Source organism: Miniopterus schreibersii, assembly GCF_964146895.1.
Source record: "Miniopterus schreibersii genome assembly, chromosome: 1".
NCBI classification, from domain to species: Eukaryota; Metazoa; Chordata; class Mammalia; order Chiroptera; family Miniopteridae; genus Miniopterus; species Miniopterus schreibersii.
Window position 1 is genome coordinate 60,288,734 of NC_138101.1, and position 144,179 is coordinate 60,432,912.

Consider the following 144,179-nt stretch of genomic DNA (forward strand, 5'->3'; position numbering starts at 1 on the left):
ACATTCTTTCCTTGGGGAATGGTATTTGGAAATCAAGATCTGGGTGCTAATGGAATGTCATTGTTTCTAGGCCCTTTCAGGGAACAGAGCCAGAAAATGCATTGTTTATGCACTATGAGTTCCTTCAGATTCTTTCGTTTCAGGTCTCACATTCACCTGTCTTCCTCACCCTTCCCTGTTCCCTATCTGTATCTTATTTCTCTGATGGTGAGAACTTTAGTTTTAAATAACATCAGTATTTACTACTTGGTTGATCCCATAAGATGTAAAATTATTTCAGAATTACTACATGAAAATCACCAACAATAATGTTATTAAGTGCAAACTTTGTGATCCTTTTCATTCTCGGAACATGTCACTAAGGTGTGCAGAGTATTGGTTTAGAATTATTTGAAGTAGTTAATTTTGATCCTACTGTGTGCTAAATTTCATAAACTGTGAGCTACTTTTTAACAATGAATGCAGTGAACCTTGGGGCAGAACGTCCAGTAGGAGTGGGGAGGATATTTTAGTGGTCTGGGAGTTCGAAAGATTGGAACCATTTGAGGTAGTGTGATAAGATTCTGTCTGCATTTGGTGGTGTTTGACTTCTACCAGGGTCTCTAGCTACAAGAGGAGCAAATTATGCCACTTGTGGATGTGTGTGGCTGATTTTCCAATAGAGGAGGGGAAAAAATCATCTGGGCATTAATATTTTAGGAACAAATTGTTTCACAATGTAGGCTGCATTATGCTAATATTCTGAAAGTGAACGTGTTTAACTTCATTTTAAAAATGAACATCTAAGGAAAGGTCAGCTTAGCAGCACATGCTCCATGCATGGAAATTCTCTGGCCTCAGTGTTTGAACTCTGAGGGGCAGGCAGTCTTTGGTGGCAGCCTCATTTTGGTGCAAAGGATGCCAATGAAAAATAGTAGTTTGCATTTGGTATTTTGCAAAAGAGCAGTAATAAGATGGCATTTGCTACCTGCCTTTCATTTTGGAGACTGTGTGAGCGACAACTATCTATATGGCAATTCTTTGGTTACATTAAATGTGTCAACCCTGGTATATTTTAATAAAATGTGCCAAAAAGTCAATATGTGGAGCACTCAAGAAGGGCTTCCTGGAAAGATTTTCACTTGTCAGTAATATGTGTTACAGTTCAAAATATTTGTTATTTTCCTATGGACGCCTGTGCTTTTTACTCTTGTAAACTTTTAGTAGAGTAATTGCTCCTATCTCCTGTGTTATTAGCCCTTTTACTCTCATTACTGCAGCCTTCCCATCCCATCCCCAGCAACAAATGCATGCCCACACTTTCCAAAGCGTGTAGGCACATTTGCCCTCTGGTGTCATGAGAAGAGCAAAGACCAGCAGTCAGGACACCAGGTCTCTGATTTTTCTGATTCTTTCACTGGTGGTTTGTCTAGGAGGACAAGTCATACTTGATCTCCTTTTTGTGGGATGATACTGCAACTTAGCAACTGTTTTATGCTAGATACAGTGTGACCGTAAAGCAAATTTGCTTTATTTTTGTAGTTGTATCGGAGGTCAACAGATATTCTTAATCCACATTTTCACTGTTTTGCCTTAACATAGCTTGATTTTTTAAAATTCTTTTATTCTTTTTATTGTTGAGAGTATTACAGACGTTGCCCATTTTCCCCTCTTTGCTTCCCTCCATCAGGCTTCCCCCACCCCCCAGCCCCCCCCCACTCCCACCACGCCTCCTGCACTATTGTCTGTGTCCATGGGCTGTGCATATATGCATGTAAATTCTTTGGTTAATCTCTTCCTGCCCCCGCCCCCCTATTTTTGGTATTTCAGTCCATGTCTACACTGGAGGTAGTTCTATTGTGGATTAGCACTCCTTTCTTGGAAGCAGCATGTGCATATTTACCTCATCTCAAGGAATTCCATTGCGGTGTCTCATTCAGTAACAATCAATCTGCTTAAAAGCTCCCCTCCCCATCTGCTTTGTTCCCATAAAGAAAAGTTCCACCGAAAGAAATCGGTAGAGTGGAGGACTTTGTATATCCTGTTCACTTTGTAGTTGTTTCTCTAAAGACATGATTTCCTTGGTATAGTTCTATGCATTTGTTACCTAAATAACTTGAAATATACTTAATAAAATGTTTTCCAAATGTGTTCACAGTGTACTTTTTTCTAAAAGTCTTTGCTGACAGAGAACCTGATCTTGCATGTTAATTGAAACAAAATTGCCTGAGTCCAAAGTTGGTCTTCCCTGGGTCAGCAAAATGTCTTTAGGCCCAGAGTTACTTTTAGACTGTTCATGAGCCTACTTGCAGATTGGTAGCCAAGCAGAAAATGTTCTGAAGCATTCTGTGCATGTAAAATATGCCCCCCTCCCCCAAGTCAACAAAACATTTTGAGAATTACGTATAATTTGCATCCAAAATGGACAAATGGAATTGGCATTATGTGTACGTTTTGGAGCCGTTTTCGTTTGGTATTTTACACACATTACCCCGCCCCACATGACAGAATTTTTGGACATAATGCAGTTTTTCCCTCACCTCCAAAAATCACCCATCATTCTACACGTTCTATTTTATATGTTGTTAGTTCCCTGTGCTTGTAATAAAGAACTTGTTCCAAGTCGGACATGCCTGTAAATGGACAGACTGTCCAGTGAACATCATGGAGTGGGTTAAATAGAAAGCAGACTGGCCCAATGTGCTGAAAATGGAAATGCAGAGATTTGAAAAATGTTAGGTATGTGAAAAATTTTCAGTAAAAAATAAAAATGAAACTGCTTAAGGTTCTTAATATTGTAAAATTTTAGATTCTTAAATATATTTTACTAGTTTTCATGAAATATACAGTGGAAGTTACAGCCATATGTGTTAAAATTTTATACCTTTGGTCCAAGATGTTTTCAAAAAATTTCCAACATTTCTAAGGTGGTAGAATCCTAATTTTGTACAATCAGGATAGATTTGCTGACATGCATATCGTGAATGGTTTTTAGTCCTGTGCTGTATCTATACTTTCCTCCATAAATTGGTGCAACAATATACATGACATTTCTAGATGCCACGCAAGAGGGTGTATTAAAAGAATCTTAACAAATACTTAAAATTTTTTTAAATATGTTTTTATTGATTTCAGAGAGGGAGAGAGAGAAAAACATCAATGAGAGAGAAACATTGATTGGCTGCTTCCTGCACACCCCCCACTCGGGATTGAGCCAGCAACCCAGGCATTTTCCCTGAATGGGAATCGAACTGTGACCTCCTGGTTCATGGGATGACGCTCAACCAACTGAGCCACACTGGCTGGGAAACAAGGAATCTTTTTACCTATAGTCCCATAATCCAAGAATCCTTATAGTAGGAAAAAAAAAACATGGAAAAAATAAAGAATTATTAGCTCTCCATTATTACCCTACATGCGCATTTTGTTAGCGCAATTGCCCAAGGCAGTGACATACTTTGTTCCTAGAAGGCTGGGCTAAAACCAAACCAGATTAAACACACTTCCTACTGCTGGGGTAGAAGCTAGTTTTAACTTCCCCTTTTTTTCCAGTTCACCCAGGATAATAGTTCAGGGTCACTTGGGCCCCTACTGTGTCTCCTGCTCTCTAGGTAAAGGTTACACTGCCTAGCCCTTCAAATGCACCAAAGAGTTAAGTGGAACACTGACCATACTTCCACTTTCAACCAACTAAATTTGCTCTCAGAAACATAACTTTTTTTTTTTTTTAATATATCTTTATTGATTTCAGAGAGAGGAAAGGAGAGGGAGAGAGAGAGAGAAACATAAATGATGAGAGAGTCATTGATCGGCTGCAGCCTGCAACCCGGGCATGTGCCCTGACTGGGAATCGAACCCTGATCGCCTGGATCCTAGGTCGATGCTTAACCGCTGAGCCACGCCCGGCCAGGCAGAAACATAACTTTTTAAGAGCAATTAAGCCACATCAATCAAAAGTATTAAAACAAAAAAGCTCATGGGTGCAGTCTAACCAAAGGTTATCTGTGCATGGCATATCTGATATGCTAATACAAAGAACAGTCTAAAATACTCTAGCATGTAAAACAAAAGGGCACAGAATAGCACTAATAGTATTCCTTTGTGTAATTTTAAAGGACTTGTATAAATGCTGTTATATGCATAGAAACTTCTGGGAATATACATAGTTAACAATGGTTGTAAGGACAGGAAAAAGGCCTCTTTTATTTGCTATGACCTTTCACAATTTATGAAAAGCACCTGGTAATCAAACCCTAAGATTGTTGGCTTCTCAGTTCGAACTGTGGGACAAGATCAGCTACTCTCAAGGATACATTCTTGCATGCCCCTCCTCCCTGCTGTTTTCACAACTCAGGCATAACTTTAATCAAGGAGACTCTAGAAAGTACCCCCCCCCCCCCAAACAAGCCCCCTTGGAACTCTTCATAACTTTTGCTCTAAGCATGTTTTACAGGCTTGGGAAAAATACTAAGACACCTCCCTAGGACATCTGCCGGACTGTCTCCTGGAAAACAAACAAACTGTAACTTTTCAAGATAACCTCCCTTGTATCTGCTCAATTTCAAGACAACCCAAACCCCTCGCTTCCTTGTCGCCTAGCAACAGCCCCTGCTTAAAAGAGCAGCCTGCCTTTTGTTCTCTGCCTTATATTGATACATTAGCAGTACACTGGCCCTTTTCCTTTGGAGAAAGTATAATAAACTCCCTCTCTGCATCTATCTCTTCTCTCAGTTTTGAATTCTTTCATAGTCTTGGTGGAGGGATGTGTAGCTTTTCTTTCTCATATGATTTTCTCTACTATATGAGTTTTCTAACTCATAGGTATATTGCTTTCATATGTTTATTTTTATGACATTGGATTACCTGGATGGTAAGACTCAATCGTTTTTGTTTTCTTCTTTATACTGCTCAGGATTTAAAAAACCACAAAACCCTAAGTGTTACTTAACAGCACCAGAAAAAGACTGATAATTTGGCTATATTAAAATAATAATATAAAATACATTAAAATCTAAAACTGACAAAAGATTGGAATCTAAAATAAAGACCTAAAAATTAGTCAGAAAAAGATAATCCAATAAAAAAATTGGCAAAGGACGTGAACAGCTACTTCACAGAAAAGGTTATACAAATGGGCAGTACAATGAAGGAATTTAGTAATTCAGAGAAATGAAAACTAAAGTTACGAAGAAATACTGATGTGGGGAAGGGCACATAATAAAAGAGCCATAGTTGTTCAATAAGTATTCACCTTACTAACTATACAGAGGTTTTCTTACAGACCTTGGGAAACTGGGGGATGAAACAAGGCAGTAAAAAAAAGACACGATGCTTCAATGGGTCCATTACTCAGAAAAGAAACACATTTTGAGAACAGACCAAGGACAGGACATGCTTTGATTTGGTTGCTGTGCCTGGACCCTGACCCCCTCTGGGAGTTTGCCTCAGGAATGCTGACCATTCTCCGGTCCCAGGAATGGGCTGAGCTGTTTGTAACATCATAGATTAGCCACCTTGGTATCGGATTTTGAGCTTCTGAAGGTCAACTGCAGACCCTCCCCTCCGCTTTCCCTGTTACACATGTAGCTCACAGCTGCATGTAGTTATCTTCACCCTCACTGGTATATGATTAGCCAGCTAGCGAGGGGGGTCAGAGCAGAATTTCCAGGGCGACTGACTGCTCTCCCTATTGTGCCAGCATTATTGGAATAAAAGCTCATATATGATTCAACCCTGTCTCTGCTTAATCTGGCTCAAGTAGTGACAGGCAGCCTCGGACCCATTGTGTCTGGTTTCAATACCATTTCACACCCATGTGATTTGCAAAGAATGCCAACAACTTTTAAAAGCAATTTGGCAATTTCTAGTAAATTTTAAATGTGCTTATCCTAAGTAACTGACACATTGAGCATAACGTACAAGAATGTTCCACCAGTGTTGTTAGCAATACAGAAACAGCTTTGGAAAGAACTTTAAGCCATTAGCTGGAGAACAGATAAATTATGGTAGCTCATATAATTGAATATTCCTGCACAGTATTAAAATTAGTGAATGAGAGGTTCACATACAACACAGATTAAGTATAAAATAACAGATTAAGCATACAATGAATGAAAAGTGAAAGCTGCAGAATGAGACAGTATCAGGTTTAAAACATGTACAACAATATTGAAGACTAGAGGGTTTATGGATATGTCCAGGTATACCTCTGAGGTATTGTAGGTTCAGTTCTAGACCAAGGCAGTAAAGTTAGTTACACAAAGCTTTTGGTTTCCAAGTGCAAATAAGAGTTATGTTTACATTATACTATGATCTACTAAGTGCAATAGTATTATGTTGGAAAAAACAATGTACATATTTTAATTAAAAATATTGCTTAAAAATGCTAACCATCATCTGAGCTTTCAATGAATTGTAATCATTTTGCTGGTGGAGGGTCTTGCCTCATTGATGACCACTGACTGATCAGGTTGATGGTTGCTGAAGGTTGGGGTGGCGGTGGCAATTCCTTAAAATAAGATGACTATGAAGTTTGCCACATCAATGGACTCTTTCTTTCATGAACAGTTTCTGTTTAACTTGATGATGTTTGATAGCATTTTACCCACAGAACTTCAAAATTGGAGCCAATCTTCTCAAACCCTGCTGCTGCTTTATCAGCTAGGTTTGGGTAATGTTCTAAATCCTTTGTGGACATTTCAACAATCTTCATAGCATCTTCCCCAGTAGATTCTACCTCAAGACCACTTTCTTTGCTCATCCCTAAGAAGTAACTCGTCTGTTAGTTTTATCATGAGACGGCAAAAATTGTCACATCTTCAGGCTCTCCTAATTCTAGTTCTCATGCTATTTCCACACCTGCAGTTACTTCCTCCCCTGATGCCTTGAACCCCTCAAAGTCATGCATGAGGTTTGGAACCAACTTCTTCCAAACTCCTGTTTATGTTGATATGTTAACCTCTTCACATGAGTCATGAATGTTCTTAATGGCACCTAGAATGGTGAATACTTTCTAGGTTTTCAACTTTCAACTTACTTTGCCCAGATCCATTAGAGGAATCACTATCTGAAATATTGGGAGAATTTCCAAAATGTGATAGGATGTAAGAAAATGCTGTTGGAAAACGGAACTGGTAAGACTTGCTAGACACAGGGTTGCCATAAGCTTTCAATTTACTAAAAAACAAAAACAAAAACAAAAACTCGCCTGGCTGGCATGGCTCAGCAGTTGAGCATCAACATATGGTCCAAGAGGTTGAGGTTCAATCCCTGTTCAGGGCACATGCCCAGGTTTTGGGCTTGATCCCCAGTGGGGGGCATGCAGAAGGCAGCCAATCGATTCTCATCACTGATGTTTCTTTCTCTCTCTCCCCCTTCCTCTCCCTGAAATCAATAAAAACTTAAATCCGACTCAACCCAATTATCTGAGCACAATAAAATGAAGTATAGCTGGTCCATGAATAACTTTGTTTTCTTCATTTCGTTGTAATGATGAGAAAATAAATTTTATTCCCAGCTGGGGCCACTGTGTGTGTGGAGTTGGCACATTCTCCCCATGTACGTGTGGGTTTTCTCTGGGGACTGTTTTCCTTCCACATTCCAAAGATGTGGTGAGGTGAATAGTGTCTACATTGTCTCAGTCTGAATGCATGTGTGTGTGAGTGCTCCCTGCAATGGGAGGGCTTCCTGTCCAGGGTGCGGGTCCCTCCTTGTGCCGAGCTGCAGAGATGCTCCAGCTACCCATGACCCTGAACTGGAATAAGTGGGTTAGAAAATCATTATCTGATTTGTTTTTATGAATCTTTCTTAAATGTATGTAAAGCTCACATTTATTTCAATATTTAATCATAAAAGTGTTTTGAGTCTTAGAATTTTGGTGATGCTTTTGTGACCAGAAATATGCCGTAGGAACTTAACTGTTGTTTATATCAGTTAGCCTATGGGAAAATTGGTTTCGTGATGTGTCCTTTCTCTTAAAGTTGCAGTTTCCAAGAGCCTACAGACATTAAGCAAGTACTTACTGTATGCCTGTGTAGTAAAAGCGTAACAGGCATGAGAGTGAGAAACACTGAATTCTGGATGACCGCCTCTGGAAAGGCAATGTGGTCTGTAAGTGGTAAAATGTTAAGATCTGATAAAAGTAAATGCTGGGAACTTGGATATTCAGTACATAACTAACTATATAATTTTTATAATCTTGAAATAGATCATAGAGCTAACAACACACTTACACCTACTTAAGTACAGAAGGTAGTTTCAACGGTGGATTGTAGTGCACTGTGGGCTACATACCATACTAGGAACTGGGGGATGCAAGTGTGAACGAGGCACAGCAACTGCCCACAAGAAGATAATCTCACAGGAGCCGACTTGGGTTCTGATGAACTTTGCCACTGATGGCTAAGGAAATCTGTTCTTTAGTAAATGGTCCTGAGATTCTTAAACCAAAGTTACTGAGAGAGCAGCAGACAAGGTTCAAAACCCACTATTGCCCTGCTTCCTTCGTCTTTCCTTTAAAGAATGAAGATAATGGGGAAAGAACTGTGAGAATAAATTCAGCATAAAACAGAGATAAACACTTATGCAGAAATTACTTTTATTATGTTAAAAAATTCCTTAATAAGCCAGCAATTATTCATGTAAAGGAGTCCAGAGAAGAGATTAATGACTGTATTAGCCTTAACCCTGATTGGAGATACAGAAAACATTATTCCCTAGAGTAGGTTACTGAACAGACGTCTAAGAGGCTGTGAACTTGGAAGAGCTTCTCCTTGCCTGTCTGGCTGCTCCAATCAGATCACATGACTCAGTTATAAGGATGGACATATTTTCTTCTTTTGAATTTAAAACTTTACAACAGTTCGGATGCTGCAAGAGAAAGAAACAATAAGTGTAGGTTTTGAATGGTATCTTTTCTTTTAAGAACATTAAAATTGTATTTTTTTAAGCCTTCTTCCTCTATAAACCACACATCACTCCTCCATCCCATAATACATAACCAAAGAGACAGCTTACCTCTTCCCTGCATGCAGCAGTTCAAAGGCTTTGTTAATTTCCTCGAAAGACAGATTGTGAGTCACAAATTCATCAACTTTTATCTTTTTGGACATATATTCAGACACCAACTTTGGGACGCTTTCTACACTCTTCCATCCTAAAAGAAATCATACATCTCTTCATTAATTTTTTTCCACAAATCCCTACAGTATGCTAATTACCTTGTGGGTTAAACAAAGGTGTTTAAGAAAATAAATGTTTTCATTACAGAGGAATAAAAAACGTTGAAAATCAGAATAAGAGAGAATTCAGTGCACATCATTAGTTAAGAAAAAAGTAATTGACTTTTTAGTATTTTCCTTTTTCTGTATTGATTAACTAAAATCTCATTAAGTCTCAATTGAGACTTAGACTACCCAGGACAGAACTCTTAAGTCTTAGAACAAGCTTATTTATTAGGTCCACAACAGCAGAGATTCCTATAGTAATGAAATTCAAGGAAGAAAAACATTGACGTGATACGTGGCTAATTTCTTTGGTTTTTAAATCAATAACGTGATACGTGGCTAATTTCTTTGGTTTTTAAATCAATAACGAGTAGGGATAGCACCTCTGAATACAAAACTGAAATTGAAAACAAAGTAGGAAATCAGACGCTTCAATTTTTCACTTGTTATTGAAAGAAGCAGTAAGTCAACAAAACACCCCTCGTACTTGTGAAAGCTGAGATGCTTTGGACCATATTTCAAACCTCTTTTGAGCTTTTTCCAAATCTCCCTCATTAAATCCTCTATCAATTATTTTTCCCTCTACAAATGGAGGGCTTTTTCTTTCTCCTTTAAAACTCCTGTTAACTGAGACTTCAATTCTAGACAACTTCTATTTACACATTTTAGCAATACCCATGGGAATCCAATGCTCAAGCTAATTTCCCAAACGGCACTGTGCTAGAATGCGGCTTCAGTCAGAGGTTCCTACCAGCCACCCTGGCTCAGTCACGTGGGCTTAGAAGCCCTTTCAAATCCAACTGTGGGTCCTGAGATGATGCCTCTGCATTGCACGCGTGGCTTTAAAAGTCTGTTCTAAGATACTGAGGTTTGGCATATATCCAGGGCTTTGGAAAGGAGGGTTCAGTCAGCTTGACATTTCTCTAAGCAGTATCGGTAGCATAAAGAAGGAAAACTGGCCAAACTCCTCGTTTAGCATACTTTTGTAATTTCTTTTTCTGACTTTCAAAAAAGCTGGCATAATTATCAGGTAGGGGATGTTAACAGATACTTGTTAAACACAAGTCATTCAAAACTCATGCTATGTGATCTTTTTCGTAAGAGGATAGTGAGAATATATTTTTTAAAAAACCTATCAAAACGTAGGCAACCCCTAACAACCATGTACTTTTTAGGATCATATTAAGGGAAAAATAATCAGGCTGGCAGCTTTTCAGTTTTGTTATAAGATTCTAATTTAACATTTTCAAATTGAGATTCAGTATTGGTTACTGCTGAAATCAGCCCTCTTCAGACAGAGGTTTGACTGCACCCAGTGATCACTACACTCTCTGGAAAAATGAGTAAAAAATGCACATAACCCTTTTAACTCCACAAGTGACACTATGGATGGCAATGTTGTTTGCTTACCTTACAACCAATTTCTCATGCCTGCCCTACCCCTAACTATGGCCTCATTAATGGAATATTTTCTTTTTTTAGTGTGTAAAAATGTGGCCTTGAGCTTCAGGAGGAAATACTGATTGAGTGAGAAACCCTTCTATTAAAATAACTTTGTATGCAACAATTCAAGATGAGAAGGCAGCCCATGAACATTATTGTTAAAACAAGAAAACTGGACTGGAATTAAAAGTCTGCCAATGGAAATGAGAGGGAAAATGTACCCAACAATTACCTCCGAAGGCGGTACCTTTCCACGTGCGGCCTGTTACCAGCTGGAAGGGCCTAGTGGCGATTTCTTCACCTGCAGCAGCTACTCCAACCACCACGCTGACGCCCCAGCCTTTGTGGCAGGCCTCCAGCGCAGCTCTCTGTGGGCAGAAATATGACCAAATCATAGCAGTCAGTGCATTTTGCTGAGAATATCTGCTTCCCCAGAAACTCGGGGAGGGAGAAGGTGGTTTCAGAAAGCTTTCTAAAAATATGGCAGCAAAATGATAAAATGGAATGCTTAGTAAATTTAATTTTATTGAACAATTTTATTTTAACAGGTCTTTAAACAAATTTACTAACTTGGCTAAATAGTAACACAAACGGCAAGAATTTAGAGCTTTTACTTGCTGTCCATTTTTAAAAGTAAATACTAGCTCAAAATTCTAAAGACTTTTATAATAAAAGAAGCAGGCAGAGAAGTAATACTAACACTTTTGCTGAATGCCTACTTTGTGTCAAGTAGGTGCTGCTACTGTCTGTCTGTATTTTACACATGAGGAAACTGAGGTTTAGAGAAATTACATCCTTGCTCACGGTCACTGATTTAGTACGTGGATGTTTATCTAATTTCAAAGCTCATGCTCTCTACAACTGTGCCATTCTGCCTTTTTATTTAAACAAACATACTCTAAGATTCAGCATACAATGAAATCAGGCAAAGAAACATTTTTCTTCATCCTTCCCCGAGTCACTCGTGTCATTTCCCATTTGTAGTTCAAATCATTATTTTTCCTTCCTTCTATCAGAATAATTCTTATCAAGAGAATTTCCCTTTCCAAAAACAAAACAATTTTAAATCCTAATTAAGAAAAATGCATTAAAAAAGCAGTTACACACACAGCAAGGACTGAAGTCAAGCATACTTACCATGACCTTCACGTTACCAATACACTCAAAGGAATAGTCCACTCCTCCATCAGTCACCTCAATAAGCACTTCCTGGATGGGTTTACTGAAGTCCTGGGGGTTGATACACTCAGAGGCTCCAAACTCCTTGGCCCTTGGGAATTTATCTTTATTGATATCCACACCAATGATCCGGGATGCACCAGACACCTTACAGCCCATGATAACCGCCAATCCAACTCCTCCTAAGCCAAAGACGGCACAAGTAGAGCCAGGCTCCACCTAATAGTAAGACAGTCTATGAGGTACTGCTTCCACAAGAGTCAAGAAAATCACTAGGTTTCTTATAGATGGGGCCATTTTCATTATTCCAGCAATGCTTTGTCGTATCAAATTAGAAGGTGGAAGCTAAAAGCCATACCAACACTTACCTTGGCAGTGTTCACAACGGCACCATAACCAGTTGAAATGCCACAACCCAGGAGGCAGACTTTATCCAAAGGTGCTAAAGGATCAATTTTAGCAACAGAAATGTCAGCCACAACTGTGTATTCAGAGAACGTGCTGGTTCCCATGTAATGTAAAATTGTCTTTCCTTTGCAAGTAAATCTGCTGGTACCATCTGGCATTAATCCTTTCCCTTGAGTGACTCTAAAGAAAACAAAAAGGGGAAAAGGAAGGGTAGAATTAGGTTTCCTAAAACCCATAAGAAAAAGAATTTAGTTTAAAAAATTATGACTAATAGTTATAAAAGTGTGCTAAGACTATAAGTCCAATTCCTAATGTATGTATAATAATTTAGCATCTTTCAGCAATGTCTTATTAGGGAAACTTATAAGAGATTTATGACCTCAAATATTTTTTCCAAGGTTCCATATCCTTCTGGATCTTACTGCCAGAGTATTGAAATAATTTTTAACAGGTACAACTTATGGATCAAATGAAATTATTTTAAAATTCCATCATAAAACTCTGTGAGCAAATGTAACTTCATAAAGCATAGAGCCAAGTCCAGCATCTACACAAGCAGAGACCACATGCAATGATCCATTCAGCTGAGGAAAACAGATGGCCAAACTGGCTAATTTAGATATTTCAGAAATCTTCAAGGATTCAAGTTACTTTCTCTCTTCCCTTACTTTTTGCCTATGTAGCTGGTTACAGCAAAGGGGATGGGGGCGGGAGAACAAACTCACAAAGGCAACCAATATGATATATGGTAACAAAAATTATTTTATATTCTAAATACATATAGGTGATATAATGTCTTATTTAGGAGGATGAGCCCTAAAGTCAGAAACACTTGGGTTCAAATCCTGTGTGATGTTGGGGAAGTTAATTAACCTTTGTGCCTTAGTTTCCTCACTAGAAAATACAGAACAATTGTATCTTTCTCAAAGATTGCTAAAAAAAAATGAAATGTTATGTAAAGCATTAGTACTGTGCCTGGCACAGAGTGCTTAATAAATATTTGTTATTTTCAATAAAAAATAAACACAATAATTTTGAGGCAGGATAGTAAGAAGTACGGAAATTCCTTGACAAGTGGAATAAGGGAAACTGAGACAAAATAATTAAACAAGGTCAAACAATTTGAGCAATTTACAGCCAGCAAATGAATCACAAGGTTTTATCTTCCCTAACCAAGGGCACTTAGGAACAAATGGTTTACACATTCCAGACCATCCTCTGGCAGACTGGCCTCGATCCCAGTCCCTGTTCGATGACGTTCTTTGAAAATGAAACCGGAAGATAACCCTGACCCCTCTACAGGTACATTTTGATGAATCAACATATCTAAGGACACACCTGGAAAGCCTATGAATGTTCTGTTAAGAACATCCCCTAAGACCTCCCCTAGGATTCCCACTGGCCAAAGGAGATAAAAAGTCTCAAGTTAAAGGGCCCACTGCATGCTCTCGCTAGAGCACACCCACGCCTTGTATCTCTGCTCTCTTTCTCGTAAACTTTAAGGGCTCCACTAGACTTACAACCAAGGGAGCAGCAGGCAGTGGCAGCTTGTCCTGGGCTTACCTCCTGAACCTGTCTCCAAAGCCTCCTTTGTCTCTGACTTTTCAGTGAGCTAACAGCAGCCCTACCTTGGCTCTCCTTTCACTGTGACTTCTATTTCTCAGCGAGTCAAAGCAGCTCCGAGTAGGCTGTCTCCTGTTACTTCTTCTACTCTAAGCCCTGCTTTCCTTTCACTGTCCCCAGCTTTAATAAACATTCTCTCAAAGTCACCTGTATTTGTGTTGTGAAATCTTTCCTGCACGAAGTAAAAAACCCACACACTACTGGGCCAGCCAGAGGCAGACCTGCTCTGGGCCCAGACCTCATCCAGTAACAATATGATGTATACTTTTAGATAAATTCTTTGGAATACATATGAATAAACAAATATATGAAGAGAATGGATTGCCTCTGGATTGAAGAGAAAAACAAAAATATGATGAGAAGCAAAGAGCAAACAGGTGACAAAGCTCCACCATAAACGACTGTTCTATCTTTATGAGAACAACTTGCTTATTTAGCCCTCCTTAATGAGTAACCACGTCTTCCCAGAGGAGTCAGACAAAGGTGATATAGGATACATTTTAAGCTCTGAAAGGACTTGTCCCTCGAAAAGGTATCAGATAGCCACAGAAAGCCCACTACTATCTATACTTGACGCGTTACAAAAATTTGCAGGCTGTTTGAAATTCCCTTTGAAAAACAATTTTTTGTTTTGTTTTGTTTTAGCTTTGTCAAAAGTAATTGAATTTATGTTATAAAACAAATGGAGTCTTGTTTTCCAAAAATATAAACCAATTTTGTCAGTGGCATTAGAAAACAAATGCAAGAACAAACGGATCTCCAATGTACTGCTGCTGGTGGGAGTGTATCCTATGACTCAGCATTCCAATCCTAGGAAAATACCAAAGAGACAGTACAGTAGTGGTACTTGGAATGACAGAGCAACTTGGATATGTCTCCCAGACATTGTGAATGAAAGAAACCAGACAAAAGACACATAATATGTAACTCTATTTATATGAAGTTCTACAGTGAAAGAAATAAGAATAGTGGTTACCTTTGAGGGAGGCAGGTGTTGACTTGGAAGGGACATGAAGGACTTTGCAGGGTGTTGGAAGGGTTCTCTAACCTTGAACTGGGTTATGGTTATAACCATTGGGTATGTATATACATAAAAATTCATTGAGCTATACACATAAGATTTGTATGCTTTAAGTACTTTATGTCTTTTCTACCTCAATAAAAAAGAAATCAAACAAATATAAGAGGACCGTAAACTGCCTCAAAGAAGTAGCTCTTTAAGAGCTGTTACCTTAGGATAAAGTAACTACCTTTTCTGTGTTAAGGAGTTATGTTCTCTCTTACTTTGATTTCATGGACAATGAAATGGACATAAAAATGATTTCATTGAATTTCATAAACATCTCCCTCCTTGTTACACATGTTGGCAAATTTAGCCTAGTGCTACGGAAAGAGAATGAGTTCAGGAAATTTCCTTTTTGCCCTTAATAGCTGATGATACTGGGCAAACCACTTAATTTCTGGGTCTTAACTTTCTCGTGTATGAAAATTGGGATATTAATGATGATGGTAAGCTTGCTATAAAGGTGGAATGGAGTAATTAATGTAGCTCTGTATAAATTGCCGCATACTTATTATTGTAATTATTAAGATGACCTCCTGTTTTAAGAATAAAATGATACTAACCTTATCTTCTGGCAAAGGTTTGTTTTAGGATTTAGACAAAATTTGCATTCTCCACACTGGGGGATGTAAAGTGGGATGACAGTGTCACCTGGAAAACAAGCGCAGTCATTATCTTGGATAGGTAGCATCTGTTTCTAATGAACGATACGTATCAGCCCCTGCAAATTCCCATTCCTGTCAGCGCATTTGACTTTGGAAAGTTAACAACTTCAAGGCTTAGAACTTTACCTACATAACGTTCAGACACTGCCTCAACTCTGCAAAAAGTACAAGTTTTCAGAGTTTTTATTAAAGGAAACTTTTAAAAACAGTAACTGGTGAAAAAGGAGTCATGCGCCTCAAAATACTGACTCACTGATGCATCTTTAAAACTTCTTGCTTAATTGGGCAAAATTGGCTTTGGGCAATGTTTTGAACAGTTTCAGATGAACAGCAGTCTGCAAAATCAGAGGAAAAAACCATCAAACATGGGGTGGGCAAAGGTAGGTTTACAGTTGTGAGTATGAGAAACATAAAGTTTATTCTTGTCTTGTCATTTATAAATTTTTGTTTTATTTTCCATATGAACAACTGTAAAACCTACTTTTGCCCACCCTGTATCTGCTTCCTGGGTGAAGAATAAAATCAATCTTCACAGCTTTCTTGGGTTCATAAATAAACAATGTGTAGTTTATCAGAAATGTTATTTCCGTATAGAAATAAGGCAAAATTATAAAATAAGTGGTTCAAATACCCTCTTACCTGCTTTTAGCCTAGTAACTCCTTCACCAACACTTTCCACAATTCCGGCACCTTCGTGTCCCAAGATCACTGGAAAACTTCCTTCAGGATCAGCCCCACTCAGGGTATAGGCGTCAGTGTGGCACACGGCAGTAGCAATAATCTATCAGGATATTAAGGTGAAGAGCTTTTCATTGTGTGCGCATGTAATTCAGAGTGAGGCACTGGTCAAAGGAAAGGTCCTTTTACTTTAATACCATATTTCACTGATTCTAAGATACATTTCTTTCAAACTTTAACCTCTCTAAAATCAGTATGTGCTTATAAATAGATGACATTTTAAGAATCAGAATTGGCAGCCCATTTTTTTTATTAGTACATAACAAAAGAACTAGTGTATTTATATGCAATGAAAGACGGTACATCTATTCTCCTTTTCAGTGCATATTAGCAAGACAAAGTGTGAATAAGGTGACTGTATGAGCACCTGTGTCTTCAGGTGTGAAAAGGAACAGCACCTGGGTGCTAAGCCATCTCACTGCTGGCCTCCGCATGACTGTTGGGAAATGTGATTTCTAAAAAGGTCTGGACTATTTCTGAAATATGCCAGCCTGGTTGGTCTGCGACAAAACTCAGAGCTTTTAGCAGCACACAGAAATTTAAATAAGCCCTTTATCCCTCTCTCTCTCTCACTTTCAAGTATCTGTTATCTTTCCAAACCACCAAAAAAGCACAGAAAGAAAAAATCTTGGAGTGGATTTATGCATCTCTGCTTCTCACCTACATACTCACTTACAATATAACATTCTTTGCTATTTGTTAGCAGTTTGCCAGGGAAGACAGCTGAACTCAGTGTGCCCCAAACAGTACATTCATGACAAACATTTTCTTTTTCAGTGGCAAAATCACAATTAGGTTAATTTCTGAACTTAACTATTAAAATATTTCAGATTCCTGGGTCTGGGTTGAAAAGGACCTTGAAAAGTTACTTGGCCCTGCGCTTCTTGACCTGATACGTGTAATCCCTGGGAGCACGAGCCAGTACGTATTTATGTGCTGTTTGGAGGTGGGACTGGGGATGGTTACTCCCATTAACAGCAAAATGAACTGATTTTTCTAGAATGTTAGTTTTATTTAAAGGTCACTACTTTATTTTTAAAAATATTTTTATTGATTTTTAGAGAGAGAGGAAGGGAGGGGCGCGAGAGAGAAATATTGATACGAGAGTAACATTGATCAGCTGCTTTCTGCATACCCATTACCTGGGATTGAGCCTGAAACCTGGGCATGTGCCCTGACTGGGAATTGAACCAGTGACCTCCTGGTACTTGGGATGATGCCCAATCAACTAGGCCACACTGGCCAGGGCAAAGGTCACTACTTTAAATGATTAATTTTACATCAAAACAAATACAGAGAATGCTAAAAACATCCAGCTGGTTGCCTTGTGCAATCTGCCTCTCTCCTGGGAAAACTGTGTTTCTCTGCCATAGCAGAGGTTAAAAAACAGTGAAATAATGAATGCATCCCCTGAACTCGGGCCCTGTCTGCAAGGGTCAGTATTTAAAGCTCTCTATTCAAGCTGACTTCACTTGGTTGTTACTCCAGTTGATCAGGAGCCTCTTCCTAAACTTTACTGGTAGTCTCATCTAACAAAACTGAAGTACCATTTCATTTTCTTTTTTCTAATGTGTCACCATACATTTTAAGTTATGGGGTCAGCAGAAAGGGGAACATCCTTAAACCTAGGCTACACAAATAAACTACAGCAATCCAGTGATCCCTGGGAAGGCTGCTCAGCCCAACATCAAAGCTAAAAGATGGAGAGGAGTGCTGCAAAGGTGAGAGAGATGAAATAAGAGGAGGTTGTGATTCTATGGTTGGATGACTTCCAATACCTTGCTCTTGACACTCTCTTTTGGGATTTATCCTCTGCAGAACTCAGAATAGTAATCTATCCAGAGACCTAATTGTAAATCTTTTTCCATTGCCTTGGATGTAACATTACCTTAATTCGAACTTCATGAGCCTTTGGGGGTGCCACCTCTACCTCTTCTATGGAAAGAGGCTTTCCAGCCTCCCAGGCAACCGCAGCCTTACACTTGATCACCTGAAATGGGGGGAAAAAAGTTGTTTATTCACCTGAACAAATAATAAACTGCTTATCAGTTAATTTAAATACTGATGAATACTAACCTTAGAAAGTATATCATAGATTCACAAAGAAACATGTACCTCTAAGTGATATGGAGAATTGTTTTGCCTGTTTTTAGATTTCATACAAATAATATTCATAAAAATATTTAATTTAGATGACCACATGGTCAGATATAAAAGCCTCTTCTGGTTGGGAAGTTTTATCCATCGAATATTTAATGACCCTCTACAGGAGCAGGTTAAGAATACAGGTCTAGGACCAGCTGGTGTGGCTCAGTGGTTGAACATCAACCTATGATCCAAGAGACCGAGGTTCAATTCCTGGTCAGGGCACATGCTCAGGTTGCAGTATCGATCCCCCGTAGGGGGCATGCAGGAGGCAGCCGATCAATGACTCTCTTATCATTGATGTTTCTCTCTCTGTTCCTCTCCCTTCCTCTCTCTGCAATCAATAAAAGACATAGCTAAAAAAAAAAAAAAAGAATACAGGTCTAAGAGAATCTGACTCAGTAGGTCTGACATAGGGCCCAAGGAATCTGAATGCTTAATACGTACCCTAGGAAATTCTTTTGCTCAGGTTGGTACTAGTAACATTGGTGTAAAACTGTAGGATGGGAAGGAGTGTAAGGAGCATCAGAATGAGGGAACTTTAAAAAACTATATCTATAGCCCTGGCTGGTGTGGCTCAGGTGGTTGGAGCATCGTCCTGTATACCAAAAGGGCACATACCTAGGTTGCAGAGCACATCTCCATCAGGGCACATACCTAGGTTGCAGGTTTGATCCTGGTTTGGACACCTAGGGAGGCAACCAATCGATGTTTCTCTCTCTCCCTTCCCCTCCCTCTAAAATAAATGAAAAACATATCCTCGGGTGAGGATTAAAAAAAAACAAAAACACAAAAAACTATACCTATCCTTTTTAACTGTGCCATCCAATACAGTATCCATTTGCCACCTGTGGCTAGTCTGAACTGAGTTAAGCTATAAGATTTTGAAGACTAGTACAAAAAAAGGTAAGAATATTTCAATACTATTTTAAAAATATTGATTACAGCCTTGGCTGGTTTGGCTCAGTGGTTAGAGCGTTGGCCCGAGGACTGAAGAGCCCCAGGTTTGATTCCAGCCAAGGGCACATACCTTGGTTGCAGGCTCCATCCCCAGCCCTGGTAAGGGCGTGTGGGGGAGGCAACCAACAGATGTGCTTCTCTCTCACATCAGTGTTTCTTTCTCTCTTGCTCCCTTCCACTCTCTCTGAAAAGCAATGGAAAAATATCCTCGGGTGAGGATTAATAAAATAAAATAAATAAAATAATAAAATAAAAATAATAATAAAATATTGATTACACGTTGAGATAATATAGTGGTACCTGGGTTTTCTAATGTAATCCATTCCGGAAGACCACTTGAGTTCTGAAATGTTCAAAAACCGAGGGATCCACAGCCGACAGCTGGGTCTCAGGACCTTGCCCTCAGTGGGAGCCGTGGGGCATGTTCAACTTCCCAGGCATGTTCGAAAACCAAAGCATTTCCTTCCGGGTTTATGGCGTTTGTAAACCGAAATGTTCGTCAACAGAGACATTAGAAAATTGAGGTACCACTGTATTTTGAATATACTGGATTAAATTTTAACCCAATTTTAATGCCATTTTTAATATGGCTAATAGAAAAGTTAAAATTACATATGTGAATTGTATTATATTTCTATAGTATAATGTTGCCTTAGAGATTCTAGTCAGTACACTCCTCCATTATCAGAGAATCAAGTGTAATGAGGAAGATTTTGGTCAGTTTACATAATGGTTACGAAACAAATTGACAGAATAAAGGTTGAAAACCACTGGGTTTATAAGAGACAGACTGGAAAGTCAATAATTACAAAAAGTGTGATTTAAAGGGAGAGGCAAAAAGTGGAGAGAGTATAACTTTGGTGGTGAGTTTGAGAAAGCACCACTTTTACCTAGGATACTGAAGGAGGAAGAGTTACAAATGGGGATAAAACACCCACACAGAGGGTGATTGTGACAAGTGAATGAGAATGAATATGAAGCCCCTAATACAGTCTTTGGCACAGGGTAGCTTTGCAAAAATAAGTTAGCAGCTATTAGCAGCAGTAAACTAAAGAGTGGAGGGAAAGGAGAGTTTAACTATATAGAGAGATGAGCAGCTTGTGTAAATTGGTGAGGCCAGAAATTTTGCTTTTAAAATTAAAATGTAGATATTAAATCTGATGGTACAAAAAATTCAGACACTGCACTGGAATCCTTTCTCACCTCAATGTACCGTAAACCTCAAAGGTCAAATTCAGAATATTAACAAGGAAGTCATGTTGTACACTACAGATCTGAAGCAACAAGAATAAATAATTAATCCATAATATGTTGTCTCCCCCTCCACTTTTAAAGAATGTCTGAAAGGAGTTTAAACTCCTACTTCCAATGACAATTCTAAGCAAAACAAAGCCCCACTCTAAATCACAAGCAATTTCCCTACTTGAACATTTGAACTATAACAGGAATTATAATTTTCCACCTGCAAGTATGACCCTGGGCAAGTCACAGTAAGCCCTGGATAGGTTCTGTGACTTTACGCAAAATGAGGTATAAGGAAACCAATTTTACCATATGCTAATTAACATAAACAACAGCTAAGTTCCTACCGCATCTCATCAACTTTATTAGTGAAATAACCTTGAACAAAAGAACCTGTTGTGCTTATTTTTGAGTAGGCAAAGCCTGACTCTCCCTGAGCCATTCCCACCGGATTACGCACCGGCCCCCTGGCCCCCCTCCCGTCCACTTCTCCCCACCGCGCTCCAGCGGCCCAGAAGCAGCAAAACCCTTCCGAGGAGCCCAGACAAAGCTTTCTTCCCGCTGGACCGCTGCCCCGAGGCCCGGGTCCAGCTCGGGCACCCAGCGGCCAGTTTCCACCCTACGCTTGCCCTTCCTCGCATCCTCGGACCCGGGCCCGCCACAGGGCCCCGCGATACCTGGCTCGCCATGCCCTCCGGTTCGGGTCAGCGTGGGGCGGGCGCGCGGGGCGTGCGGCACCCTCGGGGACGTGGGCGGGGCGTGAGTCCTACGCAGGGGGCGTGGCGCGGTGCGGCGTGGGTGGAGCTTGCGCTCGGCGCGGTCCCGCCTCCTCGGGCGCCGCGCGCAGGGCGTGGAGGCGGGGTTTGCGAAGGCTTGGAGCGGTGGGCGGGGCCTGAGGCGAGGCGCGCGGCGCACTCCAGCGGTAACCGGTGGTTTCGTGCCGAGGCTGGAGGGGGCGTGGACGAGGCTGGATGGCGCGGCTCCGTGGGCATCCTGACGCCGGGCTGCAAACCGTGTGTGTCAGGAGAGATGGGGAAGGTGAGGGACCAGGAATTTCTTCGGAAGCACGTGAGAAACTGGGCGGACTGCGTAGTCTTCGTGCTCTTTCCTGTGAGGATGCAGGGTGAGGAAGATACAGACAGCCCCTCAGGATATTCCGTGGAGGGGGAAACAGCGTGAGAATGAGGAAAGGGGACGCAAAGGGGGACCGTTGGGGAAACTTCCCAGGCTCCTATTCCAGCTGCTCCTGGAAGGTGAGGGGTTTGGTGGCCAGTAGAAGGGGGGAGAGGCGTTGGCCTGGGGGAGACGTGGGGAGTGAAAAGTCTCAGGCGTGAGGCTGCGTTGGATGCGTTTGAAGAGTGGGGCGCAGAGTTGAGAGAGAGGGAGAGTGGAGTGTTTGTCAGTCGACTGTTGAACTTTGGTGGTTGTGGGTGCTGAATTTTATTAAAGTAGCTCTGTTATACCCAGGTTACTCGAGACTAATTCACACAGAGACCAAATTGAGCGCTTGGAGATTTATTTAGCCGGCGGCTGCGAATGGGCTCATGCCCTAAACAAACTCGCAGCCCCCAACAGTTTTTGTAGGGAGAATATAAAGGCAGGAAAAACATACAAACTACATTCTGTTTGGCGAAGGGGGAGCGGTTCGGTCAGGGGGACACAGGTGGTGGACCGAGCGAAGCGGGAGACAGAAGCTAAGATAAGCGTCCATTCACTTTCTACAGTCAGCTGTCCTGTGGAATTTTGTGGGCTGCAGTCCTTTACACAGCGCGGGGAAAGGAGAGGAGCTCATTGCTTCTACTTAATAAATTTTGTTGCTCTTGTTTATCTTAAAGTAGCGGTTGTAAGGGTTGAAGATGGGGTGCTGTACTTCAGCTCTAGCAGAGAAACCACCCTTTTCTCTGCTTCTCAGTCTTTTTCGTGGCTCCGTGTCCTCAGTACATACCTTAAGTGTTGGCCATTTTCTTCGGTTCTGTTTGTTCTTTGTTAAGGACCTGAGGATATTCTTTTCCCATTGATTTTTTTTTTTTTTGGTGGTGGTTGTTAATCCTCACCTGAGGACATTTTTCCCGTTGACTTCTAGGGAGAGCCGAAAGAAGGGAAGGAGGGGAAGAGAGAGAGTTGGAGAACCTCAATGCTCTGGTATCATTTGGAAGCAGAATCTGTAAATTTCTTGACCAACCTTGTGCTCCATTTCTGCCCGCAGAAGAGAGGAAACGAGTGACAGTGCTAACTTTTACTTAATTCTGACTCTTAAGAAAAGAGTTCAGCCTGGCAGGGCGTGGCTCAGTGTCGACCTAGGGTCCAGGCGATAGGGGTTTGATTCCCGGTCAGGGCACATGCCCGGGTTGCGGGCTCGATCCCCAGTCGGGGGCGTGCAGGAGGCAGCTGATCAATGACTCTCTCATCGTTGATGTTTCTATCTCTCTCTCCCTCTCCCTTCCTCTCTCTGAAATCAATAAAGATATATTAAAACAAAAAGATATTGTCAATTATAAGATGTACCATTTTTTTAAAAAAGAAAAGAGTTCAGTTTATTTTGAACTGAAGGACTTAATAGGTGAAAAGGACCGTCGTTTTAGACTTTGTAACAGGCAAGTAAGAGTACAGTTGTCATAGTCAAGCAGATTTCAAAAAAGTTGAAGCATATTTTTTAGAGCTCACAAGAAAGGAAAATAAGTACTGAACATGTAAGTGAAATGAGTGACAGCAGTGCTACAAAGGATGGGAAGGAGGAATTAGGAATATGTTATTATTGTAAGGTAATACAATAATAGCACTATACTGCTTCCTACCGGTGAAGCAGTATAAGGCTATTTGAAGTGAACTTGGATCAGTCCCTGAAGCCATAAATGTCTGCTACATTTTGAGGGAAACTGCGCCCCTCCCCCAGTTCTAGTAGGCATTGCTTGGGTACATACTTCATTAGACAGGTTAAGACAGACCTTGCTATAGCCCCCATGAATTGTAACAGAAAACTGTCTGAACTGAAGAAAGCCCCGAATGGGTCGAATAGGATGGAGACAGAAGTGGTTGGTACCAATTCTGTTCAATACTGAGGTTCCAAAGCTACCTGTCAAATCCTTTCTCTTTCATACACATGGCATACACATGGCATACTAGATGGTGGCCATCTAGTTTGCAGCTGCAGATCTCAATTGTGTTGTGCAGTTTTTCCTGCTACTTTTCAAGGTAAACACAGATCACGGAATTGGGAGTCAGAGACTCCCTCAGGGTGGTTCTGTGATCCTGAAGAAGTAAATTTTCCTTGTATTTTTTGTAGGCAATAATATATTCTGAGTTATTCATTATTGTAAGTAACCTGAGCATATCTTTTCCTTACAGGGACTCCAAAGCCTCTGGAGAACCTGACAGGCTGGAGGAGTACAAGGTATAATTCCATGATTAAATGTAACAGGAAATTCAAAGGGGACTTTTCACATTGTCTCAATTTTGGCTAAGAATTCCAGGGCCAAGCAATATGGGTGCCAAAATTAGCCCCACGTTCTAAGGCTGAGTACTAGACTACCCTATATGTAGGACATGGTAATACACACAAAATTTCATCTGCCCTCATTAGCTCATCTATTTGTAAGGAAGGGCAAAGAACTCTTGGGGAAAGGTGTAAATGGTTGGGAGGGAAGGTCTCCCAACCTATCTCCTGGTGAGGATGATGGAAGTACTCCTTCTCATATGAAGCCAAAAAAGAAAACCACTCAGAAAGCTTCAGATGTTTTGTCTGGAACCTGGAGGACTCAAGGTCTGGTATCTGAAATAAGGAAAAGAAATTTATGGCCAGAGGCATGTAGAACAGCCTGTGTGGTAACAGAATGAAGTAGAGCAGGGTTTAGTGGACACAAGGGCACAAATGTGTTTTCCATGGACCAAATGTGGACCTTGCAAAGGGAAGCAGTTTTAGGCTGTCTTAAAAGGAACTTTACCAAAGGGACCCACCTGGAGAGGTAAGGTAACTGGTGGAGGCCAAGGGCTGAAGGCAGAGGCTTAGCTGGCCTGTTGTGGATAGAATCGTCCCTATAAACAAATTGGAGGTAGGAGATTCCTAATGAGGCAGAGGGTTCTTTGTGAAACCCGCAGAAATTCCCCAATCAGGAAGGAATCCAGTATTTCAAAGATGCTGTACCCAAAGAGCATTATCTGATTGCAATAATACTGGTCATGTAGTGTGTAGTCTTTTCCTCTAAATATCCCTTCCCTTCTAGGCTGGACAATGGAGGGGGGCATGAAGCAGTAGCTTGCAAATGGTGGGAGAAACGGAACATGGGAGGGAGAATAAGCAAAGCTCTCCTTCCTTCCTTACTGTGGATTTAATTTCCTGGGGCACCACTGGCAGCCAAGCCAGTGGTGGTGTCCTGTGTCCAGGGGTAGTATTGGTGGTTCAGTTTGCAGCGTCTGTGGCCTGAGGGCAAGGAAAATGGTGACCAGATCAGTTCTGCTGCAAGGTTTGGACATAATATCAAGCTGTTTATTTCTGAAAGTATTTTCTAGTCCTCTTGATAATTCTAAGACCTACCCAATATCCTTTTAATTCATTCTTTATTATTTTAAGTGAGTAAGAATTGATATCTATGACTTGCAATGAAATCTATCAAAAACAGTAGTAGGAATTTTGAAAGAAAATAGACCACCAGGGAAATGGGTCAATCTGGAATTAACTATCTGACCTGGTTGAGGCTGAAAGCAGTGAAAATTCAGTTGACTCTAAGTAGAGTATCTCTAGGTATGCAGGGGTGGAACAGTTAATAAAAAGTCAACTCTTATTTCCTGGAGTGAAAAGTACTGAAGGCAGAGCCTTGGGAACCACAAGATTTTGCCATAGAAAAGTATTAAAGTGCATTTCATTCAAATCCTGTGAGGGTAGATGTTTGCTTCTAAAAGTTCCGGACTGCTTAATGAAAGAGAAGGGTGAATTCTGCTGCTCATTGATGTCAGAGCTCTAGTTCAGCTGCTCCGCCACTCTCTTGTCTTTCTCATCATGGTTGCAAGATGGCAGCTGTAGCTCCAGTCTGCCATGTCCTCACATGACATCCAGAAGCAGGAAGGAAAGGGTGTTCTTTTTACCCTCCCCCACTGTTTTTTGTTTTTTTTTTAATCAAGAGGGGAATCACTCTCACCCGCTCTTCCTCCAGCAGATGTCCCTTAATGTCTCACTCACCAGCATTGAGTCATGTGTCAACCCCAAATGGGAATGGGATTAGACAAATCATGGTTTAACTTCTGGAGCTAAGGCAGAGTACCTAGAGCAAGAGAAGTCCAGCTGGTCTAGATTGCTATGAGAACAACTCTGATGCTTTCCTTTTATGGACTGAATGGTTTTTAAGGGTCTTTGGCAGAATGTTGTATGGAGTCTATTGCAAGCTCCAATACAAGAATCATGGAAAACCTAAAGTTTTAGAGCAAGTCATGCTTGCTTCATTCTTGGTTTTGATTAAAATTACAATCAGGTATTGATGCTCTTTGGGTATAGTTGTAGTGTGCTCAGTTGGTTGAGTATCATCCCGTGCACCAAAGGGTTGCTGGTTCGATTCCCAGTCATGGCACATGCCCAGGTTGCGGGTTTGATCCCATGCTTATGGGAGGGAGGCAACAGATCAGTTTCTCTCTCTCTCTCTCCCTCTCCCTTCCTCCCTCTCTAAAATCAATAAAAACATATTTTTAAAAAATGCCTGGGCATGAGACACTAGGTGATCATGCTACCTGAATTTCTCACCATGAACCGAGTGTTATTGGATCCCCAGAATTATAAGACTGGACATGCTCAGGAGGATAGCATTATCAAGTGGAGGTAATCGATGTAGGACTGGACCAAAGATTCTGAGGGCAGAGTAAATTGCTTCAGCAATTGACTCACACTCCTATTGCACTTCCACCCCTCAGAGAGATTTCCTATGATAAGTTTGGAGAGGAGGAAGAGAATTTCAGCTTGATTTACAGCGCTCTACATAATATTTTGGCAGCTGGTAGGGGTAGACTTGGGAAATCTTTCCAGGGTACAGAACCTTTAAGTATTAAATCTCTTTGAGTCCTCTTTGACAAGAATGACATGGTCTGAAGTATGGATCTACATAGATTAAGAGGCAGTAATTAACGATTTGGCCAGATGATGAGGGTCTTTGAAGGAATGAGGTTGTAAGATTGGTAATAAGGAAGACTAGAAAAGATATGGGGATGGAACTTTCATAACAGGCACTGTGTGAGGAAATTTATGTTCCGTGTGAATTTCACCAAAAGGTCTGATTTTGGAGGAGATTGTCAGTAATCAGGTGAACAAGGTGATCTATCCTAGGGATGTTGTTCAGCAGCCCTCTGTGTGCTTGCTCGGTGTTTTTATAAATGTAGTGGCCATAGAGGTGAGCGTGGGCCCAAGAGCACAGATGTTCCCTACCAAGGCTTTCCTGGCTGTGCCATTGCTGAACACCCAGACTGATAGCAGCACCCGCCCCTAGGTCCCCAGTATGGTACAATACCTAAGGGGGACCAGACAGCCCCTCTATGACTGATTATATGGGTCCCCCTCATTATTCTCACTGGGATGAATTCTTATCCTGGGTCTAGAATTGTTTTCCCTATCTGTCATGCTTCCACTTGTGTCATCATCCATGGGTTTATTAATATAAATGAAACATAGATTCAGATTCTCAGATTTTAAAAAAGTAATTACAACAAAGGCATAGGCTTTTAATTATTCCACTATTATGGAACAGTTAATCCCACATTGTGCACGTTGGAGAAAAGGAAAGTGCTAATGATTCTCTTTTAATTTGTCAGAATAATTAAAAGACTACTTAGGAATACAGAGAGGTCATTTACAATATTCTTATCAGGTCAAAACCTTATCAATAAGGCAGCCAGAATTGCAGATTCCTCTTGGAGGTTATTTTCACGGGACAAGGCAACACTTCGTAAAGCCTTTGGAGCCATAAAAAACCTTTTGAATTAAAAAACATATTAACAGAGAATGGATTTCTTTTGAACAATAAACAAAAGACATTCTAGTAACAGTTATGACTATTCACACATGTCTCCATTGTGCTAAGGAGAACAAATGATATTCTTGGGAGCATTCTTAATTTAAAACCTTATCAATCAGGATTTTAAAAGTAGCTTATGATGTAGATTTTTATTTCTCTTTATAGCTGCAAGAAGGGACATGTCTTTCATCTCTGTCTCAGACTCTTTCATTTAATTATTAAGATTTTCATTTTTAAGGTCAGGTTCTGCAGTTTCATTAGCTATATTATAAGCAAGCCTATAGAACAAAATTTTATTGGCAGAAATGGAGAAAGGGATAAAAATAGCAATAAAATAAGAAGGCTGTAGTTTTTCTTTTATATTATTAAATGCCTTACTTTCTTATAATTTCCATCTCAAAATACCTTGAGACTTAAGAAAAGACTGATGGTCTATCTTTGGGTTAAAGTGATAGAATAGGAGCATTCTGGATTAGCATTCCAGAGAGGAAATATTTAGGCATTTTATACAACTCAATATGTTTCGACAATGAAGATGACTGACTAAAGAATGGGTAGGTGGAGGGGGAGAGATTAACCCAAGAATTTATATGCATATGCATAACCCAAGGACACAGACAATGGTGAGGTTAGAAACTGGGGAGGGGTGTGTGGCAGGGTGGAATGGGTCAATGGGGAGAAAAAGGGACATCTGTAATATTTTGAACAATTAAAAAAAATATATAAATATAGCCTACATTTACTGGCATATTATTCTGAATAGGTACATTACTCAGACTACATGTGGAATATTGAGTTTAAGTATACTTAGAAATATTTAATTAGGAATAAAGAAGATATGGTGGTAGGGAGAAAGAGATATGCTAGTTGTCCTCAACTATCAGAGGGACTGAACTTACTCTGTGATGCTTCAGAGAGTAGACGGTGGGGGGGGGGGAGGGCACCCTTTAACCTTAACCATAAGGAAAAAGGTGACCTGTGAAGGTGTTTAACCCATGGTTGACCGATTATCTGTCATATTTCAAAAAAGAATTTATTTATTGAATTTGGGATTGAAAACAATTCATCTTTTATTAACCCAACATTTTATTTTAAAATTTGAAAAGTCAGGACAATAAATACTTCTATGTCCATCACCAAATGAACCAATTAATATTTTTTGTCATCTTTACTCTCTCTCTCTCTCTCACACACACACAGACACACTTTGGATGAGCTATATGAAAGGAAGTTTCAAATTTCATAAAATTCATCCTTAACTTCTTCAGCAAGTATCTCCTAAGAACAAGGACATTTCCTAACTGTTACAATCCATCATTAAGGTAATAATGTTCAGCTTGAAGATTTTTCTGACTTGCTTATGAAAAATATCATAAATAGTGTCTTTCTGCCCTGTAACATAGGATTCATTCATTGAGGTTAATAAATTCGGCCCTGCCTACCTCACTGGCTGCATTGTTGGAAGGCCTGCTATCTGTAAGGCACTCAAAGAATATAAAAAATGGCCTTTCCCACAAGGAGCAGAGGTCAAGTGAAAAATCTAGAGAATCATACAAAATAATGCACATGAAAGTACTTTTAAAACTTTATGGTGTAAATGAAAGTTGTTACTCTCTTCCTGAATTCTTATTCTCAAGTAGGATCTAGGAGATGGAAAATGTTAAATAAAAAACCACCAGAGGGCGCTGCAGTAGCATTTAAAAAACTGAGTCTAAGATGTTTGAAAGGACAGTTAATATATCTTACAACTGCATATTTTTTCTTCTTAGAAGAATTTATTGTGATTGTATTGCCATTTAAAGTCAAGTATTGTTCACCCTATTAACTGGCATTCTTAAAGATGTGTAATGATTTCAGACCAAAGAAATCATTAAAAAAAAACAAACAACACACAGAACACCCCCCCCCCCAAACTCTGTATATCTTATGTTAGAGAAACCAACCCTTTAAAATAACTATTTTCTCCCATTTGGAGGGGTCAAGTCTTATTCCAGTTTTGTGGACACAGCATGTGTGAAAAGTTCGATAAAGATACTCAGAGCCAAAGGAGATCAGAGAAGGAAAACAGCCTTGTAGCTGCCAAGATCTGAAAAGGATGTGGGTCTTAAGGTGGACCTGGGGAAGACTGAGGAAGGCCAACCATCTTCGGGATGGGTTCCGTTCACCACAATGTTAACAAAGGAAGCATTTACAAATGGATTAGGTGCTTCCAATCCTAATGAAAGAGGATCTTAAATGAGCAGGAATATAAATTTCTACTTTGAGATATTACTACCTGTTAACGGCGAATGGCACCAGATGTTAGACCTCAGTCATTGACTTTTGGCTAAGAAAAAATTCAGAGGCAAGACTCAAATACAAGCAAAAGTTTATTTAGAATATCACAGTGGTAGAAGAAGTGAGCTGTGAAGAAGTGAACCAGGAGAGCTGCATGGACTCATGAAACAAGTGACAGCAGCAAAAGAAGGGCACTTAGAACTCAGAGGAAAGAAAGCAAAGATACATGCCTTGAAGGAAGAGAGAGGGAAGAAAGGCATGGGCATGCTTGGAGGGAGGGAGAGAGAGCAAGAGCCAGGCTGGGTCCTTCCTCTGAAGAGCTTTTTTTCTGGAGAGTTTGGGGGGGGATCTCAAGAGAATATTGAGCTTTCGAGGTGTGTCCTCTCAGGGTCATGTTCTCCACTGATTGGTCAGAGTCAGGGCAGGGGGGTCATTAGTCAATGCAGCTGGTCCTGATTTCAGCCCTGGCCTTGCTGCTCTTCTGGGCCTGGAGCTGAAACACAGCTGAGGCCTAGATGTTATCTCTAGTTGGACCAACTCCTGGTCTCTGTGGTCAACAGACCTGAGGCTTTGTTCCTAAGTATTTGATGTGGGCCAGAACCTCATTGTCCTTAGGGCTTAATGCTTAAGGCAGTGGTTGTGCAAGGGCTAGTACCAGAGTCAAATGAGGCTATTATCCTGCCCCTCCCCACCGGTTTCTCCTTTAAGAGGTACACCACATGACTAGTGACATGGCAGGGGAGGAAAGGTGGGGGAGGAAAGGTCGGGGGAGGGTATGACCAGTGATATGAAAGGTCAGGATGTCTAAACCACATGATCGCTATTGGAGGAAAGGTCACCCTGAAGGTGAGGTCCCTGCTCAGTTTTGCCTGTTGCTAGGCACCTGGGGCTATCTGCCCTGGGGACCTTCTCAACCTGGCCCATTTTTCCTACTCTGCTTATGTTTATCTAACTGCCTGCTATATCACCCTCCTCCCCCAAAGCTTTGGGGGAAGTTTATCTTCTCTCAGAAGTCAATATGTGGTAAACATTTTTTTAAAAACTGGTGGGTTTCAGAGATTATGCTAAGCTGAGGACTAGTCTTTGTTTCTTGGCCCAAATTATCATTTGTCTTATCCTTAAACTGGTCATGTGCAATCTATGAGTGTAATCATTTGAAAACTCTCATTTTGTTTTTCATATAAATCTTATTATCTGTTAAATCTTGTAGCTATAAATATCCTGTTTACATTACTTTAAGTACATTGCTTTTTTTCACTTTTAGTTGGCCATAGAAAATAGATTACTTAGTGGCAATTACAGATCATTAAACTCTCTAAACCTCTAAACATATGCTATAAAAATGATCACAGATGAAAAGGGCAATTATCTAATGAAGATGGAAATTTGAGAGTATAGAGGTGTATTTTCTTTTTAAAAGTCTTCAGTTTCATATTACTTACTTGTATAACTTCTGATATCCTAGTACTTGTGATTATAGTTCACGGAGGTAAAATGGGGCTAAGTGAAAAGAAATGAACAGATGTTAGAAAGGAAAGTACTTAGCAGCTCATTAACAAAGAGTAGCTTGTAGTTTATTGGAACTCAGAAATTACATAACAGCATTATATATATGTGATACATATTTTAAAGATATATGTATGTTTTGCACTATATGTGATGTTTTCTAGTAAAATTTTTTGTTATGGGAAATTTTATTTTATTTTATTTTTAAAATATATATTTTTATTGATTTCAGAGAGAGGAAGGGAGAGGGAGAGAGAGATAGAAACATCAATGATGAGAGAACCATTGATCGGCTGCAGCCCGCAACCCAGGCATGTGCCCTGACTGGGAATCGAACCCTGATCGCCTGGATCCTAGGTCGATGCTCAACCGCTGAGCCATGCCCGGCCGGGCATGTTATGGGAAATTTTAAACATATACAAAAGTAGACAGTATACTGAAGCCCCATATATGTATCACCCACCCTAAAAAATTGTGACTATGTAGGCAATGTAGTTTTTTTATTACCCCTTTATTCTTTACTCCCTCTTCTCCAGAACTAATTTTTAACAATTCCCAAACATCATATGATTCTATTCATAAACACACCAGTTCTCATAGTTATTTAACACAGGAAATATGAATGTGTTTTATTAAAATCCTGTAATCTTTATAGCTATTTGATATTGAGATGTTAACTGTAAATATTTGTTTAAATTCATGGTGATCCTTGGTTCATCATATCAGATGATAAATTAAGAAGACAGGTTCAGATTCAGTCAGATAGTCTTCCAAATTGTTCCTGGGTTCTTCAGAAGATCAGGACTGTCCGAATGCTGTCAACAATTATATTGAAAATTATGTATAATTTTCATCATAAATTTAACCAAAACTCACAAATAATTTTAGTGTTTTCATTTCAGGAGTTGATTTAATCTTTCTTTATAGACACACAATTTGGTAAGCCTAATTTCTTTTCTCTTATTATACTCTTTTATTTCTGGCATTGATAATACTTTATATATAGTACCCATAAGCTGGGTGAGAATTGGGGACCCTCACTTGGCCCCAGTGGAGGACTTTGTGGTGTTGTTGCCTAGTGGTGCTGTGGAGAAGTAGAGCATAGCCATGTGGTAGTGACTATTTTGTCTTGGAATAGTCCCTGTTCTTGGCTCTTCTGTAGCCCAAGGCACATTGGGCATAAAAGAGGAGGTGGTTGGTATGTTGGGAAGCTACTTTCTGAGAAACCAAATTCCTCCCCCTGATTAAGTCCTTCTACATGTAGTAGCAAAATGGGGAATAACCTGAAGGAGAAGGAATTCCTTCCTTTGGACCTTACTGCTGGAGCTGTGGGTTGCCATGCATAAGTGTTTTCTTCACTCAGGGACTGGAAGCTCCACCTCCCTGTGGAGGGAGAACCTCTGTGTCCTTTCCTCACCATGAGTCAGCGTCACTGCACCTTAACAGACCAGTCCATTGTTGTATCCCATCTCCTCTCCTCCACTTCCTTGCTACTGTGCAGTTTGTATGACACGAGAGCCTGTCCTCAATTGTGTTACCTGTACCCATCTGGTAAGCACACGTGGGAAGGCCCACCCTCTGCCTTGCCTGTTGCCACCTTTCCATCTGTGTGGGCAGTCAGGTGGTCTTCTCAGTGGGCCAGAGGGAGAGCAGGAGGCCTCATTCAGGTGTTTCCCCTAGGTCTCCATTCTACCAGTGATTACCACACCTATTTTCAGAGTATGGGAGACTTGACCAGTTATTACTAAAGCAATGCAACATTTTCCCTTTGGCTGCCACTTAGCATTCCTTCTTGGGTATATCCATGACTGAGAACTCTAGATGCAAATGGGTTTTGGTGGAAGAACTATGAGTGCCAAGGTCCAAGGCCCCAAACCCAACCCAACTCCTAATTTGAGGAATACAGGGATTTTGAGATTGTGCAAGATATTTCTGAGCTTTTACACTAAGTCACTTAGTGTAGCTTAAAAAATAATGTTGATTTTTCTTTTTATTGAAATTTTTTGAGATGTTGTAGTTAACATGTTTCAAATCAGGGAGTTCATGTCAGTCAGTAGGGACATTTTCTCAGGTTTCTACTCCATGAAGTAGCCTAGATCCTTACACCATGGGCCTATTTTCTTCTTTTGTCACATTGCTTCTCTGCTTCAAACTCCTGTCATTTCACTTTAGGATTCCCCTCTCCCCCCGTCTTTTGTAATGTCTTCTCTTTTCTTTGCTTTTTTGTCCTGCATCTCCTCTGTGCCACACTGTTTCTGGTGTCTTGCCCAAATTTATTTCTATTGATCAAGGCTCTGCTCCATCATTTTAACCAAAATTATTGATCCTAGTCTTACTCCCCAATTGCTAGGGATCCCCCACTTGGGACATTTTGATAAATTAGTTCTCAGGGTCCATGCCAAGGGAGCACAACAGAGCTAAACTTGTGGATGAGATGTATGTTATAGGAGACCTATGACAAAGCAAGGTAATGAGAGAGTTGGGACATCCTTTAAGCATCTGATACCTGCCACTCACACCTCACATCTCTATGGTTTTCACTTGATTCTAGTAAAGATGGGCCTACAGTGTGCACTCTTTGTCAAATTGTAGAATGTAATGATTCAAGTCATGACTATGTTGCACTGAGGGTCCTCATGGTATAATATAGAAACCTCTCTAAGGAGCAGCCTCAACTAAGTGATTGTTTGTGAAAGAAAAATATGTGTCAGTTTACACCACCCCTCGATGTTGGAACAGTGTATGGCAGTGTTCATTATGGAAACAGAGTAGGAACCTAGGAAGTGGTCCCCCACCCCAAATGGCCACTGTTTCATCTTTTAAAAACCTCTGGTTTGTCTGATGATGTGGAAAATGTCAGAAAAGAAACTGATTAGTTTTTAAAATCAGATAAAAATAGAATCATTATAAAAGCTTTTGAAACCACTTACCCTTCTGTTTGGTAATTTACCTTTTTCCTTGGTGCATTAGATCAAATGCCTCATTGATTTTTTCAAAAGGCAAGGTATGGGTCACCAATGCATCCAGGTTGAACTTCTTATTCTTGTAATCAGTAACCAGCTTTGGGATAGAATCTCTGCCTTTCCAACCTATAATTTGGCCAAAAGTCCAAATAAACACATGGTGCTGGACATGAACAGGTAGTTTATCAGTGTTTGTTGAATGAATGAAATTACTTGGTCAGATTTAGCTTGCTCCAAAGAGATGAAAACCCCTATCATTTTTAATTTTCTATAATTTTACCTACTTTAAAATTTTCTTCATAGGAAAAAGTTAAGATTATTTTTTATTTCTAGATAAGAATTTATCTCTGTTCCAAGTTTGCCTTTTGTTCCTCTATGTTTGTTCATTTTCATGCAAATAGAATTTCAGTTTGAAAATTATAGTTATCCTTCTGGTCAAACTGTTTACTCTCAAGTAATTAATAGAATAGATTTTGTGTAGTCTTTAGATATATTCTTTAGATTCAATATTTAAGCAAGTTATTTTACTTTTTATTCGATAACCTTTGCTGTAACAATTTGAGTACTAGTATGGAGAAAATTAAAAGAAAAAAAAACTGACCACCAAATATTGATCCATTGATAGTACGGCCCATTAGTATGTCCATTGGAGAAACAGTCAATCCTTTGTCACCAATGGCTACTCCAATGAGAGTACAGGATCCCCAACCTACTGTTGTGCAATCCAGGGCTGCTTTCTGAAAGGTCAAACAGAAAAGACTAGCCGAGTAAATAGAAAAGTAGAACATGTCTTTAGTGTGCCTATGTACTATGTTTCAGGGAAAATTGAAACAACTCTGCTTATGAGATCATGGGAGTCAGTCTCATGAGGTCATAGTGTTGTAGATTGAGGCTTGAGGCTTGGTTTCACATAGAGCATTCAATAAACTTTAGAGCTTCATCAAAGACGATGTTAGAAAGAAACAGAACATATGATTTCAGCCTGTGTAATACCATAGTTACGCTGAATTCATATCATTGTATATCAAGAAATATACACATATATGAAATTAAGAAAGATCAATAGACGATATTGCAAAATCAAGTCGACAAGGTTTTGACCTGGTATTTGACAAGGTATTGTAAAATTTTGCAATTTCCGGGGACATAGAATCAAAATCTTTAAAGTCATGGAGAGATGGTGATTATTCAAAAGAATCTAAGATGAGGCATATTCTGTAAATTTAGTGGATCTCAATGTAGGATAAATGAAAATAAATGCCATTTAAAATAGAGGGCAAAACAGTTAAAATGACACTGGCTTCTCATGAAACATTTCATCTGCTTCCCTCCATTTTTTTAATGCTTTCTTGCAGTTAGGTGGAGTTGTATGACCTGTTCTGGCCAATGTGCTTTGGCAGAAGTGATGTGTCATTTCATAGCCAAAACAGAACAGCCAGTGTACATCCTGCCACCTGTCCCTTCTCCTGTGTAACAACCAGGAGGACCTCATGTTGAGATGGTGAAGCCACAAATTTGAACTTCCTTGATTGGTGGCTCACCACATAGAACACAGTGGCCTGGGGGAGTTGCATTGAGCTTTGCATGAGAGAAAGAGAAAACATTGTTATCTTAGCCTGCTGCCTGTTTGGGATGAAGATAAAACTCTGAAGACTGGAAGTGTAAATAAGTTTAAGAAGACAACCTGTGGAGGGCCATTCCACTTAAGAGTCCTATGGTAAATAAACAGAATGTGTTTGAGACTAGTGTTGTAGAAGAGGAATGTAGACTTTGTCCCCCATCCGTTGCCGTAGTCAGCAGGCAGCTAGACTCTGACCTGTGGGGGCAGTTTTACTTTTATAGAAGTTCCAATAGGAAGTAGAGTTCTTTTTCATCACTGATCATTATGTGCAACAAGGAATTTGAAGTATAGTAAATTGTCTCCATCTTCTCTCTCCCTGTCATACTAATGACAGAAGATAGTGCCCTAGAAGTTTTAGAATCTATTCTGAAATTTTTACTTGATTATGTGTTTATTTATTGTTTTGAGAATTTGTAACATTTCTAAATAGAAACTCTTCTGTTTTTTGTAGTTTTTATGGCAGAAACTTTATATATATATATATAGAACATCGATTCATGTTGAGGGGAAAAGACCACAGGTAATACTGGTCACCTTACGGTAGGTGCTTACATTGATTTCTATTTTCAAAAAAAATATATTTTCCTGTTGCTTTTTCTATATTTTTGAGCTTTTCTTCAAGCAAGGAATTAATGTTTATGATGATGACTTAGTTAAATGGGTATTATATGCAAATTCAGGTTTTTATTTAGTAGCCTCTGATCATTTTTACTGAGTATTATTTTGAATCTCAAAATCTTATAAAATTTTCAATTATTATAACTTTCTGATTGTTCTGTTGTGTTTTTTAGGCTGCTTAAGAACATGAGAGTTCATAGAAATCAAGTTCATAGAGATTGGTGGAATCTCCTCTACAATCCACAAATTTAACTTTCCCTGGTTATGGAAACTTTTGGTGAAAGGATAGGTAGCTAGCTCATCTTTTTATGATTGAATTACATCCTTTAAAATTTGGGTTCCAGTGTAATCCTATTCCATAATTCTGATGCATTTTTTGGTATAATAAGTTAATAATAGGATCTGTCAAGTTTCAGGTCAATGGTTCTCACCTTGAGAAACTTGTAAAAAATACTGGCACCTGGGCCCCCAACTCTTGAGAATATCTAAGGTGTACCCATTCACCGATTCTAAAAAACAACTCCCCAGGCACTTAAAAAGTATAGCCAGTGTTGAGAATATCTGTACTAGGGAAATAAGGTAAATAGGCTGAATTTCAATGTTTGTAAGAAATTTGAGCTGTGAAAAGTGGAGGAATGGATGTGGCACATTGTAAGCTGCTCGTGCCAAGGACAATTAAAAGGCAGGCCCTGAAGCTCTGAACCCAGGGAGCAGTGCAGGACAGGAGCTCTTAATGCATGAATTGTCAGTAAGAGCTAACATTTACTGAGTGCTTATTACCTTCCACATCCTCCTTCAAACAGTTATATTATTACAATGAAACCATTCTGGGAGGAAAGATCCAGGAATGGCAGCCTGCTGCTCTCAGCAGCTCTTCCTGGCCTCCGCTCTGTTCTGGGGACCTCACCAGCTCCTGATTGAAGTATAGAATTTTATTTTTATAACACCCTCCTAGAGGAGGGTGTTAGGAGCCATGCTGAACGAAAGTGTAAATAAAAGCCTAGACACTCTGGCAAGTTAACTTTTCCATCTGCTGCCCCTGAGGTTGGCTCTTTCCGCTTTCCAGGTTAGAATAGAATAGACAGGGGTAGCTTCACGGGCCCTGCAAGTCAGGGAGCCTGTCCTAAGAGAAGAAATCTGAGTGATACAAAATTGTAGTGTTTAGGAAGAAAAGACTGAGTTTTTAGTTTTGCAGTGTATGTGTATTTAGTATGTTGAAAATTAGAATAAGTAATTTGGACCTAATTTTGCACCCCATTTATTGAGTCCAATGGACAGAACTGGATTGTGTGTAGGTTGCTGGCCTCTCCCTGCTCTGCTTTTGATGGGAGGGGGTACCTTCTGCTGTTAGGGCGACAGAGGTCCTTTCTCTTACTCCTCCTTAAAATCTGCCTATCCTTTTATCATTTTTTTGCTCACTTCTTCCAGGCACAATTCTTTAACAAATTTCATTTCTAAATTTTCTCTGAATTTCATGTGGAAAAATAAACAAATATTAATAACAAATTAATATTGAGTAGTAATCAGTAATAATTATTAATAGATAAATACCAATTATAATACACTACACAATAGCTAATATATTATTAATAAACATTGTTTAATATATAAACATAATTTATAGACCTATAAATATATTAATATTAAATATGAAATGAATAAATACATTAATACATACATACTATCAATGTTGATTAATGTTAATAAATATTATTTCTTATGTAGTATTATACAAATATACATACCATGACTTCAGATCCACCTGCACAGTCAAGTGCAAAATCCACACCCCCATTGGTCATTTCAATGATGACCTCCTGGATGGGTTTCTGTAGGTCTTTAGGATTGAGGCAGTCAGTGGCTCCCAGGGCTTTGGCCTTTGCAAACTTCTCACTGTTGATATCAACAGCTATGATTCTGGAAGCTCCTGCTGCTTTACAACCAATTAAAGCAGAAAGGCCGACGCCTCCCAGGCCAAAGACGGCACAAGTAGAACCTGGGGTAACCTGCATACAGGAAAATCATGTTAACTTAAAGCAGCTGGTCCCACATTTTTTTAAAGGTGCAGGGTGAGGTGGGCACAGGAATATTCTAAGACTAAGACTAAGACTAAGTGATGTAGCCACACTTGGGAAATGTATCATGGGAAAATGAATGAGTCACTGACTAAATTTGGAGAATCGTTTGAGGGCCATTAGGATCATCAATTTATAAGGAACAAGCCCAAGTGGAAATCATTTCCTTGTTTTCTTTTTTAGTGTTATCACAACAAAATTAGAAAGTTCACAGATTACAAAGGCTTCATTGTTTGTCCTTTTAAATAGATGAGAAGTAATTTGATTTCTGTATTTCTAATGGGCCTTATTTGGTTGTGTTAATGTCACAGTTTTGAATGAGCACTAATGTTTCTCTAAGTGCGAATTAACTCAGTCATCCCAATGATCAGTTTATTTAAATGTAATGAGATCCACATTTCCTTGCATGGCTGCATGGCATTGGAGGCTTTTTACTATCTGACCCCTATCACCTTCCGATTTTATCTCTGTGATATTCTCAGTACACAGCCAAAACAAACTGTCACACTTTCTTTTCCTCATGTCTTAGTTCATGCTGTTCCTTCAGCCTGCTGTACTTTTCACCTTAATTCCTTTAATAAGAGTATAATCTATATTTTTGGCTTGACGTAAATAACACTCTCCCCACAAACTTTCCTTGGTTCTTCAATCAAAAAGTAGTGCCAACTTGAATATGTTACTCTGTAGAGTGAGGTAGTGGGAAAAAAAAAAATGCTGCATAGAGAGATGCTTAATTAATATTTTCTAATGATGAAGAGAAACTGTTTAAATTAAAGCATAAACAAAAGGGAAAGAAAAATATGTGCCCTCCAGAAGTATCGGAAACAAAATTGCTAAGAAATAGAGAGAATGCGCTTTTACTTTATGCATGATATTGGGTATGCTATTCAGGGGGAATAAAAATACATGTGTAAATATTCAGAATAATGTTTTATATACACTGTACTATTTACTGTATTATTGTGGCATGTGTTTAGTTTATTTCCAAATATAGGGTATCTCCACAAAATGTATGCACACACTTTGAGTAATTATAAAGGCAATGTTTATTAAAATGCATTTTATTTTCAAAATTGAGCTATGAGCTGTTAAAGTGTTTATACATTTTTTTGGGACACTGTGTATATTTCTGCAGAGAGTGTGCTAAGAAGCTTGCCCGTCTCATCGAGAGTGGAAATGCGTTTTTCCCACTGCAGCAATGTTGTGTGCAGTAGTTGGATTCTCTGGCCAGCTCACAACAGTGTACAAATTGAATACACTGCACTAGTTGTATCATATAGCCAGACCCCAATGTGTAAAAGCACTTTAGATTGCAGTACTGGGGTGGTCACTGTAAAATACGCCCTCCCCATTTGATTTTCTATCTGCACACAACACTGTTTCAGGACATTTGCATACTTCCAAAGATCTCTGTGAAATGTGATTAATTTGGCCATCAAGGATATGAGCAAATTAAAATGAACCCGGGTTCTGGTGCTGCTGTGGGAGGTCCCCAATAATTATACAGAGTTGTTGCATCACTTTTCTTCCGAGAAGTAAATTAAACTTTATTAAGGGTCTTGCCTTTTGTCTAGAATTATTGCTACTTCACTTCCGTTTACTTGGTTCTAGGAGTTATTTTTCTTCTAGAGCTGCTTCTGACCCTGAGGTGGTTTAGCTGTTCCTCAGCAGCAAGAGGAACATGTCCTGGGAATTTAGATCAACTTTGAGTAGATTTAAAAGAAAACAGTAGCTGAAGCTCTAGTGTTGTTATTCCCGAAGAAAGATTATAGTAGTAGAAGGTGAGAGTCTGCATGGAGTCCAGAAAAGGGGATGTGTGTAGCCCAAAGAGCAATAGCTCTTCCCCGGGACTCCAGCGCTATCTACAGGAGAATGTGCCCTGACTGCCCAAGTCACATGGGCTGTTAATCCACCCCACTAACACCTTTCCTCCAGGAGCCTTCAGATTGTAGTGTGGCTTCCCATACACCTTTTAATTTTTATTAATGAGTGAGTGAATGAATGAATGAACAAATGATGTTTTGGAGGTAGATAATATGCTGATGGCCAAGAGCATCATCCTTGTGTACTTGGCCAATATAATTCTCAATGAAAAGTCATGCCTTGATATTCTGGCTACTAGATCAGCCTCTTATTTTCACTAGGCCGACTTTGCTTCCTTGACACCGAACAACTGCAAGCAACTTGATAAAATGGAATTTTTGTCACAAAACTGAGGACCAAACCTCACCCCAATGTTTTAAGGGTTGCATATGAACCTAGCTTTGTTCATTCATTCCCTGAAAAGTTGTCACATTCCTACTATGTGCCAGGCATAGGGCTAGACTCCAGAGATAGCACAATGAACAGGAGAGAGTTCTTGCCTTCAAGGAACAAATAGTCTCATAGGAAGGAGAAATAATGGGAAGTCTCTCTATAGTGTAATAAGAAAGTAGACAAGAACAAACACAGATACTTTGGAGAAAACTGGGAGGGCACCTAATGCATGCCTAAAAGGCTGGAATAATTTTCCAACAGGAACTGACAAATACAAAAAGTCAGCCAGAGAGGTGGGGGTGCTCTCCAGGCATGTTGATGGGAGCAAGGTGTGCAAAACCCAGAGGCCCCAGTGACTGGAGGCAAGGCTGGGGGAACAGTGAGCCTGGGCAAGGAGAAGTAAGGAGAACCAGTTAAGGAAAAGAGGAGTAATGAAAGGGGAGTGAAATAGGCAGATATGTTGTTTAGAAAGACCAATTTTAGTTGCATTTTGCAATTGTGAGTCAAGGGATGAAGACTGATGTCAAGGAGATTTAAATAAGGAGATTATTTGAGGGATACTGACATCTCTCTAGTCTCTTAAACAGCTTTGAAAAGCTTGGGATTCCAGGGGCATATCTTGCCACCATTAAGACTGCCATCTGAGACCCTCCATTGGAGCCACAAAAGGATAGGGTGAGAAGCAGAGATGACTTACTGCAGTTTAGGGAGAGGAATCTGTCCCATCAGGGAGAAGGTAGGAGTGGGCATATGCAGATGGGTGGGTCTCTATAGTTTCTGTTGTCTCTTGACTGGGTCTGCTGTCCCAGGATGAGAATTCATATTTAGGGGACATATTTAAGCAGGCTGTATTTAAATTAGGGATAGGCTATAATATAACATACTAGTATAGAAAAATAAATTAACATGAATTGGTTGCCAACTATATGCCAGGCACTGGGCCAGATGTCTTACATATGTAATATGATTTAATTATTCCCACAGTAATTTGTAGTAGATATTATTATAGAGAGATAGGAGTAGAGAGGTTAAATAACTTGCCTAAAATCACAGAGGTGATAAAAGGCAGAGCCAGGGCTTGAAGTCAATGCTAGCTGCTTTATCACGCTGCCTCCTAATAACTTCTATTTTATAGAAGCTGGTGATTAACCATTTTACCTTGGCAGTGTTGATTGCAGCTCCATAGCCAGTTGAAAACCCACATCCAAGCAGACAGACTCTCTCTAAATCTGCATCATCGTCTATTTTTGCAAGATTAGCATCTGATATGACACTGTACTGAGAGAAGGTACTGGCCCCTAAGAAATGGTAAACTGGTTTTCCTTTGCAGGTAAACCTGCTGGTTTTGTCTTCCATTACTTCTTGCTGAACAATAGGGTCTTTGAATGGACTAGAGAATTAAAAAAATATATACAAAAAAGAGAAAGTAATGGATCACTGGTTACTTTCCTGAAAAAAAAGTTAAGCATTATGTATTAGTTATGACAGTTTTGTGATATGGAGACATAGAAAAAATGTCTTGAGACTTTTTGTCCAAATACACACACACACACACATATATATTTATATATCATAAAATTTGTAATTAAATATCATTTAAATAACATGTAATTTTATATAATTATTATATATAATATACTATAATGTAGAGTAAAAACATAATGTAAAAATGTTTAAAATATAATGTAAATAATGTGTATAATATAATACACAATATATTATATGTAGTAGGAGTCATCTAAAGATAATAATGATGAGAATAGTAAACATTTTATTGAATACTTTTTATGTGCCAGAAGCCCTTTTAAGGGCTTTACATGTATTCTTAAAAATTGTTATTATGGAAAATTCAAACAAATATAAATATACAAAGAATAGCACAATGAATCCCCATGTAAGCATCTCGCATCTTCAGCAATTAGCAACTCATGGCTGATCTGGTTTCATCCATTACCCACCTCCATCCCCCACACCACCAACTACCCTCTCCCCATTTTGGACTATCTTGAAGGAAATCCCAGACATCACTATTTCATCATAAATACAGAGTGTGCCTGAAAAATGTGTGCACACTTTAACAGCTCACTTAATTTTGAAAATGAGCTGTATGTTAATAAACACTGACTTTATAATCATTCAAAGTGTGTACACATTTTTGGGAGAAACACTGTATTTCAGTATATATCTCTAAAAGATAAAAAAATGTGTGTAAGTCCACAGATTGCATTTGGTTGCTATATCTCTTAAATCCCTTTTAATTTCCAGATTTTCACCTCTCCCCCCCTTTTTTTCTTGCAGTTTAGTTTTTGAAGAGTCATTGGTCCTGTAGTTTTCCTCATTCTGGATTTTTTGATTGCATCGCTATAATCTGGTTTAACATGTTTCTCCATCCCTGAATTTCCTCTAGTATGTTTTATCTAAATGCTTGACCTGATTTGGGTTTTATATTTTTTGTAGGCTTACTTCAAAGGTGGTGGTGTGTATTTTCATCTGGAGGCACATAATGCCTTATCTGCCTTTTTGTGATGTCAGAAAGAATTGATGGTCACTGTCCAAATCTGTTATTTCATTAAATGTTTGCAAAAGGCTGTATTAATTCTTTGAACATCTACAACAACCCTGTGAAATAGGCCTTATTATTATCCCCATTTCATAGATGAGGAGATTGAGGCAGAGGAATAAATGTAAGTGTAGGACCACTAGTTTTAGTAACCATTAAGGACAAATAGATCTTTCTATAGTTTCAGTAAAGTAAGGAATAAAGTGATTCAGCTTTGGGCTGGCTGATGTAGCTCGGTTGGCTGGGGTCATCCTGGCCACCTAAAGGTTGCAAGCTTGAGTCTGGGTCAGGGCACATTCCTGGGTTTCAGGCTCAATCCCCTGGGTTTCAGGTATGTGGGAGGCAGCCCATTGATGTTTCACTTTCGAGTGGATGTTTTTCCCTGTGCTCTCTTCCTGTCCTCTCTCTAAAAATCCATACAAAATCTTTAAGGAAAAAGAAAAGATTTTGGACTCTGGAACTTATGGCCTGGATTCAGAATTTAGCTCTAGCCCAGCCTGGCGTGGCTCAGCGGTTGAGCGTTGACCTGGTATCCAGGTGATCGGGGTTTGATTCCCTGTCAGGGCACATGCCCGGGTTGCGGGCTCAATTAATGACTCTCTCATCATTGATGTTACTGTCTCTCTTTGAAATCAATAAAGATATGTTTTTTAAAAACAAACAAAACAAAAGACAACAACAAAATTTAGCTCTAAGACATATCTATGTGGCGGTGGAATAAATTACTTTACTGTGCCTCATTGCATTCCTCTCTCCTCTCCTTTAGAAGTAGCTGCTATTCCGAACTTGGCATTTATCATTCCAGTGATGTATTTATACCTTTACTAATACACATGTAACCATAAACAATGTATGATATTGCTTTTGTATGTGACACATTACTGAACATATTTGTCAGCAACTTGCTTCTTTCCCTTAACATTGTTTGTGTGAGATCACAGTGGTCCCCCCTTATTGTGGGATACGTTCCAAGGCCCCCAGTGGATGGCTGAAACCTTGGATAGGACTGAACCCTGTATATACTATGATTTTTCCTATACGTACATACCTTTTCACTTAAAGGAAGCATTTCAGGATTTTCTTTGGTGTATCTGAATTGCCTGCATCACTATTCTTTGGGACCATTATTAAGTAAAATAAGGGTTACTTGAACACAAGCACTGAGATACTGTGATAGTTGATTTAATAACTAAGATGGTTACTACGTGACTAACAGTCAGGGAGTATATGTGCCGGACAAAGAAATGATGCACTTTTGGGGTAGGATGAAGTGAGATTTCACCCCACTACTCAGAATGGCGTGCAATTTAAAACTGAATTGTTTATTTCTGGAATTTTCCATTTAATATTTTCAGACCACAGTTTACCATGGGTTATGGAAACCTTGGAAAGTGAAACCATAGTTAAGGGGGAAAGCTGTAATCTATGTTGATATATGTAGATCAAGTTTAGCCATTTTCATAGCCACATAGGATTCTGTTGTGTTGTTGCATAGCAATTTGTTAATCCAGTGATTTTCAACCTGTATGCCTTGACAAACTGGTGTGCTGCAAGAATTTTTAAAATATGCAATACCTAGCTATTTAGTCCAGGGCACTGACCTCTTCTCCCTTAGATTGTCAAATAGAAAAATGGCAACAGACAAACACAACAATAGCTATCTGTGTGAATGAATCAAAATTATACCTATTTTTTTTTTTGGATTGGCAAGAAATATATTTTTTGGTGTGCTGCAGATTTAGTTATTAGTTTATGTGTGCCATGAGATGAAAAAGGTTGAAAATGGGTGTGTTAATCTATTCTCTTGTTGATGGACATTTGTGCCTTTTCAGTTGTTTGCTCCTATAAACAATGTTGCAATGGACATTGTAGCGCATGTCTCCTTGGGTGATTTTGCAAGAGTTCCTTGAACGCACCTGAGTAGAATTGGTGGGTAGAAAGTATGCCCATGTTCAACTTCATTTAGGTTTAGCCAATGTACTGCTCAAAATACCTGTGCCAATTTATAATCTTACTAACAGTATATATAGAGCTTACCTGAGTTTTGCACAGAAATTTGTGAGTGGACTCAAACAGAACTTGCATTTTTTACATTGAGGCATGTAGAGTGGAATTACTTTGTCACCTAGAAAGAAAAGCCGTATGTTAGATGGTGCCTATAAGTGTTAATTATAAATGTGACCTATAAATAATTTCTACCAGATGAATCAGTGGAAAACACCATTCTTTATGGTATACATTTATGTTCAGCAGAAAGTATAGGCGGCTACAAGATTGCTGATTTCCCCAAGTATTACCTACACTTTTTCTTTCTTTTTCCCCTGCTAGGCAGTCAAGGAACAAATCTGTATTGTTAGCATCCGGTGAAGAGTCCTACCTGAGACTGCTGTCCTTGCAGCTCTCTGCTTCATAACTATTATTTATTATATTCCTAAACTGCTGTGTGGAATAGAACATCCTTATATAATAGGAGAGGTGGAGAGTGACAGGCTAGATACGGAGAGTAATTTTCACACCAAAACCGTGTTTCACCATTTGTTTTACTCTCAGATACCACATTTTCTACTTTTTATTCAATTTTGATATAAAAATGGCTTCTATCCTCTGATTACCAAAGTCCAGTCATAATGAACATTTGTTCAACATTTAGTATGTGCCATACACCATTCTAACTGCTTCCTTGTATTGTCTCATCTAATTCTCAGGACAACCATTTGAGATGGGTAGTATTATTGTCCCCACTTTAGAAAACAGAAGTCTGAGTCACAGAAAAGTGACTTACCTGGCTAAGGTCACAGTGCCAGTAAGTGGCAGAGCTGGGACCACGTTGGCTAGATTCCTTCATGGATGCAAACTTTTCAGAAGTGATTGTTGTTATGATCTTGTTTGGAATGGAAAGATACTAATATACCTCAAGGTGTGGAGCATTCTTATTAAAGGAAGAAAGAATGAAATGGCCATCCTGTCTGACAAGTGAGGATTCATGGCCTATATTCCGTATTTTGTGGATCTGTTATGAAATCTGAAGTTAACAGTCTCAGTCATTGGCATGTTTCATTTACATGTTATTTTTAGTTTTCAAACTTCCAGAAAGACCCTTAAGCTAACACTGGCATATGTATAACATTTCTCACTTAAGCTACCTACAGAATGAGCTACCTCGTTCTTTGAATTCTTTATAATATTAAATTAGTTTTCTGTTTATTTAGAGGAGGTTGTTATTAGTTGTCATTTGTGCTCCATGGATGCTTCAGTTTAATTTAACTTTGTTGCTTAGCTTCATAGGGCAATTTCTCAGTGCTGTATGTAAATTTCTCAGTGCTGTATGACCATAGCCCCCAGAGTGTACTAGATGATTCTGATTTCAAGCATTCAGTCTCATTTTTGGACTGTGATAGATTGTGGTTCTCACTTTTGCTTTGTTAAAGAGGGCCCCCTTATGTAAACAGAGATCAAATATATAGCATGCAAAGGAATCTATCAGGAATTATCCCTGAAATATCCTGACATTTCCACTTAATTGGAATCAGAAAATAAAATACCTGGTTTGCAGCTGGTCACTCCTGGCCCAACGCTTTCCACAATTCCTGCCGCCTCATGGCCAAGGATCACTGGGAACAGAGCGTTCGTGAATTTAGGATTGAGGATATGGGCATCACTGTGGCATAGGCCAGTGGCGATTATCTACAAAGCAACCGAATACTTGAGTTATTTCTGTAAATATATCACTGAGGTTGTTAAGTGGATAATTTTAGGATAATTTCAATGTCACTTTCAGACTTAACAACACTCTTAGAACTCAATAAAAAAATAATACTTTGAAAAACACCAAATATATATTAGGATATATTCTTTTCCTCTTATACCTTTGTTTTCTGCCTTTTACTGTTATTGGAAAAATAATGAAAAGAGATAAAATTGGCAGTTACTGTCTCCAGGGAAGGAGAAATCAAAGGTAATAGGGAAAATTTAAACAAAGTCTAATAGGCAGAGGGAATGGAGAGGTCACAGGATTATAGGCCTTGTTCAAATTTTGTTGAAACGACACGAAATGAAATAGAGGTAATAAAAACTTTATAGTTAAAAGTGAGATATCAGGTAAAAGTTTGTCTAAATTGTTGTTGTGTCTTTATATTATTTATTTTTCAAGATTCTGCTCATGAGGCTATCGCATTCATTCTCATGTAGAAACCCTTCCTGTGGGGGTTGGAGGGAAAACATAAGCCGGGCCAGCCAGCTCTGGGGAAAATGGAGAAAGGATCCCAGTTTGCCTTCTATGATCTGTCTACTCAGTGTGGGCTCTTCTCCCTGCTCAGCCACTCCTGCCCCTTCATCTGGGCACCAAGACCCTATGCGGCCCTGGGCAGCACTTCAGTGTTTCCCCTTGTTTTTAAGCAAATTCTCTATCTTCCTTTTAATAATGCTCTCTTTTAATTGGCAACCGCAAAACAAAAAGAAAGCATAACTAATTCTAATTGAATATGAATTCCTTAATCTGATTCCTAAGGTTTATGATTAATTTTAAGGTACTTTAGTTAAATTTAAAGGCCATTATCAATAACTAGTGAGAAAAAAATTAATCATTAGCCCTGCTGGGATAAGGCCTGTTCTTATCTGAAGCTAAGATATGATTCCCTCTCTGAGAACTCCAGGGCCTCCCAGTCAACTCACATAGGCTTGACCTGGCAGAATCCAAGTCTGACCTTAGTGCCTGTCTGTCCTGCCCAGGGAGAGTCCCCACTCACCTTAATTCGAACTTCATGTGCCTTCGGGGGAGCTACCTCAACTTCTTCTATACAAAGGGGCTTGTCTGCTTCCCAGGCGATGGCTGCTTTGCATTTAATAACCTGGGAGAGAGGGAGGGAGAGTGAGGGAGAGAAGAGGAGAGGGCAAGGAGAGGTGTGGGGAGGGGAGATGGGAGGGAGGGAGATGGAAAGAGAGAGTATTATTGGAAAAATTAAAAAACATATTGATACATAATTTCATGAAAAGGAGTTATGGCGTTTGTGGCTGGATGTTATATATAATTATATTATTTTAAAGAAAAGGTATGTTCATTGAAAATATGAAGATAATCTACATTATAGTGCTTGCATTTTAATTTTTAAAAAATAATATTTTATTGATATTTAGAGATTGGAAGGGAGAGAGCTATTGATGTGAGAATGATCGGCTGCCTCCCGCAGGTCCCCCCTCCAGGAATCGAACAGGCAGCCCTTCGGTGTACGTTATGACGCCCACCCAAATGAGCCACACTGGCCAGGGCAGTCTTTTAATTTTTGAAAGGAACAGGTGCATTACAGTTTACCTTAATAAAAGGCCTTGATATTTCTCCCCCTCAGCAACAGAGAGGAGACATTATAGGGTCTGGACAGGGTAGGTGTCCAATAAGTATTTGTTGACTGAATGATTTGTTATCAGCTCTGAATTACCTGAGTCCTTATTGCTAGAGCATAGATGTGTTTTTTACAAGTTTGTAGTATGATTGTTGCTTGGACCAGAAGTTACTGACATCACTAGGGTAAGTGATAGAGCTACAAGCCCTGTCCCAGATTCCCTAAATTAGAATCTTCATTTGAACAAGCTTCAGGTGATTCATATGCACATGAAAGTTTGAGAAGTGAGGCTTAAATGATTAGTAAATTTATCAGTAGAATATAAATTTAAAAAAATTGGTCTCTGCAAGAATTTGGTTAAAAATGTATAAAAAGAAATTAAGCAGGAGTCTACAAATTAATTTTATTAATTAAGCAGGATTATATAATTAAAATTTTATTCAGCCTCTTCACATATTTTTAGTTTTAAATATAAGTAACATTGAAAGAAAGTAGAAAGAAACACACCTATAATTCTTCATTCTAATGCTACTAGTTTTGTTCTTGATGTGATTTTCCCAGTCTTTGACAACAGGAATACATATTTTTTAATAGTTGTTATGTAATTTTGAGTTATAATTAAAAATATCATTAGTCTTATTTACAAATGCAATATATATTAATTATGGGAAGTTTGAAAATACAAATAAAAACAGAAGAAATAAAATCGCCTGTAATTTATGAGGTAAGTCCTTTGAGCCATCGCCAAAAGGGATCTTATTGTATGTGATAGTTTTAATCTACTTTTCTCTACTTATTATATATTATGAATACTTTCCATAATGTTCTCTAACACTACTTTTAACAAATGTGCATTCTATTTTATGGTTATAATGTAGCTACCCAAATCTCTTTTTTTTGTCCATAAATAACATTTAATTTAACACCCTTGTGGTAAGCATTATGGCAAATCCACAGTAATTTTCTTCGAGTAAATTTCTAGCATGGGGGATATTTTGATGAACTTTACATGAATTTCTTTCTGAGAGTGGCTTAAATTCAAGCTTCCCTTAGCAAGTGTATACAAAAAGAAGACTTGAACAAAGAAAAAGTACATTTGCTTACTTTGCCTGTAGTGCCCATTTTTCTTTGGGAAACTCGCCTTGGAAGCTTCTTTCTGATTTAAGTTCTTCCACTTCTGTCCGGGATGCTTTCTCTCTAACCTGGATTGAACTGTCATTGCATAAATACCATCCCCGCTCTTTTATTGTCCAATCACTTTCCTTTTTGTTGCTGTGATCCACATCTCTGCCCATATTTCACCACGTCATTTGTGGTATCGTATTTCAGCTGCCAACAGCCTTTGCTCCCAGTCATTACTTGGAGATTTTTGTTTACTTTCTTTCTTTTTATTGCAAAGTATAAGGTGATAAATAGAAGTTTATGAAACATATACATATGAGTTAACACAAAATTATAAAGGACATATCCACTGCTCCAGAATCCTTCGTGTACCCACCCTTCCCCTTCACAACCCTAATAATTACTTCCTTGCATTTCTTTATGATTTATGTTCCTATGTAAGTTTATTTAAAACTTTATATGAATGAAATCTTAGTGTATGTATTCCTTCATGTCTTTTCTCTCAACTCCATGTTTCTTTCAGCCACATTGCTTGAAACTGTTTGTTTTCATTATCATTTAACTTCCTTCTTTTCTCTTTTCTTCTTTGCTTTGCTTTTTGCTTTTTGCTTTTTGCTGTTTGCTTTTTGCTTTTTGCTGTTTGCATTTTGCTTTTTGCTTTTTTGCTTTTTGCTTTTCTTCTTATGGTGAATCAGTGGTTGCATTGAAAAGTTTCCTTGGGAAAATTCAGGACTAATACACAACCAGTATGCACTATTACCGTGATGCCAACAGTCAAAATGGAAATACTTTTGTTGCAGCTGGTAAAATCCAGTCCGTTTCAACTCTGTTGCAGCCCTGGGGAGACCTTTTCATCACTGCTGAGCAGCACGCTGGCCCAGTGGCTGTGTAGGCTCGTCGTGCACCTCCTGTTGCTTCTGGGTCTCTGGGTGTGCACAGTTCAGAGTGGTCCCGGGATGCCGGTGGCAAGAACCCGGTGCTGCATATAGCCTTCTGGGGCTGTGACCACAGATGCTATGGGCCAGAGCTCCCCTGGAATCACACTTGCATGGCTGATGTGGGAAACAGTGTCCTATAGGTCGCTAAACATTTTGACTAGGCTGGAATTGCTGAGTCTTCAACTTTGATAGACAAGGTCAAAGTGTTTTGCAACATGGCTTCACCTTCCAGCAACAAAGTATCGGACTTTGCCCTGGGCGGCATCATCGCCAATGCTTGGAATGGCCAGGCTTTACAACTTTTGATGATCTGTGGTGTGGAATGATAAGTAATTGTTTTTAATTTGTAGTTCTGTGATTATTAATGAGAATAAGCACCAGTGGTGTACCAGAGCCAGGTCATATTGATTTTTGGCCTGCTCATTATATTAATTGCTGAGAGATGTTTAAATATCATTATTATAAATCTGGTCATTTCTTACATTTCTTACTTTTTGCTTTACATACTTTGAGGCATGCAAGTATCCTTTGTTGTATGTATTTTAAGAGTTTAACAATGTATTTTGCCATCTTTCTCTGTCAGTATGTTTTCTTTAGAGCATTTCTTTTAATGTTCCCATAGTATTCTATTTCTTCCAGAGTTTAATATATTATTGTAGACTAATTAAGTTGTTCTCTTATACTTTTTGGAGGTAGAATTTATACTTTTTGCTTCTACTTTCTCACTCCCACACTCTTCTCTCCGTTCCATCTCTATTTCTCAATTAAAACGGTTCTCTTGAATGCTGTTAGTGAACTCATTTTTAAAAAATGACCTTTAAAAATTTCTTTGTAGCCCAGCTAGTGTGGCTTAGTGGTTAAGTGTCAACCTATGCCTCATTGGGTTCTGGTTCAATTCTGAGTCATGGCACATGTCGGGTTTAGGGCTTGATCCCCAGCATGGGGCATGCAGGAGGCAGCTGATTGATGTTGATGTCGATGTTTTTCTCTCTCCTTCTCCCTTCCTCTCTCTCAAAACATCATTAAAAACATACTAAAAAAATGTCTTTGTAGCCCTGGCTAAGGTGGCTCAGTTGGTTGTCGTGTGATCCTGTACACCAAAATGTGGCAGGTTAGATTCCCAGTCAGGGCACATATCCCAGTTGCGGGTTCCATCCTTGGTCAGAGCATGTGTGGGAGGCAACGGTTCGATGTTTCTCTCTCACATCAATGTTTCTCTCTTTCTCTCTCCTCCCCTCTCTCTGAAATAAATAAAAAATTTCTCTGTGGCATTTAATTTTTTTAGCTTTTCTTATCATATTTTTATGAATTCTTTCCTTTTGATATGAGTGTTAGAGTGGAGTTTCTATCTCTGCTAGACATCTCTATTTTAACAGTATTCCTGTTCATGGAACAACCTCATCTTCTTTCACGGCTCCAGACTCCTATCTTGGGCTCCTCTATTTGACACTAGCACCTTTATTTTCCTTATTGTTCTGAAACCTGCCTTGATCTTATTTTCTATGTTGTTTACAAGCTCTGTGTATTCTACCTGTCATGTGCCTTTCATTTCTTTCTTTCCATTTTTATTATACACTGCAGTAATTCTGATTGCTTCTTGCTTGTACTATCATAGTAGCTCTCCTCCTGATTTCCTGTTTTCAGAGTTCCCTCTGCCAGTTCATGTTTCAAAGTGGTGCTAGATTAGTATACTGAATCGTTTTTATCATATCAGTCTGAAACCACCAAGAACCCCAATTCCTACTGGATTAAGTACAAAACTCTTACTGTGGCATTTAAGACAATTTACCTACAACCCAACCTATATTTCAAGGCTTTCCTTCCAGGTTTCCCAATTATTCTTTTTGTCTCAACCCAAGGTAGACCTTTCTCAAATGCACTGCACGTCTTCCTGAAGCCTCCATGCTTTTATTCAAACTGTTTGCTCTGACTGAAATGCCTAGTGTTACCATCTCTTCCCACTAAATTCTAACATATGCTTGAAGTCCATCTCCAGGTACCTGTTTTGCCTTTTCCAGTCCTTCTCTTCAGATGAGATCTTCTCCCTCCTTGAATCTGCATAGCACTCACTATATTTGTACCCCTCCTCTTACTGCTCACACATACATAGACCTCCTAAAGAAAAATTCTGTTTCATGTTCTATTTTTTGTGTCCTTTTTGGACACCTTCCCCACAGACTCGTTAGCTGTAATGATTGCATTTTATTTACATTCCAAATCCTGCAGAGTGTGCCTCCAAGACCTAAAAACTACTAGATGGTTATTAATGCTGATTAAATTGAATATTTACCTTGGAAATACTATAGCCATTAACACACTCTTCTGAATGCTTGGTATTGGCCTTCTGCTGATGGGTAGGCCCATTTATGAAACTCAAATTAAGAATTCAGAGTTTAGACAATTCAGTTGGCTACTGGGAAATAAAGAAAAATGAATGCTATTTCTTCTCTCTTTCTCTCTATATGTTTGCTCTGTTTCTGTCTCTCTGTCTCTTTCTCTGTCTGTCTCTATTTACGTATGTACTTAAAGAAACACAATTAATGAGTTAAAGTCAAAACAACCTCTCCCATGAATAGACATGGATACATATTGGCACCTTCTGCTTTTATAATTTTTGTGTTCCATGTGTGTATGTTTCACGTGTATATCAATTGCCACATGCTTACCTTTGTTCATAGGTTGTGTAAGGGTGCTGTGTCAATGTCTTTGGTTCAACTGCTTTGAATTAATTAGATTTTCTGTGTTCCAAGATTTTAAGTCAAATTGTTATATTGGTAATGTTCGTCTTTAAGCATTACCAAGAGGATTGTGTGATATGATATTAATGGGTCAGTGGAAATATATTAGTACTAATAGAGAAAAGGGATATGTCTACTTCCGTGGATATCACCTTTCACAGGAAGAGAGCTGCTTGAAGTGCATTTTACTCTGTATTGCAAAAGGTGTAGAATTACATGAGACTGTTTGGTTGCACTTCTCAGTTGATCTGGCTTAAGCCAGAGATTTAATTATGAATATATAAGGGGTATATCATGGAATCTTAAAGCAAAGGGGCAAATCGGCCTCAGGAAGAAACGAGACCTCCACTAGAAGTCCATTTCTCTTCTCTGCTGCTTTCAGTGAGCCTTCTTCATTCCCCTCGCTGCAGACTGGCTTTTTTCCAATCTTTGTTCATGTGGTTGAAAGTATTTCCCCAGGTTGACTATTTCCTCAGGTCACATATTACTGGGCCAGACTCTTAGGAAGGGACTGAATCAGCATACTTTTTTTGGTCTAGACTTCAAATTCCCAGGATTTTTGTGATCACACCTGGCCCCAGCAATAAAGATGACTCCTAAGATTTTATAAAGTTAAGAAATAGGCTGTTCCTAGTGAGGATATGAGCTAGACAGACAGTCTCATAGATGTGTGGTCTATTGAGTTGACTTATGAAAAATCCCTCAAGAAATTTTCATTTGTATATTTATATGTGGATAGAATTTCTCTTTATATCACAAAGTCAATAACATTTTCTTTTGTAGGAGGACAGTTGAATTAGGAGTCAGGAGAACTAGGATCATGTCCAGATCCAGTCATCTATTATATGATCTTGAGCAAGAATGGTTACCCTGTGCCTACATTTTATCATCTTTAAAGTGAAAGACTTGAACTAGAATCTTTAAAATATCCCTTCCAGCTCTAAAGTGGTATAATTTATAGAACTATGTTGGAAGAAGAATTGTTTCATCTGGTAGAACCTAGAAAGTGAAATCCCAAATTTTAGGGTTGTTACTATAAGAATCCTTACTTTCTGAATTTTTTTTTTTTTAATCATTTGAAACTGAAGGGATATTTGCATATTATAATATGGTAAACCTATCCAACTATGGATTTTAAAAACATATATATTTTTATAGATTTTTAGAGAGAGAGGAAGGGAGAGGGGGAGAGAGATAGAAACATCTATGAGAGAGAAACATCCCATCATGGATCAACTGCCTCCTGCACACCCCCGCTGGGGGTTGAACACACAACCCAGGCATGTGCCCTGACTGAGAGTTGAACCGGTGACCTCTTGGTGGATGGGTAGATGCTCAATCACTGAGCCACACAGGGCAGGCCAACTGTGGATTTTTTTCATTTTCATTTTTCCACTTGGCATATTTTTAAATTTAGGCATTAATTTTCTGTCTTTTATAATTTCATTTTGAAAAACTGAAATGTATACACAAGAAAATGTCATTGACTTTGTGATATAAAGAGAAAATTCTGTCCATATATAAATATACGAATGAAAATTTCTTAATCAATTTGCCGTAAGTCAGCTCAATAGACTGGACATCTATGAGATTGTATATTTAGTTCATCTCCTCACTGGGAACTGCCTATTTCTTAATTTTATAAATTTATTTCTTAAGACTGGATTTTAGCCCCCTGTAAGGCTTGCTGTTCAGAAACCAGTCTTATGAAATCAATTTAGAAGTCCCAGTATTTGAATGGTATACAGTGGGGACCAACTATACAAAGTCTAGGTTAATTAGTAAGGATCACTGTAGGCAGGAGTTTGCTACCTCTGAGATTACCCAGTCTGCTTTTTGCAGATTTTTAGAGCTTTCAGTGGTTCTTTAAAACACTGTGATTCCATGTGATAGCTACTTTAGCTGAATCCTCTCCATCTTGAGGGAAAGTACTGCATATGGTGAAGTGGCACAGATGATTGTAGCTCCGGAGGACTGCTAACCAGCGAGATGAATTAAAAACAGAAAAACAGCAGGAGTAGCAATTCAGACCACATGAATGCAAAACCTTCAGATACTCAGAAAGTTTTGAGGAATATGTACCTAGTTACTGTTATGGGAACCTCAGCCATATTTTGGAAGTGGGATAGTGAATGAAAGATAGGAACACACATGCATGACAAATATCTGGATTACATGGATAAATGGGTGTGTTTTTTCCTACCAGAGATGTCTTTTGTTTTTATTTTTAGTTAGTTCTTGTTATAATTTTAAGCAGTGTAAACAGAGGCAGTGTTCCATGGGTTCTGTTGCTTGTTATCATTCTCTTTTTGTTTTGTTAATACAATTTCATTTCTTATCAAAATACTTGCAGAGCGGTTAAGAAAATGTGAAGGGGAAATAACTCTAAAGAGCCAAAGAGAAAGCTCTTCATAAAGTTTTCTCTGAAGATCCCCTCCAGCTCCTGTCTTCATTTCTTAAAATCACAGGTCTGCATATGTCTGCCCTTGTGCCCTCCTCAGATATTTACTGTGGCAATCATAAGCACCTGGAGAAACTGGTGTCCGTAAGAAAACAATTCATAATAATGTACAATTATTTTAGCCCTGGGACACTAGACAAATATAACTCTAACTTTCCAGATTTCAGATCAAGATAGCCCTCCCTAAATCTCTCAGCTGGGGTTAGGACCCTTTGTGTTATACTCTCAAAGTGGTCTATACTCTTTCATATAGCTTTAAAATTTTTTTTCATTTATGCTTATTGTTGAGCTTATTACAGATATCCCCCATTCCATCCCTTGCCCCCTTCTACCTAATTCTCGCCCCACCCCAGGCCTTCACCACACTGTTGTCTGTGTCCATGGACTATGCATACATGCATATAAGTTCTTTGGTAATTCTGTGTCCCTGCCCATCCTTCCCTCTGAGATTCCTTAGTCTGTGCCATGATTCCATGCCTCTAGGCCTGTTTTGTTCATCAGTTTATTTTGTTCATTAGATTCCACATATAAGTGAGATCATGTGATACTTGTCTTTCTCTGACTGGTTTATTTCACTTAGCATAATAACCTCTGGGTCCCTCCATGCTGTCTCAAAGGGTAAGAGATCCTTCTTTTTTACATCTGCTTAGTATTCCATGGTGTAAATGTCCCACAGCTTTTTTATCCACTCATCTACTGATGGGCACTTGGGCTGTTTCCAGATCTTTGCTATTGTAAGTTGCGCTGCTATGAACATAGAGGTGCATGTATTCTTTCTGATTAGTGTTTCAGGATTCTTAGGATATATTCTTAGAAGTGGGATCACTGGATCAAGCAGCAGTTCAATTTTAATTTTATGAGGAAACTCCATACTGTTTTCCATAGTGGCTGCACCAGTCTGCATTCCCACCAGCAGTGTACTAGGATTCCCTTTTCTCCACACCCTCGCCAGCACTTGTAGTTCGTTGACTTGTTGATGCAGCCATTCTGACAGGTGTGAAGTGATCCCTCATTGTAGTTTTAATTTGCATCTCTCTGATGATTAGCAGTGTTGAGCATTTTTTCATATGTCTCTTGGCCATCTGTATGTTGACTTTGGAGAAGTGTGTTTAGATCCTTTGCCCATTTTTTAATTGGATTGTTTGTCTTCCTTTTGTTAAGTTGTATGAGTTCCTTAGGTATTTTGGATGTTGACCCCTTATCAGATGTGTCATTGGCAAATATGTTCCCCCCTACAGTGGGCTCCTTTTTCATTTTGTTGATGGTTTCTTTTGCTGTGCAGAAGCTTTTTATTTTGATGTAGTCCCATTTGTTTATTTTCTCCTTTGTTTCTCTTGCCCTAGGAGACATATTGGCAAACATATTGCTATGAGAGATGTCTGAGATTTTGCTGCCTACAGTTTCTTCTAGGAACTTTATGGTTGCACATCTTACATTTAAGTCTTTTATCCATTTTGAGTTTATTCTTGTGTATGATCTAAGTTGGTGGTCTAGTTTAATTTTTTTGCATGTACCTGTCCAATTTTCCTAACACCATTTATTGAAGAGACTGTCTTTACTCCATTGTATATTCTTGCCTCCTTTGTCAAATAGTAATTGAGCGTAAATGGCTTGGGTAGGGGTCAATTTCTGGGTTCTCTGTTCTGTTCCACTGATGTATATGTGTGTTCCTGTGCCACTACCAGGCTGTTTTGTTTACAGTGGCTTTGTAGTATAACTTGATATCCAGTATTGTGATCCTTCCAATTTTGTTCTTCTTTTTCAAGATTGCCGTAGCTATTCGGGGTCTTTTTTGGTTCCAGATAAATTTTTGTAGTGTTTGTTCTAGATCTGTGAAATATGCTGTTGGTATTTTAATAGGGATTGCATTGAACTTATAGATTGCTTTGGGTAGTATGGCGATGTTAATGATGTTAATTCTTTCAATCCATGAACACGGTATATTCTTCCACTTGTTTATATCTTCCTCTATCTCTTTTTGCAATGTCCTGTAGTTTTCCGAGTACAGGTCTTTTATCTCCTTGTTTAAGTTTATTCCTAGATATCTTGTGTTTTTTTTTTTTGTTGCAATGGTAAAAAGGGATTTAAAAAAAAATGTTTTTATTGATTTCAGAGAGTAAGGGAGAGGGAGAGAGAGATAGAAACATCAATGATGAGAGAAAGTCATTGATTGAGTGCCTCCTGCACACCCCTTACTTGGGATGGATTCTACAACCTGGGCATGTTCCCTGACAGGGAATTTAACTGCAATCTCCTGGATCCTAGGTTGATGCTCAACCACTGAACCATGCTGGCCAGGCTATTTATTTCCTTTTAATTCATTATGGCTGCGTTTTCTCTCCCTATATATTTCTTCTTTTCCTTACAGCAGTCCGTTTACATTTCTTGCCTTGCAGGTTTGGTGGCAATAAACTCCTTTAGCCTTTTTTTCTTTTTTTTTTGATCTGAGAAACTCTTTATTTCACCTTCAGTTTTGAGTGATAGCCCTGATGGATAGAGTAGTTTTGGTTTCAGATCCTTGGTTTTCATTACTTTAAATACTTCATGCCATTTCCTTCTGGCCTGTAGTGTTTCTGTTGAGAAATCAGCTGACACCCTTAAGGGATCTCCCTTGAATCTCACTGACTGTCCCTCTCTCTTGCTACCTGTAATATTCTCTCTTTGTCTTTGATGTTTGTCATTTTAATTATGATGTCTTGAGTGGGTCTCTTTGGGTTCATCATAATTTTCCCCTCTGTGCTTCCTGAACTTGTTTGTTTTTTCCCCTCCACCAGCTTAGGGAAATATTCTGTCATTATTTCTTCAAACAGGTTCTCTATCCCTTGCTTACTTTCTTCTCCTTCTAAAACTCCTATGATGTGGATGTTGTTCCATTTCATGTTGTCCCCAAATTCCTTTAAACTGTCTTCATGCTTTTTAAGTATTTTTTCGTTTTGCTGCTCTGAGTGTTTTTTTCTACCTTGTCTTTTAATTCACTTATCCCAGCCTCTGCTTTATTGAGCCTGATTTAATTCCTCTGAGCATATTCTTGATTTCAGATGTAGTAGTCTTCATTTCTGCCAGGTTCTTATTCATAATTTTTATGTCTTTTCTCATGCTAATGTAGTTCTCATTAACTTCTTGTATTTCTCACTAAGTCTTTTGTGTGTCTTTATAACCATAACTCTGAAATCTATGTGTGATAACTTGCTTACCTCCATCTTCTTTAGTTCTTTTTCTGGAAATTTTCCCTTTTCTTTCATTTGGGGGTTGTTTCTTTGTCTCCCCATTTTAGTTGTCTCTTTGTGTTTGTATCTAGGTATTAGTTATATTTGCTATGACTCTCAGTCTTCATAGGATGGCTTTGGTAGTAAATGTCCTATGAACCCAGTGGTGTGGTCTTCTTGTATTACTGAGCTGTATGCTCTAGCAGTGACCCTCTTGTAAGTTATTTGTCTGTCCTGTTGTAACTGGGTCTTGATTTTTGTTGTCCTGTTTGTGAGTGGGCTCTCCTCTCAGGCTGGCTAAATGTAAGGCTCACCCACTACCATATTGTGCAAGCTTTTGTACAGGTTCTGACAGGGCAAAAGAAAACAAAACCAAACATAGAGGAAACAAACAATATCATATAAAATATCCTGACAACAACAGCAAAAACAACCACAAAAGAAAAGAGAATTAGGAAAGGGAAAAGAAAACAAGAATAATAAACAAAAAAGATAAAATTACTAATAATAAATTAAAAAATAAGAGAATACTGGAAGAGAAAAGGGGCAGAAAACAGATTCTGAAAGGAAAGAAGGGAAAACAAACAAACAAAAAGAATAGAGAATTGGAAAGGAAAACAGTAAAAAAGACAGATAGACAGACAGACAGACAGACAGACAGAAAGAAAGAAAGAAAGAGAAATAGAAGTTATGCAAAGGTAAAAAGAAGAGACGGGTAAGGCAAAAGAAGGAATGAAAAAGAAAAAAAAGTGTAAGAAAAGGAAGGAGGCCAATAAGAGAGATATGAAAGAAACAAGAGAGAGAAGAGCAAAAAGATTAACAACAATAAAAACAAAGCAATAAGGAAGAAAATATTGGAAAAAAAAATAACAAAATGCCAGTAAAATAAAGATCGTTTAGGCAGACTATGTTGTCTGAGGCTCCCTGTATAGTATGCTGATTTCAGGCCTCCCGGGAGGGACTTTTGTGTTAGCCAATGTCAGGAGCTGTCGGGGTTTGGCTCTCATTGTCCTGTGGTAGCTGTTGTGAGTCTGAGGCTCTCTTAAGACCACCTCCACCAATCAACTACTCTGCCTGCCCCCTGAGGTTGCATGGTCTTCTTACAGTGTCTTTTGAAGAGAGTCCTTATGGTGGAGATAGGCTGACATAGCTAAAGCTAGTGGCCCCCTGCTTAGAGATTATGCTGTCGGGCACTCAATGAGGGGAAATGAATCTCCCTCAAAGCCAAACTCCTTATTCTCTACCACACCCTCCAACTCTTAGTTCCCCTAAGTAGGCGTGGTGCAGGTTCAGGTTGGATGCAGCCTGCTGCCTTTTCTGCAGGAAAAGTGTCAGCTGCCCTGGGCTCAGTGGGATTGATCAAAAGAGATTCTGGCTGAGAATATTGCCTGCCCAGCCCACAGGAGGGGGCTGAGCATTTCCTCCTTGTCCCAGGCAGTAGCCTCGGAGGGTCTTACTCTTACAATATCTTGCCCTGAGCTATTCTTCCAACCCCCACCGAACTGCACCTAGCAGAGGTACCTGGGGTTTCAGAGAGCTGCTCCCCTTTCCTGTTGGGGGTGTTGTTCCCAGCTTGCAGGAGGGGCAGACATGTTCTACTCCTCCTTCCTGGGACTGGCTGGCTGAACTCACAGGATGCACGGATCAGCCTGTCAACAATGCAGTCACAAATTCCAGCTCTTGCTCATGTGTCTCCTCAATATGAGCCTTCCTGGGGGATACCATGGGATGCTGTCCAAAAAACCGAAAAAACCTGGCTTGGCGAGGACAAAGTCACCCCCACGCAGGACTCCAATCTCTCCACATGGCTGGTCTCAGTAAAGCTGAGGATGACAATCCCAGCGACACTCCTGCTCCCAACTCTCCTCATTGCGAGTCAAAAATCCCCGATCTGCCCTGCCACCAAGGCCACAGGATGGAGCAATCCCTTTGGTTCCACAGGTGGGGGGAGGGGTTCCAACCCCGCACTTGAGGTGGGATAACCTCTCCCCTTTCCCCACACCACACAGTTTAGTCGCTATCTGGGGCTTTGCATGTTGCCTTTCAGGAAAGCAGAGGGTCCCTCAAAGTCACTGCTGGGTACAGTCCTCAGGCCTCCCCTTTTTTTGAGCAAACACCACAGTGCAGCCTTTCCAGCAGTCAGAGCCTAGGGTGAACCTCTCCTGCTGGTGCTGTCAACAACAGGTGTGCTCTTTTACTGGGAAGGTATAGACCCAGGTTCTCAATGCTGTTCCCCTGGGTCCCTCTGCCCAATGCTACTTGGACTCTCCTTCCAGTCTCTGCTGCTCTGGGTTTGGGACCCCGAGGTGGGGATGCAAGCCCACACTCCCAAGGGGAGGTAGCTTTTTGCAGTCAATATCACTCTGTCCTCTTAGCTGAGCATCAGCTCCATGGGGACTGACCCTTTCTGCGACTGCCCCTCTCTTCCCAGTCTCTACATTGTTTCTTCAGTGTTCTTTAGGCAAAATATGTTCAATCAGCTACACTTCTCTTATCCTTTAACTGGTCATGTGCAATGTATGAGTGTAATCATTTGAAAACTCTTATTTTGTTTTTCATATAAATCTTATTATCTATTAAATCTTGTAGCTATAAATATCCTGCTTACATTACTTTCAGCACATTGCTTTTTTTCACTTTTAGTTGACTATAGGGAATAGATTACTTAGTGCAAATTACAGATAATTAAACTCTGTAAAGCTCTAAACATATGCTGTAAAAATGATCAAAGATAAAAAGGGCAATTACCTAATAAAGATGGAAAATTGAGAGTATAGATGTGTTTTTTCTTTTTAAAAGCATTCAGTTTCATAGTATTTATTTATATAGCTTCTGATATCCTACTACTTGTGATTATAGTACACAGAGGTAAAATGGGGCTAAGTGAAAAGAAATGAACAGATGTTAGAAGGGAAATTACTTAGCAGCTCATTAACGAAGAGTAGCTTGTTTTTTATTGGAACTCAGAAATTACATAACAGCATTATATATGTGATACATATTTTAAAGATATATGTACATTTTTTACATATACATGTGATGTTTTCCAGTAAAATTTTTTATTATGGAAAATTTTAAACATATACAAAAGTAGAAAAGTATACTGAAGCCCCATATATGTCTCACCTACCTTAAAAAATCGTGACTATGTAGCCAATCTAGTTTTTTTATTACCCTTTTATTCTTTACTCCCACTTCTCCAGAACTAGTTTTTAACAGCTCCCAAACATGATATGATTCTATTCACAAACACACCAGTTATGATAGTTATTTAACACAGGAAATATTAACGTGTTTTATTAAAATGCTGTAATCTTTATAGCTATTTGATATTGAGATGTTAACTGTAAATATTTGTTTAAATTCATGGTGATCCTTGGTTCATCATATCAGATGATAAATTAAGAAGACAGGTTCAGATTCAGTCAGATAGTCTTCCAAATTGTTCCTGGGTTCTTCATAAGATCAGGACTGTCCGAATGCTGTCAACAATTATATTGAAAATTATGTATAATTTTCATCATAAATTTAACCAAAACTCACAAATAATTTTAGTGTTTTCATTTCAGGAGTTGATTTAATCTTTCTTTATAGACACACAATTTGGTAAGCTTAATTTCTTTTCTCTTGTTATACACTTTTATTTCTGGCATTGATAATACTTTATATATAATGCCAATAAGCTGGGTGAGAATTGGGGACCCTCACTTGGCCCCAGTGGAGGACTTTGTGGTGTTGTTGCCTAGTGGTGCTGTGGAGAAGTAGAGCATAGCCATGTGGTAGTGACGATTTCGTCTTGGAATAGTCCCTGCTCTTGGCTTTCCTGTAGCCCAGGGCACATTGGGCATAAAAGAGGAGGTGGTTGGTATGTTGGGAAACTGCTTTCTGAGAAACCAAATATTCCTCCCCCTGATTAAGTCCTTCTACATGTAGTAGCAAAATGGGGAATAACCTGAAGGAGAAGGAATTCCTTCCTTTGGACCTTACTGCTGGAGCTGTGGGTTGCCATGCATAAGTGTTTTCTTCACTCAGGGACTGGAAGCTCCACCTCCCTGTGGAGGGAGAACCTGTGTCCTTTCCTCACCATGAGTCAGCGTCACTGCACCTTAACAGACCAGTCCATTGTTGTATCCCATCTCCTCTCCTCCACTTCCTTGCTACTGTGCAGTTTGTATGACACGAGAGCCTGTCCTCAATTGTGTTACCTGTACCCATCTGGTAAGCACACGTGGGAAGGCCCACCCTCTGCCTTGCCTGTTGCCACCTTTCCATCTGTGTGGGCAGTCAGGTGGTCTTCTCAGTGGGCCAGAGGGAGAGCAGGAGGCCTCATTCAGGTGTTTCCCCTAGGTCTCCATTCTACCAGTGATTATCACACCTATTTTAAGAGTATGGGAGACTTGACCAGTTATTACTAAAGCAATGCAACATTTTCCCTTTGGCTGCCGCTTAGCATTCCTTGTTGGGTATATCCATGACTGAGAACGCTAGAGGCAAATGGGTTTTGGTGGAAGAACTATAAGTGCCAAGGTCCAAGGCCCCAAACCCAACCCAACTCCTAATTTGAGGAATACAGGGATTTTGAGATGGTGCAAGATATTTCTGAGCTTTTACACTAAGTCACTTAGTGTAGCTTAAAAAATAATGTTGATTTCTTTTCATTGAACATCTTTTTGATATGTTGTAGCTAACATGTTTCAAATTAGGGAGTTCATATCAGTCAGTAGGGACATTTTCTCAGGTTTCTACTCCATGAAGTAGCCTAGGTCCTTACACTATGGACCTATTTTCTTCGTTTGTCACATTGCTTCTCTATTTCAAACTCCTGTCATTTCACTTTAGGATTCCCCTCTCTCCCCTTCTTTTCTAAAGTATTCTCTTTTCTTTGAGTTTTTGTCCTGCATCTCCTCTGTGCCACACTGTTTCTGGTGTCTTGCCCTTTATTTCTATTGATCAAGGCTCTGTTCCATCATTTTAACCAAAATCACTGATCCTAGTCTTACTCCTCAGTTTCTAGGGATCCCCCACTTGGGACATTTTGATAAATCAGTTCTCAGGGTCCATGCCAAGGGAGCACAACAGAACTAAACTTGTGGATGAGATGTATGTTATAGGAGACCTATGACAAAGCAAGGTAATGAGAGAGTTGGGACATCCTTTAAGCATCTGATACCTGCCACTCACTCCTCACATCTCTATGGTTTTCACTTGATTCTAGTAAAGATGGGCCTACAGTGTGCACTCTTTGTCAAATTGTAGAATGTAATGATTCAAGTCATGACTATGTTGCACTGAGGGTCCTCATGGTATAATATAGAAACCTCTCTAAGGAGCAGCCTCAACTAAGTGATTGTTTGTGAAAGAAAAATATGTGTCAGTTTACACCACCCCTCGATGTTGGAACAGTGTATGGCAGTGTTCATTATGGAAACAGAGTAGGAACCTAGGAAGTGGTCCCCCACCCCAAATGGCCACTGTTTCATCTTTTAAAAACCTCTGGTTTGTCTGATGATGTGGAAAATGTCAGAAAAGAAACTGATTAGTTTTTAAAATCAGATAAAAATAGAATCATTATAAAAGCTTTTGAAACCACTTACCCTTCTGTTTGGTAATTTACCTTTTTCCTTGGTGCATTAGATCAAATGCCTCATTGATTTTTTCAAAAGGCAAGGTATGGGTCACCAATGCATCCAGGTTGAACTTCTTATTCTTGTAATCAGTAACCAGCTTTGGGATAGAATCTCTGCCTTTCCAACCTATAATTTGGCCAAAAGTCCAAATAAACACATGGTGCTGGACATGAACAGGTAGTTTATCAGTGTTTGTTGAATGAATGAAATTACTTGGTCAGATTTAGCTTGCTCCAAAGAGATGAAAACCCCTATCATTTTTAATTTTCTATAATTTTACCTACTTTAAAATTTTCTTCATAGGAAAAAGTTAAGATTATTTTTTATTTCTAGATAAGAATTTATGTCTACTTGGTCCAAGTTTGCCTTTTGTTCCTCTATGTTTGTTCATTTTCGTGCAAATAGAATTTCAGTTTGCAAATTTTAGTTATCCTTCTGGTCAAAGTCTTTACTTTCAAGTAATTAAGAGAATAGCTTTTGTGTAGTCTTTAGATTTATTCTTGGGACTCTATATTTAGGCAAGTTATTTTACTTTTTATTCGATAACCTTTGCTATAACAATTTGAGTACCAGTATGGAGAAAATTAAAAGGAAAAAACAACTGACCACCGAAAGCTGATCCATTGATAGTACGGCCCATTAGTATGTCCATTGGAGAAACAGTCAATCCTTTGTCACCAATGGCTACTCCAATGAGAGTACAGGATCCCCAACCTACTGTTGTGCAATCCAGGGCTGCTTTCTGAAAGGTCAAACAGAAAAGACTAGCCGAGTAAATAGAAAAGTAGAACATGTCTTTAGTGTGCCTATGTACTATGTTTCAGGGAAAATTGAAACAACTCTGCTTATGAGATCATGGGAGTCAGTCTCATGAGGTCATAGTGTTGTAGATTGAGGCTTGAGGCTTGGTTTCACATAGAGCATTCAATAAACTTTAGAGCTTCATCAAAGACGATGTTAGAAAGAAACAGAACATATGATTTCAGCCTGTGTAATACCATAGTTACGCTGAATTCATATCATTGTATATCAAGAAATATACACATATATGAAATTAAGAAAGATCAATAGACGATATTGCAAAATCAAGTCGACAAGGTTTTGACCTGGTATTTGACAAGGTATTGTAAAATTTTGCAATTTCCGGGGACATAGAATCAAAATCTTTAAAGTCATGGAGAGATGGTGATTATTCAAAAGAATCTAAGATGAGGCATATTCTGTAAATTTAGTGGATCTCAATGTAGGATAAATGAAAATAAATGCCATTTAAAATAGAGGGCAAAACAGTTAAAATGACACTGGCTTCTCATGAAACATTTCATCTGCTTCCCTCCATTTTTTTAATGCTTTCTTGCAGTTAGGTGGAGTTGTATGACCTGTTCTGGCCAATGTGCTTTGGCAGAAGTGATGTGTCATTTCATAGCCAAAACAGAACAGCCAGTGTACATCCTGCCACCTGTCCCTTCTCCTGTGTAACAACCAGGAGGACCTCATGTTGAGATGGTGAAGCCACAAATTTGAACTTCCTTGATTGGTGGCTCACCACATAGAACACAGTGGCCTGGGGGAGTTGCATTGAGCTTTGCATGAGAGAAAGAGAAAACATTGTTATCTTAGCCTGCTGCCTGTTTGGGATGAAGATAAAACTCTGAAGACTGGAAGTGTAAATAAGTTTAAGAAGACAACCTGTGGAGGGCCATTCCACTTAAGAGTCCTATGGTAAATAAACAGAATGTGTTTGAGACTAGTGTTGTAGAAGAGGAATGTAGACTTTGTCCCCCATCCGTTGCCGTAGTCAGCAGGCAGCTAGACTCTGACCTGTGGGGGCAGTTTTACTTTTATAGAAGTTCCAATAGGAAGTAGAGTTCTTTTTCATCACTGATCATTATGTGCAACAAGGAATTTGAAGTATAGTAAATTGTCTCCATCTTCTCTCTCCCTGTCATACTAATGACAGAAGATAGTGCCCTAGAAGTTTTAGAATCTATTCTGAAATTTTTACTTGATTATGTGTTTATTTATTGTTTTGAGAATTTGTAACATTTCTAAATAGAAACTTCCACCTTTTGCAATTTTTATATGGCAGAACCATTTTTGTTTATGTAACAACATAGATTCATGTTGAGGGGAAAAGACCACAGGTAATACTGGTCACCTTAAGGTAGCTGCTTACATTGATTTCTTTTTCTTTTAATGCTCATCCAAGGATACTTTTCCCATTGCTTTTCAGAGAGAGTGGAAGGGAGAAAGAGAGAGAGAAACGTCAGTTGGTCACCTCCCGCACGTGTGCCGACCGGTGCCGGGGTTGAGCCTGCAACCAAGGTACCTTCGGTGACTGGAATTGAACCCGGGACCCTTCAGTCCCAGGGCCAACCCTCTAACCCCAAGCCAAACCAGATTGGGTCACTTACATTGATTTCTGTTTTGTTTCTAAATGTTTTTCCTATTGCTTTTTCTACATTTCTGAGTTTTGCTCCAAGCAAGGAATTAACCTCCATAATGACTTAAATGGGTATTATATGCAAATTCAGGTTTTGATTTAGTAGCCTCTGATAATTTTTGATGAGAATTATTTTGAATTCTCACAATCTTATAATATTGTCAATTATTGTAACTTTCTATTTTTCTCTTGCGTTCTTTAGGCTACTTTAGAGCATGAGAGATCATTTAAATCAAGTTCATAGCCATTAGTGTAATATCCTCTATAACCCAGAAATTTAACTTTTTTTGTTATGGAAACTTTTGGTGAAAGGATAGGTAACTAGCTCATCTTTTTGTGATTAAATCACCTACATGTTTCAAAATTTGCTTTCTCTAGTGTAATTTTATTCCAGAATTATGATACATTTCTTGGTATAATAAATCCATTTATAATAGAACTAGTGAAGTTTTAGGTCTGTGGTTCCCACCTTGAGAAACTTGTAAAAAATACTGGCACCTAGGCCCCCAACTCTAGAGAATATCTAAGGTGTGTCAATTCACCGATTCTAAAAAACAACAACTCCCCAGGCACTTAAAAAGTATAGCCAGTGTTGAGAATATCTGTACTACGGAAATAAGGGAAATAGGCTGAATTTCAATGTTTATAAGAAATTTGAGCTGTGAAAAGTGGAGGAATGGATGTGGCACATTGCAAGCTGCACGTGCCAAGGACAGGCCCTGAATCTCTGAACCCAGGGAGCAGTGCAGGACAGGAGCTCTTAATGCATGAATTGTCAGTAAGAGCTAACATTTACTGAGTGCTTATTACCTTCCACATCCTCCTTCAACCAGTTATATTATTACAATGAAACCATTCTGGGAGGAAAGATCCAGGAATGGCAGCCTGCTGCTCTCAGCAGCTCTTCCTGGTCCCCGCTCTGTTCTGGGACCTCACCAGCTCCTGATTGAAGTACAGAATTTTATTTTTATACCTTCCCTAGAGGAGGGTGTTAGGAGCCATGCTGAACGAAAGTGTAAATAAAAGCCTAGACACTCTGGCAAGTTAACTTTTCCATCTGCTGCCCCTGAGGTTGGCTCTTTCCGCTTTCCAGGTTAGAATAGAATAGACAGGGGTAGCTTCACGGGCCCTGCAAGTCAGGGAGCCTGTCCTAAGAGAAGAAATCTGAGTGATACAAAATTGTAGTGTTTAGGAAGAAAAGACTGAGTTTTTAGTTTTGCAGTGTGTGTGTATTTAGTATGTTGAAAATTAGAATAAGTAATTTGGACCTAATTTTGCACCCCATTTATTGAGTCCAATGGACAGAACTGGATTGTGTGTAGGTTGCTGGCCTCTCCCTGCTCTGCTTTTGATGGGAGGGGGTACCTTCTGCTGTTAGGGCGACAGAGGTCCTTTCTCTTACTCCTCCTTAAAATCTGCCTATCCTTTTATCATTTTTTTGCTCACTTCTTCCAGGCACAATTCTTTAACAAATTTCATTTCTAAATTTTCTCTGAATTTCATGTGGAAATATAAATATTAATAACATATTAATAAATAAATATTTATTAATAATAACATATGAGTAGTAATCAGTAATAATTATTAATAGATAAATACCAATTATAATACACTACACAATAGCTAATATATTATTAATAAACATTGTTTAATATATAAACATAATTTATAGACCTATAAATATATTAATATTAAATATGAAATGAATAAATACATTAATACAACTATCAATGTTGATTGATGTTAATAAATATTATTTCTTATGTAGTATTATACAAATATACATACCATGGCTTCAGATCCACCTGCACAGTCAAGTGCAAAATCCACACCCCCATTGGTCATTTCAATGATGACCTCCTGGATGGGTTTCTGTAGGTCTTTAGGATTGAGGCAGTCAGTGGCTCCCAGGGCTTTGGCCTTTGCAAACTTCTCACTGTTGATATCAACAGCTATGATTCTGGAAGCTCCTGCTGCTTTACAACCAATTAAAGCAGAAAGGCCGACGCCTCCCAGGCCAAAGACGGCACAAGTAGAACCTGGGGTAACCTGCATACAGGAAAATCATGTTAACTTAAAGCAGCTGGTCCCACATTTTTTTAAAGGTGCAGGGTGAGGTGGGCACAGGAATATTCTAAGACTAAGACTAAGACTAAGTGATGTAGCCACACTTGGGAAATGTATCATGGGAAAATGAATGAGTCACTGACTAAATTTGGAGAATCGTTTGAGGGCCATTAGGATCATCAATTTATAAGGAACAAGCCCAAGTGGAAATCATTTCCTTGTTTTCTTTTTTAGTGTTATCACAACAAAATTAGAAAGTTCACAGATTACAAAGGCTTCATTGTTTGTCCTTTTAAATAGATGAGAAGTAATTTGATTTCTGTATTTCTAATGGGCCTTATTTGGTTGTGTTAATGTCACAGTTTTGAATGAGCACTAATGTTTCTCTAAGTGCGAATTAACTCAGTCATCCCAATGATCAGTTTATTTAAATGTAATGAGATCCACATTTCCTTGCATGGCTGCATGGCATTGGAGGCTTTTTACTATCTGACCCCTATCACCTTCCGATTTTATCTCCGTGATATTCTCAGTACACAGCCAAAACAAACTGTCACACTTTCTTTTCCTCATGTCTTAGTTCATGCTGTTCCTTCAGCCTGCTGTACTTTTCACCTTAATTCCTTTAATAAGAGTATAATCTATATTTTTGGCTTGACGTAAATAACACTCTCCCCACAAACTTTCCTTGGTTCTTCAATCAAAAAGTAGTGCCAACTTGAATATGTTACTCTGTAGAGTGAGGTAGTGGGAAAAAAAAAAATGCTGCATAGAGAGATGCTTAATTAATATTTTCTAATGATGAAGAGAAACTGTTTAAATTAAAGCATAAACAAAAGGGAAAGAAAAATATGTGCCCTCCAGAAGTATCGGAAACAAAATTGCTAAGAAATAGAGAGAATGCGCTTTTACTTTATGCATGATATTGGGTATGCTATTCAGGGGGAATAAAAATATATGTGTAAATATTCAGAATAATGTTTTATATACACTGTACTATTTACTGTATTATTGTGGCATGTGTTTAGTTTATTTCCAAATATAGGGTATCTCCCCAAAATGTATGCACACACTTTGAGTAATTATAAAGGCAATGTTTATTAAAATGCACTTTATTTTCAAAATTGAGCTATGAGCTGTTAAAGTGTTTATACATTTTTTTGGGACACTGTGTATATTTCTGCAGAGAGTGTGCTAAGAAGCTTGCCCGTCTCATCGAGAGTGGAAATGCGTTTTTCCCACTGCAGCAATGTTGTGTGCAGTAGTTGGATTCTCTGGCCAGCTCACAACAGTGTACAAATTGAATACACTGCACTAGTTGTATCATATAGCCAGACCCCAATGTGTAAAAGCGCTTTAGATTGCAGTACTGGGGTGGTCACTATAAAATATGCCCTCCCCATTTGATTTTCTATCTGCACACAACACTGTTTCAGGACATTTGCATACTTCCAAAGATCTCTGTGAAATGTGATTAATTTGGCCATCAAGGATATGAGCAAATTAAAATGAACCCGGGTTCTGGTGCTGCTGTGGGAGGTCCCCAATAATTATACAGAGTTGTTGCATCACTTTTCTTCCGAGAAGTAAATTAAACTTTATTAAGGGTCTTGCCTTTTGTCTAGAATTATTGCTACTTCACTTCCGTTTACTTGGTTCTAGGAGTTATTTTTCTTCTAGAGCTGCTTCTGACCCTGAGGTGGTTTAGCTGTTCCTCAGCAGCAAGAGGAACATGTCCTGGGAATTTAGATCAACTTTGAGTAGATTTAAAAGAAAACAGTAGCTGAAGCTCTAGTGTTGTTATTCCCGAAGAAAGATTATAGTAGTAGAAGGTGAGAGTCTGCATGGAGTCCAGAAAAGGGGATGTGTGTAGCCCAAAGAGCAATAGCTCTTCCCCGGGACTCCAGCGCTATCTACAGGAGAATGTGCCCTGACTGCCCAAGTCACATGGGCTGTTAATCCACCCCACTAACACCTTTCCTCCAGGAGCCTTCAGATTGTAGTGTGGCTTCCCATACACCTTTTAATTTTTATTAATGAGTGAGTGAATGAATGATGAACAGATGATGTTTTGGAGGTAGATGATATGCTGATGGCCAAGAGCATCATCCTTGTGTACTTGGCCAATATAATTCTCAATGAAAAGTCATGCCTTGATATTCTGGCTACTAGATCAGCCTCTTATTTTCATTAGGCCGACTTTGCTTCCTTGACACCGAACAACTGCAAGCAACTTGATAAAATGGAATTTTTGTCACAAAACTGAGGACCAAACCTCACCCCAATGTTTTAAGGGTTGCATATGAACCTAGCTTTGTTCATTCATTCCCTGAAAAGTTGTCACATTCCTACTATGTGCCAGGCATAGGGCTAGACTCCAGAGATAGCACAATGAACAGGAGAGAGTTCTTGCCTTCAAGGAACAAATAGTCTCATAGGAAGGAGAAATAATGGGAAGTCTCTCTATAGTGTAATAAGAAGGTAGACAGGAATAAACACAGGTACTTTGGAGAAAACTGGGAGGGCACCTAATGCATGCCTAAAAGGCTGGAATAATTTTCCAACAGGAACTGACAAATACAAAAAGTCAGCCAGAGAGGTGGGGGTGCTCTCCAGGCATGTTGATGGGAGCAAGGTGTGCAAAACCCAGAGGCCCCAGTGACTGGAGGCAAGGCTGGGGGAACAGTGAGCCTGGGCAAGGAGAAGTAAGGAGAACCAGTTAAGGAAAAGAGGAGTAATGAAAGGGGAGTGAAATAGGCAGATATGTTGTTTAGAAAGACCAATTTTAGTTGCATTTTGCAATTGTGAGTCAAGGGATGAAGACTGATGTCAAGGAGATTTAAATAAGGAGATTATTTGAGGGATACTGATATCTCTCTAGTCTCTTAAACAGCTTTGAAAAGCTTATAAACTCTAATATGGGATTCCAGGGGCATATCTTGTCACCGTTAAGGCTGCCATCTGAGACCCTCCATTGGAGCCACAAAAGGATAGGGTGAGAAGCAGAGATGACTTACTGCAGTTTAGGGAGAGGAATCTGTCCCATCAGGGAGAAGGTAGGAGTGGGCATATGCAGATGGGTGGGTCTCTATAGTTTCTGTTGTCTCTTGACTGGGTCTGCTGTCCCAGGATGAGAATTCATATTTAGGGGACATATTTAAGCAGGCTGTATTTAAATTAGGGACAGTCTGTAATATAACGTACTAGTATAGAAAAATAAATTAACATGAATTGGTTGCCAACTATATGACAGGCACTGGACCAGATGTCTTACATATGTAATATGATTTAATTATTCCCACAGTAATTTGTAGTAGTTATTATTATAGAGAGATAGGAGTAGAGAGGTTAAATAACTTGCCTAAAATCACAGAGGTGATAAAAGGCAGAGCCAGGGTTTGAAGTCAATGCTAGCTGCTTTATCACGCTGCCTCCTAATAACTTCTATTTTATAGAAGCTGGTGATTAACCATTTTACCTTGGCATTGTTGATTGCAGCTCCATAGCCAGTTGAAAACCCACATCCAAGCAGACAGATTCTCTCTAAATCTGCATCATCGTCTATTTTTGCAAGATTAGCATCTGATACGACAGTGTACTTAGAGAAGGTACTGGCCCCTAAGAAATGGTAAACTGGTTTTCCTTTGCAGGTAAACCTGCTGGTTTTGTCTTCCATTACTTCTTGCTGAACAAGAGGATTTTTGAATGGACTAGAGAATTAAAAAAATATATACAAAAAAGAGAAAGTAATGGATCACTGATTACTTTCCTGAAAAAAAAGTTAAGCATTATGTATTAGTTATGACAGTTTTGTGATATGGAGACATAGAGAAAATGTCTTGAGACTTTTTGTCCAAACACGCACACACACACATATATATTTATATATCATAAAATTTGTAATTAAATATCATTTAAATAACATGTAATCTTATATAATTATTATATATAATATACTATAATGTAGAGTAAAAACATAATGTAAAAATGTATAAAATATAATGTAAATAATGTGTATAATATAATACACAATATATTATATGTAGTAGGAGTCATCTAAAGATAATAATGATGAGAATAGTAAACATTTTATTGAATACTTTTTATGTGCCAGAAGCCCTTTTAAGGGCTTTACATGTATTCTTAAAAATTGTTATTATGGAAAATTCAAACAAATATAAATATACAAAGAATAGCACAATGAATCCCCATGTAAGCATCTCGCATCTTCAGCAATTAGCAACTCATGGCTGATCTGGTTTCATCCATTACCCACCTCCATCCCCCACACCACCAACTACCCTCTCCCCATTTTGGACTATCTTGAAGGAAATCCCAGACATCACTATTTCATCATAAATACAGAGTGTGCCTGAAAAATGTGTGCACACTTTAACAGCTCACTTAATTTTGAAAATGAGCTGTATGTTAATAAACACTGACTTTATAATCATTCAAAGTGTGTACACATTTTTGGGAGAAACACTGTATTTCAGTATATATCTCTAAAAGATAAAAAAATGTGTGTAAGTCCACAGATTGCATTTGGTTGCTATATCTCTTAAATCCCTTTTAATTTCCAGATTTTCACCTCTCCCCCCCTTTTTTTCTTGCAGTTTAGTTTTTGAAGAGTCATTGGTCCTGTAGTTTTCCTCATTCTGGATTTTTTGATTGCATCGCTATAATCTGGTTTAACATGTTTCTCCATCCCTGAATTTCCTCTAGTATGTTTTATCTAAATGCTTGACCTGATTTGGGTTTTATATTTTTGTAGGCTTACTTCAAAGGTGGTGGTGTGTATTTTCATCTGGAGGCACATAATGCCTTATCTGCCTTTTTGTGATGTCAGAAAGAATTGATGGTCACTGTCCAAATCTGTTATTTCATTAAATGTTTGCAAAAGGCTGTATTAATTCTTTGAACATCTACAACAACCCTGTGAAATAGGCCTTATTATTATCCCCATTTCATAGATGAGGAGATTGAGGCAGAGGAATAAATGTAAGTGTAGGACCACTAGTTTTAGTAACCATTAAGGACAAATAAATCTTTCTATAGTTTCAGTAAAGTAAGGAATAAAGTGATTCAGCTTTGGGCTGGCTGATGTAGCTCGGTTGGCTGGGGTCATCCTGGCCACCTAAAGGTTGCAAGCTTGAGTCTGGGTCAGGGCACATTCCTGGGTTTCAGGCTCAATCCCCTGGGTTTCAGGTATGTGGGAGGCAGCCCATTGATGTTTCACTTTCGAGTGGATGTTTTTCCCTGTGCTCTCTTCCTGTCCTCTCTCTAAAAATCCATACAAAATCTTTAAGGAAAAAGAAAAGATTTTGGACTCTGGAACTTATGGCCTGGATTCAGAATTTAGCTCTAGCCCAGCCTGGCGTGGCTCAGCGGTTGAGCGTTGACCTGGTATCCAGGTGATCGGGGTTTGATTCCCTGTCAGGGCACATGCCCGGGTTGCGGGCTCAATTAATGACTCTCTCATCATTGATGTTACTGTCTCTCTTTGAAATCAATAAAGATATGTTTTTTAAAAACAAACAAAACAAAAGACAACAACAAAATTTAGCTCTAAGACATATCTATGTGGCGGTGGAATAAATTACTTTACTGTGCCTCATTGCATTCCTCTCTCCTCTCCTTTAGAAGTAGCTGCTATTCCGAACTTGGCATTTATCATTCCAGTGATGTATTTATACCTTTACTAATACACATGTAACCATAAACAATGTATGATATTGCTTTTGTATGTGACACATTACTGAACATATTTGTCAGCAACTTGCTTCTTTCCCTTAACATTGTTTGTGTGAGATCACAGTGGTCCCCCCTTATTGTGGGATACGTTCCAAGGCCCCCAGTGGATGGCTGAAACCTTGGATAGGACTGAACCCTGTATATACTATGATTTTTCCTATACGTACATACCTTTTCACTTAAAGGAAGCATTTCAGGATTTTCTTTGGTGTATCTGAATTGCCTGCATCACTATTCTTTGGGACCATTATTAAGTAAAATAAGGGTTACTTGAACACAAGCACTGAGATACTGTGATAGTTGATTTAATAACTAAGATGGTTACTACGTGACTAACAGTCAGGGAGTATATGTGCCGGACAAAGAAATGATGCACTTTTGGGGTAGGATGAAGTGAGATTTCACCCCACTACTCAGAATGGCGTGCAATTTAAAACTGAATTGTTTATTTCTGGAATTTTCCATTTAATATTTTCAGACCACAGTTTACCATGGGTTATGGAAACCTTGGAAAGTGAAACCATAGTTAAGGGGGAAAGCTGTAATCTATGTTGATATATGTAGATCAAGTTTAGCCATTTTCATAGCCACATAGGATTCTGTTGTGTTGTTGCATAGCAATTTGTTAATCCAGTGATTTTCAACCTGTATGCCTTGACAAACTGGTGTGCTGCAAGAATTTTTAAAATATGCAATACCTAGCTATTTAGTCCAGGGCACTGACCTCTTCTCCCTTAGATTGTCAAATAGAAAAATGGCAACAGACAAACACAACAATAGCTATCTGTGTGAATGAATCAAAATTATACCTATTTTTTTTTTGGATTGGCAAGAAATATATTTTTTGGTGTGCTGCAGATTTAGTTATTAGTTTATGTGTGCCATGAGATGAAAAAGGTTGAAAATGGGTGTGTTAATCTATTCTCTTGTTGATGGACATTTGTGCCTTTTCAGTTGTTTGCTCCTATAAACAATGTTGCAATGGACATTGTAGCGCATGTCTCCTTGGGTGATTTTGCAAGAGTTCCTTGAACGCACCTGAGTAGAATTGGTGGGTAGAAAGTATGCCCATGTTCAACTTCATTTAGGTTTAGCCAATGTACTGCTCAAAATACCTGTGCCAATTTATAATCTTACTAACAGTATATATAGAGCTTACCTGAGTTTTGCACAGAAATTTGTGAGTGGACTCAAACAGAACTTGCATTTTTTACATTGAGGCATGTAGAGTGGAATTACTTTGTCACCTAGAAAGAAAAGCCGTATGTTAGATGGTGCCTATAAGTGTTAATTATAAATGTGACCTATAAATAATTTCTACCAGATGAATCAGTGGAAAACACCATTCTTTATGGTATACATTTATGTTCAGCAGAAAGTATAGGCGGCTACAAGATTGCTGATTTCCCCAAGTATTACCTACACTTTTTCTTTCTTTTTCCCCTGCTAGGCAGTCAAGGAACAAATCTGTATTGTTAGCATCCGGTGAAGAGTCCTACCTGAGACTGCTGTCCTTGCAGCTCTCTGCTTCATAACTATTATTTATTATATTCCTAAACTGCTGTGTGGAATAGAACATCCTTATATAATAGGAGAGGTGGAGAGTGACAGGCTAGATACGGAGAGTAATTTTCACACCAAAACCGTGTTTCACCATTTGTTTTACTCTCAGATACCACATTTTCTACTTTTTATTCAATTTTGATATAAAAATGGCTTCTATCCTCTGATTACCAAAGTCCAGTCATAATGAACATTTGTTCAACATTTAGTATGTGCCATACACCATTCTAACTGCTTCCTTGTATTGTCTCATCTAATTCTCAGGACAACCATTTGAGATGGGTAGTATTATTGTCCCCACTTTAGAAAACAGAAGTCTGAGTCACAGAAAAGTGACTTACCTGGCTAAGGTCACAGTGCCAGTAAGTGGCAGAGCTGGGACCACGTTGGCTAGATTCCTTCATGGATGCAAACTTTTCAGAAGTGATTGTTGTTATGATCTTGTTTGGAATGGAAAGATACTAATATACCTCAAGGTGTGGAGCATTCTTATTAAAGGAAGAAAGAATGAAATGGCCATCCTGTCTGACAAGTGAGGATTCATGGCCTATATTCCGTATTTTGTGGATCTGTTATGAAATCTGAAGTTAACAGTCTCAGTCATTGGCATGTTTCATTTACATGTTATTTTTAGTTTTCAAACTTCCAGAAAGACCCTTAAGCTAACACTGGCATATGTATAACATTTCTCACTTAAGCTACCTACAGAATGAGCTACCTCGTTCTTTGAATTCTTTATAATATTAAATTAGTTTTCTGTTTATTTAGAGGAGGTTGTTATTAGTTGTCATTTGTGCTCCATGGATGCTTCAGTTTAATTTAACTTTGTTGCTTAGCTTCATAGGGCAATTTCTCAGTGCTGTATGTAAATTTCTCAGTGCTGTATGACCATAGCCCCCAGAGTGTACTAGATGATTCTGATTTCAAGCATTCAGTCTCATTTTTGGACTGTGATAGATTGTGGTTCTCACTTTTGCTTTGTTAAAGAGGGCCCCCTTATGTAAACAGAGATCAAATATATAGCATGCAAAGGAATCTATCAGGAATTATCCCTGAAATATCCTGACATTTCCACTTAATTGGAATCAGAAAATAAAATACCTGGTTTGCAGCTGGTCACTCCTGGCCCAACGCTTTCCACAATTCCTGCCGCCTCATGGCCAAGGATCACTGGGAACAGAGCGTTCGTGAATTTAGGATTGAGGATATGGGCATCACTGTGGCATAGGCCAGTGGCGATTATCTACAAAGCAACCGAATACTTGAGTTATTTCTGTAAATATATCACTGAGGTTGTTAAGTGGATAATTTTAGGATAATTTCAATGTCACTTTCAGACTTAACAACACTCTTAGAACTCAATAAAAAAATAATACTTTGAAAAACACCAAATATATATTAGGATATATTCTTTTCCTCTTATACCTTTGTTTTCTGCCTTTTACTGTTATTGGAAAAATAATGAAAAGAGATAAAATTGGCAGTTACTGTCTCCAGGGAAGGAGAAATCAAAGGTAATAGGGAAAATTTAAACAAAGTCTAATAGGCAGAGGGAATGGAGAGGTCACAGGATTATAGGCCTTGTTCAAATTTTGTTGAAACGACACGAAATGAAATAGAGGTAATAAAAACTTTATAGTTAAAAGTGAGATATCAGGTAAAAGTTTGTCTAAATTGTTGTTGTGTCTTTATATTATTTATTTTTCAAGATTCTGCTCATGAGGCTATCGCATTCATTCTCATGTAGAAACCCTTCCTGTGGGGGTTGGAGGGAAAACATAAGCCGGGCCAGCCAGCTCTGGGGAAAATGGAGAAAGGATCCCAGTTTGCCTTCTATGATCTGTCTACTCAGTGTGGGCTCTTCTCCCTGCTCAGCCACTCCTGCCCCTTCATCTGGGCACCAAGACCCTATGCGGCCCTGGGCAGCACTTCAGTGTTTCCCCTTGTTTTTAAGCAAATTCTCTATCTTCCTTTTAATAATGCTCTCTTTTAATTGGCAACCGCAAAACAAAAAGAAAGCATAACTAATTCTAATTGAATATGAATTCCTTAATCTGATTCCTAAGGTTTATGATTAATTTTAAGGTACTTTAGTTAAATTTAAAGGCCATTATCAATAACTAGTGAGAAAAAAATTAATCATTAGCCCTGCTGGGATAAGGCCTGTTCTTATCTGAAGCTAAGATATGATTCCCTCTCTGAGAACTCCAGGGCCTCCCAGTCAACTCACATAGGCTTGACCTGGCAGAATCCAAGTCTGACCTTAGTGCCTGTCTGTCCTGCCCAGGGAGAGTCCCCACTCACCTTAATTCGAACTTCATGTGCCTTCGGGGGAGCTACCTCAACTTCTTCTATACAAAGGGGCTTGTCTGCTTCCCAGGCGATGGCTGCTTTGCATTTAATAACCTGGGAGAGAGGGAGGGAGAGTGAGGGAGAGAAGAGGAGAGGGCAAGGAGAGGTGTGGGGAGGGGAGATGGGAGGGAGGGAGATGGAAAGAGAGAGTATTATTGGAAAAATTAAAAAACATATTGATACATAATTTCATGAAAAGGAGTTATGGCGTTTGTGGCTGGATGTTATATATAATTATATTATTTTAAAGAAAAGGTATGTTCATTGAAAATATGAAGATAATCTACATTATAGTGCTTGCATTTTAATTTTTAAAAAATAATATTTTATTGATATTTAGAGATTGGAAGGGAGAGAGCTATTGATGTGAGAATGATCGGCTGCCTCCCGCAGGTCCCCCCTCCAGGAATCGAACAGGCAGCCCTTCGGTGTACGTTATGACGCCCACCCAAATGAGCCACACTGGCCAGGGCAGTCTTTTAATTTTTGAAAGGAACAGGTGCATTACAGTTTACCTTAATAAAAGGCCTTGATATTTCTCCCCCTCAGCAACAGAGAGGAGACATTATAGGGTCTGGACAGGGTAGGTGTCCAATAAGTATTTGTTGACTGAATGATTTGTTATCAGCTCTGAATTACCTGAGTCCTTATTGCTAGAGCATAGATGTGTTTTTTACAAGTTTGTAGTATGATTGTTGCTTGGACCAGAAGTTACTGACATCACTAGGGTAAGTGATAGAGCTACAAGCCCTGTCCCAGATTCCCTAAATTAGAATCTTCATTTGAACAAGCTTCAGGTGATTCATATGCACATGAAAGTTTGAGAAGTGAGGCTTAAATGATTAGTAAATTTATCAGTAGAATATAAATTTAAAAAAATTGGTCTCTGCAAGAATTTGGTTAAAAATGTATAAAAAGAAATTAAGCAGGAGTCTACAAATTAATTTTATTAATTAAGCAGGATTATATAATTAAAATTTTATTCAGCCTCTTCACATATTTTTAGTTTTAAATATAAGTAACATTGAAAGAAAGTAGAAAGAAACACACCTATAATTCTTCATTCTAATGCTACTAGTTTTGTTCTTGATGTGATTTTCCCAGTCTTTGACAACAGGAATACATATTTTTTAATAGTTGTTATGTAATTTTGAGTTATAATTAAAAATATCATTAGTCTTATTTACAAATGCAATATATATTAATTATGGGAAGTTTCAAGATACAAATAAGAACAGAAGAAATAAAGTTCACCTGTAATATTATGAGATAAGTACTTTGAGTCATCCCCAAATGGGATCTTATTGTGTGTGATATTTTTAATCTACTTTTCTCTACTTATTATATACTATGAATACTTTCCATATTGTTCTCTAACACTACTTTTAACAAATACGAATTCTATTTTATGGTTATAGTGTAGCTACCCAAATCTCTTTTTTTTGTCCATTATAAATAACATTTAATTTAACACCCTTGTGGTAAGCATTATGGCAAATCCACAGTAATTTTCTTCGAGTAAATTTCTAGCATGGGGGATATTTTGATGAACTTTACATGAATTTCTTTCTGAGAGTGGCTTAAATTCAAGCTTCTTTTAGCAAGTGTATACAAAAAGAAGTCTTGAACAAAGAAAAAGTACATTTGCTTACTTTGCCTGTAGTGCCCATTTTTCTTTGGGAAACTCGCCTTGGAAGCTTCTTTCTGATTTAAGAAGTTCTTCCACTTCTGTCCGGGATGCTTTCTCTCTCTCTGGATTGAACTGTCATTGCATAAATACCATCCCCGCTCTTTTATTGTCCAATCACTTTCCCTTTTGTTGCTGTGATCCACATCTCTGCCCATATTTCACCACGTCATTTGTGGTATCGTATTTCAGCTGCCAACAGCCTTTGCTCCCAGTCATTACTTGGAGATTTTTGTTTACTTTCTTTCTTTTTATTGCAAAGTATAAGGTGATAATAGAAGTTTATGAAACATATACATGTGAGTTAACACAAAATTATAAAGGACATTTCCACTGCTCCAGAATCCTTCGTGTACCCACCCTTCCCCTTCACAACCCTAATAATTACTTCCTTGCATTTCTTTATGATTTATGTTCCTATGTAAGTTTATTTAAAACTTTATATGAATGAAATCTTAGTGTATGTATTCCTTCATGTCTTTTCTCTCAACTCCATGTTTCTTTCAGCCACATTGCTTGAAACTGTTTGTTTTCATTATCATTTAACTTCCTTCTTTTCTCTTTTCTTCTTTGCTTTGCTTTTTGCTTTTTGCTTTTTGCTGTTTGCTTTTTGCTTTTTGCTGTTTGCATTTTGCTTTTTGCTTTTTTGCTTTTTGCTTTTCTTCTTATGGTGAATCAGTGGTTGCATTGAAAAGTTTCCTTGGGAAAATTCAGGACTAATACACAACCAGTATGCACTATTACCGTGATGCCAACAGTCAAAATGGAAATACTTTTGTTGCAGCTGGTAAAATCCAGTCCGTTTCAACTCTGTTGCAGCCCTGGGGAGACCTTTTCATCACTGCTGAGCAGCACGCTGGCCCAGTGGCTGTGTAGGCTCATCGTGCACCTCCTGTTGCTTCTGGGTCTCTGGGTGTGCACAGTTCAGAGTGGTCCCGGGATGCCGGTGGCAAGAACCCGGTGCTGCATATAGCCTTCTGGGGCTGTGACCACAGATGCTATGGGCCAGAGCTCCCCTGGAATCACACTTGCATGGCTGATGTGGGAAACAGTGTCCTATAGGTCGCTAAACATTTTGACTAGGCTGGAATTGCTGAGTCTTCAACTTTGATAGACAAGGTCAAAGTGTTTTGCAACATGGCTTCACCTTCCAGCAACAAAGTATCGGACTTTGCCCTGGGCGGCATCATCGCCAATGCTTGGAATGGCCAGGCTTTACAACTTTTGATGATCTGTGGTGTGGAATGATAAGTAATTGTTTTTAATTTGTAGTTCTGTGATTATTAATGAGAATAAGCACCAGTGGTGTCCCAGAGCCAGGTCATATTGATTTTTGGCCTGCTCATTATATTAATTGCTGAGAGATGTTTAAATATCATTATTATAAATCTGGTCATTTCTTACATTTCTTACTTTTTGCTTTACATACTTTGAGGCATGCAAGTATCCTTTGTTGTATGTATTTTAAGAGTTTAACAATGTATTTTGCCATCTTTCTCTGTCAGTATGTTTTCTTTAGAGCATTTCTTTTAATGTTCCCATAGTATTCTATTTCTTCCAGAGTTTAATATATTATTGTAGACTAATTAAGTTGTTCTCTTATACTTTTTGGAGGTAGAATTTATACTTTTTGCTTCTACTTTCTCACTCCCACACTCTTCTCTCCGTTCCATCTCTATTTCTCAATTAAAACGGTTCTCTTGAATGCTGTTAGTGAACTCATTTTTAAAAAATGACCTTTAAAAATTTCTTTGTAGCCCAGCTAGTGTGGCTTAGTGGTTAAGTGTCAACCTATGCCTCATTGGGTTCTGGTTCAATTCTGAGTCATGGCACATGTCGGGTTTAGGGCTTGATCCCCAGCATGGGGCATGCAGGAGGCAGCTGATTGATGTTGATGTCGATGTTTTTCTCTCTCCTTCTCCCTTCCTCTCTCTCAAAACATCATTAAAAACATACTAAAAAAATGTCTTTGTAGCCCTGGCTAAGGTGGCTCAGTTGGTTGTCGTGTGATCCTGTACACCAAAATGTGGCAGGTTAGATTCCCAGTCAGGGCACATATCCCAGTTGCGGGTTCCATCCTTGGTCAGGGCATGTGTGGGAGGCAACGGTTCGATGTTTCTCTCTCACATCAATGTTTCTCTCTTTCTCTCTCCTCCCCTCTCTCTGAAATAAATAAAAAATTTCTCTGTGGCATTTAATTTTTTTAGCTTTTCTTATCATATTTTTATGAATTCTTTCCCTTTGGTATGAACATTAGAATGGAGTTTCTATCTCTGCTAGACATCTCTATTTTAACAGTATTCCTGTTCATGGAACAACCTTATCTTCTTTCACGGCTCCAGACTCCTATCTTGGTCTCCCCTATTTGACACTAGCACCTCCATTTTCCTTATTGTTCTGAAACCTGCCTTGATCTTATTTTCTATGTTGTTTACAAGCTCTGTGTATTCTACCTGTCATGTGCCTTTCATTTCTTTCTTTCCATTTTTATTATACACTGCAGTAATTCTGATTGCTTCTTGCTTGTACTATCATAGTAGCTCTCCTCCTGATTTCCTGTTTTCAGAGTTCCCTCTGCCAGTTCATGTTTCAAAGTGGTGCTAGATTAGTATACTGAATCGTTTTTATCATATCAGTCTAAAACCACCAAAAACTCTAATTCCTACTGGATTAAACAAAAAACTCTTACTGTGGCATTTAAGACAATTTACCTACAACCCAACCTATATTTCAAGGCTTTCCTTCCAGGTTTCCCAATTATTCTTTTTGTCTCAACCCAAGGTAGGTAGACCTTTCTCAAATGCACTGCACGTCTTCCTGAAGCCTCCATGCTTTTATTCAAACTGTTTGCTCTGACTGAAACGCCTACTGCTGCCATCTGTTCCCTCTAAATTCTAACATATGCTTGAAGTCCATCTCCAGGTACCTGTTTTGCCTTTTCCAGTCCTTCTCTTCAGATGAGATCTTCTCCCTCCTTGAATCCGCATAGCACTCACTATATTTGTACCCCTCCTCTTACTGCTCACACATACATAGACCTCCTAAAGAAAACTCATTCTGTTTCATGTTCTATTTTTTGTGTCCTTTTTGGACACCTTCCCCACAGACTCCTTAACTGTAATGATTGCATTTTATTTACATTCCAAATCCTGCGGAGTGTGCCTCCAAGACCTAAAAACTACTAGATAGTTATAAATGCTGATTAAATTGAATATTTACCTTGGAAATACTATAGCCATTAACACACTCTTCTGAACGCTTGGTATTGGCCTTCTGCTGATTGGTAGGCCCATTTATGAAACTCAGATTAGAATTCAGAGTTTATTTATTTATTAATTTTTTAATTCTCACCTAAGGATATTTTTTCCATTGCTTTTCAGAGAGAAAGGAAGGAAGAAGAGGGAGAGAAACATAGATGTGAGAGCGACACGTTGGTTGGTTGCCTCCCTCACCCAGACCAGGGCCAGGGATAGAGCCTGCAACCAAGGTACGTGCCCTTTTTTTTTTTTTTTTTTTTTTAAATATATCTTTATTGATTTCAGAGAGAGGAAAGGAGAGGGAGAGAGAGAGATAGAAACATCTATAATGAGAGAGTCATTGATCAAGCCCGCAACCCGGGCATGTGCCCTGACCAGGTATCGAACCCCGATCGCCTGGATCCTAGGTCGACACTCAACCGCTGAGCCACGCCCGGCCGGATGGTCCGTGCCCTTGGCTGGAATGGAACCCAAGACCCTTCAGTCAGTGGGCCAGTGCTCTAACCATTGAGCCAAACTGGCCATGGCAGAATTCAGAGTTTAGACAATTCAGTTGGCTAGTGGGAAATCAAGAGTGAATGCTATTTCTTTCTACTCTCTCTGTCTTTTACATTTTGAAAATGAAATGTATTTTAATAAATACTGCCTTTATAATTATTCAGAGTGTTTTGTGGGAAACTCTGTATGTGTATACATTATATATATATATATTGCCTGTTTTCCCCATGAGTACTACAAGATCCAGACTAGGATCATATATTGCTCCTGGTTGTCATATCTCACTTGTCTCTTTTAATTGTGAACAGTTTCTTAGGATTTCTTTTTCTTTCATGACATTGACATTTTTGAAGAGTCACATGCCATTAATTCTTGTCTTAATTTCTCTTTAAATTATGAATTTAAGTCCAACGAACTTTTTGATATTTCATGTTATTTAGAATTCAGAATATTTTGAAGACTCAATGAAAATACACAGGTACTTTCTTGGGATGCCTTCACTTTCTAACAGCTCTCAGTTGCAGTTGACTTCTGTTAAAAAAAATGATTCAGACACTTGCCAATGCTGGTAAAGAAGACTTTATTCAAGAGGGATGACTGCAGTGTGGGCTTTGCAATTAGGGAGAAAGTTTGGGCTTACCTCTGAATACATCAGGGACAAGTGGAGATTTATAACCAAGGAGCAGGGTGGGGGTCTGTGGAAGGAAAATTACTAAGAGAAAACTTTAAGATTTGGACTCTTGCTAGATCGACTCAAGGACTTAACTGGCTCCTTGCTGAGGCCAGGCAAGAGTGATAAGCTATGGAGGGTTGGGGATGAGGAATTTGATCATATATCAAGGGAGGGAGACTTTTGCTAAACTGAGGTGGCAGGATTCTTGCTAAAACTGGTCTAAGCAGGCCAAGGACAGAGGCCAAGTTCAGGAAGGAGGGCTTTCTCTTTCCTGTTTTGTCCTGTGAGTTTCGTTTTATTCTTAGATACTTGCAGTTCCTGTGATTATTCCCCCAGCATCATTTCTTCACCCCAGTGACAGTGGTGTCTTTCTATAGTAGTAGCTACATTCACTTAGAAGCTTTTCCAGTCCTTGCAAAAGTAGCCCATCATGCACCCCGAGGGCCACCAGCTACCCAGAGCCCCTTCCTCAGAGGTCTGATTTTCAGTTCTGCTGGGCCCTTCTCTCAAGCTTCTAAATTTTAATAATCCCAGCATTGTCCTTTTGTTCTCTCAGCACTAAGGCTTGTAGCAGCTTATTCTAGCTGCTACCTTAATGACATCTTAGTCTTCTCTTCTTGCATTTTGAGTTGCCTCGTTAACAACTTTATTGTTACCTAACAATTCCTCATATGAACTATTATGATTTCTGTCTCCTGACTGAATCCTCACTGAAATATAGCAAAGGCCAAAGGCCAGGACTTTGGGCTGGTTAACTTGTGTGCTTTGACTATGCCCAATAATGCTTATAAGCACTGGAGCTTGAGCTAAGTTTGACGCCACAAAAGGTGATAAAATAGAATGAAAGTAGCTTTAGCATCCTGAACCTGGTCAAGTCAGCACAGCTGATGAGTTGATGGCTATTTTCACAGGTTACACTGTTTCCCTTATTTTTCCACCTTTCCATTTCCACTATCCTCTCACAGAACTGTTTTTCTCTTCCCAAACTGAAACTGCTTACCTATTCAATACTAACTTCCTACTTCTCCCAGCTCTCAGTCCCTGGCACCATTCTACTTTCTATCTCTATGAATTTGACTAGGTACCTCATATAAGTGAAATCAGTTATTTGTAATTTCTTCACTGGCTGTTTCAGCTAGCATAATGTCTTCAAGGTTCACCCATGTTGTACCATGTGTCAGCATTTTCTTCCATTTTAAAGCTGAACAATTTTACATTGTATGTTTATACCACATTTTAAAAATCCATTTATCTATCTGTCCGTGGACACTTGGGTTGCTCTCACCTTTGTCTGTTGTGAATAGTGCTGCCACAAACATGGATGTAAGAGCCACTTTTAAAGCCAGCTACCATAGTGGGCAACTGGAGTTTGATTCCATAAGGACACTCTGCGGATTGCCTGTTTTATAGCAACTTCTGTCAGTCCTTGGTTGATGGCTGCTTGGGAGAGGTAACTTCCCTGGAAAGTACAACTTCTTAACCAAGGGCAGGCAGAGCAACATTCTGTTGTTCTTGCAAAAACCCACTGGCAGGGGAATACTGACGCTGACGGCCAGAAGCCAACAGGGGAAGTGGTAAGGTCCTAGGGATACGTATGAGGCCCCAGCCACCCCCTATCATGTCGATCATGATCATGTCAATTATGATCACACCCATTGGTTTTAATTCCAATCGTGATCACTCCCATTGGTTTTAGTTCCAATCATGATCACACCCATTGGTTTTAGTTCCAAGGTTTTTCTCTAATCCATCTTAACACACAAATTCTCAAATGTTCTTTCTGCTTCCAGTCTCTCTCCTCTCTGCGCTATCGGCCACAATGCTGCCAAAGTCATGTTTTTCTGAAACACAGATTTAAACATGCCAGCCCGGCCGGGCGTGGCTCAGCAGTTGAGCGTCGACCTAGGATCCAGGCGATCGGGGTTTAATTCCCGGTCAGGGCACATGCCTGGGTTGTGGGCTCGATCAATGGCTCTCTCATCATTGATGTTTCTATCTCTCTCTCTCCCTCTCCTTTCCTCTCTCTGAAATCAATAAAGATATATTTTAAAAAAAGAAAAAAAGAAAAGCTCTCTTTAGAAAAAAATAAAAATAAAAATAAACATGCCAATCCTTTCCTTGAAAACCTGGTGTGTAGAAATTGACAGTCAGTTACTTTACCAATCACTTACTCAAGTAACATGGCCTCCTCTTCACTATTAGGCCCAGCCATACCTCTCTCCCCACCTTCTCATAGACACTACGATCGACTGTACTCTCTCACCACCTTGAGCTTTGGCTCATGCTGTTTTCTAGGCTCTCAATACTCTTTATCCATGTGGCAGATTTCAATGCATCATTGAGGCTCAGCTCAAACATCCCTGATGTTTTCTCTCATCTCTCTGAAGGCTGGGCTAATTTTTTCCTCCTGTTTACTGGTTGGTTTTGCCTTTCCCATATTGATTATTATATTGTTTTAATTATTAGCACATCTGTCTCTCTTCCTGGATGTTGGGCTGTACCAGGCATTTCTGGATCTCCCACTCCCTATACATTTTTACTCAGTAAATCTTTCCTGAGTGAATAAGTGATTAGTTAAGTGACTGACCACCAAAGCTCATCAAAAAGGCCATGAAAAACTGGTGAACTTCTTCAGGATCCTGTCAGTCATTCTAATAGCTGGCCACCTGGCATATGAATGATGTTAGAGTGAAATAAGTAGGAGCAATAAAAGTTCTTTTGAAATTATAGTGTAGGCCAATTCAAAATTTCACTGCTAGTGTTAACTTATAACATTTAATAGGAAATAGAGGTGTATGTGTGTGAATAGGATATAGACACATTTTCAGCAGCTGGGGCCAACACCAATATGAAGGCTTCCTTGTGAGTGTGCAGGAGATCATGGTATCACTTGTGCATTATCAGGAAACGTTAACTATCAACAGTGCTATAAGCAGGCATCAGGATGCATACCACGGGTTAATTGATGGCTTCTATATTGTATAGACACACTTTATTTTATTTAAGTGATAGCCCAGATGTAATTATTCTTGTTTTCAGGTAAAAATCTGAAAATACTTAAAAGTTTGTCATTTTGCAGGCAAGAGATGTGGACTGTAGTTCTCCCTGGAGGCGGGGCTCCTACTGTGGGTCTGGGGATGAGGTGAGCCCTGCTGGAGGCCAAACACTGCCCCTGTGAGTGACTGTCCAGGGCAGTGCAGTGCCCGGGAAGAGAGAGAAGGATTTTGGTTTGTGGTTGGAACAGGACACTTAAATGTGGCCAGCAATCACAGTGGGTAGGTATACAATGATGTGAGTAGTCACCGGTACTTGTGTAAAGTTTTTGGCCATGTATCAACAGAAAGGAGAAAAAGCCTGCGTCTGTGATTGGATTAGAGAGAGTTTTGCAATGAGCTATAACATCAAGAGACATTTGAAGTAGCTTAAAGAATTGGGCTTTATTGGAGCAGAGTGTAGGTGCTGTTTACAGCAAAATATTTTTGGACAGACAGACCTCCCAAGACCTGAAGACTTATCCAAGTTCTCACTGTTAGTAAGGTTAATTCATGAAGCAGAGCAGGAACACGCCTAGGTGACCCTCAGGGAATAGAAAAGCAGAGCAGGGTTGGAAATTCCAGCTTGGACTTGGGAAGATGGAGAAGGAAAGAGCCTCTTCCTTGTTGGCAGAAGCATCCCTGATAGAGCATGCCCTATTCCGAGCCCTCTGTCTGCCCAAATACTCTTTATGATGATCGGAGAGGAGGCAGCTCGCAGCGGCAGTCCACGAGGACCCAGGCCCCTTCTCTGATTCTAATGCAGACAACAGGTTGAATAAAACCAATATACAAGCCATTTTCTATTTCTAGGTGGCAGGGGTAAAGGGCCTAAGGACCACTGTGTTTGTACAAAGTGTTGAGAGTCAACAGCACATCAAATGCAAAAACAATTTATTAGTTGGCATTGAAGTTAATCATTTTTTCCTTGCACGGTTATCCATTCTCTCATTAGGACTTGAAGCTTTCTGCTGGAGGCTAAGGGTTGAACCCACTGAAGGAGAGCTCCTGCTCCCACTGGTGGCACAGTTTGGAAGGGAAAGAATATGTTCAGGAGCATCTATCCCCCTATTTGTAGGAGGCAGACATCCTGAAGGAAGGACAGGATGCCCACCTCATGATGCTTCTTTTCAGTTTGGGAATCAGAGTCTCAGGAGAGCCCTTTGACACATGTGGTGGCCATGATGACAGAGACAGGCTGGGGAATGTAGCTCACCTTTCTGGCTGATCTTATATCATGAAGGTACTGGTCTTAGGTAAAAATATGACCTCCCATTTCCTGGTCTCCCAAGGTCTGCCAAGGTCTGCTGACCCACGGGGACCCCTGTCTGATCCAGTGGCTCGAGACCTAGGGGAGCCCAAGGTGGAGCACAAGAGACTTTAGGAAGTGAGCTCCTGGTGAGTGTACTGGGGGAGAGAGTTAGAAAGGGACTGTGTCTAAGGGATAGAGACGAAGTCATATCCCAAGAGGGCTCAGTCTTAACCCAGGTTCTAGGAGAATTAAGAAGGATTAGGGCAGAGAGGGGGGGCATGGGTAGAGAGTGGATCTTGTCTTTCTCTCATCCACTTCTTGGAGGAAAGAATCTATGACATACATTAGTAATGAACTACACAACTATTCTCTTTCCTTGGAGAGTGGAATAAAAGCCAGTTTTGTTGCTTAATACCACAGCTGCCTCCTAGGGAGCATGAATCCTGGTAATTAATACAACTCCCCCTCAAGCCCTTTTTCCTTTCTGCTGAATTCTAGGTGTCTTGGTTACGAAGCCAGGTAATATGAACTGCCGAGAGCTAAACTGTCCTGGCCAATTAAAGAAGAACTTGAAGTCTCTTTGGCAATCCATGAAAGAAGAGGTGAATGCCTTAGAGATATTATAAGTGATGGTCTGAGGCTGGGTTATATGAGGTGTAATGCCAGTAGATGTTTCTGGGGTAATATTAAGAATGAAATATTTAATGTTTAATAGGATTTATTTAAGTTGATGTAATAAAGTCCCCTTCCCCAATTAGCTTGCTTCAACCTGAATGTTCAATAAACTCATGAATGCTGAGTTTTTTTTCTTTCGTGTGAAATGAGCAGAGCTTCATGGGGATGAGAGACATAGTGTGCAAAGAAACAGGGGCCCAGAGTTAGAGGCAACTGTGAAAATGGGAGTATCTTGGGGTGACTATTTGTTTGAAGGGTTTGGAATTGGGTGATTCAAATCAACCTTAATCTACCCCTAACAGGGAGGATGTTCCTGGGTGAGAATGGGTCACATAAGACCAATTTTGATGAGGTGGTGAGAGCAGAAGTCAGATATGAGCCCCCTACTGAATGAATCAGAGGCAAGAAAATAGAAACAGTGGATAATTCTTCTAAGTCATGGAAATTGTACAGGATGCAATTTAGTTGGTGAAATATGCTGCAGATCTTGCGTTCATCGCATTGTACTTAAAGTAACAGGACACAGCGGATACTAAAAAAAGAAAGAAAAGAAAAATAAATGGAAAAATTTCCAAAACAACATTTGTGTTTTGGGTTTCACATTTTCACTTTCTGGACCAGTAAGTTTCATGTTATGTGAAAAATGGGCAGATTAAATCAGTGGTGAGATTTTTCAAAATTACATGGAGTTCCAAGGGTGAGGAATATGTGTGCAGACCTGTACCCTTGTGGGGTTGCCAGTGTCCAGTTTATGGCTGGTGTTCAGTTTGTGGGCCAAAGACAGGTGTCAGAATTTGAAATTCTAGGGATAATTTCTTTGAAATAGAACAACAATGGCCTCTTCATAAACTATGAACTTAAACTTGAGCTAAAATTTTATTTGCCAACCTCATTAGTTAATGTTTCATATAAAAATGCCAAATTGGAAATAAAATGCTAATGGTAAGGGTAGACTATCACTTAAATATTTTCAGGATAACATTTTTCTTTTTGTAAACTGGAAATGAAATAACGAGGGGGAGGAGATGTTTACAAATTGCTGAAAACTTCTTCAGTTGTCTGCGTGTGGCTTTGCCAGCTGTGGCTTCCTTTCCCCTGCCTCCCCAACTTCCACACGCCCTTTCTCTTGGCCGCAAACACTCAGACATAAACATTATTGCAGGAACTTACCATTTTCCGGTTTTCATGAATCCAACTGCTTCATTGATTTTATCAAGATTCATAGTATGGGTAATTAGTGGATCTAAATTAAACTTCTTTGCCATATAATCAGAAACCAGTTTAGAGACGTTCTGTCTGCTTTTCCAGCCTGGAAATACAACAAATTAACAACAGATTTTATTCATTAGGCTCACTCTACAAGAAGGGCCATTCAGGTCAGTTGCTAGAGGTGTTGGCTTTGACTGAGGAAATCTAAGGATTCCCCATTCACTTGTGTCAGTCCTCAGGAGCATGCCTGTCCCAAACATATACCCTGTATAGCAGGCTGTTTTCCTGAACATCTTGAGACCTCTGGTACAATAGAGAATTTACTTAAAGCAAGTATACTGTGGACCTTGTTTTAGATGATCTTGGTGTTAAGTCGCACTGTCTGAGAGCTGTAAACCCACATGTAATGTATAACCAAGGGCCAAGTCTTGGGAACCATGAAAGGAAGCATTTCAAAGGTGAGAAATAGGACATTTCATATATGTGTGTGTGTCTCTGTGTCTGTATGTCTGTGTGTGTGCATGTGTGTGTTTTGATCTGCAGTTTCATGAAAGAGCCAAATATCTTAAAGGAAGAGTTTTCGCCATGGCAGTGATCTCAGTGACAGCTTTGGACAAAAGCAAGGTAAGAATGAAATGTACCTTCTGGAAGTAAGAATTGCACAGGGAAAGATGGGGTCAGCCAAGGGAACAGAAACTTAGCATTGTATTTTCTCTGTTTTCATAATTTTCAAGAAATACTTTTATATTTACGACTGTGCAAAGTGACATACCCAGCAAGTCACCACACAGAAGTGGGGGCCTGCTTGTTTCTGGAGAGGGTGAGTGTGGTGTAGTTGGGCAAGGAGATAGCAGTGTCCTGAGCAGCTTATTCTGTGACAGGATCTTGGCCATTACTTGCTTTTCTTGGTTGCAGCCTGGGCCACGTTCTTCATGCTTCCCTCTTATTCTCAAAGTTACCTAAAACTATCCCAATATTTTGCATTTAAGTTGGTTTCTGTTATGTGTAATCAAGAATTCTAACATGCTGTATGTCATGACATGAAGGGCTAGTATATTTTTCTGTTTGTTTTTATCTTTTTTCCAAAAATTGAGATATCATTGACATATAACATGGTATCAATTTTCAGTACACAGCATCATGATTTGATGTATGTCTATATTGTGAAATGATTACTGTTAAACTAAGTTTAGTTAACATTCATCATCACACATAGTTACAAATTTTTTTCTTGTGATGGCAACTCTTAAGATCTGTTTGTTTTTATTTTTTGATTGGTGATTTAATAAAGCATTTTCATATCTATATAAGAAACACTTGCACTTGTTTCTTGTTTCTTCTTTCAGCCAAACAATCTAAAAAGGAAGGCTCCAGGACCACAGACTAGGCTAGGCAGTGTTTCTTAACAAGAGCAGTAATGGCATTTTGGGTGGGAAAATTCTTCACTGTGTACGTTGTAGGAAGTTTAGTAGGCCTGTTCAACACGCAGTCAGTGCTATCCTTAATTGAAAACTATTGAACTAGAGAAAGGAATTAACTTAATGATCATTACATGAATGTTTAAGTGGCGTGTGAAATAGTTTCTTTATTAGGATTATTTAAAATATCGGTGATCTTATTTTATAAGAGTTAGCTGAATATTTGTATTTGGAATGAAATGAAGGAATTAAAATTACAGTCTAAACTGAATTATTACTTTTTTTCCCTGGCTCTGTCATTTATCTACTTTTTGTAAATGAATAGGGTAAGATCCTAGTACCTGTAGGCATACACCACCATAGCTAATTTGGAGACCACAGTGAGCTCACTGGTTCACATAATGCAGATAGCTCCTAATTCTCATCTCTCTTGCCCAAGAATTCAGATTGCCCCAAATCGCTAGCTAAATACATTTCTTCTTAAATATCAGATTACTTGCTTATATGCCCAGGATCCTAAGCAGATTTATTTAATTTAGCTTTTTTATACTTTTTAATAAAAGACTTCTAACATCTATAAAAATATTTCTAAAACAAATTATTTTATGATTTTTCTCCCTCAAAAACATAAATCTCATTTGCTTTTTATCAGTAGTATTTCTTTTCAGTCTTGAATCCATTGTGTTTGCGTTGGTATAATGACAATTCAGTTTCAGATAAAATTTACATTGTGGAACAATGACTACTAATGGTTCAATATATCCTCCAAAGAACCCTAGTTGGCAGGTGTATAACTCAAGGGAAATACAGTTGTTGATCGCAGAATTGCCTTTTCTTTACAATTTAGAATTTGCATTAAACTTTGGACACTGGTTTCTTCACCAAGTTTTAAGTCTCTTCTCTCTCTTTGCATGAGAAAAAGCTTACCAAGAAGCCACTGTAGACATCTAATATCCATCCCCTTATCTCGGATATTTATGTGTTGAAACAAAAACTGTAGTCTAAAGCTCTTGTTTTATGTGTCTCCTCAAGCATTTATGATACGTTTTTCTATTACCCCCCCCTCTTAACCCCCACAGATTTCCACTCTTCCATACCTCCAAAAACAGATCCCTTCAAAGATCGTCCTGAGAAGAACAAGTAGCCATTGATGTTGAGCTGGACACCATAATCCAAGAGCCCAACAATCACACAGACCCCATGGCTCTCGTGGCAGGAGGCCAGGGCAGCTGCCTGTTGTAAAACAATGCAAGACAATGCAGGGGTTAAAAGATGTGCCTCAGAGGTAGGAACCTAAGTCTAAACCTCAGCTTGACTGCTGAGTGGGCTGTGGCCTTCTTTTCTGGTTTTCTCTGTCCTCTGAAATAACATTTATCTTATAAGGAAATGCTGAAACATAAATAAGGCATTGTGTACTGCCAAGTATATATAGTATCTGGCATTTTAGATTCAACAGATAGAAATTAAAAAATGAAAATACTAAAGGTACCCATGGTAGTAATACTACTGTAGCTACTACTACTACTATGGCTACTACTAATAATTTTTTTATTGTTGACTCTATTACAGATGCCCCCCATTTCCCCCGCCTTTGCCTCCCTCCACCCTGCTGCCACCCTTCCTAGGCCTTCCCCACACTATTGTCTGTGTCCATGGGCTATGCATATATGCATATATATTCTTTGGTTGATCTCTTCCTGTCCTCCTCACCCTCCTCCGCTCTGAGATCTGTCATTATGTTCCATTTATCCATGCTTCTGGTCCTATTTCGTTCATCAGTTTATTTTGTTCTTTAGATTCCATATATAAGTGAGATCACGTGATATTTGTCTTTCTCTGACCATCTTATTTTGTTCAGCTTAGAAGTCTCCAGGTCCCTCAATGCTGTCTCAAAGGGTAAGAGTTCCTTCTTTCTACTTCTAATTAAGAACCATTACTGATACTAATGGTTAGAGTTGACATTTTCTTTTAAACATCAAAGAGTACAATTGGATATTTGTATAGCATCATGTATTAGCAAAGAGATAAACTAATGTTCCCATTAGTTATTTTTAAAAGCTATTTCTCAGAGCCAGACTGTCTGTGGGAAAGACTGTGAGAAAGGTTTTCCTATATCTTTTAACAGAAGAGGAAACGTATGTGTAGTGAGGAATGAAAAGATTTTGTAAGCTAAAGAAAGGACCTCAGCTAGAAGAGATAGTTCTTGGGTTTCCATTCAGCTGACTAGAAGATGGAGCCATATAACCCAATAATACGTTGTTTCTACAAATCCCCCAGGAAAGCAGGTCTCAAATTGTGAAGTAACATTTTCTCCATTCATACTCTCTTATGTAAACCATGTTTAGCCAGAAAAGTAACAACTTTTTTTTTTTTTTGGAATGATTCTATTTAATCAAGATTGGTAAATATTTATCTTGGAAACATCTCACATCCAACCTGAAAGACTTTGCTGAAAGTGCAAAGCTCATCGCTTTATAGGATCATTAATCCAATATTGTCCTTACCCTGCCGAAATCTTCTGGGTTGGAACTTAAGTTACTGGGTTTTGCTTGTTATGAAACAATCCAGTGAGAATTCTTTACAGAGCCTTTTTGTCCTGCCTGTTGGAGGTTTTGTGCTTATTTGAAGGAATGGCATGATGGAACAGAGGGAGGAGAAAACTCAGTATGGGAGTTCAGTGTCTGGGGTAATGAACAGATTTGTAGGAGCAGACAGAGGGTAACGGGTAAGATGTCACGGGGCACAGGAAAATTAACTAGAGGAATGTGGAAGAAATTTTAGAATTTTCATTCAAGTAAAATCTACAATGATGACTGGTAGAAATACTGGTAATTTTCATTCCAGAAGCTCACATACCACCATTTCTGGATTTCCAATGACCTCAAAGCAAAATTCTACACCAGTTCCTGTCATTTCAACTAAAACTTCATGGATAGGTTTCTTGAAATCCTGTGGGCTGATGCACTCAGTGGCACCCACTTCCTTCGCCTTCTCAAATTTGTCTTTGTTGACGTCTACCCCAATGATCCTGGCCGCTCCAGCCGCTTTACAGCCCATGACAACAGACAGGCCGACTCCTCCAAGGCCAAACACTGCACAGGTGGAGCCTGGGGTCACCTGAGCACATAAAAGCATAAAACAGAAGCAAGGAGAACACAGAGATTTATTCAGTTGGAAAGATGAAGTCTGTATATACTTTTTTGAGACATAAAACAAAGGATATTTTCAAATAAAACACATAACTAAATTTGTAGTTTCTCAAGGTATTTCTAAATGTGGGATACTTTTTACCAGAAGAGCAAAAAATTACCTGCAAAGAGAGTGTTTCAACCCAGGAATTAGCATGGGTAGAAGCAATTTAATGAACTTTCATTGAATCTTAAGACTTATTTGGCACAGTATTTATTTAGCTTCAGATATTTTTGAGATCTTTAAAACCATCTCATCTTCCTACAACCCTTTTTTCTTTCTCTTGTGAATATCTGTAAACTTTGCATTATTTACAATGTCAATGCCTTATGAAGGCAAGGGCTTATTTTTTATTGAGTCCCAGCTGAGACTAATTTAAATGGAACACCTTATACCCTATCTCTCTGTATAGTATTGGGACTAATGGAAATTGGGAAAAATAAAGAACTAAAATTCAACAGCCAATTAAAGAATGGAGCTGGGCAGGATTGGGTGAGGTTCCAAAACAGATGTATGACAGTAATCCACTCAATCAGAGTGGGGTTACTGACCAATCTGTTTTATAGAGCAACACCCCTTTTGTCAGTTGGTCTTTCTACTGTCCTTTTCTTTTTATGAGCACTGATCACCACCTGATGCATTATACAACAGAATAGAAGCTCGATGAGTTTTGTTAGCTGCTGAATCTCCTCACCTGGAACAGTGAATGACTCCATAAATGTTTGTTGAATGAAAAAAAGAATGAACTACAATGTGGAAGGACACATAGTCATTTTGTGACTGTATTTTGTTTAACTCCCAGGAATTCCTGATGTCTTCACTTGTGAGTGGAATCCAGATATAATTTGTCATTATTGGCTAAAGGGAATGGGAAAGATGTTGAAGAGGGTATGGGATGACTAGACAGATAGTAAAGAACTCAAGGATGTTTAGAGGAAGGTTTGTGAATCTTCCTCAGGTTGTATGATCAGACATGACCCAGGTGCATGAGGCCTGTCAACACCACATACCAAGAATTCCATTCATAATGAGTATAAATGCTTCTCACCTTGGCAGTATTGATCGCAGCACCGTACCCAGTGGAAAAACCACAGCTAATGAGGCATACTTTCTCCAGAGGAGCCACTGAATCAATCTTGGCTACTGAGATTTCTCTAATCACTGTGTATTCAGAGAAGGTGCTTGTATTGGCAAAGTGATATATTGGTTTTCCCTTGCAGGTAAACCTACTGGTACCATCAGTCATCAGGCTGGTGTGCGACTGTCTTTATAGATCAAACAACAAACAGAATTATTTTATTTTAAATTACAAAGCTTAGAGTCTTCCCAAGGACATTGAATTAACTTTTCAAAAAGAAAATATTAGTAAAAACTTACTTTAATTGTATACAATAATTGTCCTCAGAATTAAGGCAAGAGGCACACTCTCCGCACTGTGGTAGAAAGAGTGTGATCACTTTATCACCTATGAGAACAAAATCATTTAATGTTATCTTTTAAAGTAAAGAGATAGCTGTTTCTCAAGACCTAAACAGCAAGGCACCCAAGAAAATATGATTACTGAGAGCAACTTCTACATTTAACTGTGTTAATACTATGGAGAATGTGAAATACTTACTAAGAGTCCCCTGGACTCAGCGGCTGAATCCCAAGGAGCTGGCCCCAGATTTGCCTTCTTTGTAAGTTCCATTTGAAGTTTCAAATGATTTTATCATGTAGCCATTAAGCCACATCTTATCTTTCATTCTCCACACTAACTTCTGCTGTTGGGAGTTGTATTTAAAGTAGCATGGATACCACATGCTCACAATATGAGCTTCTGGATTAGGGAGAAAGGATTGCCTATATGCTGTTCTGTGTACTTCACATCAGTTCTTTCTCCTTGGCTGTGGAGACCAAAGGTAGGTAGATTTTTCTAGGATTGTTCAATGTATAAGGAGAAGATCAGAATAACTTGCCTGTGATGGACTTTCTGACTGCCCCATTGTCTACCACTGTAAATGAGCAATTTATTTCATATTTTTAGTTAAAAAACCTTTGTAGGATGACAGTTCTTTTGTTTTAATTATTTTTAGTTTTTAAAAAGTTACAGACATATGGTAAGAACTTAAATGCATAAATGTGAAGATTAGCTCCCTAGTTTCCAGTTCCCCTTTCTCCACCCTGGAGATAATTACTCTTCTCAGTGTCCATGGTATTTTCAGAGATATAACTCCTTTAAAAATACAAAGAGTAGCATACTATTTACCTTTGGTTTTTTACTTGCAGATTTCTTATTTTAGTGCATATAGCACTCTATCATTTTGTTTAATAGTTATGTAGTATTATGTTGTTAGATATGTCATAATTTATTTAACCAGTCCCCTGGACATTGATAGACATTTAAGTTATTTCCTGCCTTTAAAACTTTGTGTTGTTTTATTTTTTCCTGAGATGAGAAATAACAGTGCAATGAATATTTTGTGCACATGTGGGTTATGGTAGGCAGAATTTCTAAAATGGCCCCCCAAAGACATCCCATCCTAATCCCCAGAAACTGAATTTGTTGTTACCATGCCAGTGAGTATGTTACATGGAAAAGGGGCCTTTGAAGATAAAATTAAGGTTACTAATCAATTGACATTAAAATAGGGAGTATCCTGGATTATTTAAGCAGAATCAATGTAATCACATGAGTCCTTGAAAGGAGACCAGAGGAAAGCAGAAGAGAAAGACAAAGCAATTCCAAGCATGGGAAGGATTTGATGTGCTATTGTTGCTTTGAGGCTGTAAGGGGGTGGAGGGACCTCACAGGAAGGAATGTGAGCAGCTTCAGGGAGCTGAGGGCAGCCCCAGCTGACAGCTGGTCAGTCCTACAACCTCAAGTAATTGGATTCTCCAGAGTGTCCAGATAAGAACCCAGCTGGCCAACGCTTTGATTTTGATCTTGTGAGACCCTAAGCAGACTTCTGACCTACAGTAATAGAGATAATAAATTTATTTTGTTTTAAGCTGCTAACTTTGTGGTGATTTTTTTTAACATTAGCAATAGAAAGCTAAGATATGGGTATATATATCTATGGAACAACTTTCTAGAATTGGAAGTATTGGGTCCATAACAGGTGTATATAAATGATGTTACATATTTTTCAATTTAAAGTTTTTCAAATTTACTTTTTAAATAATAAGGTATGAAGGAGTTGGTTGCGTACAGTCTTGTCTACCTTATATATTATTAAACTTTTAAATCTTTTCTAATCAGTTAAGTAAAGTGTTTTACCATTGTATTAAAAATTTTTGTTTATTTAATATGTTTGAGGTTGGGCTCCTTTTCACATGCTTCAAAGCATTTGTGAATCTTCAAAGCAACATATATATATATATGTATATATATATATATGTATACACACACACACACACACATATGTATGTATTTTTCCCCCTCCAAACTAGATGTGTATTTCCTTTGCCCATTATTCTGCTGGGCTGTTTTTTTTAAAAAAATGTTTTTAAAAAATTCTTTATATATGAAAGAAATTTGCCCATTGTCTTATTTGTTTGTTGATTTGGGGAGGGTATTTTTATCTTTTAATCCTCACTGGGAGATATGTTCTTATTGATTTTTAGAGAGAGAGGAAACAAGAGAGAGCAGGAAACATCAATGTGAGAGAGAAACACTGATTGGTTTCTTCCAGTATGCGCCTCGACCAGGGATCAAACCCAAAACCTAGCTATGTGCCCTGACTGGGAATTGAACCTGCAGCCTTTTGGTGTGTGGGACGACACTCAAACCAACTGAGCCACTCAGCTAAGGCTGGGAGGGTATTTTTTATAAACAAAATTTTAAAAACTTTTTATGTTATCAACTTTATATATTATTTACATCTTCTGGGTTTTTTTACTGATTAAAATTTCCTTTTCTCCTTTGAAATAATACAATATTCTCTTATGGTTTTTATACACTTCTATGCTTTCACTTTTCACATTTAATTCCTAGATTCATATAGCATTTTTATTTTATATAAAGAATGTAATAGCAACTCAACCTCCCCCCCCCAAGATGCCTATCAAGTTGTTTCAATATCATTTATTGAATAATTATGTTTTTCTCCTCAAATTTGAAAGGCAGACCTAATTGTACATTTAATTCCTATATATATTTGACCCAGTTCTGGGCTCCTCTATTTAGTTCCACTAATGTGTTTGACTATTTATCATATGCCTTATTGAAATAAATTCTTCAACAGTTTACCTCTTTTTGTAAATTTTTGTCTTATTTACACTTTCAGATCCTGTTTCAGTAAATTCTATTTCTAGTTCTTATTAATATAAAAAATAAATACAAAGAACGTAATACGTTTAACCTTTGTGTATAACATAATTATTCCTTTTCTAAGAAATGGTCAACGTTTCACCTTTTATTCACTTGATCTCATATTTTCCTGATGTAGGTTCGAAGTTGCTGCTGTTTCCTAACTCTAGGTGCCAGTTCATACCTGGTTTCACGGTGCTCACTCCTTCTCCCACACTCTCGACTATTCCAGCCCCTTCATGGCCCATAATGATGGGATAAGGCACTTGATTCTCCAACATTTTAATCTCTGTACCACAGAGCCCCGTGGCCACGATCTGTATGGGAGGCAAGGAGTAATATAGTTTCCTTTGTCTCAAATAAAGGTGTTTTAGAATTGTTAATGCTTTAAATCATTTCACTAGGTTGATATGCTACATTAACATTAATGCACTCATTTCTTAGTTTTATTTCTAGATGAGTGTAAATAATTTGCTTAAAGCAAAGCAATATTTTTCACTAGTTAATTTCAGAATCAAAATGATGATTTTAAAGCTTACTGGGGAGGTCAGAGCGGGTTCAGCAGAGACAGTTGTAAAACCACAGTGTGACATCAAAGATCTTTGTTCTTCATTGGAGCTTGCAGGTGGGAGTGTGGAAGAGAAAGACCAATTTTAGAAATGAAGGAATTGGAACACAAGGAGGAAGGATTCTATCTTCTATTATAGTTGAAGCCTTAAATTATTTCACGCAAGGGCTGTATAGTTGTGTTATTGGTAGAAGTCATAATCCCACTTTTTGTTGTAAATCAGCCAGACAGTTTGAAATGGAGGCATCCAGAGCAGAGGTTCAGAAAGGCTGCAGTCCTGGCCTTGCCCTTCTTCGCTGTGTGACCTGGGGATAAATTATTCTTCATGAGTCTCAGTTTCTTCATCTCTAAATTGGTATGAGGTTGGTGTGCTTGCACACCCACACATGTCAAGAGATTATTGGAAGAATACTGTACAATTGCTTACAACCCAACTGTAGAAGTGCAGTCAGACTTCGTGGGTCTAGAAATCCATCCAGCAGACTTTGTCTTCATCTCTGTACTCTGATTCAACATGTGCAAAGCTGAATTTTCTTACTATTTTCTGAAGATGGGCTTTTTCTTCTTTTTAAAATATATCTTTATTGATTTCAGAGAGAGGAAGGGAGAGAGATAGAACCATCAATGATGAGAGAGCTGCCTCCTGCACGCCCCCCACTGGGGATCGAGACTGCAATCCGGGCATGTGCCCTGACTGGGAATCGAACCGAGATCTGGATCCTAGGTCAAAGCTCAACCGCTGAGCCACGCCCGGCTGGGTGGGCTTTTTCTTATTTCTCATGATCATATGGTTAGAAATGGCTACCAGCTCTGAGTCCTTCCAGCCTCCCCAGTGTGCACCATCTCCTGCTTTACTCAGTCTCTGTATCTTGTGCAAATCCATGTGTGAGAGATTCATATTTGTAGCTTGTCGGGAGTGGCGACCCTGTGGGTAGGAGGGAATGGAGACAGCCACATGGCCTCTTGTGCACTCTGCATGGGATGGCTGCCTTAGGAGGCTCTGAGAAGAGGGCATGGATTGCACAGGTGACTGGAAAAGGACCACTTCTTTGTAATCCATTACAAAGAGTACTTATTCATCATTATTAAAATTAAATAATAACAGTGAAGTCAGGTGAACAATGTTCTGGTCTGGTGGTCCCCTGTTAGAATTACTTGGGGGGAGATTTAAAAATTCTCCTGACCAGAGTATACCCCAGACCAATTAAATAATAAATTCAGAATGTCTGAGGGTGGGAACCAGTTATTAGCATTTTTCAAAGTGCCCAGGTGCTTCCAAATGTGTAACTAAGTTTGAGAAAAGTTGTTGACATCTGTGTTCTTACTCTACTTAGCTGTGTGACCAGTCACTTCACCCCAGTGGATTTAAATCTTCTCATCTATAAAATATCAGGTATTCCTAACCTGACCTTCTAGGACTTAGACTTGATTTATCTGTAATCAAACATTTTTCATATATCAAATTTCAAGATAACTTAAATATCATGAAGAATATCATAAATAAATTTAAAAGTACAGATTAAAATATGGTTCAGGGATAGAAACTTCCTCTGATTAGTATTTAACACTACTGTGAATATATATCCTTTGGGCATTTAGCCCACACTATACCACCCTAATTTTTTCTTTGGCAGAATTTAAAGACAGATGGATGTTTAATGAAAAAGAAATAGAAGAGTATGTAGTTTTCTTTCAGAATTTAACATTGTGAAAAGAATGTATAACTTACAGTGAACAGGTCTGATTTTTGGGTGTGGAAATGTGTATTTTTTCTCTTTACCTTTATGCGAACTTCCTTTGCTTTTGGTGGGGCCACTTCTACCTCCTCAATGGAAAATGGTGCACCCGCCTTCCAGAGCACGGCTGCTCTGCACTTGATAACCTGGGAAAGGGAATATGGGCAGAAAGGGAAACTCTTTAAACTTGGGAGATGGATTCCCATATTAATGATTATTAGAAAGTTTAGTCCAGTTCTTCCACACTCAAGCCCCCACTCCAAAAAAAGGTCATTGCTTAAATATATTCCCTGTGTAGCTTCTTGGACCCTAGTCCAACTTGTCTTTTACTATCAGTCTCTTCATTCAAATTAGTTTTGCAATACTAATTATATTTATATATTTATATAATGCCACATAATCAAGAGGATAGATGTCATACTTTTGATCTTGAAGTTGTCCAGTGGCTGTTTCAGGATGGGAATGGCATTGCAGTGTGGGAGTTATTTGTGATCCTAGGTGTGTGTTCTTAGAATCAGTTTTGGGGTGGAGAGGTATGTTATGGAGCAGGGAATGGAGAACATCTAGGTGTGGCAATTCATCAAATGGTGGTCACAGGCAGGTTGAGGTTGGAGAAGTTGTTGGTGGCAAGGTAGTTCTTAGGGGTTCTGATTTCAGCCCGCCACTGTTCTCACTGTAAATTCTCTTCCTATATGGTCTCACCTATTTTTATAGATTCCACAAGTACCTTTATGCAGGTGACTTTGACAATTTGTATCTATGGACAGACTTATCTCTAAGCTTTAGACTAATTTATTCATCTGCTATTTGAATGTCCTCAGGTATCTTAAACTCAACACGTTAAAACATGATTACATCATCATTTCTTTCTCCTGTCCCACCCCTCCCTGCCAGTGGTGGACATTACATAACAACCTGACCCTCCCTCTGCATTCTCTATTCCAAGTGGCCAAGTAACCTATTCACTCAAGAAAGAAAGAAACCTGGGAAGTAGTCTTAATTTTTATCTCTTCACCTCTGGAATCTGTCCCCTCTTCTCCATTCCTGGCTGCTACTGTGTGGTCCAGGTCCTTACCTTGACTTTTACCTGGCTTGGGCTCTTCACCTTCAAATCCATCCTCTATATCATTGCCATCTGAACTATAATCTTGATTATGCTAATCCCCTACCTAAAAATGATATGGCTACCTGTTGCTTATCAGGATCTATTGACATGGTCTATAAGACTCTCCATGAGCTTCTCCCTATCTGTCTTTCTAGCCTTATTCCTGGTCACATTTTGCCTCTGACTTTACCCTCCTGGCACAAAAAATGTTTTGGAGTTTCTCATATGGGATATTGTTTTCCTCCTATGTTTCTCCCTCATGCTAAGTGGCCCTTTCTGTGGGAAGTCTAGCCAGATTTCTAGCCAGCACTTCCTCTTTCTTTTCTACCCCTGCATACTCTTTTTTTTTTTTTTTAAGTAGCATAAGGCAGTTTATTTTTAGAAGATACATTTTATACCTGTTGCCCTCTGCTGGTTTAACAAAGAAATGTCTTTGAAGTCTTAGCAAAATAAGCAGGATATGGTCCCAAACCAGTAGCGTCAATATTTGCGTACTCGTCAGAAATGCAAATTATTGGGCCCTACCCCCAAGCTTAGTTACTCTGGGGGGCACCAGTAACAAGTTCTCCAGGATGTTGCTGTAAAAAACACTTGCATAGTCTTTTATAATTTCTCTGTCTCTGTGAGATCTTTGAAGGAGGGGATGTGTCTTCAATTCTGGAAAGTTTGATCTAGGACTTGATATATTTCTTATTGAAGGACTGAAAACACTACGGAAAGGCAAACACGTAAAGGGAGTAAAAGAAAAGGGAAAGGAGGAGAGGAACTAAGATTAAGACAGCCTCTCACCTTTAGGAGTACAGAGACTAGCTGGGTGATGAGGTGTTATTAAATAGAGAAGCACACAAACTGACAAAACTGTGACATGACATAAAGAAAACTGTACTTACTTTCCCTGTGGTACTCATGCTGACTTTCTTCGTGTTCTTCTTGCCACAAATGAATATATTGAGAAAGGGAGATTCTAGTTACAACTTTCCCTGTGGAAAGTTCAAGAGTACACAGGTCACTGGTTGATCAAGAGGCTGGGTCCTTTGCTCTTTGTGTGACCTGGTAAATGATATACCTGAAACTCCATTGTCTTGTTTCTTATCTGAAACAAATTTAGCTCAGTGAAAGTGCACAAAAAGTGAAATTTTGCAAAATCTTTTTTCTTTCAATCATGTAAAATATAATTAGTATCGCAAAACTAATTTGAATACAAAGACTGATAATACAAGAAAAGGTGGGTTGGGGTTCGGGAGCCTTCATATGGCATACATTTAACAATGATTTTTTTTTTCCTCAGGTGCAGAGGAACTGGACTGAACCTTCTAACAATCATTAGTGTTAGTATGTTCTCTGTTAAGCTTTTTTTTAAAAAAATCTCTTTATTGATTTCACAGAGAGGAAAGCAGAGAGAGAGAGAGAGAGAGAAACATCAATGATAAGAGAATTGTCATTGATTGGCTGCCTCCTGCACGCCCCCGACTGGGGACCAAGCCCACAATCCAGGCATGTGCCCTGAGCGGGATTCGAACCCCAATCGCCTGGATCCTAGGTTGATGCTTGACCACTGAGCCACGCCCAGCCAGGCTTCTCTGTTGAGTTTTAAATTTGGTCTTTTAAATGTACAGGGTTAAAATTTCTAGTAGAGTGCATAAAATTGTTTCTTTTATCTTATTTTTAAAATGTGGATATGATCATCTTTGTCTCTGCACTTGAGTAATCCTTTTTATTTTCCAAAGGTGTGTTTCATTGAGAAATTAGGATGTTACTAAACGGTTTAATCTGGTAGTTTAGCATAAACTCCTCACATCTGGGTATGCTGAGCTGGTTACTCAGAGAAAGTGGAGCCAGTTTGCATAAGGAGCCTCACAATCAGGATTTGGATTTGAGAAAATCTCTTTATGTGAACTAAGAGTCCTGACCAAGACCCAGGACCCTGGTGAACAGTGGGGACAAGGAAATACATTTCCAATGAATGGCAACACCAGTGGGCAGGTTTTAGCTAGAAGGGAAGAGAAGAATAAATGCTCTTTCTGGGTCAACTGCTCTATCTGGATCATATAATTTTTCTTCTTAGCATGTTGATCTGATGGATCATATTGACTAATTTCCAAATATTGAACCAGCCTTAATGTATCTGGAATAATCCCACTTGGTGTATAATTCCTTTTACATTTTGCCAGATTCATTTTGCTAATTTTTGTTAACAATTTCTGTGTCTATATTCATAAGAGTTATTTGTGTTAGTTTTCTTTCTTTGCTCTGTCTTTGATTTTGGTGTCATAATCATACTAATTTCATAAAATCGGTCCCTCCACTTCTGTTTTCTGGAAGAGACTGTGTAGAATTGGTGTTAATTCTTTAAACGTTTGGTAGAATTCCCCAGTAAAACCATCTGGATCTACAGATTTCTTTTTTGGGATGTTTTAAATTACGCATTCAATTACCTTAATATTTATAGGGCTATATAAGTGATCGATTTCATTTTTGGTAAGTTGTTGTCGTTTGTGAGTTTTGAGGAATTAGTCCATTTCATCTCAGTTGTCAAGTTTGTGTGTAAAGTTGTTAATAGTATTCCTTATTATTCTTTTGATATCTGCAGTGTAGTCGTGCTATTCTCTGTTTTATTCCTGATGCTGGTAATTTCTGTCTTCTTTCTGTTTTTCTTTGTCAATATTGCCAGAGGTTTGTTAATTTTATTGATCTTTTCAAAGAACCAGTTCTATCCCATTGATTGTTTTCTATTTTTCTCTTTTTAATTTCTTTGATTTCTGCTATTATTTTCTTTTCTTCCTTCTGTTTGTTTTGACTCTTTTATTTCTGGGATAATGCAGCGTGACCATGGATTATTGATTTGAAACTTTTCCTCTATTTTGATGTAAACTTTTAGTGCTACAAATATCGGATTCAGTGTGGCTTTAAGCTGTGTCACACAAATTTCAATACATTGTTTTTTCATTTTCACTCAGTTCAATGTATTTTTAAAAATTTCCCTTGAGTCTTCTTTGAACTATGGATTATTTGTATGTTGTTTGGCTTCCATGTGTTTAGAGATTTTCCTTTTATGTGTTACTGATTTCTAGTTCAACTTCTCTTACTGATTTCCAGTTCATTTCTATTGTGGTCGGATAACACACTCTGTATGATTTAAATTATTTTACATTTGTTGAGATTTGTTTCACGGCTCAGGATATCTTGGGATATGTTTTGTGGGTGCTTGAAATGAATGTGTGTTCTGCTGCCTTTTGGTAGAGTGTTCAAAAATGACTCTTAGATCCCTTTAGTTGATGGTGTTGTGAGTTCTTCTATACCTTGACTTTCTTTCTGTCTAATTTTTCTTCTTTTCCAAAAGAGATGTTGCAGTCTTTAAATAAAACTGTGAATTTGTCTATTTTTTTCTTCTAGTCCCATCAGAGTTTGCCTCACAAGCTTGCAGCCCTGGTGCATGCACATTTAGGATTGCTGTCTCTTTTTGGTAGTTTGCCCTTTTATCATTATGCAGGGTGGGGCAAAAGTAGGTTTACAGTTGTTCGTGTGGAAAATAATACAATAATTAATAAATAATAATGAATAAATTCTGTGTTTTGTGTACTCACAACTATAAATCTACCATTGCCCCACCCTATATAATGTTCCTCTTTGTCTCTGATAACTATTTTCTCCTCAGTACACTTTTTCCAATATTAACATAGCTACTCCTGTTTTCTTTTGATTAATATTTGTATGTCTATATACACAGTGAGTTTCTCATAGACAATGTACAATGAATCATGGTTTTAAGTTCACTCTGCTGAAAAATTTGTATTCCAAGATGGTGACGGATTGAGTGGAAGCTACACTGACACTCTCCCAGGACCAAACTGGAATTACAACTAGAATAGAGAAAAACCATCCTGAATAATCAACAGAAGACGAGCTGGAGAGCACCCTCATAACCAAGGATGAAAAGTGGAGACCACATAGAGACTGGTAGGAAGTACAGAGGCACAAGAGGCTGGCTGGGCTCCCACAGGCAGCAGCTGAAGGTCCAGAGGGATATCTCAGCTGTGGGAGGCTCCCACTGAGAACTCTGGGGACTAAGCCTCAAGTAGGGCTTCCCAGCCCAGAGCACCAGAACTGAGAAAGGTGCCCACATAACATCTGGCTGTGAAAAGCAGCTGGGTTTCTTTCTGCCAGGGAGAGATGGCTGGAAATGCAGGCATCCTCTTAAAGGGCCACTACACACTCACTGTGTGGCAGAGAGAAGGCACAGTGAATTACAACAGTGTGAGAAGAATCTGGGGTTTCAACTCTGGAGGTGGAGCTCATAGCGCAGCCATCTGGATTCCTGTGCTGAGTCATTCTCCCATACTGTAGAGGGGATCTTTCACAGTCAGACCTTTTCGAGCCAGGCAGCTTTTGCCTGGGGGGAAGCAATTGCCCCACCCACTGGAAAACCTCTCACCCCACCCTGTGGAGTTTATGCCTTGCTATGGTCTACAGCCTGAGGCTCATTAAGAGAATAAGATCAATCAGCCTGCAGTCTGAGGTGGACTTCTGAGAGCTTTGAGTCTTTGCCGGATCTGCTTATGGACTCAGGCCTTGGAAAAGCAGACTTTGCTGTGCATTTTGGTCCTGTCCAAATGCACCCAGCCCCAGCAGAAGAAACAATAAGCCAGCCCAGCAGAGCGAACTACAAGCCATGGGTTGTTGATAGCTCCAAACAGGGTACTCAAGGCCAGTCATAAAGAGTGTCTGAGATTGGCCTGCACCAGAGACCCTCCAAAAAGACAGAGTCCTAGCAGATCCACCTAATACATAGAAACAAACCAAATAGGCAGCCAAAATGGGGAGACAAAAACAAGCCGCAAATGAAAGACCAAGAGAAGTCTCCAGAAAAAGAGCTAAATGGAATGGAGATAAGCAACCTATCAGATACAGAGTTCAGAATACTGATTGTAAGGATGTTCAACAGCATGAGAAAAGATATAGAAACTATGAAAAATGACCAGTCAGAAATGAAGAAAGATACAGAGGAAATGAAGAATACATTGGAAGGAATAAACAGCAGATTAGAGAAAGCTGAGGATTGGATCAGCAAATTAGAAGACAGGGAAGAAAAAATCAACCAGAAATCCAGAGATCCAAAAAGAAAAAACAATTAAAAAAACAGCAGGACAGTCAAATGGGGCTGTGAAACATGAAATGTAACAATATTTGCATTATGAGAGTTCCAGAATGGGAAGAGAATAAGCAAAGGATAGAGAATTTGTTTGAAGAAATAATGGCAGGAAACTTCCCTAACCTGGTCAAGGAGAAAAATCACACAAGTTCAGGAGGCACAGAGAGTCCCAAGCAAGAAGAATCCAAAGAGGCCCATGCCCAGACACATCATAATTAAAATGCCAAAAATTCAAGACAAAGAGAGAATCTTAAAGTCAGCAAGAGAAAAGCAATCTGTTACCTACAAAGGAGGTCCCATAAGGCTGTCAGCGGATTTCTTATCATAAACTCTACAGACCAGAAAGGAATGGCATGAAGTATTCAAGGTAATGCAAAGCAAGGATCTGAAACCAAGACTACTCTATCCAGCAAGGCTATCATTCAAAATAGATGGGGAAATAAAGAGCTTCCCAGACAAAAAAAAAAGGCTAAAAGAATTTATCATCACCAAACCAGCATTGCAGGAAATATTAAAGGGACTGCTGTAATAAGAATAAAGAGAGAGAGAAACATAGGCATGAAGAATTAAAATGGCAATAAATAAGGACCTATCAATAATAACCTAAAGGACTTTAAGGGAGAGGTCAACAGCAATACAGTCATAGTTGGGGACTTTAACACCCCAATGACTTCCCTGGATAGACTTTCCAGACAAAAAGCCATCACAGAAACAGTGACTCTAAATGGCACACTAAATCACATGGATTTAATTGACATTTACAGACCATTTCATCCCAGAGCTGCAGAATATACATTCCTCTCAAGTGCACATGGGTCATGCTCAAAGACAGACCACATGTTAGGACACAAAACAAGTCTCTACAAGTTCAAGAAGATTGAAATCATATCAAGCATGTCAGATCACAATGGCATGAAATTAGAAATCAACTACAGTAAAAACACTCAAAAACATTCCAACACATGGAAGCTAAATAGCATGTTATTAAACAATGAATGGACTACCAATAAGATCAAGAAAAAAATAAAAAAACTTCCTGGAAACAAATGAAAATGAACACACAACCACCCAAAATCTGTAGGACATAGCGAAAGCAGTCCTGAGAGGGAAGTTCATAGCACTGCAGGCCTACCTCAAAAAGGAAGAAAAAATTTTACTTTTTTTTTTTTTTTCAAACACATCCCCATTGATCTGAGAGAGGGGAACGGAGAGGGAGAGAGAGAGACAGAAACATCAACCATGAGAGAGTCACTGATCGAGCCCACAACCCGGGCATGTGCCCTGACCGGGAATCGAACCCCGATCGCCTGATCCTAGGTCGACGCTCAACCGCCGAGCCACGCCCGGCCGGGAAAAAGGAAGAAAAATTTTTAATAAACTATCTAACCCTATAACTTAAAGAATTAGAAAGCTCCCCTGTGACAACATCCAGACCAGGGCTTTCATTTGCTGGGACTTTATTTTATTTTATTACTGCTTTGATTTCATCAGTTTTTATTAGCCTATTCAGGTTTTCTGAGTCCCCCTGATTCAGGTTTACATGATATCACTCTTATGTGGAACCTCATAAACAGAGTAGACTGAGGAACAGAATAGATCCAGAGACATAGAAGCATGGAACAGAATGTAAATCTCAGTGGGAAGGTGGGGTTGGGGGAGTGGGTGGGGCGAGATTAATCAGAGAACTTACATGCATATATACATAGCCCATGAACACAAACAATAGTGTGGTGAAGGCCTGGGGGGGGGGGATGCAGGGTGGAGGGGGTCAGTGGGGGAAAAAAAAAGGAGATATCTGTAATACTTTCAACAATAAAGATAAATTTTAAAAAATACACTATGCCAATTTCTGTCTTTAAAACAGCTTTATTGATATATAATTCACCTACCATGCAATTCATTCATTTAAAGGATACCATTCAATTATTTTGTACATTCACAGATATTTGCAAACATCACCACAAATTAACTTGAGAATACTATTTTAGTGTCTGGCAGGTAGTGGGGTTACTCAATATTAACTCTTGCCCCCATTTCTAGAAGTGACATCTTTTTAATGTGACCTGAAATTGCAAGCCAACTGGCATCTAGTATAATGGATTGTGGATCCATTCTCATTAGTAGGTGCCCATGATAAATATTTTGAATATTACACCTGTCCATCATGATCCTTGTGTAGACTGTTCAAAGTTATAGTGCCAAGCATTATTAATTAGTAAATTATAAATTAATAAATTGGTATCTAGCTTATCAATTTTTCATGAGTGTGATGCATGTGAATCAGCCTTCAGGATCTAATCAAATTTAGGCATACTCATAAAATTAAGTTCTTGAACTTGCAAAGCAGAGACATTTCTAGATGCCAGATAACCTCATCCTATTACAGAATCCCATGTAGCTGGGATTCAACATTATCCTGTATCTACTCTCTAACCATCTAAAGATGATATAACACACAAAGAGGGGCTGGGTGGAGCAGCACACACAGAAATAGCTGATTCACTGTGAGAGCAGCATTCCCATTGTGTCTGCAAAAGCTTTCATTGATTCAGGTGGATGGAAAAAACAGTTAAGAAGTTGAGTGTTAAGATAAAAAAAATACACTATGGTTTTTATACAATTTAAGTCTTTGTGTATCCTCTCTTCCTCCCTTTCACTTTCCTCACCCCTCCTTGCAGACAAGCCTACATTTCAAGGTTAACATTATATGATTGTTTTATAAGACTTAGACCCCAAGGACCCTGAAGTTTACCTGCTGAGATATGTTGACTCAGGCTTGGCTTCCCATTTCCAGGAGCAGAAACAGCAGTGCATTGACAGAAGGAAGGAGTTCACAGTGACCTCCATGGGCTCACACCCACGAGTGTGCTGTCTCTTCTGGTCCTTGCCTTTCCCATGATCAGTTCGTATGTTCCTGTCTTAGATGATACTAAGGCTAGTCTGACCTCCCCAACAATGCAGGAGTTTGCTCTGTACTCTTACTTGCAGATCTCCCTGCCCTTTTAACGGTGAGCAGCTCAAAAACTTAGTCAACCCATTAAATATTGGAAAATTCTTCCTTAGACTGAGGGCAAATAGTTTTAAAAGTTTCATTCATGTTTCTACTTCTATGCTGCAGAAAACACAAGACAGTTCTTTCCCCCTCCCACACAGGCCCAGAGAAAACTTTTCCCCACAGGCTTGCCAACACAAAACAGGTTAAAGCAAGACTCTGCGAGTTGAGATGGCATGAGGCTGATGAGCCTCCTCACCCGCCTGCCCTGGCCCCCGGGACGTCTGCAGTGGACTCTGCAGTGGAGAAGGTCTGCAGCCACTTCTGGAGTTGACATTCTGGAATCCTCCTGTGTTTACTGAGAAGCCCTGTGGGGAGCTCTGGATATAGATGCCGAGAGAGAACAAATCCCTGGACTTGACTGTGCACACAGTGCCTTCTAGAGCCATGCCTTCCTTCCCCCCCGAGGCTTCTGCTTCCAGTTCTCAGCCACACTCGCTTCCAGTTGCTGGGACAGTTCTGTGAGGAACAGCCCCTGGGCTCCTCTGTGTGGTGAAGGATGGCCAGGCCTTGGTGCCCTGACTTATTTTCCTATTGTACTCAGCCAGACACATGGCACAACCGATTTCTCTGTGGGCTTTTTCATTTATTTATTGATACTTTTGCACAATTCCCGATCTCCTTGAATGGAAACTCTGGTCAGCCAGCGTAGTTCGTTGGTGAGCTCAGAACAATGGAGAGTTCATGTGGAGCAGAGGTGCAGCCCTTGCCTTATGAAAAATCTGCGTTGGATTCTTTTCATGGGCACGCGTGCATGCAGAAGAAAATTTCTGAGACTGCCCAGCACCATCTCACACAGCAGTGCTGAGAGCTGGCCCAATGAGCCTGGAAAAGGTTTGCCAAATCTGGGCAGAGCTGCGGAATCCCCACCTGACCCTGCTTTCCAGCAAGGCCTGGTTCTCACAGGGCTTGGCAGAGCTCAAGGATCAAAGGATGGGTTCCAGCCTGCAGCCACCTGTGTTGAAGTGTTGGCGAGGGAAAACTTTTGGAACAAAGGCCAGAATGAAACCTCACCCAGAATGTTTGGCGTTGGCTAAGGCAGAGCAAAAGTTAGTGTTCATGGTGATTCCTGGTGACTACCAGTTTTGTGCTGCTCAGTGTTAAAACTGCATAACTATTTCTGCTAGTAAGAATGATTCAGCAAAAAACTAGGGGCCATTTCCCCCTGCACACAATGGCCCTTTTCTTATTCACTCAGTCTTAGAGATATCACTTACTGTGATTTTTGTTTTTTGAGTGTTTGACAGTTCATAAACACTTCCACACACGACCTCAGGCCCAAGACATGCCTTGCAGTTGTAAAGTTCAGAGCATTGAGTGTGTTGCCACAGCACTTACCAGTCTCTGCTGGAGCTGGTATTTCACCTACTTCTGACTGCAATAGCCATTTTCTCTTCCCTGCTGTCCTCTGAGACTGGGGGTGGGGGGGTGGGGGGGGGGTGGGATCAGAATTGTGCCCATGACAGAGGCTGTCACTGAAGGGCTGTTAGAGAGGAGGGCTGATGCTCGGAAGCTGACATGACCTCGTGGACCCCACACACTCACGGACTTGAGGTGATTCAGGGTGTGCACAGGTGACAGCCCTCATTTGCCTGGGACTCTCCTGGGGTTAGCACCAACTTTCCTGTATCCTAAGAACCCCCTCAGTCCTGGGCAAACACACATGTGGATCATATTCTGCCCCCTTGATTCCACCTGAATATCTGGTAGCACCTCCAGAAGGAGAAGAGTCTGAGCTCCAAGCTCTCAGCGGAGGCTTCTGGGTCCGCACAGTTGATTTCAGCAAGACAGTTTTACTGAACCTGGACTCCAGGTCATTTTGTTCCACGTAGTTACATTTTAAGTATTTTAAAAATGTAAACTTTTGGTTACCAATGGGAACCAAATTGATAATAATCCTATTTGCTACTATTAAAAAAAAAAATCTTCACTGATTTCAGAAAGAGGAAGGGAGAGGGAGAGTAATAGAAACATCAGTGATGAGAGAGTCATTGATTGGCTGCATATCAGTGCACATCCCTCACTGGGGATCAAGTCGGCAGCCCAGGCATATGCCCTGACTGGGAATCGAACCTCAGTCTCCTGGATCATAGTTCGATGCTCAATGGCTGAGCCACACAGGCCGGGCCTATTTGCTATTATTATGATCCAGGCTGTATAGAAGTGCCTTAAGATCCTTACCACTGATCCGCAGGACATGTGTGCAACTTATTGATGGTTATTTCCATTTTACAAATGTGGTAGCTGAAATCTTGCATTTGCCCCCAAGGCTCCAGGTCCTGAACTAGGTGTATCTGACACCAAAGCCCTTACTCCTGCAGGAGACTCTCAAAGTTCTTTTTGGTGTATTCTATCCTAGAAAAATTAGAGTTGCATGGGTACTTAGAGATATGCATGTTTTCTTGGAGGCTCTTGGAAACTTTTGGAGTTGACCAAGCTCACAGCATTTAAGAGATTCAGGACCCTGAAATATTTGGCCCCAGAATTTCATAGAAACACTGTGAAAAGATTTGCAGCAGAGAGTTAGCTGCAGCTTCTCCAAACCTCAAATTAGGACTGATGTGCTATATTACCCAAGCCTACTGTGAACTCTTTCAGCTCAACTTTTTAAAAAAATAGGTTACCTTCCACGTTGCAGTTTTTGACATTTTATCATCCAATCAGTTCTCCTGGAGAAGGGATTAGGACCATAAAGATTATGCAGACATTAAACCTCACTCAATAACACTTTTTAAAATAAAATTTTGTTTTTTTAGATTAATATGTTACAAGGTTGTGCCAAGGCCTTAAGAGGGAGTTTACCAAATGAGTATTTTTGTATTTGAACTGGCACCACCCATGTTGGTAATCCTTTGCCTTTGTTCATGAGTAAACAACCTTTCATTGCTGAGATAAAGTTTGGTTTCTTTGGTTTGAAGGCTGAGACTCAGAATGCCCGTTTTGTCCATACCTGCTTAACTTTGTGTGATGATACCTGCAAGACATGCCTGGTTTCTTCAGTGTTTGCAGCTAAAACAATGGCTCACACTCAAGCCTGAATGACTGGTGGGGCTTTTACCTGGTGGATTTAATTTGTTTTTATGATGAGAATTAGTAATTATAACTGCTGACTCTGAATTAGGCAAAATATATGTTAAATTAGACCTACAACACTTACTATATTACATTGAGATTTACCACAGTTTATTTAATCATTTCTCTATTATTATTTACATATTTGTTTGCACATATTGTTTACATATTTCCCTTTATAAATAGTGCTATGATGATTTCTAATCTATATTAGAATTTTTCTGAATTTAGCATTTTATTAAAGTAGATTTTAAAATATGGAATTATAGGGTGAAAATGTCAAAATATTCTTAAGTAGGGTACAAAGTTTTGGTTATGCAAGATGAATAAGTTCTGCAAATCTAATGTACAGCATGGTAATTATAGTTAACAATATTATATTGAAATTAGCTACGAGGATAAATCTTAAGTTAAATCTCAACACACACACAAACACACACACACACACACACCATAGTAACCACATAGAAGTGATGAATATGTTATTTAACTTGTGGTGATCTTTTGACTATATATATAGATATATATCTATATATATCTATATATATATATCTATATCTCAAAACATCATTATATTCCATAAATATGTACAATTTTTAGATCTCAAAGATATCTTAATAAATTTGCTAAAAATGTCACTATCTGCAAGAATAAAAGAAAACATTTTAAGTATCCTGATGTCCTGATGTATACTGCAAATTATTTTTCAAAAGCATTGACATAAATAACAGTGCCTATTTCACCATCCCTTTGATACTACTGTGTATTTTATTTAAGTAAAAAGTCATTATCAACTTTTAATAGAATATGTCATTATTTTCATTAAAAAGGCCATTTTATTTATTTATTATTTATTGTTCAAAATATTACAGATGTCCCCTTTTTCCCCATTGACCCCTTCAATCCCACACCCACTCCTCACCCCAGGCCTTCACCACACTATTGTCTGTGTCCATGGGTTATGCATATATGCTTATAAATTCTTTGGTTAATCTCTCCCCACCCACTCCCTCCAACTTCCCTCTGAGATTCGTCAGTCTGTTCCATGCTTCTATGTCACTCAATCTATTTTGTTCATCAGTTCATTATGTTCTTTAGATTCCACATATAAGTGAGATCATGTGATATTTGTCTTTCTCTGCCTGGCTTATTTCGCTAGTATAATTTTCTCCAGGTCCATCCATACTGTCCCAATGGTACGAGGTCCTTCTTATAGCAGCATAGTATCCCATGGTGTAAATGTCCCACAGCTTTTTTATCCACTCATCTACTAATGGGCACTTGGGCTGTTTCCAGATCTCAGCTATTGTAAATTGTGATGCTATGAACATAGGGGTGCATATATTCTTTCTGATTAGTCTTTCAGAATTCTTAGGATATATTCCTAGAAGGGGGATCAATGGGTCAAAAGGCAGTTCCATTTCTAATTTTTTGAGGAACCTGCATACTGTTTTCCATAGTGGCTGCACCAGTCTGCATTCCCACCAGCAGTGTACCAGGGTTCCTCTTTCTCCACACCCTCCCCAGCACATGTCATTTGTTGATTAGTTGATGGTGCCATTCTGACAGGTGTGAAGTGATACCTCATTGTGGTTTTAATTTGCATCTCTCTGATGATTAGCGACGCTGAGCATTTTTTCATGTCTCTTGACCATCTGTATGTCCTCTTTGGAGGCCTATTTAGGGCTTTTGCTTATTCTTTACTTAGATTTTTTGTCTTCCTCTTGTTGAGTTGTATGTGTTTTTGTACACTTTGGAAATTAGCCCCTTATCAGATGCATCCTTGGCAAATATGTTCTCCATATCGCGGGGTTACTTTGTAGTTTGAGGCTGTTTTCTTTTGCTGTGCAGAAGCTTTTTAGTTTGATGTAGTCCCATTTATTTTTTCTTTAGTTTCTCTTGCTTTAGGGGATGTATCAGTGAAAATTCCACTACGTGAGATGTCCGTGACTTTAGAGCCTGTTTTCTTCCAGGATTTTTATGGTTTCACAACTTACATTTCAGTCTTTTATCCACATTGAATTTATTCTTGTGTATGGAGTAACTTGGTGATCTAGTTTCATTTTTTTGCATGTTTCTGTCCAGTTTTCCCAGCACCACTTACTGAAGAGACTGTCTTTACTCCATTAGATACTCTTGCCTCCTTTGTCAAATATTAACTGACCATAATGGCATGGGTCTATTTCTGGGGTCTCTGTTCTGTTCCATTGATCTACATGTCCATTGTTGTACCAATACCAGGCTGTTTTGATTATGATGGCTTTGTAGTATAGTTTGATATCTGGTAAAGTGATCCCTCCACCTCTGTTCTTCTTTCTCAGGATTGCTGAGGCTATTCAGAGTCTTTTTCACTTCCATTTAAATTTTTGGAATATTTGTTCTAGCTCTGTGAAACATACTGTTGGTATTTTAATAGGAATTGCGTTGGATCTATAGATTGCTTTGGGTAGTATGGGCATTTTAATGATATTAATTCTTCCAATCCATTAACATGGTATGTTCTTCCATTTGTTTATATCTTCCTCTATTTCTTTTCTCAGTGTCCTGTAGTTTCCCGAGTATAGGTCTTTTACCTCCTTGATTAAGTTTATTCCTAAGTATCTTATTTTTTTTAGTTGCAATGGTAAGTGGTATTGCTTTTTTAGTTTCTCTGAGAGTTTGGTGCATAAAATTACCGTTTTTTTCAGATGTTAATTTTGTATTCAGCTACCTTGCCAAATTCATTTATCAAATCTAGTAGTACTTTGGTGGAGTCTTTAGGATTTCTATGTACAATATCATGCCATCTGCAAATAATGACAGTTTTACTTCCTCCTTTACAATTTGGATACCTTTTATGTTTTCTTCCTGTCTGATGGCTGTGGCAAGGGCTTCCAGTACTACATTGAATAAGAGTGGTGAAAGCAGACAACCCTGTCCCTGTCTTGTTCCTGTTTTTAAGGGAAATGGTTTTAGTTTTTGACCATTGAGTATGATGTTGGCTGTAGGTTTGTTGTATATATCCTTTATTACATTGAGGTATGTGCCCCTTTTCCACTTTACTGAGAGTTTTTATCAAAAATGGGTGCTGGATTTTGTCAAATGCTTTTCCTGCATCTATTGATGTGAACATATGATTTTTGTCCTTCATTTTGTCTGTGTGGTGTATCACATGTATTCATTTCTGAATATTATACCAGCCTTGCATCCCTGGAAAAAAATCCCACTTGGTCGTGGTGTATGATCTTTTTAATGTATTGCTGGATCTGGTTTGCTAGTATTTTATTGAGGATTTTAGCATCTTTGTTCATCAGGGATATTGGCCTGTAATTCTCTTTCTTTGTAGTGTCTTTATCTGGTTTTGGAATTAGGCTAATGCTGGCCTTGTAAAAAGAGTTTGGAAGTGTTCCTTCCTCTTGGATCTTTTGAAATAGTTTGAGGAGGATAGGTGTTAATTCTTCTTTGAATGTTTGGTAAAAGTTGCCTGTAAATCCATCTGGTCCGGGAATTTTGTTTGCTGGGAGTTTTTTGATTACTGCTTCAATTTCATTCGTTGTTATTGGCCTATTCAGTTTTTTGGATTCTTGCTGAGTCAGCTTTGGGAAGATTGCTTCTAGGAATTTGCTTCTAGGGATTTGTCCATTTCACCCAGGTTGTTCAATTTGTTGGCAGATAGTTGCTCTTGGTGTTTTCTTACAATCCCTTGTATTTCTATTGGGTTAGTTGTTATATCACCTCTTTCATTTCTGATTTTATTTATTTGGATCCTCTCTCTTTGTTTCTTGGTGAGTCTGGCTACAGGTTCATCAATCTTGTTTATCTTTTCAAAGAGCCAGTTCTTGGTTTCATTGATTTTTTTGTATAGTTTTCTTAGTCTCTCTGTCATTAATTTCTGCTCTGATCTTTATTATTTCCTTCCTTCTACTTCCTCGGGCTTTACTTTCTGGTCTCTTTCTAATACTTTTAGTTGTTGTGTTAGCAGGTTTAGTAGAGCTTTTTCTTGTTTCTTGAAGTATACCTGTAATGCTATGAACTTTCCTCTCAGGACTGCTTTTACTGTGTCCCATAGATTTGGGGTTGTTGTCTATTCATTTTCTTTTTTTTCCAGGAAGTGTTTGATTTCTTCTTTGATCTCATTGGTACCCATTCATTGTTTAATAACATGCTATTTAGCCTCCATATGTTTGAATATTTTTGAGGTTTTTTTTATAGTGGTTGATTTCTAGTTTCATGCCATTGTGATCTGAGAAGATGCTTCATATGATTTCAATCTTCTTGAACTTGTAGAGACTTGTTTTGTGCCCTAACATGTGGTCTATTTTTGAGAATGTTCCATGTGCACTTGAGAAGAATGTATATTCTGCTGCTTTGGGATGAAATGTTCTGTAAATGTCAATTAAATCCATTAGGTCTAGTGTGTCATTCATGGTCTCTATTTCCCTGTTGATTTTTTGTCTTTATGACCTGTCCAATGATGACAGTGGGGTGTTAAAGTCCCTCACTATGATTGTGTTACCCTCGATCTCCCCCTTAAAGTCCACAAGAATTTTTTATATATTTAGATGCTCCTATATTGGGGTGCATATATATTTATAAGGGTTATTTCCTCCTGTTGGATTGATCCCTTTAGTATCATGTAGTGGCCTCTTTGTCTCTTGTTATAGTCTTTATTTTGAAGTCTGTTTTGTCAGAAATACGTATTGCTATTCCAGCTTTTTTTGTTTTGTTTCCAGTTGCATGAAATATTTTTTTCCATCCTTAACTTTCAGCCTATGTGAATCTTTTGCTCTCAGCTGGGTCTCTTGTAGACAGCATATATATGGGTCATATTTTCTTATCCATTCAGCTAGCCTATGTCTTTTGATTGGAGCATTTAATCCATTTACATTTAAGGTTATTATCAATATATATTTATTTAATGCCATTTTTTCCCTTTTTGCTGATGTACCTTTCTCTCAATCTTCCTTTTTCTTATTAAAGCAGTCCTTTTAGCATTTCTTACAATGCTGGTTTGATGGTACTGAAACTCCTTTAGCCTTCTTTTATTTGCGAAACTGTTTATTTCACCTTCAATTTTAAATGATATCCTTGCTGGATAAAGCAGTCTTGGTTGCAGGTTCTTGCTTTTAATTACGTGGAGAACTTCATGCTACTCCCTTCTGGCCTGAAGTGTTTCTATTGAGAATTCTGCTGTCAGCCTTATGCAGGCTCCCTTGTAAGTAACTGCTTGTCTCTCTCTTGCAGCCCTTAATATTCTCTCTTTGTCCTTAACATTTGCCATTTTAATTATGATGTGTCTTGGAGTGGGTCTCTTTGGCTTCCTCTTGTTTAGAACCATCCATGCTTCCTGAACTTGTGTGGCTTTCTCCTTCACCAGGTTAGGGAAGTTTTTGTCATTATTTCTTCTACCAAGTTCTCTATCCATTGCTGACTTTCCTCCCCCTCTGTTATCCCTATAATGTGAATGTTGTTTCACTTCATGTTGTCCCCAAATTCCCTTAAACTGTTTTCATGCTTTTTAAGCGTTTTTTCTTTTTGCTGCTCTGATTGAGTGTTTTTTCCTACCTTATCTTCTGATTCACTTATTCTATCCTCTGCTTCATTGAGCCTGCTTTTAATTCCTTCCAGCTTATTCTTGAAATCAGATATACTAGTCTTCATTTCTACCTGGTTGTTATTTATCATATCTATATATTTTTTCATGCTGATGAAGCTTTCACTAAGTTACTGGATCTTCCCATTAAGTGTCTTGTGGTTCTTAGCAATTTTCTTGAGCATCTTTGTAACCGTTACTCTGAACTTTATTTCTGATAACTTGCTTAACTCCATCTTTTCAAGGTCTTTTTCCGGCGATTTTTCCTTTTTTTAAAAAATTTGGGGGTTGTTTCTTTGTCTCCGCACTTTAGTGACTCTTAGTGTTTGTATCTATATATTAGATATATTTGCTGTCTCCCAGTTTTGTGGGGTGGGATTTTGTAGCGTATGTCCAGTGGAGCCCAGAGGTGCATTTTCCTTGTACTTCTGAGTTATATGCTCTAGGCATGTCCCTTTTGTGGGTGTCCCTTTGTGGGTTTATTTGGGCTCTCCTGTTATGATTGGGTCTAGATTGTTGTTGACCTGTTCATGGGAAGACCTTCCTCTCAGGTTGGCTAACTTTGAGGTTCAGCCACAACTACACCGTGTGAGCTGTTGTACAGGTGCTGACAGGGCAAAACAAAACACAACAGTAACTTACAAAATATCCTGACAATCACAATGAAAACAACCAAAGAGAAAGTAGAATTGGGAGAGTGAAATGAGAACACAAATGCTGAAGAAAAAAAAAAGTGAGAGAGAAGGGTATTATTGCTAATAGTAAAATAAAATAATAAAATAAGGTAAAAAGTTAAAAGTAGAGAAGCTACTGGGAAATAAAATGGGCAGAGAAAAGATTTTGAAAGGAAAGAAGGGTAAGCAAAAAACTGAGGGTAGAGGATAGGAATAGGAAAATGGTTGAAAAATTAAAAATACAAATTAAATAGACAAACACAAACAAACGCTCAAACATAGACAGGAAGACAGAGAGAGCAAACAAGATGGCACTGTAGGTAACAGCTGTACCCACTGCCTCCCACAACCACATCAAAATTACAACTAAAATACAGAACCACCATAACTCAGAGCCTCCTGAAATCTAGCAGGTCTCCTGCACAGCTGATCTCAGTGAAGCTGGGGCAGCTCCTTGTGCGCTATCCCAGCTCCCCTCAGAGCAGGTCAAAATCTGATTCACCCCATTAGCAGCTCTGGGGGCTGGAGACCCTACCTGCCCCACTGGCAACTCTGGTCCCTCTCTGGGGGGGGGGGGGGGGGAGGACTCTCTTCCCCTTCCCCGTGCCACACAGATCAAATGCTTTCTGGGCTTCTACCCAATGCTTTACAGGAAGGTGGAGGGTCCCTGTAGGTCACTGCTGAGTGCAGCCCTCTGGCCCCTTTTTATTTGGAAGCCACCCCCTGCAGAACAGCCTCCCCCTGTGGTCAGCTTCTAGGTTGAAAATCCCCTGTCCCAGGTGCTGCCATTAGGTGCGTTGTTTCACTGGGAAGGAGCGGTCCCCTCCTCGCAGGCACACTGTTCCTCTGGCTCCCTCTGGTCTGTGCGTGGGGTGCTCCTTCCCTTCCCCTCTGCTCTCGGGGTGTGGGATCCCTGCTTTTGGAGGCCAGTCCACACTCCCAAGGGGAGGGAGCTTTTTAGCCTCTAACCCTCTGGCCTCGGAGCCCAGCACAGGCTTCAGAGGGACTCCCTCCTTCTATGTCCCCCTCTTACCAGACTCTATGATGTTTCTTCAGTGCTCCTTACTTGAAATATGTCCACTCAGGTATATTTCTCTTGTTTTTCTCAGCTGTTTATGCAGTATTTTAGTGGTAAATCCAGTCCTCAGCTGGGAGCAAGGGCGCTCTGCTTCTTGTCAAGAGTGCAGCCTTCTTCCCTCTTCAAAAAGGCCATTTTATAACAGAGGAGAATGAGCACTTCACGATATATTTATTAACTTGAAATTTCCCCCTTATTCTTGCATGTCTCTGGGTGTGAGTATGGTACATGGGAAGGCAGGAGTAGGAGGAGTGAATGTCTTCATGTTTTCCTTAGAAATTTAATTAAGCATTGTATGTATAAAAATGTTTATTTTTTCATTTTTGCTGTAAGGATTCTTTTCCTCAGACTCTGGCTTAAATTAGTTAAATTTGGCAGATTTAGTTACTGTTTCTCAATATATAAAATTTTCATTTTTGGAAGTTTCCTTTATGACTTTTTCCTATCATTCTTAAGGTAAAACTCCCTCCATGCTCCATATATTTAATATTTATGTCTTTACTGATAAATAATTTGATTTTAAAAACAAATCTCAACTCTTAATCCAGTTGGAATTAGTGTGAAATTGTGGTGTACAATTCTAATTTCAACATTGGGCCACATTACACTGTGACCCAAAACATTTTCCTGAGGGAGGCTTAGGATTAATACTAGTTTGAGTCACTGATGGCTTTCAGCCACCCATCTGTTTCTAGCACAGTATTTCTCAAGTTTAATGTTTTTAAAAGAGCCATGTAACCTTCTAAAGGAGCCCTGCAGGAGTGTTGCATTAGTTGACAACTAAGATGAGGGATAACTCATTTTGCATCTGCACAAATTAATTATAATATTTTATAGGATTTCTAGACAGATTTGGGTGTGGGAAGATAGAGTTTTTCTCTCTCTCTCACTCTTAGAATTTGATAATCTCAGCAAAAACAATTTGCTTGAACACTGGAGGCTAGTCCTTGAGTATCTCCACCCTATTTCCTCTTCTGTAAGATGAGAAGCTGTAACTTGCATAATTATCAAGACCAATAAGATGCAAACACTGGGCTAGGTGCCAAAACAGGGATACAGAGATGAAAAGTTCCAGGTTGAGTCACCCAGGAACTCAGTCTATATACTTCATGACATTCATGGCTTCCTTCATCTCTAGCATGCTCATTTTAAATTTCTTCCCCATTGCAACATGATTATACAGCACTTAAATACTGGCTTAAATTCTTGCAGAAAAATTAGCAAATAAAATTTGGTTTTATAGAGTTGTCCTTGTGAATAAGTGATACAAAGACAACAGTTTTGTTAATTTGAAACTGTAGTACCTGATTTAGTAAAATATTATGTGACCACAAGCAAAAATAGCAAAGGGCTGAAGAGGCTGTAGCCCAGATCTAGTCCAGCCCTGCTTCTCATGTGCTATGTGACCATGGATCCATCATGTGGGATCCATCATGTGGGCTTCTCATACATCAAAACAGGTGCTCACAAGATGATCTCTAAGGATTACAATTCTAGTTTTTTATGAAAATCATCCTGGGCAAATTAGAATATTATATGAAATCTTTGTTAGATATATTTTTTTAAATTTGGGGAATCTGTATTTGTGAAGACATAATTATGACCCATTGCAACTCTCACCAATTTCTTAGGTTATTAAATGCAAAGCAGCTGTGTTATGGGAGCCAAATAAACTGTTTTCCATTGAGGAAATAGAAGTTGCCCTATCAAAGGCTAAAGAAGTTCGGATTAAGGTAATGAGCCTTAGAGTACATAAGCCTAAAATGTTATCACACCTTTATTGAGTAAATCATTGTTGTGAGGTTGGATTCTTAAATAAGGAGATGTTTCCTAAATGTTGTATATTAATTCTCTTACTGGTTCTTGTTTATTATTAAAGATATTGTCATACTGGATGTGAAAATAATGACAATTATCCATTAAAAACAACACTACTAGTCTGCTCTATTAACACTTTTATTTGTTGAATTTTTATTGATAAGATTCTGATAAAAAATGATTAGGAATCATGACTAATAACTTAAAAAAAAATCTTCTCAAAGTCAGATAGTATTGAGATTATTTACTTTTCCCAAAGAATGAGAAACTCATTTGTGCCTAGAGAAACAACTTCCTGGAGTGTTTCCCCCATTCCTTTGGACAGAGCCTAACCATTGGTTTGGACACCAGGTTGTTGAGTAGGTGTTGCTGACAGTCTTTCTTGGACCTTCTCTTACATGTGCACTGTAGTGACAGTAAGACTTTGTCCCTCACCTTCTTGCACAACATTCCCTTTACCTTTCATTAAGAGTCCTAAGAGAGCCTGGCTATAAAAATCTACTTTTATGCTGGCCACATGGTAACATCTGTATTCTGGTTCTATCATAAAGCACCCATTTACTATAGACAGACACTGAGATTCAAAGAGAGCCAGAGGCAACAATATTGTAAATCACTTGATGAGAGGGCTCACACATGATGATTGGTATTAGGTTCAGAATCTTCAGTGAGTATGAGACTTAATGGCTTAAACAGAAATGAGTTTAAGACTAAGTGGTTTAAATAGAAAATTTATTGTCTGACATTCTCGAGACTGGAAGCCCAATATCAAGGTGCTGGCAGGATTGTTTTTGTCTGAGGGCTGTGAGCAAAGGATCTGTTCCAGGCAGCTTTCCTTGGCTATTTTCTCACTGTGTCCCTTCATAGTGTCTTCCACTTATGCCAGTCTTTGTGTCCAAATTCCCCTTTTTATAAGGACACCAGTCATGTTGGATTAGGCCTACCCTAATCACCTCATTTTAACTTGGGTACCTCTGTAAAGACCCTATCTCCTAATAAGATCACATTCTGAGGTACTGGGGGTTAAGACTTCAACATATGAATTTGGAGGTGGGACTTCAACATATGAATTTGGAGGTGGGAACACAATTCCTCTTGACTGAACAGATGCTATGGCCTCCCTTCTGTTGTTCTCATTAATCTTCTTGACCATCTCTAATAATTCTCCATTTGCAAGCCAAATTAATTTTATAAAACAAATAGGACCACATTACTTTTTTGGCCAAAAATCTTTCAGTAGTTTTCATACTTAGAACAAAATCATCTCACCCACTGTGATCCAGCCACACTTGCCTCTTTCAGGATCCTGAAGCCTGCTGAGCTGTTCCTGCATGGAGGCATTTACACATATATTCTGATTGTCTGGAATACTCATCTCCTGAGCCCTTATGTGATTGGTGCCTTAACATCACTAAGTTTAAAATCACCTGCTTGCTCAGAGAAGTTCTTGTTTTTCTCTCTATTCCATCTAACAGAAACTTCTTCCATTATTCAAGGGAACATGACTGCTTCATTAATAGTATGTGTCCTAAATCTCAAAGTCTTATATCTTTAGTTTTACTTATTAGGCGATAAGCTCCAGGAAGGTATGGAAAAAGTCTCTATTCCGCACTATAGTGCTTTTTTATTTAATCTCTAGTAAGCTTTAGGCTATGGTGACTATGAAGTGTTATATTTTTAATCATTAAGGAACTGTACCTCTAAACAATTCTCCCTAGGTTCCAGTCATCCAACTGTAAACTGACAGTTTCTTAACCCTCCAGTCACCCTGCCTCTGAGCCTTTAAATGGATCATGGCTCTAATCTCTGCTAACTTCAGATTGTTCCCTCTACCCAGAGAAACAAAAACGAAAACAAAAACCCAACAGCAGCAAAACCCAAAAAACCAAGAACCAAAACCAACAACAATAATAAACCAACAACTTTTCTCCCTTTCCCAACTTTCCTGTTCTAAAGAATAGCACCTAGAAATTAATAGCGATAGTAAATTTTCCATATCATTATGGTAAAAGTCTAAAATAAAAGTGTTAAATGTACATAATTTTAAAATATTTTAGTAATTTAAAATATTATAAGGTTCTACTTTTTGCTATTGTTTTTCTTCACTACTCTGATCCCTGTAGTGTTCTTTAATAAAAATCTGTGTCTGACCATTCCAGAGGTCTTCAGGACTGGCTTGATCAGCTCCTGGGAGATAACTTTTGAATCTTTGGAGTATTCTGCCTGATATGAGTGTCTTTGTACCTGAGACCTTGGGCTATGCCAGATAGTTTATGCTAACGCTGTGGTTTATGGTGAATGCGTTTTTTGAGTGCCTGGGGCTTTGAGCCATCAGCTGGTGCTGGGGTCTGAGTAGCTGAGGTCACATCTATGTTCCCCAATAGAAACGCTGACACCAAGATTTGAGTGAATTTCTCTAGTTGACACACGTGTGTTGTCATAGATCATCCCTGGGAGAATTAAGCTCTGTTCATGGGACACCACTGGGAGAAGACAACCAGAAGTTTGTACCTGGAGAGATTTAAAATATACCTTGCAGGTAAAGTTAACAGGACTTGCTGTTGGATTGCATATAAGGTAATGGAGAGGAAAGATCAATGATGAAAAATTGTAGTAGGTGTAAAAATGTTTGAGGGGCAGGGGATAAGAAATTTAAGAATTCAGCTTTATACATATTCAGCTTGAGATACCTGTGAGACATCCAAATGAAGGTCTCAGGTAGGTAGTAGGTAGGTTTCTCTTCACAGGTCACCCCCAGTTCCACTTGTGCTGTCTTTGGCCTGGGAGGAGTTGGCCTTTCAGTCATCATGGGCTGTAAGTCAGCTGGTGCAACCAAGATCACTGGAATTGACCTTAACAAAGACAAATTTGGGAAGGCCAAGGCTGCTGCAGTAGGAGCCACTGACTGCATCAGCTCCAAGGACTCTACCAAGCCCATCAGTGAGGTGCTATCAGAAATGACAGGCAACACTGTGAGATACACTTTTGAAGTTGTTGGGCATCTTGAAACAATGTGAGAGCGAAGATTAGGGGAGCCACACAATACGCAAGCTATTTGATTGCACAAGGCATTTTCCACAGCTTTATTAACAAATAATTATGGAAATACTTATTAGGCAAAAACTGGTAAGCACAAAGCAATTTTGTCTAAAAAGTCGTAAGCTTATGAGCAGGTCTGCATGACTGAGGTATCACATCACACCACTCTCATGTGATCAGAGTTCAAGGTAGTCAACCATCCAAACAAATTTCTGTGTTCTCTTCCTTGTTTGAATATGTGGATTTATTGGCAAAGGTGATCCCATCCGTTATACTTCAGCAAGCCAAACACCACAGAGTAACTCCCTGAGGAGAGATGAGGAGATCCAGGGGGAAATAAGTGAACTGTTCCAAATTTGGCAGTCTCTTCCCCCAAATCTATGATGTATCCAACTTTTCACTCTTTATACCTGAGATTTCTTTTCCTTTATCTGAATTCCCTTAGAATAGGAACCTTCAACTTTCTCAAACATGGCTCCATTGTGGCAGCCAGTAGCACCAGCCCTCCATGTAGAAACAGGTGCAGAGCTTCTGGGTAAGGAAGTCCCAGCCTGGGGCAGGGTAAGGAGACTCTGAAATATGACACAAAGCCAATCTTGCACATGATTGAGTAGTAGATTCAATTTACTTTAATACTGTTGGTAATTTACAAACAGTCTTTAATTTACCATTGTTGTCATACTCCTTTTCTAGTGCTGCTTAGAATTACTCCATACAAACAGATATCATTCTAGGTGGTACGTTTACAGATATCGGATATATTGTTAGGGCTGTTGATTTCCAGATGATATATCGATGAACATTGATCTCTGAAAAATGCCAACATCCATTGCTACAATCTAGCAACTAGTCAAAAAAGTACAGTAAGTTCTCACTAAAAGTTCTCCATAGGTTTTTGGAAACTGTAACTTTAAGTGAAAGGACATATAACAAAACCAATTTTGCTATGGACTAATTGATATAAACAAGCGTTAAGCTCCTATAGCATATTTCTGCTCACAAAAACATCACCAAAATTCTAAATAAAGACCCAAAACACTTCCAATACTAAACAAATTAAATAAATGTGAGCCTGTAAATACATTTAAGAAAGATTAATTAAAACTACTAAACTAATTATTTTCCAACCGGCTTGTTCCAATTTAGGATCTCGAGTGCCCAGGGTCTGTCCTAGTAGCTCAGTACAAGGCGGGGCCCACTCTGGACAGGAGAACCTTCCATAGCAGGGCATTCACACCCACACCCGCACTCATCAGACTGGGACAATTGAGACAGGCCAGTCCATTGCATGTGCACATCTTTGGGATGTGGGAAGAAACCAGAGTCCCTGGAAGAAACCGTGCAGACGTGGGGAGAATGTACAAACTCCACAGACACAGATAGTGGCCCTGGCCAGGAATCAATTGCTTTTTCTTATTGATAATATTGAATGAAATGGCATTACTCAAGGACTTGCTGTATTAATGAAAACCCGGATGGATGAATGACCAGAAAATGTGGGGTTAGTTTCAGAAATGCCACCAAAAAAGAGAAACCCCTTTGTCTTACATTTTAATATTTTAATTTTCACACTAGACATAAAAAACCACACTAGGTTAATTGATTTAGTATAGTTAATTCAATTTAGTTTAGTCAAATGACTTTCCAAGGCTTATCTGGAATAATGATATTGGTTGATATCACAGGAATTTCCCCCTAAGCTTTCATCCATGGCACACTGAAAATGTCTTGAACACCAATCACAACAATTTCTGCTTTCTGCCTTAAAGGGCAAATTTATAAAGACTAAATTAAGACTAGAGCCGTGTTGAGAATTTTAAGAGACAAGCAGAAAACAAATGGCATGTGGGCCTAATTTAGTGTCGTGACTTGGAAACTTGAACTAACTACTAGAACTGTGAGAGTATGTAGGGCATTTATGAGCCCATGTGATACTATGAGACAAACAAATAGCCTCCTTCATTTTAAACTTAGGTTGATGCCCTCGCATCCTGCCATATGAACTATGGGACCAGTGTGGTGGTAGGTGCTCCTCCATCAGCCAAGATGTTCACCTACAACCCTATGCTGCTCTTCACTGGACGCACATGGAAAGGATGCATTTTTGGAGGTAAGAACAGTGGAGCCTCTGGCCTGGGAGGGCCGACTTGAACTCTGTTGCTTTGAGGAGTGAGAGAAGCCTATTGTCTCATCATATCTCCCTTAAAGGTCTTGATTCTCAAGATGGGTATGAAGTTATCTAACATGAGACTGTGACCACAATGATATAAAAGATGATTGCTCATCCCTCACCTTGATATAAGACTAATATTGGTGGGTACGTTTTTAATATTAGCATTTTCAACTCAAGTTCCTGAAAGGCCTTAATGGGAGGCACCAGCAATCTCTTTATGGGGATCATTTTATTGGATAGGAAGTGCTAATTATATCCATTTTTCTCAATATATGCAAGAACATGTATGAAAAAGTAATCCTCAATAGCATCAACAAAAAAATTTTGGACCCAGAGCCAAAATAAACCAACCAAAAGGGATTGTTGCATTTTATAGGGACAATTGAGATTCACACCAGAATGGTCAATTTTCAGTCCTGGTCTTATGTGAACTATCGGCAGGATTTGATAAAGCTGATGCCTCCCAATTTCCCCAACACTCTGTCCACTTGGCTTTTAGATATTACTTTGTTGTTTGTTGTTCTTGATCTGTTTCCTCTCCTCCTACCTCAATGGTCACTCCTTTCAGAAATATTTGCTGGAGCCTCCATATGCTCAGATCTCCAACTTTGGTGTCCCCTAGGGCTCAGTCCTCAGACCTTTTCCTTATTTACAGGTACTTCCAAGATAATCTCCTCTGGTCTCATGGCTTTATGTTTATATCTTCAGCCTAGACCACCACCTGAGCTACAGACTCATATGCCCAACTGCCTACCTGACATATCCACTTAGATATTCGTTAAATGTGCAAAATTAAACTGCCCCAAACCACTCCTGCTGCCACCTCTGACCTAACCCCCAACTTACTCTTCTCATAGTCTTCTCATCTCAGTAAATGATGGCTCCGTAATTCCTGTTAATCAGGCCCCAAACCTTGGATTATACTCTTTCTCCCATGCAGTGAATAATTCAGCAAATCCTGAAATATTTACCAGGATCTCACTGTTTCTCACGAGCCTCATCACTTGTCCAAGCTATAATCATCTCCTTCCTGCATTACAGTAGCTTCTTAAATGGCCTCCCTTCTCTTACCCTTTGCCCCCATCTAAAACATTCCCCACAGAGCAACCAGATTGTGACTGTTAAAAAGGCAGTCAGATCAGATCACACCTCTCTCAAAACCCTCTAATGGCTTCTTTTCTCTCTCAGAATAAAATTCCCAAACATGCAATAGCCAGATGATCTGGCCCCCTGACCCCAGCTGCTACTATTCTTCTGCTCTCACTCTGCTCCAGCCACACTGGCCTCCTCCCTCTTCTCACTTGCCAACACTCCCCTTTAACACCTTTGCATTTACCCTGCCCTCTCCCTGGAATATTCTTTCCCGAGATTCCTGCCTGGCTCATTTCCTTTATGTTTTTGCCCGATGTCACCTAATCAGGCAGGCCCTCCCTGAGCTTTAGAAAACAGCATTCCCTCCCGCTCCCCACCTTGTCTGTCCCTCCGGCACTGCCTCTGGCCCTCACTCTCTTTTTCTCCTCCTGCTGTCACTGGATCACATCCCTGCTTTTTCGTTGTCAGTCTCTGCAGTAAAATGAGAGGGTTCCCATGCTTCTTGAGGGGGCAGGGACCTGGTGTATTTTGCCTCTTCTATATTTCCAGCCACTGAAATGGTGCCTGGTACTATGCCCAGTAGATACTTACTGAATGAATGAATTTTACTTTTAATATTCCTGAAAAATCTGTAATCTCCCCACACTGCACAAATGGTCAAAGAGAGGAGGCTCAGCATAAATCTCTTATTGTTTGTCTGTCAGTTCAAGTCTTCTTTCCTCTAAGGAGCCAGCCCTAAAGAACCGCGTTTGTACCAAGCAGCCTCTCATTTTTGTGCTCCGGATATTGTTGAGGGAAGAGAACAAGCTTTGGCCTCGCACTGAGCGTGTCTGTGTCACGGGTGACCTTGACAAGAGCTGAAGAGCAGGGAGCTGAGTGGGCTCAGGAGAGGATGGCAGGACAGGAAGTGGGACTGGAAACCGTGAATTGGAGATGAGCTTTTCTGTAAAGTAGTTTTTCAGTAAAAGGAACAGAGATATGGGGCAGCTAGAAGGAGATGTGGGGTCATGAAAGGTTTTTTATGGGTTTCTTTTTTGCCTTTGTTTCTTAAGATGGGAGAATAGCTTATTTGTGTGCTCTTGACAATAGTCCAATGTAGGGGAAAGGTAAAAATGCAGGAGACAGAAGAAGCAAATATAATAAAATTTAAATATTATTTGGGAAAGTCTAAAGAGAAAATATGTGCTTGGAAAAGCAGATAGTTTTCCAAAACTAGTGACTGATTTCCTGGCAAGGAACTTTGACCTGGACCAGCTGATAACCCCCTTTTACCTTAAAAAAAAAAAATTAATGAAAGATTTGCATTGCTCTTGTTTAGGGTAGGGGTATTTATTTTTTTATGGTGATCCTGTCTCCATTTCACTGGCTACTTTTAAAATGTAATATATATATAAATGTACCCATTTCCGTCATGTTTTATTTTTGATTACAGTCATGTGTTGCTTAACAATGGGGATATATTCTGAGAGATGCATCATTTTGTGACTTTGCCCTTATTTAGACATCATAGGGTGCACTTACACAAACCTGGTTTAGCCTATTGCTCCTGGGGACAAATCTCTACAGCATGTCACTGTTCTGAATACTGTAGGCAATGGTAACACAATGGTAAGTATTTATGTATCTAAACATATCTAAACATGGAAAACGTACAGTAAAAATATAGTGTAAAAATAAAAAATGGTTCACTTATATAGGACACTTGTCACGAATGGGGCTTGTAGGACTGGAAGTTGCTCTGGGTGAGTCAGTGAGTGAATGGAGAGTGACTGTGAAGGCCAAGGACGTCACTGTGCATTGCTGTAGACTTTATAGACACTTCCCCACAGCCCTCCCCCTGCTTCCTCTGACAGGGTGAGAAATAGAACATCGAAGCTGTCAGTGCTGCTTCATGAACAGGGATGTGGGCTGGACTGATTGGAAATATCCAGGAGAAGCTGGAAAAGGCATAGACCACTGTAGTAGTGACTGTCAGGAGGGAGCGTATGGTGGCCTGAAGGTCAATAGGAATAAGAAATCAGATGGAGAGAGAAAGGAACATAGGGTTGTCATGCCAAGGTGATTTTGACTGTTGCATAGTGAAGCAGTGGTCAGATTAAGGAACTTTGTGGTACTCATTGAAAAAGAGGTGTTTAACACAGACAGGGTGTAGAACTGAGAACTCAATACTTTGACTTTGGAAATTTGTTTTTCAGTTCCATTGACCTTATCTGGAACAAAGGACTCTCTCTGCATTGAATTAATGGAAGAAATAAAACTCATCTATGTTTTACATCATAGCAACATAAAAATATTTCCAAAGTACAGGGAGAGGCTGGCTCCACACTGCCACAGAAAGCTGTTACTAAAGTGTTTGTGGCGCTTAGTACTTATTAAGGTAGCTCCTGAGGACCTGTATCCTTGTACTAGATCTTAGCTCCTCAACAAGGAATTTACAGCAGTGTGCTTTGAAGACTGTCAAGCTAGATCTGAATATGTAGTGCTGGGGGACAGGCTCCTCTGTGCTGAAGCAGGTCAGCAGCTGACTCATTCGCATGTAATTTGTGAGCTAAGAGTTGAAATGCTGTGCCTGGCCAGGTAGCTCAGCTGGTTAGAGCATCATCCTGATATATCAAGGTTGCGGGTTCCATACCTGGTCAGGGCACATTCAAGAATCTTCCATGAATGGGTAAACAACTGGAATAACAATTTGATGTTTTTTTCCCCTCTTTCTCCCCCTCCCTTCCTCTCTCTCTCTCTCTCTCTCTCAAATCAATAAAAAATATTAAAAAAAATTGAGATACTGTGAGTGAGAGGGAATCTATTGCCATCCAGACGTTGCTCCCATCAGAGGAAAAAAATTCCTCCTGAGCCACATACTCTTCCATTTCTTCAGGAAATTCAGTTCCATTACAACCTTATGGGACCACTGTGGCATTTGTGGCCCCTCACTGACCAAAATGTCATATTGCACTGCATTGACTGTATCTAACCTAGCAAGATTGATATAGTTGATTACTTTTCATAGACTTAATATATCATTGTCTATATTAACCGATTTTTTAAAATCCTTTGGGCCTTGTTTTTTCTACATTGGATTGATTTCATCTTAGCTATTTTCATTTCATCATAAAGATGCTAGGTTGTTTAAGTAATGCTACGACATTTTCATTTTCTGTACAGTCTTCAAAGTGCTTCTTCAAAAGCGCTTGTTTCTGATCCTTGAAGGTCACATATTATTTTTACCATTTTCAGTTGAATAAACTGATTATGAAAGACAAATACATAACTTGCCGGCCAGAACTTGCAGGGGCAGCACTGGAATGCAAACTCAGTGCAATGCCTGTGCTGTCTTCACCACACCTTGAATTCCTCCCACAGAGCTGGCAAGCTCCAGGCAAACATGAGCATTCTTGTCACTATTCTGTTGCTTCTGAGGGTTGGAAAAAGGTAGAGGTAGAACACGAAAAATTCACTTAAGCGTCAACTACGATGTCTGCTCATGGATGTTTGAAACAGCAATCAGAGAGCCTGTCTACAAGATGAAGTGCAGTTTCACTCACTGGGTCTGTAAATACTTATTGAGCATCCACAATATTCCAAGGATTTGGGTTTCATTAGCAAAAGGAACTAACTGTACCTTAACCAGAGATCTAAATTCTCACTAGATTTCCCCCTGAGTGCTTTTTCAGCGTGGTCTCTTGTCTCTACACCTGGCCTAGCTACCAGGTCATTGTATTATGAACATACATTCAAACTCTTTTTAAGCAAGAAAACAATGGGTTAAACTGTCAGAACAACATTTGAGAAAGAAAGTTCATTGGTGTGCACCTCAGGCCCAGAAGAATTTCCAACAGAGTTTACCTGAAGTTTCCCATAACAGATAGGAAGGGTAGTTGCTTAAACTGTCCTTGTTTGGAAGGTATGGGCACAAATCACTAAAAATGATCATTTTACATTTCAGCATCCTGATGTTCTGAGATTCTAAGAGATTGGAGGTCTGTGCTGAGTGATGGTGACCTGGAGCTTCCCTTTCACACTTCCTTCTGCTGAGGTCTTGGGTCTGCTTCATACGGACAAGCAGAAGTCGAGGACTTGTGAAGATACATAATCCTTATGAAAGAAGTATTTAGAGTCTTATGAGTGCCTGGAAATTAGCAGGAGGTTTGGGTCAACAATATTAACATTTTAGATTTACATTTTCCTAGACTGTAATTACATATTTTGAAAAAATATACTTTCATTTTTAAGGTGGAATAGAGGTTTTTAAAAAAAGAATTTAAGCCAGCTGCCACCACTTAGAGCAGATTTGGCATGTAAAGATGAAGATGACATATGTATTTCCTAAAGTTATACTCCTTTTACTGAATACTATAAATTCAGTAAAATGAATTGAAGATGGTCTTTAGCACATTGTAAACATTCTTTTTGAAATCAATTGTAAATATTTTTTTAAAATCCTTGTTATAAATTAACTGGAATTAAGTTTTAAAATTGGCTCATTGCATTTGCAAACTGATTAGATTAGGAAAGGAGTGGGGAAACTGAAGGGCACATTTCAATGATTAACTTTCTGAATCATCATTATATAACTAGGTGAACCTGAAACAACATCCTATCAGGGTGCTCGAGGCTATTGTCCAGCATACTAATACTGCAGAAAGTATGCCTTTTAATAATGCTACCTGAATCTAAATATAAAATTGCAGCTATAATCACATTGCAGTATATATCCTAATGTTCAATTCAATAAAGTAGAATTGTAAGTCCCTAAGTCCCTGTTTACTTATTAATGACCCCATTTAACAAAAAAATGTTTTTAATTTTGTACAACTGCCCTGGTATTACTATCTATCTTTATATTTATCTCTATGTGATATGTTTAAAATTCTTAATTAAGTTAGAATATTTTACAAAATGTTTTGTGGTGATAGATTTTGTTTGAAGAGTTGATTTCATTTTGTTATTGAACATTTATTGGCTATGGGTAAAGCACTGGAAAAACATATGAGATACTTTATAAGAAACAAGCAAGGTAAGCATAGTAGAAATGGAGGTTTCAATATAAGGATGTAATATAGCCTGGGCAGTCCTGCCTTGGTAGATTGCAAAATGTCCAGGTTAATTACAAGCTACTTGCTCAATAAATATTTCCCAATGAAAAGTGGCTTCAACCTAGGGGTAAAAGTTTTTCCTTTTACCGGTTTGTTGATCTAGGCTTAATATAGTTTGTGGAAAATAAAAAAAGAAAATGAAAACAAAAGAAGATGAAATGCTTAAAAAGTATATGGAATTCCTATGTGAAGTAACTTTAACATCAGCTAAGTTTAGCTACGGTAACCCTCAAAGCACTTATAAATAGTCACAGTTTATAAAAGTATATAATACTATATATAAATACATAATATATATATAAAATCTCTATCAAAGGACCATTTGAAGGCATTTCCCTCATCCATGAGCAATGTCTGTAGTTAGCAACCTAGGACCTGATTAATAAAGGAAACACTGCCCCTCCCCGCCAAAACATTTTTTTTTTTTTTTAAATATATCTTTATTGATTTCAGAGAGAGGAAGGGAGAGGAAGAGAGAGAGATAGAAACATCAATGATGAGAGAGTCATTGATGGCTGCAGCCCGCAACCCGGGCATGTGCCCTGACCAGGAATCGAACCCTGATCGCCTGGATCCTAGGTCGACTCTCAACCGCTGAGCCACGCCCGGCTGGGCCAAAACATTTTTTTAAATGTTTTAATTTATCTTTATTGTTGAAAGTATTACAAATGTCCATTTCCCCCCATTGATCCCCCCCACTACATGCCTCCTCTAGGCCTTCACTAAACTATTGTCTCTGTCCATGGGTTGTACATAATTGTATATAAGTTCTTAGGTTAATCTCTCCCCACCCACCCACTCCTGCCTTCCCTCTGAGAATCGGCAATCTGGAAAAATATGAAATACCATTTAATGTTTCCTTTTTATCTCAAATTTCAAAAAACATTAAATAAGTATACTTAAAGCTATATATATAGTTACATTAAAAGAAATAAATCCAAGAAGGAATTAAAATTTATATTCCAAGATCACAGTTTTTGAAATGAACTCCTCTTTTTACTTAGAGTTTCCTATAAATTCTATTTTTATAAATATTACACATGTCACAATTTGATATATTTAATATTTATTGTGAAACTTTGTGGAATCATTTCTCACTTCTGAGCTTGTCAGGGCCAAATAGTGAACTTCAACCATCTTGCCAGGAAAACCTGCCTATGAACAGTTTTTCAAATCATCTGAAAATACTGGTTCTATGGAGAGATCAGGAAATTGATATTTTTTGTGTATTTTCATTTCCAGTCAATGAAGCCATGAAACAATGTCAAATTGAGTTCTTGGATGTTAAATCAAAAGGTAAATGAGCAAGAAATAGTCAAAGGAATATTAAATAACATATCCAGCTTCTTGTTTAAAAATAATCTAGAATTTAATGGCTTAAATGATGTATGATTTGTTTTTTTCCGCCTACTTCCACCTTGTACCAATTGAAGGCATTTCCTGAGTTAGGTAAACACCTAGCTCACAGTGGTGAATAAAACTGAGACAGCCTCTGTCTTATAGAGCATATAGTGTTCTAGGAGAACCATTTATAAAAAAGTAAATAAACATAAATATACATCACTTAAATTTGTGATATGTTAAATGGGGTAAGGACCAAGGTATTGTTCAAGAAAAAAAGGAGAGCCCTGGCCGGTTTCCTAAGTGGTTAGAGCATCAGCTCACAGACTGAGGGTTCCCAGGTTCGATTCTGGCCAAGGGCATTTACCTCGGTTGCAGGGGGCAATCAATCAATGTGTCTCTCTCACATGGATGTTTCTCTTTCTCTCTCTCTCTCCCTTCTATTCTCTTTGAAAAGTAATGGAAAAAATATTCTCCAGTGAGGATAAAAACAACAACAAACAAATAATAAAATAAAAAAAGGAAAAGAAAAGGAAGGAGCTTTCATCTTTCTCTAAGGTGCCTTGGAAGGCCACTTAGAAGATCAATTCAAGCTCACATCTGAAGGATGAGCTGGAGCAGACCCAGGGAAGAGAGGGGCAAAATCCCAGTTGAAGGAACCACGTGCCCAAAGGCCAGTAATTAGGAAAAGCTGACCATCTCCTACTGGGAATTATACAAAGGCCAGCATATTTGCCTCAAAACGTTAGTAAAATTGTTTAGATTCATGAAGCTGAAAAATGGTAATTCCTCTTGGACATTTTTGTATATTTATTTATCTCAATAGTCAGCTTCCTCAGACACTTGGCCAGAGAAGAACATGCTTTAGTTATCACCAAGACTGATATGAGGTGATTTTTACCCAGAGGAGGAAAAACACTGCAGAGCTTTCCCAGGAAAGTTCTTTCCTCATGACCTCAACTCATCTGCAGAAGTTCCTTCCACCAGCATTTCCTTTCTTGTTTCTCACTTTTCTTTCTATCTAAGATTTTTTCTATTTCTCTGTAAGAACTAGCTAACTGGGGCTGCATAACTAGCTTATAGTATTTACTTTCTTTGTGTACATATATTTGTCCATCTTTTTGTTGCTCATAGAGCTGGATTCCTTTCAAGAAGGAAAGTGGCCCAGCCGGGCGTGGCTCAGCGATTGAACATCAACCTGGGACCCAGGAAATCAAGGTTTGATTCCCAGTCAGGGCACATGCCCAGGTTGTGGGCTCGATCAATGACTCTCATCATTGGTGTTTCACCTCTCTCTCCCTCTCTTTTCCTCTCTCTGAAATCAAGAAAGATATATTTTTTTTTAAAAAAAGAAGGAAAGTGAAAATCCCCATTACCCCAGGCAACCAGCCTTAGGTTCCACAGTTCTTTTCACTTCTCTTCTGACATTGTCAGTCACCCCACAGGCTACAGAGACGTGACTGTTGCCTCCTGGAGAGCTCAATCCATTCTACATGTGAAGTTTCAGAAGGTAGGGACTATGCCCCAAGTTCTTTCTTAAAACAGTACCAAGTCGAACATGTGTATCCAATGGACACTAGGCAAGCATTCTTGGCTGATTCAATGATTGAATTAAGAGGACTGCATATTTCTGGCTGTGTCAGGTGTCCAGGGCACAAAATACGCCATCATGTTAGCCAAAGAATGAGGCAGCATGGCATGTTCTTGGGAACTGCTCTTTCTGCTAGTCCAACATTTCATTTCAAATTTAATTTATTTTGTTCTACCGTGAATAAATAAGACACCCACTTAAAATTCTGGTAAACATTTTAATGAAAAATAATATTTAGTTGAATATTCAATTGCACAATTGGAAAAAACAGTGTTTTAACTTTGCTAGCATTTTATAAATTTCAATGCAAGTTTTGGCAAAGAATCATATGCTTACATAACTATCTGGCATACCCCAAATGTAGTACTATTCATTCAACAAAACCTTTTGGTAAACAAAGTTTCCTACCAAAAAACCCCATAAAGTGAAAATATTGGACTCTTGATTGTGGATTACAAATTTAGTCAAAAACATGATGTGTTGACCTGATTTGGCAGGCTTCTGTTTAAAACTCCCAGCACCTGTTTTCTGAGGTCCCATCTAGGTAATTTTCAAAGGCTCTAATTAGAAAGGAGGACCTTGAAATAGTCATAAACTTGGTTTCTCTTTACTTTGGAAAACAAGACTGAGGAGTGTCTCCCTAGGAATAAAAAGGGCTAAAGCACTTTCAATTTATTTTGCAAAATAGGACACCGATGCTAGAGCTTTCATTCTGGCAAATGAGAATCATAGAAATACGCTCTTGTCAGGAAGCCACAGAGGTCCTAGGAAATGCTTAACTGAACTAAAGAGAAACTCTCAAATGAGTCACCTTGGTTGAGTCGCCTTGAATAACTTGTGAAGAGAGAGAGAGGCCTGGGTTTTAGGACTTCAACCCTAGCGCTAAGAGGAGGCCCTATTTCTTCCCTACCTGCTTCTAGGATGCTTGGTATGGCAGAATTCTAACCTAATTTGCTCTATTGTCCAATGTGAAACACACAAACAAAAATTATCATTACAGCATCTGTCATTTTTAAAAAAGTCAATTTTTCCATATTCTGAAAAGAATATTCTCACCTCTTTTCTCCAGTTGCTTTATTAAGTGATTAAACCACTTGAAATCTCTCATTTTATCCAAATTATTTTCTCTAATTGTAGAAATGGTGAAATGGAGAAATTATGCTGTGTCCCAAAACTATTTCAGAGGCTCAATTAGCCTCTGGCTACCAGACTAAGGACTTTCATAAAGGAGGTCAGGCATGTCCCTTTGATGTCAATGCATTAGACAATGTTTGTAGAAATAGTAGAAGTCCCTAAGGGGGGACACACCTAATCATTTCTTGGCATCTCCCTACCTTACTTAGGAGACTGCTAATATGAAGTCTTTCTATCTTCAACCAAGCATATTTTTTCATGAAAATTTCCACAATAGACATTTCCACAAGAGTCCATGCTCTACTACTATGCCCTAAGAATAGCTTGGCATTTTGGCCTCACACATACAGATTACCTCTCCAGCTACTGGGAATAACAACCTGGATGTTCCATAAGGCAACTCAAACTAACATCACGAAACTTAACCCTTCACTGCCTCCAAAGTTGGTCTGCCATCTGAATTCTCCATTTTAGTTTGTGGCCGCACCATCCACTCAAACTGGAAAGCTGAGCATCACACTGGATTCCTCCCTCTGCACCAGTCTCCACATCTAGTGAATGATCAAGGCCTCTTGGTTTTTCCTCCTAAATATGAATCAATCAATTCTCTCTCCCTCTTCCCTGCTAGCATGTCCTCCCCTACTCTGTCCCCTCATTTCTGGCCCAAATCCTGCAAAAACCATCTAGCACATGTCCCTGCCAATTGTAAAATGGCTTTGGACTGTCTCATCCAAACCTTAAAGCCCACCCACAAGAATGCCCCAATTCATCACTTTCTGAGCAAAGTAGAAAGCAGCACCAACCTCCTTGTACTGCCTTCTCTCACTTCAGGCCTCAGAGCAGGAGACTTCATGAGGCTGGCACGGATAGGATGTGCAGAGTGGACGCGGAATGCCCTGTGCACTGTGGAGCAGCTCTGCCTAGGCCTCTGCTCATGTGGGAATGAGAGATGTAGGCCACACCCTGAAAGAATGGATTCATGCCAAGCACAGGTGCACTCTGCGGCCAGGCTCAGGTCTTATTGGTGTGGTCTCCTCCTTTCCATCAGATCAGGGACTCTTTCTTATTGCTCCCTTCCCCTTAAGAAAAGGGGGATTTGTCTTTCACTGGCTTGTTTCCCCCGAAAACACAGACAGAGGATTCAGGATCTAAATACCACAGACTTAACTACTTCACCTTTCATTGGAGACAAGCTCAGTAATACTTTGGGGATCATGACATTCTTCTATTTAGATTTACTGAGTTTTTAAATTTAAGTTTACTCATTAATCACCAAAATCATAGTCTTTGCAAATAACTTAATTCCTCTCCCCCCTCTTTTGAAACTTTCCAGTAGTTAAGGAGAATTTTGCTATTCTATTTTCTCCAAGGAAATTACAAGAGAATTTTGGGAAATAACATGTACCCTCCTCTTGGCCTATTTCCCTCAGACTTATCTCCTCCACAGTCTCCACGTGAGGCACATTAAAGGCAAAACTGATCATGTCTCTCAACTTGAAAATCATTCGAAGGCGCCCTGGCCTGGTACCTCAGTTGGTTAGAGTGTTGTCCCCATACGCTAAGGTTGTGGGTTTGATCCCCAGTCAGGGCACATACAAGAATCAACCAATGAATGAATAAATAAGTGGAACAACAAATCAATGTCTCTCTCTCTCCCTTCCTCTCTCTAATCATTTAAAACAAATCATTCAAAGGCTCCACTTTGTCTCCAGGGTATGACCATGAATCAAAGGCCCTTTGTCACAGGCCAGCTGACCTCCGATTGAACCCTGCACTCCCCACCATGCTCAGACAGCATAAAAATGCTTGCGTTCCCGATGCACCCACAATGCCTGGGTCTCTTTTTCTTCTTTGCTTTCTCCCTTGCTATTCCTCTTCCTAGACTATTCTCCCACCATGTCCCTTGTCTTAGGAAATTCCTGCTTGTCTGTTAGGACTTAGTTTAGTCTTATTCCCCAGAAGACTACTCCTCTGCTCTCAGCGCCCCTCTGCTCTCAGTGCCCTGGCATCATGCTGTCACTGTGTGCAGGATGCCATATTGCAGTATTCTGCATATGTTTGTTTCCTCATGAGTGTGGTCATCTATCTCCAGCTGCTGGCAGAGAGGCTAAGAGTAGATGCGCAATAGTGTTTCTGAAATAAATGCATAAATGAAAAGCTCTTGATCCTATGAGGGCTGGTTTCTCCTTCAGGAGTTAGAAAGGGGCTGTGGGTTACAGTATCTAGCTGGGCCAAAAAGGGGCTGCAGGTGGTAGTATTTAGCTGGGCCAAAAAGTTAACTATGAGCCAGTTCATATTTAAGGCAGGAGAATCAGAAATAACTGTTCCCTTTAGTATGTGCCTTGGGACACTTTTCCAGCTGCCTTGTTTGTTTCTCTTTCACAGTAGAGTTGAAGAAAATGAAGCCACAGCTGAAATTTTTGCGTTTGAGGGAGACAACTAACCCTGCAGTTCGAGGACAGCTGTGCCACTTACACAAAGCACATCCCCCCACTTTTGTCTTGAATGACCCAGAACTGCTTTAGGAAGGAGAGAAAAATGTGGAGGAAATGCTGTTACTGAGTGTGAAAATCAGCCTCTAGTTTACAAACCACTTCATAGACTGTGGGATTATTGGGATAGTGCTTATATCCCTGCTGTGACTTTAGGACTTCCTGTTCATACTTAATTCACATTTATTAGTTTTTAATCCCACCGAATTGATCTCATTCTCCCATGACAAGACCTCCAATTCCCCACACAAGTCCTTGCCTGTAATAGCTCTAAATAAATAAGCATAGGCTGAAAGAATGGTTTAGTTCAGTGACCCCCTAAGTGTTTTCTTTGGTGGTTGCTAAAATTTTCAATTTATATTCTTCCCGTTGCTCTTTATGTTGGTGAACTTCTAACCCAGTAAAGCCAGAACCGAGAATTTTCATCACAGTTCTGCTCACCCCGAATAGTCACAGCTTCTTGACTTGTCTGGTAGACAAAATGAGGGCAGGACCTATATCAGGCAGGATCCTAGCAGAGAACAGCAGACTTTATCAAACTAGAGTTTAATTGAGGAAAGTTTAATTATGGGCTTTCTGGAGGGTTAGTCACTCCAATAAGAGTGAGGAAGTATCTGAGGCCTCACTACAGTGGGAAACTGATTGCCTCTAGGTCTGAAGATCAAGGGCAAGGGAGAGTTACCAGAATCTAGCAGGAGCTGGAGCCATAGCAGAGGGGCTTCCTGACAGGAGCAGTGGCCACAGGTGGAAGAAACAGTGACTGCCATTCTGGGTGGGCAATAAATAAGGAAAATGGAATAAACACCCTGACTTCTCTCTCCTGCTGCCCTTTGATGTTCTCTGGTGACTTCTTTGACTTCACCCAGCCAGGACCAAGAAGCCAGGGAGGCCCAGGGTTCTGTCTGGGGGATCAGCCCCTGAGGAGCCAGAGTAGGGCCAAGAATGGGCCTGAGGGCAGGCAGAGTTTCACAAGCACAGGACATGGGCCTCATTCCCAGTTTTCTTCCCAATACCTAGCACAGTGGTTTTTGCCTGAGTCTAGATAATATCAGTAAACAAATTACTCCCTTTGAAGTATAGTTGACCCTTGAACAACAGGAGTCTGAACTGCAGGGTCCACTTATGCATAATTTTTTTTCAGTTGACCCAGGCAGTTGAAACCATGTTCTTTAAGGGTCAGCTCCACCTTTGTGAATCCCTGTATGCTGAGGGCTGATGTCAGTTTTTTACTGTGAGGAATGTCATAGCCCCTAACCCTCAAGTTGTTCAAGATACATGCATGTTCCTCGCAGAATTATTTATAATAGCCAAGATATGGAAGCAACCTAAGTGTCCATCAATAGATGAATGGATAAAGAAGGGTCAAATTTGTATTTAGAGACAAACAAGGCTAATCCAAAAGTGACTGAGAATTGTTCTTAAAATTATTCATCAACCAAAGTCTGATTGACCTGACCATAGGTCTCCTTTCTATTACCTGTGTATCTTTACCGATTCCCCTTTCATTATTATAAGCCCACCATGGACTTCAGGTTTTGAGAAAATTTGTTGACCAAACATAATTTTAAAGCAATTATTATTCATCAAAAGCACACATTTTCACCCAGCTTCTGGTGGCAGCATAAAATACTGTGTGTGGTTACTATACAGAATTTATACAGCCCAACCAAAAGAAAAACTAATTTGATCACTTAATTTTCCTCTGCAGTCTTATCAAGAAAAAGACACACTTATTTAATATCCAACTTTGTTTTTGTTCCTGTTACTCATGGCTCAAAGCTTCAGGACCCTCTAAGATCAAGAATCAATGGAGTAAGTCTTGAAATTTGATAAACTGGTGTTCTACAGCAGAATTAAAGCCACATGAAATTTACAATTGACTTTGTGACTGTCATGTCTTCTTTTATAATATGAATACATTATGTAGTCACATAAGAATTTAATTTTTCAGATCGATAGAATAATGCACTGCTTCAAAGGACAAGATTTGTGTCTTGAAGAGGCAAAGCCCTGGGACAAGAAGATCTATTGTCTCTGCCACAGTAACCCACTAATATCTGAGATCATGTAGGTCTCTA

The 144,179-nt window shown here is 39.1% G+C and overlaps 5 protein-coding genes and 1 long non-coding RNA gene across 9 annotated transcripts; 2 read left to right on the forward strand and 4 right to left on the reverse strand.

Moving 5' to 3' along the window:
- Nucleotides 1-8,558: 8,558 nt before the first annotated feature.
- LOC308560340 (alcohol dehydrogenase class-3) lies at nucleotides 8,559-21,510 on the reverse strand. Of its 4 annotated transcripts, XM_081144282.1 has the most exons (10): nucleotides 21,347-21,370; nucleotides 20,631-20,701; nucleotides 18,211-18,312; nucleotides 16,224-16,365; nucleotides 15,483-15,570; nucleotides 12,194-12,413; nucleotides 11,784-12,044; nucleotides 10,879-11,014; nucleotides 8,995-9,133; nucleotides 8,559-8,847 (listed from the first exon to the last, which is right to left on the reverse strand). In XM_081144282.1, the coding sequence occupies exons 6-10, from the start codon at nucleotides 12,389-12,391 to the stop codon at nucleotides 8,823-8,825; spliced, it is 759 nt and encodes a 252-aa protein (XP_081000408.1). In that variant the 5' UTR covers nucleotides 12,392-12,413; nucleotides 15,483-15,570; nucleotides 16,224-16,365; nucleotides 18,211-18,312; nucleotides 20,631-20,701; nucleotides 21,347-21,370; the 3' UTR covers nucleotides 8,559-8,822. The 4 variants fall into 4 exon arrangements, with proteins under 4 accessions (XP_081000408.1, XP_081000407.1, XP_081000409.1 ...); XM_081144281.1 differs by lacking the exon at nucleotides 20,631-20,701 and having other exon boundaries at nucleotides 21,347-21,510; XM_081144283.1 differs by lacking the exons at nucleotides 20,631-20,701; nucleotides 21,347-21,370 and adding an exon at nucleotides 19,728-19,889.
- A 24-nt stretch (nucleotides 21,511-21,534) lies between these two features.
- LOC308564454 lies at nucleotides 21,535-84,309 on the forward strand. Its single transcript, XR_013999956.1, has 4 exons — nucleotides 21,535-21,707; nucleotides 24,015-24,060; nucleotides 36,477-36,565; nucleotides 84,209-84,309. It is a non-coding gene; the product is annotated as an uncharacterized lncRNA (long non-coding RNA).
- LOC308564436 (all-trans-retinol dehydrogenase [NAD(+)] ADH4-like) lies at nucleotides 31,942-50,069 on the reverse strand. The gene is made up of 9 exons (XM_081152674.1): nucleotides 49,975-50,069; nucleotides 48,280-48,381; nucleotides 47,077-47,218; nucleotides 45,572-45,659; nucleotides 42,133-42,364; nucleotides 38,389-38,649; nucleotides 35,006-35,141; nucleotides 34,392-34,530; nucleotides 31,942-32,256 (listed from the first exon to the last, which is right to left on the reverse strand). Exons 1-9 carry the CDS (start codon nucleotides 49,990-49,992, stop codon nucleotides 32,232-32,234), a joined length of 1,143 nt encoding a protein of 380 aa, XP_081008800.1. The 5' UTR covers nucleotides 49,993-50,069; the 3' UTR covers nucleotides 31,942-32,231.
- LOC308564443 (all-trans-retinol dehydrogenase [NAD(+)] ADH4-like) lies at nucleotides 62,498-80,932 on the reverse strand. The gene is made up of 9 exons (XM_081152684.1): nucleotides 80,794-80,932; nucleotides 79,094-79,195; nucleotides 77,891-78,032; nucleotides 76,386-76,473; nucleotides 72,951-73,182; nucleotides 69,194-69,454; nucleotides 65,569-65,704; nucleotides 64,950-65,088; nucleotides 62,498-62,817 (listed from the first exon to the last, which is right to left on the reverse strand). Exons 1-9 carry the CDS (start codon nucleotides 80,809-80,811, stop codon nucleotides 62,793-62,795), a joined length of 1,143 nt encoding a protein of 380 aa, XP_081008810.1. The 5' UTR covers nucleotides 80,812-80,932; the 3' UTR covers nucleotides 62,498-62,792.
- Nucleotides 84,310-89,165: 4,856 nt separating the features above from the next.
- LOC308564449 (alcohol dehydrogenase 6-like) lies at nucleotides 89,166-104,741 on the reverse strand. The gene is made up of 9 exons (XM_081152700.1): nucleotides 104,622-104,741; nucleotides 102,671-102,772; nucleotides 100,507-100,639; nucleotides 97,409-97,496; nucleotides 97,080-97,296; nucleotides 95,699-95,959; nucleotides 93,940-94,075; nucleotides 91,386-91,524; nucleotides 89,166-90,747 (listed from the first exon to the last, which is right to left on the reverse strand). Exons 1-9 carry the CDS (start codon nucleotides 104,637-104,639, stop codon nucleotides 90,723-90,725), a joined length of 1,119 nt encoding a protein of 372 aa, XP_081008826.1. The 5' UTR covers nucleotides 104,640-104,741; the 3' UTR covers nucleotides 89,166-90,722.
- Nucleotides 104,742-123,761: 19,020 nt separating this feature from the next.
- Nucleotides 123,762-131,773, forward strand: LOC308565092 (all-trans-retinol dehydrogenase [NAD(+)] ADH7-like; the record flags this gene model as incomplete). The annotated part of the gene is given in 6 exon segments (XM_081153894.1): nucleotides 123,762-123,788; nucleotides 123,960-124,061; nucleotides 126,894-127,155; nucleotides 127,158-127,159; nucleotides 129,160-129,304; nucleotides 131,646-131,773. Coding segments are annotated over 6 exon segments (666 nt in total).
- Between the last annotated feature and the right edge of the window lie 12,406 nt (nucleotides 131,774-144,179).

Excerpts from the sequence above, each read along its gene's own strand:
- LOC308560340 (XM_081144280.1), bottom strand. Across the intron at positions 15,571-16,223 it reads AGTTACTAGGCTAAAAGCAG|GTGACACTGTCATCCCACTT; the intron begins GTAAGAGGGTAT and ends CTTGTTTTCCAG. Across the intron at positions 11,015-11,783 it reads TTGGTAACGTGAAGGTCATG|AGAGCTGCGCTGGAGGCCTG; the intron begins GTAAGTATGCTT and ends TTCTGCCCACAG.
- LOC308564449 (XM_081152700.1), bottom strand. Across the intron at positions 97,497-100,506 it reads AGTGAGCACCGTGAAACCAG|GTGATAAAGTGATCACACTC; the intron begins GTATGAACTGGC and ends TTGTTCTCATAG. Across the intron at positions 95,960-97,079 it reads CTGCGATCAATACTGCCAAG|GTGACCCCAGGCTCCACCTG; the intron begins GTGAGAAGCATT and ends TTATGTGCTCAG.
- LOC308564436 (XM_081152674.1), bottom strand. Across the intron at positions 47,219-48,279 it reads CACATGAAGTTCGAATTAAG|ATAATCGCCACTGGCCTATG; the intron begins GTGAGTGGGGAC and ends GTTGCTTTGTAG. Across the intron at positions 45,660-47,076 it reads AGTGACCAGCTGCAAACCAG|GTGACAAAGTAATTCCACTC; the intron begins GTATTTTATTTT and ends TTTTCTTTCTAG.
- LOC308564443 (XM_081152684.1), bottom strand. Across the intron at positions 78,033-79,093 it reads CACATGAAGTTCGAATTAAG|ATAATCGCCACTGGCCTATG; the intron begins GTGAGTGGGGAC and ends GTTGCTTTGTAG. Across the intron at positions 69,455-72,950 it reads CTGCAATCAACAATGCCAAG|GTTACCCCAGGTTCTACTTG; the intron begins GTAAAATGGTTA and ends TCCTGTATGCAG.